At 40.8% G+C, this 144,179-nt stretch overlaps 4 protein-coding genes, 1 long non-coding RNA gene and 1 other non-coding gene across 9 annotated transcripts; 3 read left to right on the forward strand and 3 right to left on the reverse strand.

The window, feature by feature from the left end:
- Positions 1-213: 213 nt before the first annotated feature.
- Positions 214-69,352, reverse strand: Arid4a (AT-rich interaction domain 4A). 3 transcript variants are annotated; one of them, XR_005974828.1, is made up of 25 exons: positions 69,167-69,352; positions 68,161-68,218; positions 66,081-66,191; positions 63,401-63,466; positions 62,064-62,154; positions 48,621-48,700; positions 48,444-48,538; positions 44,531-44,663; positions 41,467-41,546; positions 40,392-40,468; positions 39,035-39,204; positions 28,009-28,081; positions 27,058-27,152; positions 26,871-26,968; positions 25,805-26,036; positions 21,888-22,138; positions 19,489-19,686; positions 15,134-15,218; positions 14,363-14,489; positions 11,098-12,228; positions 10,813-10,917; positions 6,207-6,413; positions 5,239-5,385; positions 1,501-2,021; positions 217-886 (listed from the first exon to the last, which is right to left on the reverse strand). XR_005974828.1 is itself a non-coding variant. In XM_041658136.1 (24 exons), exons 2-24 carry the CDS (start codon positions 68,164-68,166, stop codon positions 1,918-1,920), a joined length of 3,762 nt encoding a protein of 1,253 aa, XP_041514070.1. In that variant the 5' UTR covers positions 68,167-68,218; positions 69,171-69,352; the 3' UTR covers positions 214-1,917. The 3 variants fall into 3 exon arrangements, 2 of the variants coding, with proteins under 2 accessions (XP_041514070.1, XP_041514068.1); XM_041658136.1 differs by having other exon boundaries at positions 214-2,021; positions 69,171-69,352; XM_041658134.1 differs by having other exon boundaries at positions 214-2,021.
- On the forward strand, positions 68,294-69,331 carry LOC121452499 (basic proline-rich protein-like). The gene has a single exon (XM_041658673.1). The coding sequence runs from the start codon at positions 68,294-68,296 to the stop codon at positions 69,329-69,331; it is 1,038 nt and encodes a 345-aa protein (XP_041514607.1).
- A 388-nt stretch (positions 69,353-69,740) lies between the features above and the next one.
- Positions 69,741-75,363, forward strand: LOC121452215. 2 transcript variants are annotated; one of them, XR_005974830.1, is made up of 4 exons: positions 69,741-69,820; positions 70,830-70,879; positions 73,736-73,824; positions 74,417-75,363. It is a non-coding gene; the product is annotated as an uncharacterized LOC121452215 (long non-coding RNA). The 2 variants fall into 2 exon arrangements; XR_005974829.1 differs by having other exon boundaries at positions 73,736-75,363.
- A 6,979-nt stretch (positions 75,364-82,342) lies between these two features.
- On the reverse strand, positions 82,343-105,019 carry Psma3 (proteasome 20S subunit alpha 3). Its single transcript, XM_041658431.1, has 11 exons — positions 104,871-105,019; positions 101,332-101,414; positions 95,704-95,827; positions 93,257-93,358; positions 93,103-93,176; positions 90,809-90,881; positions 89,701-89,766; positions 87,515-87,561; positions 83,449-83,516; positions 83,130-83,194; positions 82,343-82,498 (listed from the first exon to the last, which is right to left on the reverse strand). The coding sequence occupies exons 1-11, from the start codon at positions 104,889-104,891 to the stop codon at positions 82,454-82,456; spliced, it is 768 nt and encodes a 255-aa protein (XP_041514365.1). The 5' UTR covers positions 104,892-105,019; the 3' UTR covers positions 82,343-82,453.
- Positions 105,020-108,951: 3,932 nt separating this feature from the next.
- Trnak-cuu lies at positions 108,952-109,024 on the forward strand. Its single transcript has one exon. It is a non-coding gene; the product is annotated as a tRNA-Lys (tRNA).
- Positions 109,025-113,224: 4,200 nt separating this feature from the next.
- Actr10 (actin related protein 10) lies at positions 113,225-140,374 on the reverse strand. Its single transcript, XM_041657895.1, has 13 exons — positions 140,169-140,374; positions 138,275-138,347; positions 137,891-137,973; positions 137,180-137,288; positions 132,607-132,714; positions 130,914-130,981; positions 128,797-128,876; positions 124,392-124,427; positions 122,612-122,691; positions 122,458-122,531; positions 118,500-118,581; positions 115,719-115,920; positions 113,225-113,634 (listed from the first exon to the last, which is right to left on the reverse strand). Exons 1-13 carry the CDS (start codon positions 140,243-140,245, stop codon positions 113,453-113,455), a joined length of 1,254 nt encoding a protein of 417 aa, XP_041513829.1. The 5' UTR covers positions 140,246-140,374; the 3' UTR covers positions 113,225-113,452.
- Between the last annotated feature and the right edge of the window lie 3,805 nt (positions 140,375-144,179).

Here is a 144,179-nt window from a genome sequence, read left to right on the forward strand (position 1 = left end):
TAGCTAGTTCCAGGACAGGCTCCAAAGCTACAGAGAAACTCTGTCTTGAAAAAACAAAAACCAAAACCCAAAACAAAACATTGAAGAATGTACTGAAATGTTTAGGTGCACAGACTAACTTTCTAACTATAAGTTACTGGCATTTAGGAAAAAATCAGTTAAAAGAAAACTAAAACTGTAAAGCCTATGTTTAAGAAACGCCCACTGGGCTCCGTTTTTATTTTACATTGAAATACTTCTGCTTTGCAAATAAAAGACAGGAAAGTTCATATTACAAGAGTACTTTTTTGTTTTAATTCTCTGAGAAAGTGGAAGAAATCTGAATAACAAGTTCACAATGTGGCAGATGAGGCTGAGACAATGATTTCAGTGAGGCTCTGCGCTGCCATGGCAAGTGTGTTGTGCCTGTCTGCCACGGTCTGGAGCAACCCAGGCCTTCACGCTACAGCACATGAACCACAGAAAAGGCGCTCCAAAACAACTCCTTTTCATGTACAAACATAAGTTTAAAAATTGTTTTTAAAAAAATCACATCTTTTACATAACGTATATGCAAAACTGCTTTAAATACATGATTCTGGAAGAATTATTTACGCATGCGCAGGCCTGTGGAACACGCCACAGATAGGGCGCACACAGTGGCTCAGCGTGATGGGTGCATCTCGACTGTGGGAGGTGTCATTTATTCGGCAGTATAGCAAACAAAAAGCTGTGACAAAGCATCTGAAGGGCAACCAAGAATCTGATCCTCCAGACAGTTCAGATACTAGGACTGCCAAGTCTCTATACAAGGACATGCTGACGATCCAGATGCCCATGGACAGCTGTTCTGTTGGAAGGGCTGACACGGATTCCCTGCAGCACATGTGGCTGCAGATACGACCTCCTGCAAAAGGGACAGCTGACAACTATTGCCATCCAAAGAGTGAATTAACCTAGAATTTCCTTTTTTTCAATTTTATTAATATTTTAAAAAATACATAAAAATACAACCATTCAATGTCTGAATAAATATATTTAACAAGTTGCAAGATAATACCTTATTTTACACAAAATTTTCAGCTTTAGAAATCTTGTTAAATAACTTCATTGTTGTTATATATTTCATTTTTGTATTTTTGTAACAAAATAAAAACTCTGAAATTACATAGAAAAAAGACAAAATATTTTTGTCAAGGAATAAGATAGTCCACTGAAAACTTATTCACAATTCCACTGTAAACATTAATAAACATTAAAATATTTGCATAATTGTGTGCTCAAAAGTCCTATAAAAAGTGGAAGACTTATTACAACTGCAGTTTTCAGTCAACTACACTTCCTTTCACAATTTATTTTGTCCCATATACACTTTAACCCGGGCACACTGCTGAACATATGCTTTGGCAGTTCTACATAGCAAGTGCTTCCACAAAAAAAAAAAAAAAAAAAAAAAAAAGAAATTAAAAAAAATCAACAATAATAATAATAAAACACAACACAAAACAACCCCCTACTCACCAAGTGTTCATGTTCACACACAGTGAAAGTGCAGCGGTCACTGTCCAGCCAGGTATGGTCTGATGTTTATCACGTGCACTCGCTTGTCTAGGATTTCTAGAACACCTGAAAGCTTTATCATACAAATTCAAATTTGCTAAGTGCCCTTTTTCTCTATCACCAAAAAAAAAAAAAAGAAAGAAAGAAAGAAAAAGAAAATACAGAGGAAAAAATATGACCAATATGGCAGGTCACCTAACCTTCAATTATTAATAAGCTTATTTTTTGCAACAGTAAAAAAGAAGAGAGGAGGATACAGACAATCCTGGAAAATATACAGGAGGTCCTTCGCCAGCTGAGTGCTCTCTGTGGTTGGAGTTCAGAGTGTTGTAATTTAAGTCCATGGCAGCAAACTGCTGGAAGGTGGGGAAACTTTCATCACCTGCACTCGACAGCAAGGACGTTTTGCGGGGGAGATGATGAAGAGGGACTCATTCCAGTGTCTGAGGAAGCAGATGACATAGACGCTCCTGCATGGGACACTGTGGAATCAACACAACCAGGTTAGATCAAGGAATGATTACACAAATATACCTAAGATAGAAACTAAATTAGAAATAAGATTCTGTTGTTTGGTTTTTTGAGATCATCTCACACAGACCAGCCTGGTTCAACATCGATATGTAGCCAAGGAGGACCTAACACTCTGGTTCTCTCGCTTCTACCTCCTGAGTGCTGGGATTCTACTACACCCAGCTGGACCCCGTCAGGTGTGTGAACATGGGTGGTTTATTTAGACACCCCCCCCGGAGCCAGCTGTTCTAATTACCCCTGTTCTAGCCTGATCCTGGAGAAGCTCCTTGGCAAACACACTCTGTACTGGGCACCCCACGGCCTTGCTCTGTTTCCCTGTGGGGAACAGAGGAGGACCTGAGAATGTGAAGTCCTGAGTGACGGTGTGTTGTTGGGGACAGCCACGACAAGGACCACAGTCTCAGACCCATGGGAAAACAACCAACGTTCCCCGACAAGGTGAGGCTCAAAGAAATGGCAAAGCCTTCCACAGGTTTGATGAGCTTATACGACCAGCTTTACATTCTTAGTATATTTGTACTTTTTAAAAACTAACAGCTTTGTGGGTTATTCCCCCTCCTATTTTGGCCTAACTTTACACAAACATTTTCTTCAAATATCTGGTAATGTGGGTTCCAGACGTAGGAAAGGCTAAAATAAGTCAGCTAGAAGCCATGTCTGAGCTTTGCATCTTTCAATGTGGATGAAACACATGTGACTTGCAAGGGTCTTGCTTTTAGGGTCAGAAGCATCCAAATGTTGGTTTCTGGAGTAGACCACTTGTCTAGGCATAGTTAGTTTCTTCAGAAGAACCCCACCCCATCTCCTTCCAGGAAGGAGCAGGTTAAGTTTCTCAAGAAGTGGGAGGGTGGGAAAAAGACAGGGAGATTCACCATCTGGTATTCAACTCTGATTTAACCCTTCTCTAGCTATCACCATTAGTTAGAGCTGGTGCCCCTGAGTCTTCAAAACGATTCCATTCAGTTTCTCTTTTTTCAGTCAGAGATGGGGAAAGGTAAACCTGTCTTTAAAGGGTAGATATAATGATCTAATTTCTTGTTTCATTTCCAAACAGTCTGGCAGTTCAGCCTCACCCCCAACCTTAACTTGAGAGCTTTTCTGCAGTTAAAAAATGTCAACTGACTTGCTTGCTTTTTTTTAACTGCAAGAGCAAGTGAGTGTGCTCTTTAGCACTGTTTTATCACTAATACAGTAGTCTAGCAGCTGCTCTGTGTCCTACAGATATGGGATCTTGCTATGTAGTCCAAGCTGACCTTGACTTGGTTGAAATCCTGACTCCGTCTCCTGAAGGCTGAGATTTTGGGTACACACACACACACCTAGCTTCTAAAGATAAAATGTTGGCATTTGTTTTTGTGGTTTGGGGGTTTTGTTTGCTTTTCTTACTCTGCAGCTCAGACTGGCCTCAAACTCACCATTCTCCTGCCTCCATCCAGACTGCTAGGATTATAGGTATACACCGACTTGCTGCTATTTCTTGTCTACTGTGGTAACTGTTTATTTTTCATTTTCTTCTGGATATGGGGCTTTTTTTAAAAGCAATATGAAACCATTTTTCATGCATCCCTTATTTATGAACACAGGTTATTTTCCATGTTCTAAACATTAAAGAACAGCTCCATACTGTTCTCCTTGGCAACAGGCTTAAGGGTCTGAAGTCTATGCCCAGAAATACCACAGTGTGTTGTGTTATTTCAGTTTCTGCAGGTATCACCCTCCAGCCCAAGAGAGAAGCCAAAGTTCACAGAAGTGGAGCTGCCCAAGCCCTTTGGAGATCAAACAGGATACCATGTGCCCCGATACTAGACATGGGACCACAGGATCTAGTATTTGCTCTAATGAGTGTGGCTCTTGCTTGGCTCCATCATTAGTCTCTCTGTCCCCACTCCTCCCTTCTGGAATAGGAATATTTATGCCATATATGTTGGAAGTACGGACACTGTTTTCCTCTTTTTTTTTTTTTTAATTTTTACAAGGGTGCAAAGATGTTTTTGAGTCTTGGTAGGTTCTATGGTCTTAGACTTCTGAATACTGAAGTGGCTGGGTCTATGGAACTTAATGGAGAGGGACCGAGTACACCTTGAACTAGAAAAGAACACGAGCCTCTTGAGAAACAGGTGGAGTGTTGTGCTTAAAGGGATGTGGTTGCGTATAAGCTGACACGGAGATTTTTGACCATTAGTCTCAATGGTCAACTTGATTACATCAAGAAATGCCAGGGTGATTATTAGTAAAGAACTCTTTGGGTTCGTGTGCATGAAGGGTTTTCAGAAACAACCCTATTAGGACTGCTCTGACCTAATCAATAGGTTTCTTGGGTGAAAAGTTGGAGGCAGAACCATTGGGGGTAAATCCTGACTCCTTCTTATATTCTTTTGGTGACAGCAATGTGAAAGTAATTAATACAGGAGCTACCACATTTGTTCTGCCACAAACAACACATAAATCCCTCTTCCTATTTTCTCTAGCAGTTGGCATTATTATCTAGGATGCTAGCTCTCCCTAGAATCATACTAGTGAGTGATCACTTCCCCTTGTTCTGATCTGAATACTAATGAGTTAGGGCACAAACCTTAATTTCCTTTACTGATATCTTGGCAGAGTTTGGCTACACACCATGTCCAATGTTTGACTAGCTGGCATTCTTAAGGTCTGGCACACATATCACACTCCTTAAGAATATTTAAATAACCTAACTGCCAGACTGCCAATGTTCCTCAGGGCACACACCGTCCAGCGATGTTAAGACTCTAGAGATCAAAATCTGTGTCTACATCGTCTTGCCTCTGCATCCCCTGCAGAGCGGCACATGCTCAGTAGCCCTGCTGAGCAGCATGCAATTGCCCTGTAGCTGTTTATGAATAAGTTATGGCTTCAAACAGGTAATGCCAACAATACCTAAGGCCTAATAACAAAAGTAAATATTTGCTGAGCAGAGTATGCCGTCCAGGAAAACCCAACACGGTTAGTAAATCACAGATTGTTTAAAATAGTTCATAGGTCTTTCAAGAGAGTCTGGTTAACTCGGCTGCAGATACACCCACTTCCCGCATCAGGAGACAATGCTATCCCTAAAAGTAGCGTCTACTGCACATGAACTGAGAGATAAACTTCCAAAATGACCTGAGTACATCCAAAAATGAGGGGAGACACAAATAACATTACCTTCTCTGTCTTTCTTTTTTAATCTTTTCCTCCTCCTGTCTATGGTTGCAACTTCAGACTTCAAAGACATGTAGTATTTTCTGATTTCCTGTAGTTTTTCTTGGAGAAAAGAGATTCTCTCTGTACTGTTCATATTATCTAATTCGTCTAAAAGGAAAGATAAACATAATCTAAATTTTAAAATGGTAATTCTCTAAGAAAAAAGTCAATTCTATAAAAAGTGGGACTTGAAAATCAGTAAAAGCTTTAGTATTGTGACCTAACACAAGTTCTTTACAGAAGATACGATTAAATTAAATTAAATCTATGACTAGGAGTTCTTTAGCCTTATATTCTATATTAAGCATGCATTACTCTTGGAGCTGGAGAGAAGGTTCAGTGGTTAAGAACTCTGGCTGCTCTTCCAGAGGAACTGGGTTCAATTCCCAGCACCCACATGACAGCTCACAACTGTCTGTAACTCCAGTTCTAGGGGATCTGACACCCTCACACAGTCATACATAAAGGAAAACACCAGTGCACATTAAATAAATGAACAAATAAATAAATCTAAGAAAAAAACCCATGTATCATTCCAATGATTACAAAGGCAGTCGGACCTATGATGTCATTAGCATCTTCAGAGTCAGCACTCCATCTCACTGACGTACATAACTGAGACCTCGGACAAAGACGGTGTAGCCCAAGTTGCCCTCAAATTTATGCCCCTCTGGCTTCAATCTCATGAACGCCGGGTTACAGGGGTGAACCACACACTTAGCTCATGTTTTGTTTCTAAACTGAAGATTTTATCATACTTACTGAATTTGCATTATCCAAATTAAAGAAAAGAAAAGCAGATTTACATACAAGTGATGATTACTGATTTGCAATGGCTACATAATTTGTTAATGATTACTAGCATCATTCCATTAAGTCAAGAAATGTCACATTTCACAGTATAGTCAGGCTATCTGGAAGGTTCTTACTCAGTTGGAAGCTCCACTTGTATGTCCGGGGGGATGAATTTGGGTGCTTTTCTCTGTGCTTCTCTTTCTCTCCATCTTTGATGTGAGGCGAGATCCTTGCAGGGGAGCGAGCCAGCTTCTGCGGCTTAGAGAGGCTGAGCTGCTTGACTGGCGTGCATTTGCTGGAACTGTCTATGGTGGGGAGATCTTCGCTGTCACTGCTTTGTCCTGTAATAAGTTCACTCCAATTACACATGATGAATAGCCTCAAACACCGAGATGCAACAGAAGAAGCAATGACACTTCTTGGTATCACACAGGTGAGCACATATACAAAGATCACAACAGAGAAAGGGGAAAATATACTCTTTGGCCTCAGCAGCAGAAGCAAGATGACGAAAGAAATGTCACAGGAACATGCACAGTTGGTGGCACTGCTGTGGCTCTAGGGTCTATCACCTTCAGAAGTCGGCCTGCGGCACAGAGTTACAACACAATATCCTGTAGCTCCATATGTGTGGCAACAAAACATAAAAACACCTGAAGGAGAACCAACCCAACTGTGTATGAAGAACACACACAGATCTTGTAAACATGTTCAATGTTTACTTTTTTACTTTTCTTCTTTACCTTTTTTTTTTTTTTTTTTTTTTTTTTTTTTTTTTTTTTTTTGTTTTTCAAGATAGGGTATCTTTGTATAGCCCTAGCTGTCCTGGAACTCGCTCTGTAGACCAGGCTGGCCTCAAACAGATTTCTGCTTGCCTCTGCTCCCAAGTGCAAGGATTAAAGATGTGTGCTATCACTCACTGCCTTTAATCATAAATATGTAAAATTTATAATTAATAAATATAAATAAGAAACATTAAATATTACATCATAAATAAATAAAAAACATTTAAAAAAAATAGTCTTTATAGCCTAGATTGGCCTAAAAATTAGTATCTAGTCCAGACTATCTTGGAACTCATGATCCTCCTGCCTCAGCTGCCTGTGTGCTATGATTATAGGCATGCTGGTCTATGCTCAATTTCTGATACATGTGTTAACAAGAGAGAATTCATTTCCAACTCTGCCTCCTTCCTCACCAATTCATCCTAAGAACTGTACTGACTTTTCCATAAAAACAAACTGGAATTTTATTTTACTGTTTTTTTTTTTCAAGGTATAAACCGTTTACCCCTACCCTATCTTTACTCTCAAAAGCTGAAGATTAGACACTCAGTTTCCCAGTCTGTCTCCTCTCCTGCATCTGCCCTATCTGTATGTCCTTACCACCCTTAAGGGAAAAATTTGATTGCTGTGTGGAGGTTGTGAAAGACAGGGTACATGCTGTGGAGGACATGCGGAAGTCCCTTCTGCATCCTGGGACAGAATTCACCTTGTCAGGATTGCATGGCAAATGCTTTACCCACTGAGCCACCTCATTGGCCCCTTATTGGGTCTTAATTATAATGGTTACATTATGATTATTACTCATCCTCAAAAGAAGAGTTTGCTTTGTAATGCTCAACTACCAGGTCTCCTGGAATAAAGACCCTTATGTCAAATGCCCATGTTCTGTAACTGTGGGAGACTTCTATTTCTAAAGTCTAGATCTGCCTCATCTTTATGTGTGTGTGGGGGGGGGGGGGGGGGGGGCGGGGGGAGTACAGGGAAAGGAAGGGAGTAAGCTCCCTTTGGTGGGAACCTTTTCCCATCAAATTTCTTGAAAAAGATATTGTCTTGTCAGCTGGGGGTAGGCGGGGAGACACACCTTTAATCCCTGCACTTGGGTAGCAGAGGAAGGCAGATCTCTGAGTTCAAAGCCAGCCTGGTCTACAGAGTGAGTTCTAGGACATCCAGAATCATACAGAAAAACCCTGTCTCGAAAATCAAAAGAAAGAAATGTCTTGTCATTCTGACTTTCTTTCCTTCTAACTGTGCCTGGAACTCAATATGGACCAAATTCAACATCATAAGCTAATCCATACAACCCCAATACTACTGATTTCACCTCGTAATTCTACTTTTGGGTTTTTTCTTGTTTTCTTTTTCTTTTCTGTACATGTGTGTGTTCACATGTGTGGAGTTCCTCAGGAGCTGTCCACCTTGTCTTCTGAAACAGTCTCCCGCTGGGAACCGTGGCTCACAGATTTGTCAAGGCTGACTAGCTAGTGAACGCCATGGACCTGCCTGTCTGCTTTCCCCAGCCTTGGGATCAAAGTGTGCAGAAGCACACCTGGACTTTTACACGAGCTTGTGGATCAGTGTGAAAACTGAGTCTAGATAATCTCTCACAGCTGTGCCCAGGTCTGTCTTATGTGATTCTACATCTTGTCAAGCTGGCAGTCAACGCTACCCATCACAGTCACGTGCCATCACTATGCTCTGTTAGACATGAATCACTGCGCTCATCTCAGTCCAGGGGAGGGAAGTTAGGTTTCACTTCTTAAAGGGACAGAGCAATGAATTCATAGACTTTAATTTTAAGCCAAAATACTCGCATCAGTTATCCTACACAAGAACTCACAGATTGCAACTTTCAGACCTTCACTTGATGACCCACAGTACCCTTTAGAGCAAGATCCAGGTGAGAAGCATGTATGCACTTAGCGACAAACATGTCTCTAAAGTCTCTTTTAATCCCGAACATTTTTCTTCTTATGGCATTCATGACCTTATGGGTCTGAGCTGTTCCTGTGTAGGATCCTCCAGGCCTGACTAGTAGACGCCTGTTCCTGTGTAGGATCCTCCAGGCTGAGTTTGTTGGTGGTCCTGAGGTGTGGATTAGATTCACACTATGCCATTTTTGATGGGATGTCTCAGACGTTGTTGCTATTCTCTTCTTATTGCATTCTGTCTGGTAAGACATGATTTTAATCTGTCCCATTGCTATGTAGTCAACGCTGGCCTTAAGCTTGCAATTTTCCAGCTTTAGCCTTCCAAATGCAAATGACATTAAATCATATGGTACAGTGCCCAGCTGAGAGAGTATTCACTTGGATTACACTAAGGTGGTATCTTACAGGTTTATAAATTTATAAGCTATAAAATTATGCATATTCCCTTTATAATCTTTTAAAGATTTACTTATTTATTATATATACAATATCCTGCCTGCATGTATCCCTGTAGGCCAGAAGAGAGCACAAGATCTCATTACAGATGGTCGTGAGCCACCATGTGATTGCTGGGAATTGAACTCAGGACCTCTGGAAGAGCAGCCAGTGCTTTTATCCTCTGAGCCATCTCTCCAGCCCCCCCTTTATAATTTCTAATCCAGTCCACTCTCCCATCGCTCTCTTTTCCTTAGTCCTGAACCATGCAGCTGCAAGACACTCCTGATTACTAGAAACCTGAAAGACAGATTCAAGTCCTTTGAGGTGTCTGTCTGTTCCTGTATAAACTCTGTCCTTTGATTAGGCTATGAGCTGTTTTACCTAAGGCATGGCCTAGCGACGAACTTGTCAAAAATCAACCATACTTATTTTGACTATTTAACACTATTCATACAGTGTTTGCTTTTCATATAATCTAATTCATTCATTGTACTAGAAGCGGTGGGCTGTGTTCCTGCCGCACCAGCTCCCGACTGTCTGGCTAGCTTATGCCCTGAAATAATTACACGAAAACTGCATTCTTTTAAACACTGCCTGGCCCATTAGTTCTAGCCTCTTATTGGCTAATTTTCACATCTTGCTTTAACCCATTTCTAATAATCTGTGTACCACCACAAGGTGGTAGCTTACCGGTAAGATCGTAACCTGCGTCTATGTTGGGTGGGAGGATCATGGCAACTGCCTGACTCGGCTTCTTTCAACCAATGAAATTAACACAAAACAGAAGACTCTCCTCCATCAATTCATCCTGATTTACTATTTTATATCTTTTGCTAAGAATTAACTTTTCAGGATGAGGAGATGGCTCAGTGGTTAAGAGTACTTACTGCTCTTGCAGAGGACCGAGGCTCAATTCCCAACACCCACATAGTGGCTCACAACCATCTGTTACTTCAGTTCCTGGGGATCTGGTGCCTCTTCTGAACTCGGTGGGCACCAGGCAAGTACATGGTGCATTAACATACATGTAGTCAAAACATTCATAATACATAAAATAAAATAAATATTTCTATACTATTTATAAATAAGCTTTTTTGACTAAAGGAAAGTATTATCAGTAGAAATAAAATTTTGCACACTTTTAACACCACAACAAATGCTATTTTTCTTTTCTTCAAGATCCTGAAATGCTGTTCTAATATTCAATTGCTTTCCATGAAATAATAATTTTAGTTATCCCAGTTCTAAGTAAAACTAATAGATGTTTTCAGATTAAATTGGATGGTTGGTGAGATGGCAAAGTGGGGAAGAATTTGTCACGCAAGCCTGAATATCTAAGTTTGATCCCAAACGCCCATAAAGATAGAAGGAGAGAAGTGACTGCACAGAGCTGTCCTCTGCCTCCACATACACTTGGTGGCACATCTATGCACTCGTATGCAACGCATGCACACGTGTGCACACAGACACACACACCCCATATAAAAATGGAAAAGTTATCTTCAGAACATAATAAACACACTGCTCATTTTCCACACTGCCTCCAATGGTCACGCCATGCCTCTGCGGCTGGACAGACAAACACTGACCTGCTCCATTCTTCTCGCTTTTGGCTGTAGCACTTGTTCGCTTTGGGGTTCGCTTCTGTTTTTTTGCCATCAACCCACTATTTCCATCACTTGGCCTCTTCTGACCTGAAATAAAGGAAAAGAAAAACCTTGAAAATAAAACCAAAAGGTTGAGGCAGACAGGTCCTTTACATACTTGTCCACATCAGTTCTCCATTTCTAAAAAGACAACAGTAACCACTGTCACATCTAAAACCTGAATTGTTGGTTTTAACACAGAAGCAATTTCCCCCTCGAAAGCCTTACCCTTCTCTCTGCTTTCTCTCTCTTGGACAATTAAACTACAGGTACCAGGGGCACCGCTGGCTTCAAACCCGTTTGCTGATCCCCTCTCACAGAGGCCTTCTTGCGATTCTTCGGCAATACTATCAACTTCAATTGTTATATCGCTCTCGCTCTTTACACTCCGGGACTCGTCCTGACTGAGAGCGAGAGGGGAAGCTACTGAAAAGTTATGCTGTGCTACAGGAGGCAGGGCAGGCGGGACGGAGACCAGAGCGTTAGACTCGGAGCTTTCCACTACCACATCCTCAGTACCGCTCTTTTCCTTCTCATCCAGGTCGTCCAAGTCCACCTCATGGCAAACTAAGGTTTCGGGCCCAATCAGAGGCATCACGTCCTCCTCCTCCTTGAGTGGCGTATGCACAGGTTCTTCAGCTGGGCTGTCCAATTTCTCACTGGTCAGCTCCTGAGTGACCTGGTCTGGCTCTGCTATCAGTGATGGCATTCCTTCACTTCCTGTTTCAAAGTGCTGTTCAAAATGCAAGCCTCTCCGGCCCTCAGTTCCAGCACCATCGCTGGCTCTGTCTTGGGACAGGCCAGCTGCTGCTTCCATTCCATTCTCGAGCCTTACTTTTTTCTCTGGAGATGGCTGTCCAAGTATTTTCCGTTTCAACTTTTTCTCTTTTTCATATTGGTCAACCTCATCTTCCGGAGAAGAGAAGTTTTTACATTCTAGTGACGAAAACTCCAGGCCAGAAGTGTCTGCATGAGCTTCAGGGCCTGCTTCTTCCTGGCTGAACGACGAGAGCTTTACAATGTCTAAAGAAAGGTCTTTCGTCTTACTCCGCCTTCCCTTTCCTTTAGGGGACTTTTCCACCTGTTTCTTAGCTTCTTCTACTTGTTCCACTTTGTTTCCAAAAATATGAACTATTTGATCATTGTCTTCGACCTCCACCTTCAGGATCTCTGAGGGCTGCATCTGAGTCCTGTCATTTTCTTTTAATAGATGTATAATCTTTGGATTTTCTTCATCTAGTTTATCATCATTCAAATTTTCACTTTTTTCTAATTCTTCTTTAATATCAGGAGAAAGTTCTTCACTTATCAAGCTCTTCTCCAAAGGGTCTTCTGTTTCACTATCAGATGAACAAGAGTCTGTAATATAACACAGATGGTTATATTAAATACCAATGTAATAACTAAAATCCTACTAAACAGGGTCCTTTATATACTTCTGAATCTCTATAGAAATTTCTTCTATAAAATAAATAAGAGCATTTGTGTGAAAATATAAGGGGAAAGACAAAACTTAAAACAGGATGACAGAGGGCATGATGGTGCACGCATTTAATCCCAGCGCTGAGGAGACAGGGGTAGCCAGCATGGTCTACAGAGCAAGTTCCTGGACAGCCAGAGAACTTTTTTTGAGACAGGGAAAAACCCTGTCTCATAAAAAAAAAAAAAAAAAAAAAAAAAAAAAAGTAAAAAACAAGCAAATAAAAAAGTGGGAAGCCAGCTCAGTTGATAAAATGTACTGTGTGAGCATAAATACCTAAGTTCAAACTCCAAATCCATGTAAAAAAAGCTGAGCATGGCACTCAGTTGTAATTCCAGGTTTGGGTAGCAGAGACAGGGAGATGCTTGGGAATCTCTCTCAATCAGTGAGCACCAGCAACGAAAGACCATGTCTCAAAATAACGTCAGGGCTAGAAAGATGGCTCTGAGGGTAAAAATGATTGTCACCAAGACTGATGATCTGAGTTCAATCCTGAGGACTACATGGTGGCAGGAGAGAACCAATTCTGACCTCCAAATGTGCACAGTGGCATATACTTGTCTCCCCAAAATAAACACACAAATATGATAAACAGAAACAGAAGTTAACAGTTCCTAAGGAACACTGCTCCAGATTGTCCACACTGGGCTCTGAACACGTGTGTGTGTGTGTGTGTGTGTGTGTGTACACTCCTTCCTCCAGAAACACGTATGCATGTGTATATATACAAACAATTAAAAACAAAATTTGTAAAAACATAATGCATAGCATGTTACCATGTCAGTTCTGATAAGAGCTGTCTTCAGTAGTATCACACTTAGGCTGTGGAGGCCAAAAGAGGGTGTCAGATACCCAGGAGCTGGAGCTTTAGACTTTATGAATGCCATGTGGCTGTTGAGAACTAAACCCCAGTCTTCTGCAAGAGCAGCAAGTAATCTTAATTACAAAGCCACCTCCCCATACCCATGAATGATTATGAAAAAAAAGCATATAAATCTTTTGTGGTTTAAATAAAAAGTAGGATGTATAATTCCACTTTTCTCGTGTCCAAACATTCTTCAGTTCTGCAGTTCAGTGATGCTGACACTGGTTGTGCAGGCCCTGAGGGAACACCTACTGAGAAATGGAAGCTCACACCTCCCAGAAACCTTGTGTTTGCATATAATGCTAACAGCCAGCAGGTGGCATACTGAAGCTAATGGTAAACCTGACCTTCAGCAGAGCTCTAAGGAGGGTAATTTTATAATATCGCCATTTAAAATCTTTTAGATTGCATAGAAAAAATAAGGCCAGAAAAGTGAGGGGAAATAAAAAGCACAGTTATCAGGGTTAAGGTTAGGGTCACCTCTGCTCTTCACAGGGGACTCTTCCAGCCACCAGTTTCTGCTCTCAACAAGCTCTGTGAACACGACCAGGTGACGCAGAGCATATCACACACTGAGATTCATGGGTTGTTTAACTTCCCCACGACTAAACTAGTTTTGTCTAAAAATCCTTATGACAGATGGGTATCTTGATTTATATCTCTAGAGTTTAAATAAAAATATACACCAAAATAAGTATTAGCTGCCGATTAAATCGTATAGTTTAATCACGTTAGGTTAAAAATCGAGATAACCTGCTATGACCATTTTATTAGTCATGGGCAACACAGCTATATTTTGGTCAATGATGACTGCATATATTTGTGGTTCTTTTACAAGCTCTGTCACCTAGGAGCACTTCAGCCCTAAGTTTGGTAAGCACCCTCTGTGATATTTGTACAATGATGAGATCCCCACTGTTAAGTGATAAATATGTATATATAATGTCTTAAAAGTCAATAATCCATAAAAAGAAAGGAGAGAAGGAAAGAAGAAAGAGAGAAAGAGAGAGAAAGAAAGAAAGAAAGAAAGAAAGGAAAGAAAGAAAGACAGACAGACTGAAAAAAGAAGTCAACAATCCTCAAACCAAGTCCCTCGTTTCCCTGAGAGAGATGAGCTGCCTGTCATCTGCCATGGGCGTCTCTGGTACCTGATTTCCCTTCGCTGTTGGCCGCCTTAGATAAACTGTAGGGCGTGGATTTTAAAGGAGGTCTTCCCCGTTTTGACTTCTGCCTCTCTTCATCCCTCTTTTCGTCCTTTTCACCATCCTCTTTATTCTAGGTAACAACAACAAAATGCATGAGAAGGGCCAAGGCCTTTTAAAAGTGAACATTCTATTTCTCCAAGAGAAACGATTAACTCCAAAATAAAAGATCAGTTAATTTAAATGTCAAGTCCTAATATGTGCTTATCTAGAGAAATCCAGAACAGTTTTCTAACCCATTCATATGACAATACCCACTCCCCCTGGTTCTACATTTCCTGCTGAGGAAATGAAAGCCACTAGGCAGACATCCACAGCAGAAACTATGGATGGAAGGTGTGTGCGGGGATACTGTGGGCGGGCAGACAGCTTTGATGTGATGGAGGTGGTGGGAAGAGGGAGAACAGTGCATCTCCAGTGCGATGGGTCCTCTGTGCAGGTCTAATGATGGTAACAGCATCACACATCTGTCTAAGCCTACTGAAGGCACAAAGACCCAGAGTTGTCTCATACCACCCTGATGAAATACAAATGGACCCCTCTGGTGAGGGTGGGGGCCCACAGTACAGAAGACCATACCCATGCAGGGCAAAGAACACATAAGAAATCCTGGACCTTTTCATTTTTGCTATGAATCTAAAATTACTCTAAAACAGAAAAGATACAACTTGAATAATTCCTGTACCTATCATAAATGATACGAATGTATGAACACACCTTAACTTTCTTCTTTTGTTTTTTCTTTGGTCCACCTTTGTCCACGGGCCAGATTATCCTGTCGGCCTTTACCCATTCATCGTACCTTAAAGAAGAAAGTTCAGCTTTCACAATGATATCCTATTTGAAATATATTCACACACATGCCCTACACGCTTCAGCAGTCAGATAAAAATCCTGCCCCTAGTGTTGGCAAAGGTGTAAAGAGCAAAGGAACTACTTACTGGTAAGGGATGCTAGCAGCTGTTCTATGTACTTAGTATAGCCTCCAGTGATAGAGCCAGTAGTGATGGAAGAGAAGATAAATCCCAGCACTCAGGGAGGCAGAGGCAGGCAGAGCTCTGCAAGTTCAAGACTAGCCTAGCCCACAAAGTGAGTTCTAGGACAGCCAGGGCTACACAGAGAAATCCTGTCTCTAAAAAACAAAAACCAAAGCAAGAAAGGAAGGAAGGGAGGGAGGGAGGGAAGGAAAAAGGGAGAGAAGGAGAAAGAATGACTAAAGAAGGGTTTCTCAGAACTAAGAGATTCAGAGGTCTGAATCTATTTATACTACACTACATTACACCACACAATACTACACTACACTACACTACACTATACTACACTATACCATACTACACTATTCTACACTATACTATACTACACTACATTACACCACACCATACTACACTACACTACACTACACTATACTACACTACACTACACTATACTACACTATACCATACTACACTATTCTACACTACACTATACTACACTACATTACACCACACCATACTACACTACACTACACTATACTACACTATACCATACTACACTATTCTACACTACACTATACTATACTACACTACATTACACCACACCATACTACACTACACTGTACTACACTACACTACACTATACTATACTACACTACACTATACGATACTATACTATACTACACTATACTATACTACACTATACCATACTATACTATACTACACTATACTACACTACACTATACTATACTACACTATACTATACTACACTATACCATACTATACTATACTACACTATACTACACTATACTACACTATACCATACTATACTATACCATACTATACTATACTATACCATACTATACTATACTACACTACACTATACCATACTATACTATACTACACTATACTACACTACACTGTACTACACTATACCATACTATACTATACTACACTATACTACACTACACTATACTATACTACACTATACTACACTATACCATACTATACTATACTATACTACACTACACTATACCATACTATACTATACTACACTATACTATACTACACTATACCATACTATACTATACTACACTACACTGTACTACACTACGCTACACTATACTATACTACACTACACTGTACTATACTACACTACACTATACCATACTATACTATACTACACTATACTACACTACACTACACTATACTACACTACACTACACTATACTACACTACACTATACTACACTACACTACACTATACTACACTACACTATACTATTTGAAATGCTTTGTTTCCAGAACTCTCAACTCTGAACTCATAAGCAGATTTTGTACTAGAATCCTTTCTGTGGATAGCATAAAAATGTCAATTGCAAACCACCAGCTCTCAATCATATCAAGTCCCCTTCGTGTCCTCCCCAGCACTCGAGCATCTATTCTTCTAGTAAAACTTTATTATGGAATGTGTCACTATCAAGACTGAAGATATTTAGAGATATTTGTATTTAATTTAATTTCCTTTATTTAGATTTCTTTTCTTTAGCCCAAGCTGAAGACTCATTTCCCTTGCTCCTTTTAAACACTTAAATTTCAGCATAATCTTTCCCATTCGTAGAATGAGACAAATACATTAAACTATCCAGAACTAAATAACACTTCTTGCATTACACAAATGCACGGTGATTTACAGTATCCAGTAATACTGTAAACTAGTTGCCATGGAGATATGCAAAGCACATGGCTCAAGTGTTTACAGGTTTTAGCTGCCCTGGTACCATGATGCCTACACTACAGGTGAAAACCCATTTCCGGGCAGATCATCCAATATCTAAAACTTCTGGAACACAGATGGCTATTAAAACCTTATTTATAAACATTTCTCTCTCTCTCTCTCTCTCTCTCTCTCTCTCTCTCTCTCTCTCTCTCTCTTTAAATTGGTTTTTCAAGAGGGTTTCTCTGTGTAGTCCTGGCTGTTCTGGAAGGCACTCTGTAGACCAGGCTGGCCTTGAACTCACAGAGATCCTCCTAATTCTACCTTCTTATTGCTGGGATTAAAGGTGTGTGCCACCACCACCCAGCCTATAAATATTTCCTGAGGGCCCACTAAAGTAATAGGCATTATAAAATATGCAGAGAATAGATAGAACAAGCTCTTGCTTTCATGTCTGATATAAAAAAATAGATATACTGTATAATTGAGTACAGTTTAGTAAATGCAGTAACAAAGATATATACCTAATCTAGGGTTGCAAAGAAGAAAATACCTTGCCCATGAACCCCCCAGAAAACATCATAGCGTTGCTGAAAGCATGGGTGTTGTTCCTATCTGGAAGGAAATCGTGTGGCCCACCCCGGCCTGGTCTGAATGGTAGGCCAGGCAGGTACTTCTAGCAGCCATGTTAGGGCTTCTCTCACGCTTGCAGATGCTCCCATTTTAGAAACATGACTACACCATCTAGAAACCATAAGGATTCTCTGATAGTCAGACTTGACCAGCTTTTAGGAAGATATATGGACAACTAAGTCACGTGAGCCATCAGTGGGTGACTAGTTAGGACAATGACAGAACTACTGGGTGGAGTCATAAAGGGAAACCCTAAGAAGATGAGAAGGGTGACAGGAAAGAGAGGTTCTAGCACAACAGGGCTGCACACAAGGGATGGCTGTGCACAAGCTTGACTCTGAGGGAAGCGTGGATAAAACGTGCCGCAGCTGCCAGAGTTGGGAGTCGAGTCTCTCCAGAATTTATCGGGATACAAGGACTCTGCTTAGTTCTAAGACCCTGCAGAGTCACACTAACAGCTGACACTGAGCATGGCCTATGTGAGAGGCATCGCTCTATGCACTTCACGTGCTAGTTAACACTGGGATTATAGTTTGACAATTTACTTAAAAGTAAGAACCCTGAATTCCCCAATTTGGAGATGAGAAGACGGAGTCAGAAAAGCGTACATGCCTTGTATGTAGAAAGGCATGCAGCAATGTGGCTGCACAGGAACCCAGAGCATCCTGCACACACACACACACACACACACACTTTCAAAAGGCTTAAAAGAAAAGCGGGACTCAGGACAGCTGGGCCCCAGTGTTGCTTTTGCTGGTCCAACTCACATGGCCAGACTGAGCTGTCTTCCCTCGACCGTGACCAGCTTCACAGAACATCATTACCAGACAAGACTGCTCCATGCCAGCAGAGGATCAAAACAGAAATACAACTCCCTACTCATGTCTGAACACAGAAAAAACAGGGAACACTGTCCAAGTATCTTCTCCCTGACTAGGGAGTCACTCTGCTTCTTTACCAGTTATAGGATTAACTTTGATCTGGCCTTCTCTCTTTCTAGGTAAGATTTACTAAGAGAACCAATCCCAGAATTACATCAGCTTCCTGCCTGAGTGCATCCAGAACAAAGACTCTCTTAAACCTAACATAACAAATGCTCAAATCTAAGTCCTACCCTGTACAGATTTTAATTACTTAGACAACTCACAATTATTACAGTGCTTGTCACTGGCTTGCCTTTTGACAAAGGAAACAAAGAAGCGCACAGTCACGAGCTGTGGCCTCATTCCCTGACTGCTCCACAGCTTTCCAGAGTGTTGCACTCTCCCTAATTTCTGAGGCGGGGCCCTGAGTTTTCACATCATGGTGACTAAGCCATCACCATGGGACACTGAAGCTCCTCGGCTTCCCCTCATGTTCTGTCTCCTATAAAAAAGTAATGGGCCGGGCGGTGGTGGCGCACGCCTTTAATCCCAGCACTCGGGAGGCAGAGGCAGGCGGATCTCTGTGAGTTCGAGACCAGCCTGGTCTACAAGAGCTAGTTCCAGGACAGGCTCCAAAACCACAGAGAAACCCTGTCTCGAAAAAACCAAAAAAAAAAAAAAAAAAAAAAAAAAAAAAAAAAAAAGTAATGAACTCAGCTGTTCCAATGGCAGCCCCTGCTAGTCTCTGGGAGGCAGTGACGGTTTATATAATTGCAAAAATCGAAGTCCTCAAAAGTTTAGAACCAAGGTGTGCCTTGTAAACATACACAAGAGCTTCCTACGACACTGCTCTTTTTGACCGCCTAAAAGAACACGCTTTATTACTTACCTGACATTCCATCCATAATAATGCACCAAATATAAAACCTCCCCGTCATCGATCTCGGTGCTTTTAATGCTGGCTTCATAAATTTTCTGCGTTTTTCCTCGTCCATACTTCACTTTCACTTTGGTTCCTGTCAGGCAGGGTTCTGTGTCATCGTCATCATCCTCCCCTTCCGAGTCACATTTGCTCTCTGTGTCTTCCCTGCAGTGAATTACAACATTGATAATGCTACTAATCGCTTAATGGAGAACAACATCATCAGTGATAGAGAGTCCAGCATGTAGAGTCCTTACAGCCTAAGTTACCTTAGTAACATGTCAGTGGAGGAGGAGAAGAAGGAGGAGGAGAAGATTTTAAGGACTCCTTACTAAGGTGCACTGTACAAAGGTAAAACCGTACTTCCAAAGGCCAATCAATAACCACAGCTAATAAGTCACAGCAGTCAACAAGTCACTTTAAACCAAAATAAAATCAAACCATATGCCCAGGGCTGGCCGTCTGGATTCATAATCAAGTGCCATCTTACTCATGAGAATGTCCTAAAGCTGTTTTGTAACTTCTTGCAACTACTTGTCTTCAATCTACTTCAGCACTACGTCTTCTTGCTTAGAGTGGTTCTTAGCAAGACAGACTGTGTGGCGTGTAAAGAAACGAGCAATGGCTGCCTGCATTAGTAACTGTGTCTCTGAAACTGTTTTACGCTTTACATATGCGGCTACTTGCTGAAATTATAAGAAAGTAATGGTAGAACAAAGCTTTAGGCTTTGGTTGACTCCCATTCTAACTCCTCCCCCAGCGGCTTTTCCTTATTTCCATTGTTAAACATAAAGGGAATGCGGATTACAAGTCCAGCAAGATTTTGAAACTGTAACGATAAAGTGTACTGCCTATTAACCTTGCAGGGACTCAGAAGACAACCGCCTCAAGGGTGAAGGAGGTCTTCTACAAGACTGCAAGAGCTTCAGGAGCGGGCTGAAGGTTTCATGCACAGGGCTCATCTGCATCAGGAAGATCTGCTCTCCAGGGACACTTCTCATAAATATCCCAAAGAAATCATTCCAAAACACAAATAAAAATCTCCATGACTCCTGATACAGATAATATGTACTGTTAATTGTTTGTATACTCAACTTTTATTTAATAAAATAGAAAATTATCCTTCACATTGAAGATTAAACTATTTGTTCTAATAGTTGTGCGTCAAGTATTTTAGCCACATAGTTATTTATATAGACTCAATATTAAAATTAGACCCTCTTTTAAGTAGCTCACCTTGATAGTGTTTTAAATATTTAAATATTGTACTCCTTATTCTCAGCTCCCAATTATTTCCTGTTACTTTCTAAATCCTAATTATACTTCGCTCAGAACTTTTTAAAACTAAACTATTTCAAAGACAACCGCACCGGTTCACACGCCTACCCACCAAGCATCAAGCAACTTTCCTACTCGCCAGTTACTACTTTCCTTTCCTAAACTGATGCTCCCAATGGTTTATTTGTAGATGGTGACAGCTACCATTCGGGCACAGCAGCCCACTGTCCCCAAATTTGGCTGAAGATCTCAAACTTCTAGAAAACTTAGCATTATGTAATAAAATAACTAAAAAACAACTGGAGAAAAGTTCCTGTTTTCAAGTAAGTGTGTTAAGGTGTTGTTCTAAAACTTCCTTTTAATTACTATCTAAAAATTAGTAAATTCATTTGATCACATGTGCAAAATGGCCCACTATACAAAATGGTGAGATAATACTTTATCTAGCTGAACTGCCTAATTTTTGGGTATTTTTAGGTCTCTTCGATCCATGCAAGTCTAATACATGGAAAAAAAATACAGTTTTCACTCAACAGCAAATAGAATGGACATTAAAAAGCTGAAATTTATGGATGAGATGTGGGGCAAGAATGTATCTTCCAAACTAGAATCAGGGGTGCATGCCACTCACTCTAATACAATAACTTGAAAAAGAAAACTGTCTTAAATCAAGCTAACACACAGAAACATCTGCTAGTACTTGCACCCATGTGTTTGTTAGCTTCCCACATTGTACCTTTTTTAAAATGGAATTTTTGCTGTCGCTGTTTCCTCTTGTCCACTTCCTCCATTTTTCTCCAGCTCCCTTCCCTGCTGTCAACTGCAGGACCTTTCTTTTGACTGGTGGCGCAGCCTTCTTTGAGGCCACTGTTTAGGGCACAAGTGCTATTAAAATGGTGCGACCAGTATATTCTCCAATTCCGAAAGGCGATACACATCATCTTCACAATGTGTCTCACCTTCATTAGACAAGAGGAACGGAAGTCCCAATAAGAAGACATTCCCTCACACCTGAATCTCTAAGCAGGAACAGAGTGCTGCTGGACCCCCGACAGGGGCCTCTGGAGAACAGACATAAGACAATGTACCTCTCTTGGCTTGGCTCTTCCTCTTCATCTGAGTCTTTCTCAGAAGCCTCTGGCCTTTTAAGTTTCTTCTCTTTGTGCTTTGGTGTACTTTTTCTCCCGAGTAGCAGCTCATTTTCTTTTTTCTCTGCTGTTTCATAGTCTTCATCGACATCCTTATTTTCTGTATCATCTTTGATGAATTTATCTTCTATTTTCTCTTCTTCTATTTCTTTTTTAATAGCATTTGCATCTCGAACAATTTTCCTTCGCCCCTAGTAGAGGGGATAAAAGCTTTTAGAGAGCTAACACTACAAATGGAGAAAGGCATCTTTCTCTGAAGCTTCTACAGTAGTGAGCAAGCTGCTTCCTGGCTTGAGTATGAATCAGAACAATTAACTCATTTGGACTATCTTTTGGAAGTAAGTGACTCATCAATATAAATCTCGCTCTTTTTTTTTTTCTGAGACGGGGTTTCTCTGTGTAAATTTTAATTATGTCTTACACTACCATGATCCCTGGACAAGTTATTATATGTATTCATAAGGAAAGTCTTATCTCCTAGGGCTGGGAGTGCAGCTCAGTGTGAATGGAACCTTTTTCCAAGTGCAAAGAGCTGGTTTCAGCACCTAGCACCCTAGCAACCCCCATAAAATCTTTGCTCACAACATTACTCTGTTTGGCAATGTCAGGGCTTTGGAAGGGCTTAGCAAGTGCTCTTCCCAAGGGCACCACCCTTAACCTTATCCCGTTCTAAAAGACCTGGGAACTTGGGTTTAAAAAAATTAAACTATCTATATGCTAATGATAAAATTTCCTAATAATTATGTTGGGCTGGCCAGATGAACCAAGGAGAAAAGGTACATACTTGCCACCAAGCCTGATGACATGGTTCATGACTTATTTGGACTCATGGTGGAAGGAAAAGTGACCCCCACAAATTATCCTCTGACCTTCACACACACACACACACACACACACACACACACACACACAGAGTAAATGTTTTTTAAATAAAATGTTTGTTACTAATAATAATCTTTATATACTCCCCTAACTTATGACCTCTTTGGAAGGTCTGTGATCTCCAATCTTATTGTTTATTAAAATAAAAATCAAATTTCAATATATTTTCTTATAATAAAAATCAAATATCAGTATATTTGTGTGTGATTATACACTAGGGACCCAATGGCACCAATGTTTAAAAAGTGAGATTTTGGGGCTTCAAGAGCACAGGCTGCTCTTCCACAGGGCCCAAGTTTGGTTCCCAGCACTCTTACCAAGTGGCTCACAACCATTTTTAACTCCAGCTCCAAAAGATCCAACATCTTCTTCTGGACTTTGAGGGTCTCCACACACAAGTCAAACACACACACATACACATAAAAGCAAGCAAGCAAACAAAGTAATTAAAAAGTGAGATTTCTCTGAGTGAGTATCCAGAGCAGCACTGGGCCGGAAGAGGCACTACTGTCTCCAGTAGCCTCTATCAAACCGCCAGCAGGCCAACTGGCTTTGACACTGGTGAGCCTCTTCAAGACCTCAATTCTGCAGATCTACCTAACATGATGGCAGAACACATCCCTCCTCTACTTAGAATTGGGGGATTTAAAAGAAAAAGGAAAAAAGTAAGTAAGGAGCTGGGGAGGTGGCTCAGCATGTTAGAGGGCTTGCTGTGCAAGCATGAGGACCTGAGTTCAAATCCCTTTCAAATCCCTTTGCACCCACCTCAAAAAAAAAAAGAAAAAATAGCCACAGTGCTGGGAATTGGAGGAAGGGTCAGGGGAAGACAGCAGGGTCACTAGGAATTACTGGCTAAGATGAGACTTACAGGTAGTGAGAGAACAAGTTTCAAGGGACTAAGGCAGAGGGACAGAGCAAGACATCTGACATCCTCCTATGGCCTCTGCATTTGCAGACATGTGCACATACCACACACACACACACTCACAGCGCCCCAAACAAAAACCTAACAGTTGATTAAAGCATGGTATAGTTCACCCCTGTAATCCTAACATTTGAAAAATGGATGCTGGATGGTCAGAAGTTAAAAGTTATTCACAGCTATATAGTGAGTTGAATCTAACTTGAGCTATGAGTCTCTTTCTCTAAAACTAAAAGAAATCAATTAACAAAACTTTTAAATAAAAATAAAAAACAGATGTACACATTTCATGAAAATATTTCACTTATTAGATGAGAGAATTGTCAGTTTAAAAACAGGGATTCTAATTCTAGATGCTGGAGAGACTGCTCCGTAGTTAAGAGCACTTGATGTTCTTGCAAAGAACAAGGTTCAATTCTCAGCACTCACATGGTGGCTCACAACCATCTGTAACTGCAGTTCCAGGGGATCTGGTGCTCTTTCCTGGCCTCTATGAGCTCCAGATATGCAGGTGACACACACAGACATACATGCAGGCAAACACCAATACACATAAAAATAAATAAACCCTTTTAAAAAGAGAGAAAAGCAACCCCTCCACAAAAGCACAGATTCTGAAAAACTTCACTGTTCCTTTCCATTAAATATGGCTTCACCAACAAATAGGATACATTAAAAACTGAAAGTCAGGCATAATGGTTGCACGTCTTGAATCCCGCCCAGCTCTAGGGTGGCAGAAGTAAGTAGATCTCTGTGAGTCTGAGGCCAGCATGGTCCAGGACAGCCAGAGATACATAATAGAGAGACCCTGTCTCAAAAAAAAAAATTTTTTTTTGACCATATGGCAATCCATAAAATGACAAATCATGCTCTGTAGCTATCACTGGGCATGGATCAGAATACTGAATGGTAGGTGCTGGAGAGATGGCTCAGCGGTTAAGAGTATTGCCTGCTCTTCCAAAGGTCCTGAGTTCAATTCCCAGCAACCACATGGTGGCTCACAACCATCTGTAATGAGGTCTGGTGCCCTCTCCTGGCCTGCAGGCACACACACAGACAGAACATTGTATACATATAAATAAATAAATAAAATTAAAAAAAAAAAAAAAAAGAATACTGAATGGTAATCCTTTATGTATGTTTAGTCAGTGAAGAGAAATACAGGGGCCAGTGTGTGTGAACATGTATGTATGAATGTACGCATGTGGTGTGTGTGCATGCGTATCTGTGTGTGTTAGAGAGAGAGAGAGAGAGAGAGAGAGAGAGAGAGAGAATATGAAGATAAAATCAATGTACAAACAAATAAAGTTGCATAGTATGCACATAGATTTACAGTCGGGGCACAGGAACTGTCAAGAGGCTATACACTCAACTATTTAATAAGCACTTCCTATGTGCTGTGCTTCTTTATTCTAGAAGCATGGGATCACATCAATAAGCAAATTCAACACTCATCCTAGCTTTCAAGCAATGCAACCTTGGTACGGAGGGAGAAAGAGAAAAAAAAATCAATTCAGACATTCCAGCTAAGAGGAGTGAGAAGGGAGGAAAGCAGCGATTGTAAATAGTGCAACCAGTGCAAGTTTCATTGAGGTAACATTTTAGCAAGAAGAAAGAGTACATGGGACTGAGTCAGATGACAGACTCTTGAGCAGACTGTCACAGAAAGAAGACAGTGCGTTTTTTACATGTGTGTGTTTTTTCCACTTGGTTTGGTTGTTGAGGACAGGGTCTCATGCTTTGGTTTAGGCTGGCCTGGACCACGCTGTGCAGTCCAGGTTGAACGCGGGACGAGTCTCTTGCACCTCAGGATCCTGAGCGCTGCGACTATAGGCATGAGCCACCATGCTTGGAGGGAGGGCTTTTTAAGTAGAGAAAGTATATGTGTTAACAGTACCCAGGAAAAGGTTGCTATGATAACTTCGTTGCAACATTACTAATTACCATAACACAAACTAGGACTATGTCACAAAGTTTTGCATATATATGTTAAAGGTCCACAATAAAACTTTTAAACGAATGCTTGTAGCAGATGAAACCACTAAGAACTCACTCTTGGAGACTTCTGCTCTGTGTCCTCTCTGTCGCTCTCACTGCTGGATTCGGTGTTCTCCTCGGGCTCACTCTTCACCTCCATCAAAGGCATCTCCTGGTTCGCGTTTAGAGCCTCTTCCATGGATTCTTCAAAGTCTTTTTTCTCAACTTTTACTTTGGGTTCATGGTGGTGAATAGTTCTGAACTGAATATTTGCAGAACGGCAGTACTCCTCAAAACCATAAAGATATCTAAACACACAATATTTCATCTTAAGAACTCCTAGTCTTTGCATTTATTGTGAATAAAAGGTAAATAAATGGTAAAAATTAAAAAGCATCCTTTGTCTGTTAGTACTCTCTGAATGTCTTTGATACAATTAAACAGAGGTACCAAAAACTAAAATATTGTCCAGAGAACCTGAGACGGTTACAGTTTAACAGAGTCATCTCAGAACACTGTTCTAGAACAGAGGTTCTCAACCCGTGGGTCTGAATGACCCTTGAAGGCTGAATGACCCCTTCACAGGGGTCACCTAAGACTATTGGAAAACACGTATCTTTACATTACAACTCAGAACGGTAGCAAAATTACAGCTATGAAGTAGCAACAAAAATAATTTTCTGGTTGGGGTCACCTCGCCATAAGGAACGGCATTGAAAGGTCGCAGCATTAAGAAGGCTGAGAGCCGCTGATCTAGAACATGTACGCAACCAGAGCTACAGCCTACATGCTGGACTGCAGCTAATGAGAACCCTGACCCCTGACCTGAAAGAGGAAATCAGCATCACATGGGAAGTAGAGAGAGCGGGCACTAAACTCTCAATCTCCCAGCCTAAAGTGAACACTTATGTTTCTTGTTTGGAGTGCTAATGCATTAAAAGAAAGCCGCTCCCTGAAAATGTTTATGTTTTTGGTTTTTCAAGACAGGGTTTCTCTGTGTAGCCCTGGTTGTCCTGGAAGCCTCTGCAGAACACGTGGGCCTAAGAGATCCACCTGCTTCTACCTTGAGTGCTCGGATAAAAGGTGTGCACCACCACCATGCCTGGCTGACATTTATTCGTTAATGAAGCTGGACTACTTACTTTCTATAAGCAGTTTTTACATTGTAGGAAGCAGCTGAGTTCAAAATTGGAATGCCAAGGTCCATATAAATTTGCTTCCATACAGCACCACTGTCAATCTGAAAAAGATTTTGTTAATAATTATCAAAGGACACTAGCATTCCGTGTTCTTTGCACAAACAGTACTTGCAGAACACCGGTTACTTACATTGTCACATCCCCCCTGGTGGTAGACCAGTCTAAAGAGCTTGAAGAGATTGAGGTCTTTGTAGCCCAGAACAGGAGGTTTGTTGATTGGAGTACCTTTTTAATGTCAGAGGGAAAAATGAAGAGTTCAGTCACACGAAAACTACTCATCTGAAAGTAAGGCTATCGACCTCCATCCAATTCAGCAAAATCCCCTAAGCGGAGGTGTGCATTTAAATCCTTCAATCACGTAGGACACAAAGTCTTCTCTGTGCTCCTTGTACTGTTATGCGGGCTCTATGGATTTCAGAAGTTCTGCCCTTCTATCAAGGTACCTCTATTCCGTGAAATGGCTAAAACTAAGTGAAAAACTGAGGTTGCTGCATGTGGCTGGCATTGCTGGCTCATTATAGCATGAGCAAACGAAGCAGGAAGGCTATAGCTCCATCCTTGCTGCTTAGCCGCATGGAAAGCTGCATGCAGTTCTCTGCGGGATTACTTCTCAAAACCCCAGAATGGCTAGGCCAAATTACCTGAGGATTTTCTAGGACTAAAAAAATGTCAGTGTGACGATTTCCAAAAGTTCCATTTCTTCTACCTCTGTGGAAATCCTGTCCCACTCAGAAAGAAACCGATGTTCGTTATCCTTAGCTTGTGGAGACCAAGGATCACATGAGCTTACTTGGCTGAGTCCAGCATTACCATTGTAGTTAATAACTACACAGAGAAATATTATGATTGGTCACTTTCTACTTCTGACTAATTTAATCTTCCAATAAATACCAGGGAGATCAGATTTAACTATGTAAATACTGATTTCCTATTATTCCACTTACAATAGTTTGCCTTTATTCCAAATATCTAACTACCATCAGGTATGACTGATACGTAGGCTTTCAATGGACTATGCGACACTCCCAAGACAGCAGAAACAATGTACATACCTCAAACATAAAGCCACAAAATGACATACCTCTGTCTTCCATAAACTTATAAAGCTGCTGCAGGAAGTTGTCCCTCTCTTCAGGATCAGGTTCTTCCTCAGGCTGCAAACACAAGCACAGTGGACAGAAAGAAATACGATGTTATTTGTGAATCCAGGACCCCTGGTAGTCACATTTTAATGCTTTCAGGTTTTTTGCTGTTCAAACTCTAGGCCCCCCCAAATGCCAGAAACGTGCTCCACCACTGTGTCCATGCCCCGCTCCTAACTCACATTCTGATAACAAAGCTCTGCGGCAACAGTAGGCCAGGCTACTCCCTTCTCTCCACTTTCCACTCTGACTCTGCCTTGAGCATGGTCGAAAGACTAATAAGAATTAAGAGGAAAATATTCCAGAATGCAGCAAGAGGACTGGTTTTACCTCATTTGACTTTATTGGGGGCGGGGGGGGGGGGGAACTGTCATATGGCCCATAGAACTATATTGAAAGATAAGCACAATAATAAAAAAATTCTTTTATAGAAAACAATATCATTGAATGAATATAAACAAAGACTGTAACGTCAGTGGTAAAGGTTTTCTGTTTAGATGAGACTCTTTTATTATTAATCGAAATTCATCGAAGTAAAGCTATATAAATTGTATTTTGGCGCAGACCTCATCACCTCCTTAATCTCCCCCTAGCCCGCTTTTCTCCAGTGCTTTCCTTGGATGGCGTCTGTATTTGCCACTGTAACCCTTTAAGGCATTTATAGACAGCATCATGTCACAATGCCAAAAGGCTGGATACTCCTTACCTCTGCTTCAAAGTAAATCAAAGAAAGTCAACACATAATTACTTTATCGTGTCTGCGTCTATAAAAAATAAATTTCAAAAAACCACCTATTTATGTGTTCCTATTTATTAATTATGTAAATCTAATACTATTTTTCTATAACACTATTATAGATTTAAAAGAAAATATCCTTAGGGTGTCAAGATGGCTCCTTAGGCAGAGGCACTACCACCATGCCTGACAACCTGAGTTCAACCCTTGTACCCACGTGAGAAAGAGAAATGATGGTACAAGCTGTCCTCCTGCTTACACATGTCATATAGCACGCATGTACACACACACAGAATGACAGATTGCCTATCAACACATATGCACAGCTTTTCTGGTTGTTTGGAGATTATGTTACAGGCAGGACAGGCTGACCTCTTGACCCTCCTGCTCTCCCCTCCCACATGCCGAGACTGTAGGCATACACCACACCTGACTTACAGAAATCATTGAAAATTCAGCAGTACTGTGGAGAAATTAATAAAACGCTTATGTTGCTTCCATATAAAGGATCATGACATTAGAAGATTACTGTGTTCTATGAGAATAATTCGATTTTTAGATGTTTAGATGAAAAGCGATGTTCAGGCAATAAATATCGATTATTCAGTATCTAGAAGTCAACAGGCACTTTAAAAATCATGTTATCCTTTAAGAATCTTAATAGCTAATACTATTCCTAGGATCAATGAACATATAGTTGATTAAAATATATAATAAAATCTAGGAGGCAGGCAGATCGCTGTGACGCCAAGGCCAACTTGGTCTACACAGTAAGTGTTAAAACAGCCAGAGCTACGTAAGACCCTGTCTTGAAAAAAATATAAATATATAAAATATAATAAAACTTGTTCCCCAGCACAGGAAACAAAAATAAACCCACTAATTATAAATGGGGAACAAATAAGGTTATATCAAACAATGCTAAATTCTTCATGATTGAGGATAATTTTTACAGATTAAAAATAGCTTAAAGGCATTGAGTTAGTGGATAAATAAAGAGTATTTTAGGCTCTGTGAGGAAACATGCCATGAAATTTTAAGTTTAGGTGCAGTTCTAAGATACAAAAATAAAATCAGTAAGAAATTTAATTTACATATGTCGATTTTCTTGAATGGAGATTTCCACCAAAAAATAAATAAGCCAAAAAACAGCATTTTGAATTTACCTGATAATTTTTGCAAAAAATGAAATTCTTTAATCTCATAAGGAATTCTTCACCATAACTTTAAGTAGCTGTGTTACACAGACTAGGAAATGCCTCCCTGTGAGCCTTTTGTCTGTGGCTTGCTGTCACCTCCATACTTCTCACCCCTCTAGCATCTCTTTTCAGATGGGAAGCCAGGGGCTGCACTGTTCAGGCCCTAAGTGTGGGAAAGGGCAGGAAGAGGAAAGGTAGAGGACTCTGAATTGTCAGACTTCTTCTGGCCATGTAGTCAAGCATCAGTCAAAATGGCCACGCAAGGAGGGGACTCTAAGGACACAAACGACACATGTAACATGATTATGATGTTAAAAAATTTATAAGCCGGGAGGTGGTGGTACACACCTTGAATCCCAACACTCATGAGGCAGGCAGATAAACAACTACCTGAAATACTAAGTTAGAATACAGTGGTGCCTAGGAACAGTATAAATTTCTTTCTTTCTTTCTTTTGTGGTTTTTTTGTTTGTTTCTTTGTTTGAGACAGGGTTTCTCTGTGTAGTTCTGGCTGTCCTGGAACTAGCTCTGTAGACCAGGCTGGCCTCAAACTCACAGAGCTCCACCTGCCTCTGCCTCCTGAGTGCTGGGATTAATGACATGAGCCACCATCGCCCAGCAGTTGGTGTTTTCTTTCATTCTTCTCCAGGCTGGCAGTGCTCAGGAGACTATCAGCTTTGGATCATCGTTACTTTATTCATGGCTTTAATCTGTGAAGACCGGCACATAGTTAGACAACCATTGTGTGATGAAAGGACATTTTTGCAACTGAGTTGACAAGATTTTCTTCCGTGTTTCACACTGGCTAACAACCAATCCTCTGCATCAAGTCCTGAAAACGGGAAGGAATAAGAGTGGTTCGAGACGCGTCACTGCTCACCTGCACCTTTCTCACGTGGACCTGGAAACGAATGCTTATTCAGAAAGGGCACAGACTCCAGTGACAAATGGACTTTATACCACTTTATTGGGGAGACAAACGTCATTTGTTACTCTTTTCTTTCTTTCTGTCTTTCTTTTTTCCTTCCTTCCTTCCTTTCTTTCCCTCCCTCCCTCCCTTCCTCCTTAATTTTGGAGACAGTATCTCTTCTGCAATCTAGGCTAGCCTGGAATTAGTGGCAATCCTTTTGCCCAAGTGCTCAGATTACAAGCATGAGCCACAAATGAAGTAATACAAGGTGCAAGTCAGAAAGGTATCCAAGGTGGCCTGGAACTCGTAGCTATCCTCCTGCCTCTGACTAGAGTGCTGCAATTACAGGTGAGCACCACCGCCAATTCAATTTTCATTGTATTCAGCCTGTGACAATTAACAGTGAGAAGAGAAACGGGAAGACAAGGCCAGCATTTGACTCATATGCCCAACGATGCAGGAGCTTCCGAGCAGTATCTGGGCGGTGGCTGGGAGATATGAGACATGGGAGAGTGAGAATAGAAATGTGAACAGGGGTTAATTCATGAAAGCCAGACGTTCAAAGGCCAGGAATGAAAAGATACAAAACAACAAAAACCAATCCCAAAATCTTGTGTTCATCTGACATGGGCTCAAAGCTATTAAAGGGTTTCCAGTGGGCCAATTACAAACAAGCATTGTTAAAGACTCTTTGGTAAGGTCCAGAAAACTATCTCAAACTGATCGAAGAAAAACATTATTTAAAAAAAAAAACACACAAAAGTATGAAAGAGAGAGAGAGAGAGAGAGAGAGAACACTATTACTTAGAGTACACTGTCTAAGAAGAGGTATTTTGAAGAAAAGTTGTGTTAAAGACTGTTCTACTTAACTTTCAAACAACAGTCCAACACCTTGCCTCAAACAGGAATTTCCCAAGATTTTATATAATCCACATCTATTCATTTATTCAGAAACTAGGTGATGAGGGTTTAATATGGGCCAGGCTCTTAGTGCTAGCTGCCCGGGTACCCTGGGGAGAAAGGATGAGACACAAAGTCCCTGGCATACCTTGGGTTCATTTACAGAACAAGAAAGAAAAAAAAAAAAACAAACTGAAGTGCTTGTGAGACCCCAGCCTAAGTATTCTCACAAGAAAAAACTAAAAAATAGAGGTTAGCGCTGAGGGTAGGAGTCTGTTTTAAAGGAACCATAATGTGTCTAACTTCCCTCCATAATCCACCTCTCTCTCTCTCTCTCTCTCTCTCTCTCTCTCTCTCTCTCTCACACACACACACACACACACACACACACACAGAGGTAATAGGGTTATGCAGTTCTCATTTAAAAATCAACAAGTCTGTAAAAATAAGTCAGAAAATATTGGGTCGGTCATCTTTACTTGTTCAACTACAGAGCTACGTACTTTAACAGTGATAATAAAAGGTGTATCTTACTAGTGGCAAATGTTAGAATACAACAGATATATCACAACACCTCAACAACTAGTTAATACAGACTTCAATTTAAAAGGAAAATCTTTTAAATTTTAAAAAAATGATTAGAAAGATAGTTCAGTCGTTAAGAGTACTTGTTGCTTTTGCAGGAAAAGGGTTGGTTCCCAGTGCCCACAGGGTCTCACAACCATTTGTGACTCCAATTCCAAGGGACCTGATACCTTATTCTGACCTCTGTGGACACCAAGCATGTACATAGTGCACAAACATACATTCAACAAAACACTCATACACATAAAATAAATAAACCTTGGTACAGTGATGTGCACTGCAGTCTCAGCTACTCAGGAGGCAGAACCAGAACTGCGGGAGCACAGGAATTCAAGGTCAGCCTGGGCAGCACAGCGACACCCCACCTCATAAAAGGCGAGAGGGAGAAAGAAAGAGAGGGAGAGATTAAAATCTTGATCTCTGATGAACAGAGAGAGAGAGGGAGAAAGAAAGAGAGGGAGAGATTAAAATCTTGATCTCTGATGAACAGCGAAGGCCTATCTACAAGGTTTCAATCGTAAAAGCTGACAGTTGAGCAGGGAGTGGTAGGAGACAGCTGTAAACCCAGCACTGGGGAGGGGGGCGGGGTAAAGGAAGGAGAGTTCAAGGTCATTGTCAGTTGTGGAGCCGGTCTGAGGACAGCCTTGGCTTCCAGAGCTCCTGTCTTAAATACAGGGGAGCTGGTGAGACAGCTCAGGAAGAGTGGTTGCTACCAAGCACTGAGTACAAGCCGCAGGAGAGAACCAACTTCTACAAGCGGTCCTTCAGCCTTGAGACAGACTATAGAGCATACACCTGCCTCCTCTACCCAAACAAATGCATACATAAATAAGTAAATACAAAACAAAAGAAAAATAAGTTTAAAAAATTAAGTTGGCAATATTTGTGTAAGGTCCAAGAGCCCAGACAGCAGTAAATTACCTGAATAAATAAACCTGGAATAAATGTGACATTAAGTAATGTTCAGCACAATGCTTTGAAAAAGAGATGGTATTACATAACACGCTTCAGAAATATTTCAATTCAAAAAGGTAAAACCCACAGCCTCTTTTGTGCCCTAAAATTATTTTATTCCCAAAGGGATCACAAGTAGTTTAAAAAACTGGCATCAGATCTAGTGCAGAGAATGGAATGGAGGAGGGTACGTGTGGACGTGCAGTACACTCAGGTGCCACTGCGTTCGTCTAGGCTAGGACAGTGACTGCCTGGACTTTGGTAGGCAGAGTAGTTACTGAAAGAAGTGGGCAAATTAAAGAGCTATTCAGGTTGGTACAAGACAAAAGGTTTGTATATCTGAATGGAGTTGGCGGGGAGGACTAAGGAAAGAATCAAGATGCCTTTTGTGTACTCCGTGTGTACTCCGTGTTAGACAAGCAGGTATGGTGCATATACTAAAATAAATTAGGAATGGCCAGGGGAGGACTAGGGAAGGTAAGTGAGGCCGTGAGCATACTGAGTTTGAATACTGATAAATAAAAAGAAATTTACACACACAGTTTAGTATAAATGCGTGTAGCTGAGACAACTGAGATTACATATAGACTCAAAGCTATTCTATCATTTGGTTGGGAGGTAAACCAGAAAACAAACGTCACCTGCTGAGATCTGAATGCTACTAAGGAGTAAGATGAGATAAGACACACTTCTGCTTGACTGTCAGCGAAGTTGTTCTGGTAGTGATGACAGGACAAGACATACTACAGAGAGAGAATGAGAAGTCAGGGACAGTGCATGTAACTGAGCAGCCTGGCCAGAGGCAAGCACAGCCAGCAGTGGAGGGAACGCTGGGACCAGGGCGTGCAAACTGGGCTCAAGAAGGAAAAGCTGGAGTTGCTAGGGCAAGACTTCCTGATCCAGAGCAGAACCTCAGGGACTTGGCTCTCAGAGGACGCACACTGTCGACTGTGCCTGAGCAGGCATACTGGAGGGTCTAAAACTACTCTCGTGAAGTTTATAGGGCTTAGTCTGCTCCCATTTGAAACTTAGGGGTTTCTTTCCAAAGCCAGAGTGAAGACAAGGTGACGTTCAAAGAGGATGACCTGACTACAGACAATGAACTGACCAATAATAGCCAGGGACCCAAGAATGCCTGATCCTAAATTTACAGGCATACCATCCCTCACTGTTACACACACGTAGAGCACGTCCAGGAGCCCAAAGGATGTGTTTTATATTTCCAGTAAGACACTGCTTTACAACCTAACAAAAACCTCCTTAAAATAATTATGTAACTCTTAAATTACCACAGTTAACTAAACCAAGGAACTTATTTTCCATTTGAAATGGTACATACATTGTCACCATCAAGATGTAATATAGGTGCTATAATCAAGTTTTTTTTTATATCATTCAAACCTCTTATATGACCACAGGTATAAAGTATGATCACAAAGAAAGTGTTTTAAAAACACAGAAAATGTAGCTGTATTAGAGGGCTGCAGAGATGGCTCCACCGTTAAGAGCACTGGCTACTCTTCCAGAGAATCCTGATTCTCATCACCCACATAGTGGTTCACAGCCATCCGTAACGCCAGTTCCAAAGGATCTGACACCCTCTTCTGGTCTCCATAGGCACCAGGCTCGAAAGTGGTGCACAGACCATACATGCAGATAGAACACCATACACACTAATCATTTTGGAAATGCAGCTGTATTTGTGTGAACAAATGTACAAATCTCATTAGTCTTATTGGGTGAATTTAGTGTGCTTCACATTTTAAGTTAAAACAGTAAAGATTTTTTTCAAAATTCATTAGGACTTTTAAAAAAGATTTTTCTTTTTATGCATCTGAGTGTTTTGCCTGCATGTATGCCAGTGAACGACATGCAGGAAGTACCTGAGAAGGCCAGCAGATGGCACTGGATCCCCTGGAGCTGGAATTGCAGATGGCTGTAAACTGCCAAGTAGGTGCTGAGCACCAAACTGAGGTCCTTCTGCAGGATCAGCTGTTCTCTGACCCCTGAGCCATCTCCAGTCCAGTTAGGACATTTTTATTTCCTTGTTTAGTAGTCTAAATTTAAGCAAGTTGTTATGTTTGAATGTAAGTATCTAAGTTATCTATTGAAGGCTGTTGTTCCAGATATACTTAATGCTTAGTTTTATTGGAATTATTTGATATAGCTATAATTATTTATACTACATTTAAAAACCTTTAGCTTTTACTGACAGTTTCCTGAGTTTTCAGGTATTTCCTGTGGAACTATATACAAAGTGATTTTGAATAATCATCAACAAATGCCTTTAATCTACATGGTCATAGATTGACACAGGTGACATTTAAATACTAAAAATTTAACATTCATATTTCCCAGAAATAAAAACCTCAAACACTTATGACTTCTACAATAGTGGAAGATCATCTTGGGTAGCAAATGTGATGGCAATTCCTAGGAAATTCAAGATCGGAGAAATGAGTGTATCAATCATTAGACTAAAAGAGGAGCAGTTCCTATAAAAACTTCACTAATTTTAATTTTCATTGCTAAACATGAAATCTGGTACACAAAGCTGACTTATAAAGCCATGATGATTTAAGCTAAAAATAGTTAAATTCCTCTTGATAATTAATCTTCTAACTTTTCACCCTTAGAAAACTCCCTACATTTATCCAGTATAATTCCAAGTCAAGAGAAATGAATAACTGCTAGCATTATTATATTCATATGGACTTCCAAATAAATTTCCTAGTTCAAAAAAATTTAGTAATGTCTTTTCTAATATAAAATTTTCTTGAAAAAGTTTTCTTAACAAAGACATTTAAATAATACCCACAAAAATAACCTCTAGGCTTTTCCCAAAATAATTATCTCTATGTTGTAGTTAAGAATACAGACAGGAACTACCCTCTGTCAGGTCCTCTCCCCAGCACAGTAGGAGGCATATTGCTTACACTTCAGTCTTGAAGTAGCATGAGTAGAAAATCAAATATTAAATAAAAAAGCTACTGCTCCACAATAAAGCTGTAGAATCTCCAATCTTCCTGCTCCCACTGTGTTGAAATACCCGGAGCACGATGGCTACAGAGGCTACTGCTCGTTCGCACTGCAGAAACAGTTAACACTTGTGTGATCTGCTGCATACGCCTGCCTGCTAGCCTGCACTGATGACAACATACAGTGCTGTTTAACGGCTCACAGGATGGTACAAGGGATCTTTAAGACTCTTGTAAAGCAGCATTCAGTGGTCCTAAGAAGTACACTATCAATACATCTTGGGAGGAATTATGATCTGTAATAGAACTTAGCCTCACTGGTGTGGGAAAGGCCCATAATGACTAAGCCAGGTAGGCCCTGGCTTACCGGACTAGTCACCATGTACCATGCTCATATTTCTCCCTTTGCTATGTATAGTTTAAAGCATTTCTTGGTTGACCAGCTTATTAAACATTTTAAAATTGTTGTTCAAGACAAGTTAGAATGATTCAGCAACTAAATCTCAAATCCAAGAGCAAGGAAAATGCAGCTGATATTTTTTCCTAAAACAACCTAAATCTTCCTCAAGAAAACCCACTAAGGTAGCCAGAAAACTAGCTCACAACAAGTACATATCAATAAAGCAAATGCTATGAAAAATGAGCATCTGAAAAATAATTTAAAATAAACTGTATAACTCAAGCCTACATTTTGTGATTTTTGCTGTTATTTTTTAATAGGAACAAAGCAACCATGCTCACTAAATTTTAGCAAGTTCACAAGAAACATATTGTAAAAAGATATCATTTTCTAAGTGTCCTTGTCTGTTAATTTTTCTTTACTATTACCTGCAATAGCTTCTGCTCTATTCATTTTTACTAATATTTATCACTCACAGCTTAAATGAAACATTACATTATTCTGAAATTAATCACTGTAACATGAGCACTATTTACTATTTTATAGGCGCCCTCTGCAACTTCTTTCAAAGCTCTTTTTAGCCTCTTTGTTTAAAATTTCAGGTTATTTTTTGAGGGGTGGGTAAAATGCCTTCTGGAAGGGACACCAATTAAAAGAACTAGCAAAAATAAAGAGACTAACCCTTTTTCAGCATTTGGCAATATAAGATTCTAATTGATGTTAAATAAAAATCCAGAACCTAAACCAGACTGTTAACAGTTCACACCCTGAAACTGTGGCCTATTTACCCTGAAACACACAACCTAAAACTAAATACAGATAAAATACAGATATCACATATAATATTCAATTATTAACTCCTGAATTTTACCACACTGTCTCATCACTGTCATTCAAAACGCTGTCTTATGTTTGAGGAAAATACCCTTTACCCTTTAATCCTCTAAAAATAGATTTCTCCTGTCTTTTTTACAAGAAACAATTACGCTTGGCTATAAGCTCTACATATCAGTCATATAATCAACACCCAAAAATTTACTTAATTCCATTTTTGGCAATCAAAACAATAACTAAATATTTTTTTAAAAAATCTTACCTATGTGCTGCATTTCCTTTCAAATGCAAAATGGTTAGCTTCCCCTTCTACTTAGTCAGTGCAGGGTCTGGACATGCCAGTCTGACTGGCAAATACCTGCTGTCCCTCTTAGGGCACAGCATCCGCGGGTTATCCAGCAACTACTTACATTCTCTTCCACACAGAAATCAGACATTACATGAAAGGAAAAGAAAGACAGCCCATTTCAAAGCGGCTGGCAAACCTCCATTGGCAACCTGCCAAGCCTCTGCTAAACCTTCCTGTCTTTCTGAGCATGCTCACTTAAAACCAACAGCACGTTACTATGGCAACTCTGTAGGCAGCCTGGAAGTATGAACCGCCATTCTGATTTCAGAGTGTAAAAAGCCAAATGCTGCAGGGGAGGTCAAAGGAAAGAACTAGCGTGCACTCTTCCTCACACGCGAATCTAGTCCTGGCATTCCAGAAGCTCACATTTGTGTGTTTAAACACAAAAGCAGTCCATAGTTTCAGGCCTGACATTTTCATGCTCAAATAGATCTTCTTTTTCAATAAACTCATGCTCTTTGTTTTGCCTCTCAACAACCAAAATTACACTAGAAAATTTACCCCACTTAACAAAACACTGATGAATAAACAGACAAACACCACGTGAGCAGCCATGGCAACTCCACAGATGATCCCTGTAACCTCACTGGGAACACTGCAATATCACAAAGAAAACCACTCCTAATAAAAATACAATCTCAATCTTTTCTGTGATTTGTCAAGATGCCAGATGAATCTTTCTTTGGAAGGAATTAAGATATTTACCCCTAAAAGGTTTCCAAGTTAGGAGAAGCAAGACCTGGGTTCAAATCCCTCAGTTCCACAGCTTAGCTGTACAGCTGAGGACAATAACTTTCTGACTCTAATGGCACCCTGAAAGCAGGATGACAATTACTTCACACACTGACAGAAACACCCAACCCCCGCACAAAATCTTACTGATTATCTCGGCAAAGTACTTAATGATAAGTTCACGCTGAAAACTGGTACTGAGGTCTACACTACACAATGAACCGAACAGTCACACCTCCTCAATCAAATTAAGAAAGAAACGTTTCAGACAATATATATATAAAATCTAGACAGAGAACAATCACATGGAGATATTATTTTCACTAGAAAACAAAAACAAACAAACAAACAAAAAAAAGGTTGCCATGTTGCCTGGAATTGGACCTACCAGTTCTTCTTCCTCCTTCTTGGCTTCTTTTTCCTTTTCCTCTTCATTCTCCTCAGCTGGGCAATCTTCCTCATCATCACTGCTGGATGACTCAAGAATCTCACTTATGTCCATTTTCCAATTATCAGGAACGATTCTAGCTTTTAAGAAGATACTTGCTCTCTGCAGCCCTGAAAGGAAACATGGACTCCAGCTGTTGGCACTGAACAAAGAACATGGACTTAAGGGAGATGCATGTCTTTCCAGGCCAGAGAGCTCAGTCCCAAACCAGTCATCATTCATAAAGTGGCGGAGGACATGTGAGTACTTCATGAGCAGAAGAGCATGTAGATTTACAACAAAGTTTCTTTATTGTGAGACAGGGTCTCACTATGTCACCATGTAGCCCAATCTAGCTTTGAACCTGTGATCCACAGGCCTCCACCTCCCAAGTAAAACTACGCCTGGCAGATTAGAAGTAGCCTTTTAGAAAAAAAGATTTATATTTATTTTATGTGCACAAGCGATCTACCAGATTTATGAGCACACGAGTCCACCAGAGGCATTAAATCCCCTGGAACTGTTTGCAGATGGTTGTGAACTGCCCTGTGGGTGATGGGAACCAAACCTGGGACCTCTGCAAGAGCAGTAAGTGCTCTTAACCGCCGCGCCATCCCTCCAGCCCCACTATTAGATGCTGATGGTCAGCAGGTGTGGAAGCACAGGACTCTAGTCCCAGCCCTCAGGAGCAGAGGCAGATGGATCTCTGTGAGTTCAAGGCCTCTGGTCTATAGAGTGAGTTCCAGGACAACCAGAGCTATGTAGAGACACTTTATCCTGTACCCTTCAAAAAGAAAATATATTGCCAGGCAGTGGTGACACACACCTCGAATTCCAGTACTTGGGAAGCAGAGGCAGGTGGCTTTCTGTGAGTTCAAGGCCAGCCTGGTCTACAGAGTGAGTTCTAGGACAGCCAAGGATACACAGAGAAATCCTGACTCAAAAACAGAAGGAGGAGGAAGGAAGAAGAGGAGGAGGTGGAGGAGGAAGAAGAAATATTAATGACCAAACACACAAAGTTAAATTTGTAAAGTTTACAAACCAAGTATTTTATGGAGACATTAATAAAAATGCCTTTAGGAGTGTGTCCAACACATTATCTGTGAGGTTCATACTCAGGAACCATGCAACCAAGCAACAAGGGAACGGAAAATCAAAACAACTCATTATGTTTTACCAGCCACATGCAGCCTATAGACTACAGGCTGGACACGGGATTCCAAACAGTTACTCTCGTCATAGACTGGTCAGGATTGTTCCATGTATTATTTTCCAGACAGTCATGTCACACTGACATACTGACTCAGCTTTCTTTTACCTGGTTTAGCACAGAGCTCAGATTCCGGCAGATTGAGAATGTCTAGTTCCTTAATGTCCTTTCTTGCTATGGAGTAACTATGAAAAAGAACAAAATGGGGACAACTACTTATTAAATAAAAAACAAACAAACAAAAATCATTTGAACAGTACACATTAACACATTCATTAGACCTCAAAAAAAAAAATTAAAATTATTTTGTCCTATAGTGTTTTAGAAGTTGCAGGCCATGAATGACCTGCTCCTTAAGAACGTATTGGAAGTAATACAGACAAAGCTAGTATTTTTAAATTTCATGTACTTAAAGTACTCTTATTTGAGAGCCTCAAATTCAATGTTTCCAATTATACAACCTTCCTATAGACAAGAGTTTCTACAAACATAGTCATTTCTTTTTTTTTTTTTTTTTTTTTGGTGGTTTTTTGAGACAGGGTTTCCTCTGTGGTTTTGGAGCCTGTCCTGGAACTAGCTCTTGTAGACCAGGCTGGTCTCGAACTCACAGAGATCCACCTGCCTCTGCCTCCCGAGTGCTGGGATTAAAGACGTGCGCCACCACCGCCCGGCTAAACACAGTCATTTCAATACTTACAGATAACACATATTTTGCTCAGTGTTCCCTAATTTTTGTTAATTTGTTAAAATATTTTGACTGTTATGTATATTATGGTATATTTTTCAAAGAGAATAACAAATATATATACTTAATTTTACTATTCTCTTTAAAGAAAAATGTGAAATTAGTAGAAAGTTTCTAAAAATCTGTTTTTCAAAATAAAAAGTAAAAGAAATTATTCTACTAATGACTGTTAAGTTTCATAATTCATAATATGAAATAACACATGATAAAAATCCAAAATTTTTCAATTAAAAAACTATATACACTTTATTTACAAATAAATGTCTTTAATACTGTTCACACATATTGAATTTTTATATGTTTATCAGCTAAAAGCACTCTAACTTTGAACACAGTAAGGAACAACTTCTCAACCCCCTCTCAAGGGACTCGCGTTATGGTGGGTGCCCATCACTCTGTCCCATCCCCATGAATCACACCAGGTGTTTCATTACTCACAATTTAGAATCAATAAATGATCGAACTAAACACTGGTCCTTTTTCACTGTGACATCATCATTGCAGCTGGGAGAGATGACCTGGAATACAAATTCAGAATCTACTGACTCCTCTTGCTCAGAGAAGAAAAAAAAATTGTTTGTTTGCTTGCTTGCTAACTAAAAAAATATTTTTCAGAGTTCTAAGTAATTAAACCCAAGGCCTTTTATATGCTGGGGCAGCACTCACCCACTGAGTTATAGCCCTAGCCAAGAATGCCTATCTGTTTGTGCGCAGGGCGGGGAGAGCTCAAGTATACCATGGCACTCATATAGGTTACAGGACAACTTGTAAGACGTGTTCTCTTGAAAATCAGTATGGCGATTTCTCAGAAAATTAGGAATCAGTCTACCTCAAGACCCAGTAACACCGCTCTTGGGCATATACCCAAAGGATGCACACTCATACTACAAAGACATTTGCAATAGCCAGAACCTGGAGACAACCTAGATGTCCTGAACTGAAGAATGGGTAAGGAAAATATGGTACATTTGCACAATGAAGTACTATTCAGCAATAAAAAATAATGACGTCTTGAAATTTGCGAGTAAATCAATGGAACTAGAAAAAAGAATCTGAGTGAGGTCACCCAGACCCAGAAAAACAAATATCACATGTACTCACTCAAAAGTGGCTTTTAGACATAAAGCAAAGAATAACCAGCCTACAGTCCACAACCTCAGAGAACCTAGACAGCAAAGACCCTAAGAGAGACATACATGGATCCGCCCAGGACAGAGAAAAAGACAAGATCTCCTTAGTAAATCAGGGGTGTGGGGGGGCAGAAAGGAGGGTGGAAGGGGAGAGGGGAGAAAAGAAGGGGAGTGAGGAAAAACGTATAGCTCAATTAAAAACAATAAAGTATATATGAAAAAAAGACATGGTTCTCTTTTTCACCCCGTGAGTCTTCAAGGGATTCAACTCAGGTTGTCAGAGTTAGTGGCAAGCATCTTTACCTATTGAGCCATCTCACCAGGTCTAAGAATTTTAAGTACTTTTAAAATAATTTAAGTAATTTTAAAGATAACTTAAGGGGCAAGGGGACTGAAGAGACAGCTCAGCAGCTGGGAGGACCCAGAGGACACAGGCTCTGTTTCAAATGCCCGCAGGTGGCTCTCAATTGTCTGTAACTTCAATTCTGGCCTCCACAGGTGCCAACCACCCTGTGGTACACAGACATACATGCAGGCAAAACACCCCATACACAAAGAAACAGAATTTAAAAATTAAAAGTTAATGCCAAGTGAATTATATTTTACAAGAAATAGCTTAATTGCTAATAGATCTCATTATTAATAAATTATAAAAGTATTTTATTATTTTTAACATATTGGCTTCCTAGAAACTTAACATAGTCATTAGGTAATATAAAAAAAATGAAATATAAATTAAAATACTATTGCTTTAAAAATTCGAACCTAAATAAAAATGACTACACTTATGTATTTGTGTGGGAGGGCACACATGTATCCAGCACTCGTGAGGGTCAGTGCTTGTCATCCTACCTTCCTTCCCCCATATGGGTCCTGGGATCAAGGCCAGGCTATAGGCTTGGCACGAGCAGCACCTTTACCTGTGGGAGGATCTCACCAGCCCAAGACTTGACTTTGTATCCAAAACAATAGCACTTATGGATATGTGGGCTATTCTTTATTTTTCTAAGCTAGGGTTCCTGTAGCACAGGTTGGCCTCCGATTTACCACCTAGCGAGACTGACTGACCCCTATGCCAACCCCATCTTCACTCAGGGCACAGACTGCAGGTGTGAGCAGCGCAGCTGGCAGGCATGAATGCAGGAGCTGCAACGGAAATCTGGCATATTCCATCACCTGTGAACTAATGGCCTCCATACTGACTCTTGTCACTTCCAGTCTTTCTAATAATGGAGCAAACAAACTGTCTTGTGAACATTCCCAAATGTGCAGTGCAAATGGCATTCTGTGCCAAAGCTATCGGCAGAATTATCTCCTATATTCAGATGACCATTTAAAGACCCTTCTGCCTCAAGGATCAACTATCCTGGCATTCTATTCTCCCCTACTCTTGTGAACAGTCAGTCACAGAGGACTCTCGGCGAAAGACATACCACCAAGCAGTCTTCCCTCACAAAATGTCCTCGATTGCTCGTCTGTCCTCATTCTTCCTGTGTACGCAAGGACTGGCATGTCTAAAAACTCTAAGTGCATCTTCCTGTCTATTATGTCCTTACTCTAGTTTATGTGCCAGTACTAAAAAAATTACTATAGAACTCCTTTTTTGTTGTTCTTTGTTTTTTTTGGAGACAGGGTTTCTTTGTGTAGCCCTGGCTATCCTAGAACTAGCTCTGTAGAGCAGACTGGCCTTGAAGTCACAGGGATCTGCCTGCCTCTGTCTCCTGAGTGCTGGGATTAGAGGTGTGGGGCACCACCGCCAGGCTGACAAGCTCTACGACACGTCAGGTTAGCCTCCACCTCCTGGCTGAAGCAAGCCTCCTGTTTCTGACTGCTGAGATGCTGAGATTGCAGCTGTACAGCACCACATCTGAGTAAAGATGGCTGAGAAGGGAACCGCTGTGAGCTGGTCACTTTTCAATGATTTCTCCTAAAAACTCATATCTAGATAATTAGCTTGAATGCAGTAAAGAATTAAGGTGCTAGACATGGTGGCTCTCCCCATAATCCTACACTTTAAGAGACTGAAACAGGAGGACTGATGTGAATTCAAGGCCAGCCGGGCCTACACAGTAAGCTCCTGGCCATCTTAAACTAGAGTGAGACAAACAAAACAAAAGAATTAAGGGATCAACCTAAAAGCACTGAAGTTGTAAAAAAGTAATGGGACATCGGAGGAAAAAAACCCTGAAAGACGTCAATAAATGATAACAGAGAATGGATAATTAAAGACAATGTCCTGACTTTTAATTTTTAAACACATAATAAAATCTTCATTAAATTAGTAATATTTCCAATATATTTCAAAAAAGCTTGACAAATTCATTTTCAACAAGAAATAGAGCTGACTGACTTTGCAATGACACTTCACTTACCAAAGCAGGGTACCACTCCGGCCTCTCCGCTGCAGTGGTCACACGCACCACCTTTCCCAGTAAGCCATCACTGAGACGCCGCTCATCCTCATCCTCCTCTTCACTGCTTTCTTCTTCCTTTTCGTCTTCAGTGCTGAGGGCCAGAACAACCTGATTGTTATGACAGCGTAAGCCATGATTGGTCCAATCAGAGTGCTAAGTGTCTGGCCTGGCTGCCAAGGCTGCCTCTCCATTCCTACCGGGCTTGAGAAGATGGACACTCTGGCCTCACGCAAGTCATGGAGCCACCTTAGTAACTCCCGAGTTCACATTACTGACATAGGACTCAGGATCCTATGCCAGGACAGAGAAGCCTATTACATCACTAATGCACTTTTTTTTTTTTTTTTTTTTTAAAGACAGGGTGTCTCTGTATATCCATCCCTGGCTGTCCTAGAATTTGCTCTGTAGACTGGGCTGGCCTCGAACTCAAAGATCCACCTGCCTCTGCCTCCTGAGTGCTGGGATTAAAGGTGTGCACCACCAACTCCCTGATTACCAATTGTACCTTGTAAAAACAAGGTTTTTTTTTTTTCCTGTTTTGTAATGCCAGAGGCTAAAAAATGAAAGTTTGATTTTCTAGTAGGTTATGAAAATAGCCCAGAAAAACCAAATGTGGGATCTAGTCAGATAATTTATCTGGGATAACTGTTTACTCTTAAGTGTCATAACATGCATCAATCTGAAGTGTATACTTTTTTAAAAATATTTTATTTATTTATTATGTATACAATTCTGTCTGTGTGTATGTCTGCAGGCCAGAAGAGGGCACCAGACCCCATTACAGATGGTTGTGAGCCACCATGTGGTTGCTGGGAAATGAACTCAGGACCTTTGGAAGAGCAGGCAATGCTCTTAACCTCTGAGCCATCTCTACAGCCCCTGAAGTCTATACTTTTTAAGGAAAAATGAGTACACATTCTCATTTCAAACCTTGATGAGTGTGCACTGACATTTGTCATCCACTACGCTACACAGCGCTATTAACTATTAAAGCCCTGGAGGCACTTGCTCTGTTATCTTTTGTATTTGCATTTCTTCTCCCACTGATCCCTTGTAGTATGGTGTGGCAGGCTATGTTCCCGCCCGGATCCCACACGGCTAGCTTAGCCCTGGAAATAATAACACACAAATTATATTCTTTTAAACACTGCCTGTCCCATAAGCTCTAGCCTCTTACTGGCTAACTCTCACATCTTGCTTAACCCATTTCTATTAATATGTGTAGCACCACAAGGTCATGGCTTACCGGGAAGGATTCTAGCCTGCTTCCATCTCGGAGAGCAGAGCTATGGTGACTGACCTCACTGCCTTCTTCCCAGCATCCTGTTCTGTTTACTCCACCTACCTAATTTTCTGTCCTATTAAAGGGCCAAAGCAGTTTCTTTATTTAACCAATGAAATCAACACAAAACAAAGGACTCTCCCATATCAATCTGTTGTTTAGGAATCACCACATGCTTCTCTCTACTTTCTGTAGTGACAAATTTTCCTCAATTTTAGCTGATGCCTCAACTTGCTTTTGAGTGTCCTACACTAAATTATCAGCTTACACATTAAAAATTTTTACTGATTAAAAATTATAATTATTAAAGACTACAGCACTATCTGAGGAATAAAAATACCACAAAGCATTAATGATTTGCTAAATCACTATCATACGCTGAGCACTTGCTACAAACTAAAAAAATGTATAACACTATATCATTTCTCCCAAACTGACAAGATATTATGAATCTCATTGTCCTTAGCTATAGGATCCTGTAGGATTTGTTTGTGTGTGTGAGGAATAGAATAATGTAAACACAGTTACTGTAATAAAGAGACATAGCTACTAAGTGGCTAAACTGAGATTTTCATTTAGAGGCCTCAAAGGTCTTTTGTTACTTTTTTGTTTGTCACTTGTATGTTTGACTTTGCCTTTTTAACATCTTTGTTATATATGCATACAACCAATATCTGGATCCTGGTTTCTTCTATCCCATCAAAAGGAACAAAGGTCCCCAGAGAAATGTCCAATATCAAGGTTTGATGCTGGGAAAAAAGATCATGAACGTTTGACACTGTGTAGTATTAGGAAGTGGCCATGTGGTCAAGAAATGGAGAAATGTATCAAAAGCACACAGACACCAGCCTGGAGAGGGGCCCACTGGCTGAATGTGGAAAACTTGTGCATCAAAATAAAAATTAAAAAAAAAATGAATTATAACCCATTAAGTAAAATTACAATCCATGAATATATACTGATAAGGAAATTTTTCTTTAAAGAATTTTTTACATTTAATCATTCAGTGTGTGTGTGTGTGTGTGTGTGTGTGTGTGTATGTGTGTGCGTGCACCATAGCATCTACATGGAGGTCAAAGGACGTCTTGCATGAGTTGATTCTCTTCTTCCATCATATGAAATTCTGGGATCAAACTCAGATAGTCAGGGCTGGTAAGCTGGTAACTGACTATCACCCCTGAGCCACCCTGCTGGGTCCAGGAAAATGATAACTAAATTTAACTAAAAAGTGAAGCAGGATTGAAAAATTACAAAATCATCATTTTGTTATTATAACAGTACTGATATGCCAAAGGAGCCCAATGGGTGCTAAAACCACTGATGGAAGGGTATTTTGAGAAAGAACAGCATATCTACTGGCAAAGTAGCTCCACGCAGATTATTTAATTATCCAGGGAGAAAAGGTAACAAAAGAACTCTAAGGTCAGAAATTAGGCAGGAACCACATTAACTAGGTGATCAAAGGTAATGACACCAACTACAGGACAAACTGATAGTATGTATCAAGGATGTATTTACACACAGAAGGACACATATCACTTACTGTCAAAAATGTATAATATGTATAGTCTTAATCTATAAATAAAAGTACCTGAAAAATCTGCATTGAAGATCAGTCTACCAAACAACTTGCCTGTGCTCTTAAATGGCAGTATCATGAAAACCAAACAAAAATCTAACGAATGTTTCCAGATTAAAGGGAGTTCACAAGTCAAATCAAGGAAACGCAGCTCATGAACTTGACCTGGTTTGGACCCTGAAAGGATGCTCGAAAGTCATCTAGGATGACAGATGGACCCTGAAATGCTGACAGCAGAAGGTAAGAATTTCCACCAGGTAAACTTTGTCAGCCAGCAGTGCAGGCCTGGAGGCTCAGTACTTTAGACCAGGAGGCAAGATAATACTGAGTTTGGCTGTGAGTTAAAACATTTCACATCCGTGAAATTGAATTTTCTGAATATGATATTAGTATTTTACTTAAAGGCAAAGGATTGTCATGTTCTCTGCTTCCTTTCACATTGCTCAAGAAAATAAAATTCTAAGACTGGCTGGGCGGTGGTGGCACATGCCCTTAACCCAGCTTTGGGAGCCAGAGGGAGGAGGATCTTTGTGAGTTCAAGGCCAGCCTGGTCTCAAAGTAAGTGCCAGGACAGCCAGGGCCATGAAAATTATAAAACTGAAAACTAATTAAAATATATATAACAAAGAGATGGAAAGATAAGGCAAAAGGCTAGAACTATTAAAAACTGCATAACTAGACAAAGAACATACAGAAATCCTTTGTATTATTATTTTTAAGTTCAAAACTGTTTTTAAATAAAAAGATAAACTACAAATAATTACTCAGTAAAGGTAAATCATACCAATTAATAACGACGTCAAAGCAAACTAAAATCATCTTTTGGAAATGGAGTTTTGATAATGTCTAGGCAAAATAAAGGGAGTAACTAAAAACGTCTGCTGAGGGCAAAAGGTCCCCCTTACAACATTCTATCAAAATGATACCCAGCAGAAGGCAGACATTCTGGGAAAGTCAGCTGGGGAAGACGTGAGCACCGTGGATTATTAAGCAAATACAAAAAAACTCACATAGGAAGTGACGACCTCCTCCCTCTGTTTGCCTTCTTTGCAATGACTGGTGTTCCAAAGTGCTCTGGATTCGTTAAAGGAAGCTGGTCAAGCGTCTGCAAAAGAGACGAAGGAGTTCAATTCACACCTCAAATGCCCTCAGTCACTGCAGTCCCCACCCCAACCCCTCCCACCTACCTCACTCTCAGCAAAGTGTCTCTCCCCTTTCAGGCAAAGCGAGGTGCGGCGCAGAGTTCTCTCATCCCCGTCATCAAACACTGCAACAAGCAGAAGATGTCTGAGAATTCATGGGCATCAATGTAGCACAAATAACAAAAACCCAGAGACAAATATTAGGGTTCAACCTGAAGATCAGAAAAGCAAAGCAGCCAAGCCACTAGAGAGCTCTTCTATGAAATCTTCAGACTGAAAGAGAGTCTCTTCCCAGCTTATTCCTCCCTAGTGCTGGGATTGAAGGCGTGCACTACCATGGGCAGGCCTTGGCTGAGCAGTGTGGCTGTTTTGCATTCTGGTCTTCAGGTAAGTGTTATTTATTAAGATACAAATAAAATATCACTACACATCAATTTAATGAGAATAAAAATTTAGATGTAAACAATGACATTACTGCTATTTCAGAGTTTAATACCTATTATTTCTTAGCTATTTTTCAAAACCTTCCAAAATGAACATACCACGGATGTCATTTTATAGGTGTCAAACAAACACAGGTTAAATGGCTGCCCCTCTAAGCCAACTGCTTAAGTATGTCTGCGCTGTAGAGCCACCTTCTTAACTTGACCAGTCATAGCACAAATTGAAGATTGCCTTCAACCCTAGGCTGAATGAAACCAGGTCTCTCTAAAAAAAACAAAGCATTATGTATATTTCTGTAACTATTATTATTGATGGAATACCTCTACTGTCCCTAAATGTCTGATTATTTCTTCTTCTTCTTCTTCTTCTTCTTCTTCTTCTTCTTCTTCTTCTTCTCCTTCTTCTTCTTCTTTTCTTTTTCTTTGCCAGGTTCCTTGAGACAACGCTTCTCTACATAGCCCCAGCTGTCCTGAAACTCACTATGTAGACCAGGCTGGCCTCAAACTCTCAGAGATCCTCCTTGCTCTTCCTCTGTGTCTGACTTCTGATAATGGTGATAGATTTTGTTATTCCTACTTATTTGCCCAATGACTTCATATACTAGAAGCCCTGGCTGCCCTTTCCATAATACATGTTTTTTTCTTTTACTAGAAAAGGACACAAGTAATTAAAAAGGAAATTAAACCTTTTGTTATTTATTCATTGCGCATTATTGTCTAAAATACGTGTGTCAAAATTACAATATACAGGCTTTCCCTCGGCTCAGGGTAGACTGCTTATGCAGTAGGTATAAGACCCTGAGTTTGATCCCCAATGTGTAAGGGGCTATAAGTGAGGGTGATGTATGCAGCATTATCAAGTATAACAAATGAACCACTCATCTTTGAAAAATTCCAATCCCTGGTGTCACAAACCAAACAATATAATTCTGCATGTATTTGTGTCAATATACAAGACATTTTAAAGAATAAAATCAAGCCAGATGGTGGCGCACGCCTTTAATCCCAGCACTCAGGAGGCAGAGGCAGGCTGATTGATTTCTGTGAATTTGAAGTCAGCTTGATCTCCTTAGGAAGATTCAGGACAACCAGAGTTACACAGTGAAACCCGGTCTATACACACACACACACAAACACACACACACTCTCAGTGGTTAAGAGCATTGCCTGCTCTTCCAAAGGTCCTGAGTTCAATTCCCGGCAACCACATGGTGGCTCACAACCATCTGTAATGAGGTCTGGTGCCCTCTTCTGGCCTGCAGACATACACACAGACAGAATATTGTATACATAATAAATAAATAAATATTTAAAAAAAAGATTCTAATTCAGCACTCATGAGGTAAAAGCAGGATGAGCTACGTGAACATGAGATAAGTCTAGTCTATACAGTAAGTTTCAGGGCAGTCAGAGCTACATAAGGAGACCCGGACTTAATTCAAACCATACAAATGTATTTTACACTCAAGTCCTTTTTACACTTTTAGTGAATTTTGCACTTTTTCTGAAAACCATGGAGAGCACAACACAATGGATTTACTAATCCTGACATCTCCTTCATCAAAACCATGAAAGACACTCCAGCTACCACAGAGACAGGAAAGCCTCGTGTGAGTAATCCCAGCACTTGGGAAGCTGATGTCCAGGCCAGCCTGGGCTACACAGCAACAATGTCTCAAACAATAATAATTAAATAAGATGTTCTCTCTAAGGAACTGTTTTGTAGTTCAGACTTACAAGATAGCATAGCAAATGAAAACTACAAAGATTTAATCATGTTCTGAAACAGTTGATACCTGCTAAAAACATCATTTGTATAATTCATTGAGCATTTTATTATTCGTTGAACAGCCCCAAATTATTAAATCTGATTACTATATAAATACAGAAGCTTATTTAAAGAAAAATGGCAAAAAAGGGACTCAAGACAATATTAATCATTCTAAATAGACAAAATGATACAAACACAAACAAATACATAAGACCTAGTACCAATCTTCTAGAATTCAAGAAAATAGATAATCAATGGTAATACAATATATTATACTACTCCTGTCTCCCTGTTATCATAAAACTGATTGATACTGTAAGAAAATAAAATATCTAAAGTCAGTCATCTACCCAAAGATATTAAAATTGACCATCATTTACTAAACTTCAACCTCATCTTCATCCACAAAACAGCATCTGGATGCTACGAATCACTATCTTCTCTTTATAGGTAAATTTAGAATCAGAAAGTTAAGTAATGAGCCACAATGTAATTAAAGGCCCAAAGACACAGGAAGAAGAGTAAAATGAACGTGCACAGCCCTAGGTGGCCCATTCCACATGAGGCTATTGCTCTTAAGCTTGTTATAAGGGAAGGAAGGAAGAAGTCAAAAATTCAGAAAAGCAAAATTATTGGTATAGATGTATACAGTAGTTAGGATAGAACAAAATATTTTACAAAATGAAAACTTTAAATATATCTACTTCAGGTGAAACCAATTTCCTTTAAATATCATTTACTTTTATTTGCTTAGCTGACAAATCAAACTATAAACATTTATAGTACACAACATGTTTTAAATACATGTGTACAAGTTAACATGTTAGCACACATATTAGCTCACATTTTTTTCTGGTGAGAACATTTAAAATCCATCTCAGCGCACTGTTATTAACTAGCCAACACCTCTTTGATTTATTCCCCTCCTCAGCCCGTTTGTTTTACTTGCCCCTTGCCATGTAGCCCACACTTGCCTGACTTAAAAAAATCCCACCCCCACCTTTGCCTTCAATGCCAGGATCACACATCACACCACCCAATTCTGCTTAACTGAAATCTGCATCGTTTGACTAACACCCCCAACCTTCAACCTACCTCAACCCTCCCTGTCCTGGTCCCTTCATTCTGCTTTTTCTGAGTTTGACCTTTCCAGATTCTACATACAAAGGAGATGGTGTAGTATTTGATTTTCTGTTGAGTTTATTTCTGATAGCACGATGTCCCCAGGTTCGTCTACAGTTGCCAAGTGGAATACTTTCCAACCTTACTAAAACTGAGCAGTATTCCATGGCAACAGATCACATCCTACCTAGTCACCCACTGATGGCTATCTAGGTTAACTCCATCCCTCCACTGGGAGGGTGGGGGGCCACAGTAAACATAGAATACAAAAGGCCATTGATGCATTGGCTTCATATTTCTTTAGATACGGAACAGAAATGGGATTTCTGGATGGATAGGTTATTTTGTAGTCAAGAGTTGTCGTTTGCACATGCATATAGTCCCAAGTACTCAGAAGGCTGAGACAGAAGGACTGTGAGTTAGAGCTAGTCTGGGTTACACAGGGAGACCTTGTCTTAAAAAAGAAAAGTTCAAGTTTTAGCTTTTTGAGGAACCTCTATACTGTTTTCCACAGGGATTTTACTAATTATACTCTTCCCAACAGTAAGAAAAGGCTCCCTTTGCTCCACATTCTTACCCATATGTCTTGTCTTTGTGGTAACAGCTATTCTAACAAGTATGTGATGATACCTCATGATGGCTCTAATTTCCCTAATGATCAATACGCAGTCCGCAGTCATACAGCAGCTAGGCATGGGAGCGTATCCTGAGAAAGACATGGCAGAATGACATCAGCACTGTGAGATCATCACCATCCCAGAGGATGCCGCTTGCCACACCTAGGAGTATGTGTCACTGCCCTCAGGCTACACGCCGAGCACACTACTGTGCTAAAATTGCAGGCCTCAATAACATAATCATAAGTATCTTTAAATTTAAACACACAACAGGAACAGCAAACATACAGTACAAAAGATAAAATGGAGGATTGGAGAGATGGCTTAGTGTCTAAGAGCACTGGCTGCTTTTCCAAAGGATTAGCGTTTAAGTTCCAGTACCTACATGGGCTTACAACCTTAACTCCAATCCCAGGGGATCTGACACCCTCTTCTGACCTCCTTGGACATCGGGCACATGTGGTACACAGACATACAGGCAGAATACCCATCTACGTAAGCTTTATATGGTGACCACCTACTGCGAAAGGAGCATACAGAATGAAAGTTGCTTTAACTGAATGAGTATGATTGGCGGGAATACCACTGCAATCCACAGACTTCATAAATACAGCATAATTGGGCTATACTCACTTTACGGTATTTTGTTCTGCAATAATAAACATTAGATTATTTATCAAGCTATCTTTTCACTTGTTTTAATGAGGGGTCTAGCAATTACTATGCAGATCAGGCTGGCCTGAAAGTTAAAGGGATCTGCCTCTGCCTCCCAAATGCTGAGATTAAAGGCATGTACCACCATGCCTGGCATCTTTTGTGTCATATAATAATACTCAGCTTAAAACACAAATCTCTTTGTACAACTATACAAAATTACTTTCTTCTTTTCTGTATTTATTCTATTCTATAAGTTCATGTTTCTCTTAAAACTTTTTTGCTAAAAGCTCAGATTCAAACATGCATTAGTCTAGGCTAACACAAAACTAGGATCACCAATAGCATTGTCTTCTAACTCTGTATCTGGTTCCACTGGAGGTGTTCAGGGACAATAACATACAAAGCAGGGTCATCCCCTGTGAAAACTTAGAAGAGTTTCTGAAAGGCTTGTCTCAGGCTAAACTGACACATGAAGAAATAATAAACATCCACAGAGACAGGAGGCTGGAGATGGCTCCGCAGGTAAGAGGCATTAGCTATTCTTACAGGGACCCAGCATCTACGGAGTAGTTCACAATGGGACTACTCCAGTCTCCAGGGGATCTGATATTCTTTCCTAGCCTCTATGGGTGCCTGCATGCACAAGACGCATATAAACTCACAAATACACACATATATCAAAATACAAATTTTTAAAATGTATTCCATCATTAACTGACTGTCATTATCTAGAGCAGGGATTCTTAGCCTTCCTAATGATGCGACACTTTAATACAGTTCCTCATGTTGTGGTGGCCGCAACCATAAAATTACTTTCCTTGCTACTTCATAACTGTAACTGTGCTACTGTGGGAATCGTAATGTAAATATCTGTGTCCTCTGATGGTCTTTTGTTTTTTTTTTTTTTTTTTTTTTTTTTTGGTTTTTCGAGACAGGGTTTCTCTGTGGTTTTGGAGCCTCTCCTGGAACTAGCTCTTGTAGACCAGGCTGGTCTCGAACTCACAGAGATCCGCCTGCCTCTGCCTCCCGAGTGCTGGGATTAAAGGCGTCTGATGGTCTTTTGGAGTTGTGCCCCATAGGATGACAACTGCTGGTTTAGAGCACATTTGTATTTGCTGTATTTTTACTTTGAAAAATGTCTACTGAGGTGCTGGATTCATCAACTTTCCATCACAGTAGCAAGTCTGAGCTCAGCTAGTGCCACTTCAGCTTCTCACAAGGACGTAATGAGTGATGGTGTAATAGCAGGCAGATCTTAACTTTAAATCTGTTGCTCTTCATATGTGGTATGATGTGATGGTCTAGTTCCATTCTTCATGGATATATTCACAAAACATTTATGTTCATGGTTCTTTTTCCAAATACGATTATTGCACAAATACCTGGGTTTATTTCTGAGCTCTCTGCTCTGTTCTATTGGCTCTACGTGTCTGTGTTCACATCAGACAAATTATCTCAACTACTGTAATTTAGTAGATCAGGCAGGCAATGAAGGGTAGGCAAGGCTGCTCAGAGATTTAAACAACTGTCACCAAGCTGACGTGAGTGGGATTACTGAGATCCACACAGTAAGAAAGAACCAAGTCCCAAAAGAAGTCCTTTGACTTCCACATGTCCACTGTGACATATGTGTGCCCACACGGCTGGAACACATTCCAAATAAATAAACGAATAAACAAACTGAAGTTAGTAATGTCTTGAAGCTTGTTCTCCAAATCGCTTCAGACTTGTCATTTAAAAGAACTCTTAGCCCCAATGAATGCCTTCAGCATTGCAGCTAGATACGAAATCAGTGCACAGAAATCATTAGCTTTTCTACAGATCAATAATGAACATCTGATAAAAACAGCATATAACACAAAGAATAAACCTAAACAAAGAGGTGAGGGACCTCTACAATGAAAGTGTCAGAACAGTGACAGAAGACACTGGAGGGAACTAGAAGGTGTGGAGACTTCTCACGCTCATGGATTGGCAGAATGTTGTAAACACGCCTGTATTGTTCAAAGTAACTTTAAACTCAACGCAATCACCACGAAAATTACAGTAATATTCAGGGCCAGAGAGATGGCTAAGTGGTTAAGAGTACTGACTGTTCTTCCAGAGGACCTGGGTTCAATTCTCAGCACCCACAGGGCAGTTCACAACTGTAACTCCAAGATCTGACACCCTCACACAGACACTTATGTAGGCAAAACACCAATGTATATAAAATAAAAGTTGATATAGATATGAATAATTTGCATTAGTATAGATTTTGCTTTATTGATAGAGATTTAAGGTCAATTTTGTTATATGTATATGCATATTTCTGCTATTGATTAAGATACTGTGATTGTGTAGTTCACTTAAAATGTAATATATATAGCTTGTTAATAGATAATCATAATAGTCAAGTTTGTAGTCATGTTAGTTAAGATTTTCTAGATGTACATAGATATATTTTAGATAGGCATTCTTCATATCTTTCAAAGATTATAGAATATGGCATTTTAAATGTTTTAATAACTTAGGATTTTTCATGACAATGAGACACTCTGCTCCTGGCAGCACCAATCTACTTTGAGAGGAAGATGGGCATCGAAGAGGATCCTTATGGAGTTTGATAGCCATTTGGGCAAGAAACTGCTCTTGCCTGGACTATTGCATAAACTGGACACAGAGAACCCACAGAGAGAGGACTAATGAACTTGCCTAAAGGTGAGATGATCTTTCGGGGTTCTTGATTCATGAAAGAGTCTGCAAGACATTCTTCAGGACAAGCAGATAGTGACTGCCTTTGAAATTTCCTGCTTTGTGGAAATGTCTGCTGGAAACTATGGGCCTGTAGGCAGAAGATGGATGCCCCAATGGTACAGAGGAACTTTGGGTGACTGTTCAGGCAGCGAGATGTCTCTGTCATTTCTAGAGTTTTAAAAGTTGCTTTTTTCTTGTTTGCTTAGGTAATATTGTATCTTTCTGGAGTCTTTGATGGAGTTAAGAATAGTTAGTTATAGTTATAGTTTTCCTTAGTTATGATAAAGATTATTGTAATTTTTACTTGATAACTGTTTTGTTATATGTAATTATGCTATGTTAAAGTTAAAGCCTTCCTTTGATTTTGTTTAAACAGAAAAAGGGGAAATGATGGAGGAAGGTCATTGGTTAAAAAAATAAAGAAACTGCTTGGCTGGCCCTCATAGGTTAGAACACAGGTGGGTGGAGAAAACATAACAGAATGCTGGGAGGAAGAGGAAGTGAGCTCAGACTCGACAGCTCTCCTCTCGGGAGCAGACGCCTCAGAAGAGACACCATGCCCTGCTCCCGGGCAGACAGACGCGATTCAGCTCCGACCCAAGATGGACGTAGGCTAGAATCTTACCGGTAAGCGCACCTTGGGGTGCAACACAGATGATTAGAAATGGGCTAAATTAATATGTGAGAATTAGCCTAGAAGAGGCTAGATAGAAATGGGCCAAGCAGTGTTTAAAAGAATACAGTTTCCGTGTAATTATTTCAAGTAAAGCTAGCCGTGTGGGCGGCCGGGTGCTGGGGATGCAGCCCCGCCGCTCCTATTACTACAAAAAATAATTAAAAAAAAACTATTGTAGCATTCATCACAGAACCATAAAAAGAATCCTAAAATTGATATTGAAGCACAAAAGACCTCAAATACCCAAAACAATCTTAAACAAAAAGAACAACACTGGAGGTATCACAGTATCTGATACCAGACAATACTCCAGAGCCACAGTAACAAAAACAACACATTAGAAAAAGAAAAAGACATGTAAATGAAAGAAAGAGAACAGAGGACCCAAAAATATTGCCACAAGTAGACATTGAATTTTTGACAAGCGTGTCAAAAATAAACCTTGGAAAAAAGACGCCCGCTTCAAAAAATGATACTCAAAAAACTATCTCTACATCAAAGAATAAAAATTGGCTCATCTTTCACTGTACAAATAAATCAATATAAGCCTGGAAAGTTGGAAAGTACTAGAGGAAGATATACACCAGACACTTCAATTTACAGGTACAGGACAAGAAATAATCCCAAGAACTATCAGGATGGTTTACATAAAGTTAAGCTTCTACACAGCCAAGAATAGTATCATACTGTGAAGACAGAGCCTAGTAAAGAAAGAAAGTCTTTCCAACTATATACCAGACAGGGGATTAATATCTACAATATATAAAAAACTGCAAAAATTAAACAAAAGCAAAAGCCAAATCATCCATTTAATAAATGAGCTACTGAACTGAGGAGGAAGTTCTGAAAAAAACTACAAACAGCCAAGAAATAGTTGGGAAAGTATTCAGTACCCTCAGCCATCAGGGAAATGTGGATTAAATCTGCTATGAGACTCTATCTCAGCCCAGTCAGAATGGCTGTCATCTTAAACAAACTAACAAATTCTGGCAAGCACACAGGGAAAGAAGAACCTTTAGAAACTGGGAGGAGAATGAGGGTGGAGAGAACAAACTCGTTCAGCCACTATGGAAGTCAGAGAAACTGAAAGGGAACTACCCAGTGCTCCAGCTGTGTCACTCCTGGACCTGGAGGGATTTAAGCCAACACACCAGACAGACACTTGGCACGTCCATCCTCGCTTCGGAACAGTCACTTAAGCCAGGAAATTAAGACAGCCTAGGTGTACTAAAATATGGTACACGGACAACAGGATTTCACATAATCATAAAGAAAATTGAAATAATGAAATCTATAGGTTAAATGGTTGGAACTAGAAGTGATTACGTTAAGGGAAATATGCCAGAAAGACAAATACTGTATTTTTTTCTCTTATATAAGGACAAAACCTAGACTCCAAAAATATATAATGTGCATGTGTATGTGTGATGAAACTATAAAGAGATCGACGAGAGGGGAAGAGGGGAGCTTAAAGGGAAGGCAGAAAGAGAAGGTGGTGGATTGTGAAAGGAAACTATCAGAGGGGAGGAAGAGAGCATCCCACTTCAGCTTCCCAAGTACTACACATGAGCCATCACAGCCATCACAGCTGGTGAGAAATATTTCTAACCTTCCCCAGAAACAAACAAAACAACAGGATTTTGAGTTTTAGGCCAGTCTGGACTACACAATGAGACTCTGGTTTTGTTTCGTCTTATTTTATATTATTTATTTATTTAGTATACAGTGTTCTACCTGCATACTACAAGAGGGATCAAATCTCATTCTAGATGGTTGTGAGCCACCATGTGGTTGCTGGGACTTGAACTTGGGTCCTCTGGAAGAGCAGTCAGTGCTCTTAAACTCTGAGCCATTTCTCCAGTCTGAGAATCGACAGATGAGCTGAGACTACATACAGTTCAATATTAGAAAACAAGGTGGTGGTGGTGCATGACTTTAATCCCAGCACTCAGAATGCAGAGGCAGAGGATCTCTGTGAGTTCGAGGCCAGCCTGGTCTACAGAGTGAGTTCCATTACCATCAGGACTATCCAAAAGAGAAACCCTGTCTCGGAAAAAATAAATAAATAAATAAAAAGGAAAAGAAAAGGAAAGGAAAGAAAACACGGTGCTATTAAGACTAAAAACAACCCAAAAAACTAAAACCAAAAACAAAATTACAACAACAAAACTCCTCATATAAAGAATCCACCTAGCAGAGAGGTAATACTGAAGATCAAACTCAGGGCCTTGATAAGCAATTGCTCTCCACTGAGCCACATCTGGCCCCATAATCTCATCCAAACCTGTTATTCAGCTATGATAAAAGAGAATTACCTATATCACACTACAGATCTACTATCATTGATTAAGATGGTAACCTCATAGCATGACAGACCCTAACTCCTTATCTGATCACAACAGAAGGCCAGGTATGATCTTCTGCTTCACTCTCAAGGGTTCTGTGTAACTTCAGATCTCTGGAGGTCAAAGAAGGTCACAGGCCTTCTAAAGTGAGTCACACAGTTTTCTAAGCTACTAAAATATTTTTTTTAGAAATTTAAATAAAGAAAATCTGAGAAAAAAAACAATAAAACTCAATAGGTAGAAAATGCTCCTTTGAATACACTCTGACACACAAAGAGTAAGTTTCTGACCTGTGAGAGCTCACACACTTATTTAGCCATCTTTTATAATTGTAATTTCCTCATTGTCCTCTTATGGTCCTGGCCACATCCCTTTAAGGCCTTATTTACAGTGGGGTGGTACTTTGAGTGCACTTAAGTGGATACTGACTTTCAAAACCTTAACACTGACAGAGCAATCTTATTTATGCATATAAGTTAATAATTTTTGCTCTGTTCTTATAGTAGAGTCTCAAAGCCACGGCCTTGTAGATCAGTACTCTATCACTGAACTGGGATTCAGGTCCTCCCAATGATTTTTCATTTTTCCCCAAAATAAGTGTTTCTGCTTATATGGTCTGCCTTTCTCTTTCTTTTTTCCTTCCTCCCCCACTTCTTTGTAAGACTTACTTTATTAAAGATATATTTTTATTATTTATCTGTGTGTGGGAGGGGTGTGTGCATGTGAGTGCAGTCACCCACGGAGACCAGAGGCACTCAATATCCCTACAGCTAGTTACAGCCAGTTGTGAGCTGCCCAACAAGGGTGCTGGGAACTGAACTCAGGTCCTTTGGTAGAGCAGTAGGTCATTCTCTCAGCCCTATAAAATTTATTTATTAGTGGGGTGTGTGTGTGTGTGTGTGTGTGTGTGTGTGTGTGTATAGCCACAGCACAAGCAGGGGAAGAGAGAATATTTTGAAGGGTTAGTTTTCTTGACAATCATTCCAATTCAGCTGTCAGGCTTCCCTGTGTGGACCACTTCTGCGCACCGAGCCACCTCACTATCCCATATAGCATGTTTTCCATACATGTACTGTGTGCAGTAGAATCATCCAGCGTGTTAATAAAAAGAAAGCTGGCATTGCTATCCCTAGACCTGCTGAACTTAGGTCTGAGGGTCCTCATTTTATATTTTTTTAGATAACCAGTTGACTCTTACATACACTTAGATAGGCTTTGGTATCTCATCCATATGCAAGCTGGCTTTAAGTGCTTTGAGTAATTATCCAGCACAGAAGAGCACAGTAAATAATGTTCACTACTGACTTCTCTAGAAATGACAAAATGCTATTCAAGTAGAGGAAGACAGACTCATAATTCAATGGTTATGCTGGAATGCAAAAGCAGGAAATGTGAAAATGTACAGGAATTGATTCCGCAGAGCATAGGTAAGGCTTGACAATGAGCGCCACAGGGGGACTGATCAGGATCTGAGTACTTATAATATAATCTCGCACTAACTCTGCATCTACCAATCCTTTAGCCTCCATTAGTGCCTTGTTTACGATAGCACAGATCTATCAACTTCATCTCACAGTCAGTAGGAACTGCAGTTTTTAAATCCTTAAAAACTGTCAATAACGCGGGGTGGTGGTGACGCAATCATTTGATCATACCACTCAAAAGGCAGAGACAGGCGCATCTCTGTGAGGTTAAGGCCAACCTTGGCTACAGAGTGAGTTTCAGGACAGGCTCCATAGCTACAAAGAAACCCTGTCTCGAAAAACCAATAACCAAACCTAAACAAAACAAAAATCTATTAATACTAACAACTCAGTGCAATGAAAAACATCTTGAGAATTACAGTACATGAACCACCATGTTTGGTAAGCCAAAGAAGAATTAAAAACCTTTGAAAAAAGTACTTGGAAAGAGTAAATTGATTAAACTAAAAATATTTATCTAACTAGGTAAGGAAACTATAACACTATAATACTACACCAAGCTAGAAATGTAAGAACCAGCAAGGTTATGGGTGTTCGTGTAAATATCTTGGGTACAGCCACCTACGTGCTTACTCCCAGAGTACTGAGAGGCTAGAAACACCACTAGCTAGTCCACTCAGTAAACCTCAGTACTTCAAGGCAACTTCTAAGTTTTCGTTTACATGGTATTGTGACACCTGTTGCTTCTCACTGAAAGATTTTAGTTCTGTTTTGAGACAGGGTCTCATGTACCCCAGGTTGGTTTCCAACTCAGTATGTATCCAAGGACTGCCTCCAAATCAAGATCTTCTTGCCTCTTGAGTGCTGGGATTACAGGAATGAACCATCATACTCATAGGGTCTCACTATGGAGCCTTGCCTGGACTGAAACTCACTATGTAGACCAGGATGGCCTTCCAATCACAAAAACCCATCTGGCCCAGCTTCTGAACACTGACCATTAGCCACCACTCCCAGCTCACTAACTTATTTTAATGTATTTTCTCTGTGCTTTGTTTGCATGTACACCTGCACCTCAGAAGAGGGCATCAGACCCAAAGACAACTGTGAGCTGTCATGCGGGTGCTGGGAATTAAACTTGGGACCTCTGGAAGAGTAGCCTGTGCTCTTAGCCATCTAGTCTCCTCGCCATCCCTCACTAACGTTTTGTAAAGCCAACAAAGTTCACACACAGACAGATAAGTGAACTCACATTAACAGTAGGAGAATCCACTGTAGAGATCAAACACAAGGCTATGAGCACTAGGCATGACTGTCTAGCAGACCTTGTTACACCTTCACATTCTGCTCTAACACCTACATCATCTTCAGTGTGACAAGTGGCGGTGACTTCTGGTCAGTCCTGACTACAATTACAGAAATAACACTATAATACTGTCTCATGGAATGAAAAACATCAGACTTTCTGGAAGGCATAATGTTAAAGTAGGCCACAACAGAAGTACTCTTAGATAAAAAGTATAAATGCCCAAGCTATCTAAGTGTCCCCAGCTGAACATCACTACAATTTTAGCTAGCTATATGCAGTAAGTTCACGGGAAAGCATGTGCACTCTCTGCCAACACACACATCAGTGTATGTATAAGGAAGAGGTATGCACGCCTCCAGTGAACGCCATGTGAAAAGTTACTACTTACCCACGGTATACCAACTAGCATCTGTCAACTTGCTGATAATAGCTTCCTGGAAGGATCCATCAGATGTCCTTGTTTCAACAATAGCTCCGACCTAAAACAGGAAACCCAAATTTTCTTACAAGATTTAAACACAGATCAAACCATTCCCACTAAACTACATGAGTAAGAAACTTTTGATAAGCGCATAAGCTAGAATAAAGGAGAATTAACAGTTAGGATACTCATATCTTTATTATGTAATCTGAGCCAAGTTCTTTGGCGTAAGTAAGAGACTTGATGCTTGTATTTTACAAATTAAAAAGATAATTTGCAGAACCTAGGATTCAAATCCTGACTAAAAAATCTTACTTCAGAGTTTATCATATTGGATAATCTTCAATAAGCTTAACTATAACAAATGTCAAATCATAAGACAATAAAAATACTTTATTTTCTTTCACCAAAATATTGAGTATGGAATTCAACACTTATACCTAGAAACCTTTTAGATAAAGGGTTCAGTTAGAGAGAGAGAGGAACGGACCAGTTAACCTTCTTTCAGCTTCCAGACCTCTGTATTTCAGGTTATTAACAAAAGTGGTCCTTTGACATAACAAAGGTTCACTATATAAACAGTCAGAAATGGATGGAAAACACATATAGCTATTCATTAAATTGAATAATAAAACAAGCATATTTTATCTGGTAAATCAAAAGAAAAGTTTATGATATATGGCACGTTACAGGCATCGTCTTAAATATTGCAACAATGAAAAAAACAAAACAAAACAAAAAAACACAAAGGAATATATTCAAGCTGAGCATGCAGCACAGCCCCACAGGTAGATCTCTCTGTGAGTTCAAGTCCAGTCTGTTCCACAGACTGAGTACCAGGCTAACCAGGGCTACACAATGAGACCCTGTCTCAAAACAAACAAACTATATATGCATATGTATGTTTGTAATCAGTCCATGATCTCAAACCAAAAGGTAAGCGAAAGCATATCCTAACATATGTATGAAATTGCTCTGTCAGCCAAGCACAGTGTTAGACACCTGCAATCTCAGCACTCAGAAGGCAGAGGTCTGTGCTACAGTGTTAGGACAGCCTGGGCTATGAAACCATACTAAAAACAAAACAAAAACAAATTAAATAAATAAGTTATCCAGCTATGTCTGATGCTCTTAAAAGATACAATCATTGTAGTATCATAATTTACACTATTATATCGTTTGAATTTCGCTTTCTGATTAAACATTTGTATAAAAACATAAGTGTATGTACTAATGGAAAGTTTGATAAACTATGGCATTTGCCTGTTCATTATTTCTGATTCTGAACTGTTCGACATACGTACTCTTAAGGGACCCTTTACTTGGTCATCTTGCACCAACTGTGTTGTGTTATCCTGTTTCAACAACACCTGGAAAACAAAACAATCTCAGTTACTTTTTAAACAATGCCTCTGTAGTAACACTGCAGATGCCTCCTTAATACCCTGTGGTTACCTCTGGCGTAACAGTTATTACAGTGTCTTGTATTTATGTTTATTTTCTTTCTCATTAACTGTGAGCTCCTTGAGGGCTGGAGCCCTCTTTCATTACTATCCCCCTGGTAGTCAGCAAGTGTCAGTGCATATTACAGCCATTTAATAACTGCTTGCCAAATGAACAAACTATAGATTTATAACCCAGTGATACTACAAAGATGTAAAACTTCTTCTAGTGTATTTTATCAAGTCATAAAAGGTTTTGATTGTCACAAAATATTTTTAAAACCCTTCACTTTTTATTGCCTACTTAAAAACAGCTCTCATGGTCCTTAAGCCTTATGAGGTTAGGCCTGTGTTGCATGCCTTTAATCACAGTACATGGAAGGCTGAGAGAGGCAGGCAGATCTCTGTGAGTTTGAGTCCAGCCTGGTCTACAGAGTGAGTTCTAGGATAGCCAGAACTACACACAGAAAAACCCTGTCTCAAAAAACAAACAAAACAAAACAAAACAAACTTCTTATGATACTCAGAAGCAAGTCAGTCACTAATAAGCATTCCTTTCCAACACTCTTGCTCCTCATGGCTACCAAACGTACAAGAAAACGTCACAGCAGAGCAATTCCCCAAGTAACTCAAATTCTAGGTAACAAGTGTATTATGAGCCTTTCTAAAACAATCACTGAATTATTTTAGATAAACTGAGAGTCACAATAATTTTTTTAAAGGTTAAAACTGTCAAAGATTCTCAAATATTCAGTGTCCAATTTTATGGGTTACACAGTTAAAAGGCTTTAGGAAATGAAGAAGAAATAAAGATCAGCTGGCACCCGAACTAGCTTGATAGCGGATCTATAGCTGGGTCTGTTGCCTGCAAGAAGCAGTCATGTTCCCAACCCTTAAGGTTGGGCAGAAACTACCCGCAGATGGTTCCACTCAGAAGCTTTGAGATACAGTCCTGAGAATCTGCATCGTGAACGAGTTCCTAGGAGGGCTAATGCTCCAGCGCTAGGAGCCACGATCGGAGAATCAATGTTCTAGCTCATTCACTCGTTCATCCATTCATTCACTCACACACTCAACAAACTGAGTGATCAGAAGATATGAAGTACTACTGTAAGAATCAGGAGCAGACACTCTTCAGATGTCTTCTGCTTCATATGGTATTTAACTCTGATAAGAAAGCAGAGATGTAACTGAATAAGGCATAAAACAAACTGTAATACATGATACAGCAATAATAACAATAATGTTATGACAGTTACAACAGAATATGGAAGCCTACAGAAAATATTTGGGGGCTGGAGAGATGATGGCTCAGAGGTTAAGAACTCCAGCTGCTCTTCCAGAGGTCCTGAGTTCAATTTCCAGCAACCACATGGTAGTTCACAACCACCTAATGAGATTTGGTGCCCTCCTCTGGCATGCAGGCATAACACTTTATACATAAGAAATAAATCTTTAAGAAATAAAATCAAATACTTGGAGTGCTAGCAAGGACTTTCTTAAACTATATTTTATGGCTCTAGAATGCTGAAAATACTTATATACACACAGATATTCTTGGATTTCCATTAGAAGGACACTGAGAACCACAGAATGGGGATGTTGCTCAGGTGGTAAAGGTAGCTTGGCATGAGTGAGGATGTGAGTTCTATTCTCGGCACCATAAAAACCAGGTGTGGTGCCTTATGCCTCTAATTCTTGAGGGTGGAAGCAAGAGGATCAAGTTCTAAGTCATTCCCAGGTACTTAGGGAGTTTGAGGTCATTCTGGGCTACCTAAGACCCCACCTCAAAAAAATAAAAAATATAGATTGGAAAATTTTCTACAGAAAAACAAAATACGTTAACAGATTTCTGAAAAATTGCAGGTATTTATTTACCTGTCTTTCTCTACATTTCCTCCTGTATTTCCAAATTCTATAGAGGAATACATTAACTTCTGTGGTCTGGTCTTAAAAATCAACCTTCGGGCCAGGCATAGTGGCTCATCGTGGTCATTAGTATTCAGGAGGCAAAGGCAAGATGATCGCCAGAATTTGTCTGAAAATGGCACAGACAGACCGACGGACAGACAGACACACACACACACACACACACAACCTCAACTCCTGGAATTACTTTGAACATTATCTTGAAAACATAATTTTACTACACTGTTCTTCCTAATCACTGAAACTGTCACTGATTAAGAAAAAGGAGAGACCAATGCATAAGTACATTACCACGAACAGGAACAATTCAGACAATACAGCTTGTGTTTTGATATTCTGGAATCAGTTCTCAGTTTGAGCCCTTTATCTTTCAATTCTCAATACACTTTGTAAGTTCAGAATATAATGGCGCTTGCTCGCAGCACTGATTCAACAGAAAGGCTGATAAACTGCAATCTCTTCAATGTCCTTAAAGAAACTGCTGCATGACAGGAGTGACTCTTGACAGGAGCCCAGCCTTCTGTCACTCGCAGCACACCAAATAAACCTGTCTATTTTCCACGGACAACAACAACCAAAGTCTTGGCTGTCTCAAGAGTCTGCAGCGTTTTACCTTGACTTTCACCAGCCTTTTCACAGTCTTGATCTTCGCCTCACAGAAGGCTCCTCGGTACTTGGCACTGACGTCAGTTCCCACTGTCAGGTAGGCAGGCTCATCTGCCGCCTGAGGAAAGAATGGAAATCCTGATGTCACTACAGTTCTCCCCTATCCCACCCGCCAACAGCATCAAAGGGTCTACATTTAAAGTCACTGGAACATTAAAATTACTTGCATATTAACCGTGGTAATTCAGGGAATACTCCTAAAGCAGACACCTTATTAACACTATTTCATTTTATATATTAATTTCCAGATGCTGTAAAATGTTTAAAGTTGCACTTGGAAACTGCTGGTAGGAAAAAAAATGATTTAAGATGTTTTGCAAAATGTTACAATTTAATATATAGGAAACAGAAAGATAAGAAAACATAAGGAATGTATTTATATTAAAAGTCTCATAAATTTTATTAATTTGGGGCCTCCAGGTAATTCTGTTTTAAAAGAAATATTGCTATAAAATTACTATTAACAAACACATAATTAAACATTCAATGAGACAACTTCATGAATGCGACATCTTCTTTTGCTTGCTTTTGAGACAAGGAGCAGGCTGTCTCTAACTCCTAAATCTGGGGACAAGCCAGGGCCACCAAGCCTGGCTAAGGCAGTATTTTTTGATACAGTGTATCTCTACAGACAACAGAGCAAGGAAACTCTTCCAGAAAATGCACTGGCTGGAGGTTGTCAATCTGAAAGGCTTAAGTCTGAATTGAACTAATGAATGAATTTATAAACTGATAGCTATAAGACTATAACCATACCCAGTTTACAATATTAATCTTCTCAATATACTTAAGGAGATTTTAGTAAGAAACATCCACTTACAAAAAACTGATCATGATCAGAATTATACATTGAAACATATGAGAAACCTCTATTTACAATTCCTTCACAGTAAAAGATGACTGCTATCTTGGGCTATCATTTTACCAATTTCAAAAGCTGTATGTATTTATACAATTCAATTAAAATTGTAAGTGCAAAAAAAAAATCAACGTAGACTTTAGCCAAATATTTTAAGTCAGAAACAATTTTTCATTTTCTCAAGCAATAATAAAGGAAGTTCTGTCTCTCCAAAACAAGAGAATGAGAGAAAGTTTGAGAATTTCACAAAGTAACATACTTTAACAATCAGGTATGTTGTGTATGCCTTGGAGAGAGGCAGGAGGCTCTCGTTCCATGCCAGCCTGGGCTGCAGGACAGTCTCCAATAAAGACAAAAACAACTACATATTTCCTATATGTAACATACATATGCACACAGAACGGTAAGAACAACATAGATCATGTACTTTGAGACGTCAGTCCACTTAAAAAGAATACAAACTGAAGAGGAATACTTTTTGGCAAGTAAGTATCTGACCAGAAACAGCCAAGGGCCACAGGATCCTAATGTTAGGAAAACTTCCTTTCCCTTTAAACAAGCAGACAGCGACGTTTGTAAGACTAGGATGCTTCAAAAAATTATCCATGAAATGCATGTTTTACGAGGTAAACTATGAAGACTAAACTAACCAGGTTAAACACAGTCGTCACCTGAATTTACTTTATCTGAAGAAGAAATATCCAGAACTATCTCCCTTACTCAAAATACACATCATTTCTTTTAGAAAATGGCACTGGCTGTGGAAAGGGGGAAGTATTTTTTTTTTTTAAAAAAAGCAAGAGCAAAACAAAAAGACTCCAAGAAACCAAAGCAGGACAAAAGCTTTACTTCTAGAAAGGTGCTGCCAACACAGGAAGTGTTTGAGAATCGAAAAGGCTGCACCGACCTTTTCCAAAGTGCTAACTGCTAGAGAGAGGGCTGAACTGCCTGCATTTACACACACACACACACACACACACACACACACACACACGCACACACGCACGCACACGCACACACACACCACCCATTCACACGTCATTTTCCTGAAAGTGCTGCTTAGTAGAGAAATCAATTTCGAGTTCACAAAAAGCTGCCATTCCACAACAGCCGCCTCGCGACTGGCATCGTCCAGGGCACAAGGCTGCGAAGAGTTAGTTCCACTTACCTTCATCTTGACTGGTGACCTGTGGGGTTCCAGCTTCCACGAGTTCTCTTCCCGGTCCCTAGAGCCCAGGCAGGCGAAAGAGAGGCAAAGGATAAGTCCAAGGCGGGGTGCGACGGGGAAAGAAAGTAAACAAATGCCGGCGGGGAGGGACCAAGCACCGCGGCCCGGGGGCAGACCCCCGACGGGCGGCCGCTGCGCAGCAGGCAGAGAGCAGAGCCCCACGCGCGCCAAAGGGCAGCGTGTCCCGCCCCTGCGCCGCCGGACAGCCCACCGCGCCCCCGCCTCGCCGGCCACTCGGAACCCCGCGCCCCAGCCTCGAGAGTCCGCGCCCCGCCGGGCCCCGACTCTAGCGCGCGCCCCGCCTCCGCCGCTCGGCCCCCTTGGCCCGCCCCGGCCCGGCCCGGCCCGCGGCGGCGGCAACGGAGTGTCACGGCGCCATTGCTCTCCTGCCTCCGCGCTGCACCATGTCACGAAGGAGAAGCGCTCCTTCACCCGGGGGGCAGAGGCGGCGGCCTGCGTGCGGCGGCCGGCGCGGGGGGACCCGGCGGGGGAGGCGCGGGGCGGGGAGGCGGCCGGACAGGGTGTGGGAGGGGAGCGAGCCGCACCGCCGCAGCGGCCGCCTCCTCCCGCGCCCGCCTCAACTTTTTTGTACAGCCCGGGAGAGGCGCGGGCCCCTAGCCCCGCGGTCCTGCCGCGGTTCCCCGCCGAGGACACGCAGCGGAGTTGGGGGGCCGGTTCCCCCCGGCAGCCCGCTCCTCCTGGAGCAAACTTAGCGGCGCGGCCAGCCCCACAGCCATTTTCCCGGGGAGGCGACCGAGGCGGCGGTGTCCGCAGTTGCCGCCTCGGCTCCCGAACCCGATCGCTGCCCGGTACTCTAGGCACGGCCCGCCCTGCATCCCCCTCCCCGCCTGCGGAGCTCCCAACTGCACCGGGACCCCATCACGGCAGCAGCTGCTCCCGCCGCTTCGCCCATTCAGCGGCCCCCGCTGCCCCGTTGCCCACCCACCTACTGCGAGTGCAGCGCGCTGTCAGCTCTCCAGTCCGCCGCCCTACCGACCGCCGTGGGCCCCCGTCCGGGAAGCACCGCTCCCGGCCGCAGCGGCAGTTCCTGCGCCGGGTTCCCCACTCGCCCCGATTTACTGCCACAATCCACCAAATAACAAGCTGTTGAGCAGACTCGCTTCTACACGAACTCCTATTGGCTGCTCATGACGCCGAAGACCTTCGGATTGGAGCTCGCTGTCTGCTTTTCTCATTGGATATGGCTGTGAAACTTCCATGATTGGTGCGGAAAACAGCAGGTAGGACATCGTCCACTTCTGATTGGCTGTGTTCGGACGTTCACGTTATTGGAGGAAAGGGGATTGAGTAAGAGAGCCCGGAAAAGTGATTGGAAGAGCCGACTCCGGATGTGCTTGACTGAGCACTGATTGGAGAACAGAGGGGTCAGGAAGAGCAGTTCCGCACGAGGATTGGGCGGTGGTGTGTCCCATGGAAACGGAATCCAGAACTGCAGCCAGGGCTTAGCTCGGGGGCGGAGCCGGGTCTTCCCTAGGCGCCTGCGCTTAGCCGGTTTCCCGGCGCCATTTTGTCCCGGCAGCAGCGACCGCAGCTCTATCCCATTTTCTGTGTCTGGAGGCGAGGAAGCGGACTCTGTCCGGTAGGTTTTTGTCTCTACGGCCCCGGCTTACCATTCGCTCCAGAGCAACGCCTAGCGAAGCGTGATGGAGCCGCGAAGCCCTCCGAAAGGTCTTTTATTGAAGGTTCCAGGGTGTCCGGTGGCCTCGGGGGTGGCGCAGCTCCGGGAGCACCGGAAATGAGGGCAGCCATGGGAGCATCTGTCCGGTGGTGCAGCGGGGATGGGGGGTGGAGGAAGGGGGCGAGGCCGGGGCACACGTGTGGCTTTCTGAGCTGAATCCTTTGCGCCCCGTTTCTCCGGGTGGCGAAGTTGACCGGCATCGTCCCCCGGAACAAGCTTTTCCTCCCTTTGAAATGTGTTTGAAAACTGACACGCGGTCTTTAGTCACCAGGGGCCCAAGGGCAGCCTTCCTGGTTGAGACGGAGGAGGTGTGGTTTCTAGAAACGTCCTGCGTGGGGGGTAAAGGTATTTCCTCCAACTCTGAAACTATGAGGAAACGTGGAAGCTCTGGCTTTCGGAATGCTGAGGAATGTACCTGCCAGGACAGACGCTGCTGCTGCTGCTGTTGCTGCTGCTGCGACACGCGACTCTTGTCACTACATGAGCCCTGTGCTATGGGTTTTTGGTTTTGGGTGTTTTTTGTTTGTGTTTTTTTGAGTAATAGTGGTTCTGGAAGGACCGAAATTTTCTTAGATGAAAGGATTCTCCAGACCCGACAGACGTGGGCTTATTCGTCAGCACCTTGTCTGGTTAAATGAGACAAAAATTTAACTGTTGGGATTACTAGTAATCGCTTGTATGCTAAAATGTTAACCACACTAAATTTGACCAATAAAGGACATCTTAACTAAAGCCAGATCAACTTTTTATTGATGACCCATTTTTCTCAAGTTTATTAAGGCTGTCAGGTGTATTTCGGTCATTTTCCTAAGTGCCCTAGTCGTGACTGTTTTAAGTCTTACTGCTTGTTTTTGGTGATGTTCAAAACTAGAGCGAGTAACCAATTCATTGAGGATTTCTGTTCTTCTAGAGTTATGCTGAAGACAACAGACACCTCCCCGAAAACCCAGAGTACCACAGGTGACTATTAATGTATATTGAATTTTTGTGAATTGGGAAAGTGGGTGTGCTGAGAAGGTTTTCTGTAGACTACCACAAAAATGTACAATAGGAGTGGTTGTTGGAAGGTTTTGTTAGTTCAGGCTTTCAAAGGAGTTGGTTTAATATAGCTTCCTGATGTTAGACCGGAATGAAATCCAGAGATAAAGCCATCCTAGGTATTTAGGTTCATCCTTTTCTGGTGTTCTTTCTGAACTTTGGTTTTTTTGAGACAAGATTTCGGTATTCCAAGCTGGTCTGGATCTTGCCGTGGCCTTGAAGTAACCAGGTAGCCAAGGATGACCTTGACCTGATCTCGCCTCAGCCTAACCGCGTCACTGCCCAGCTATTAAAAACGGACTTTAAAACATTCAGGGCTTTAAGTCAGAATCTGAATATTCTCTTGAAAAGTCTTTTGAGAAAGATCCTTTTAGTGAGTGTTTAGGAGTGAAGGTTTTTGGTTTTCTGTTGTGGTTATTCTGTTTTGTACTTCTGTTCCTCCCTGGTGGTAATCACACACAGATAATTCCACTATTCAGTTTTAGAGATACATGATTTACTTCATTGTGCATTTGAAAATTAATGATAAATAAAGTAAAAATCTCTTGTAGTTTCTCCACCAAATCATTAAAGTTTATTCTGTATTCATAGGATTCGGAATGATTTTTTTAAATGATTTTATTCTTAAAGATACAGTTGCGTTCGTCTTGTTACTTACTTTTTATTAAGAAAAAAATTAGGAACCTCAGAAGTAGTTTGCCTATAAAACACATTCCATGGATATCTGGGATAGATGAATCATAATCATGCCTTAAAGTTTTGCTTGTGCTGGGACTGGATGCAGGCCCATGGGCAGCATGACAGGCGGGTGACTTCCAGTGAGACGTTCTGTCAGCTGATGCACCTTGATTTGTGAGAGCTTTCCTGTTTCTTTTTCTGTGGTAGCTAGTGACAAGCCTTGAGTTTTACAAAATGTTAATGCCTAAAAACTAATAGCAATGGCTAAAATTTTGAGGTTTCTTGGTTTTGACAACCCTGGCTCTTCTTTGGAATAGATTTTCAGAAGTGAGAACTCAAAACAATCTCTGCAGTCTTCTGTTTATTCCTACTTACTTAGGCCAGATTTCCCTCTGTTCCCTGAACTGGCCCAGTACTCCTACCTAGACCCAGAAGTCTTTCCCACCTCAGCTTCCCTACTAGCTAGTTCTGCAGTTGTTATCCCTACAAATGTCGTAATCTTCATGCTGTACAAACAGTAAACTGGAAATTATTTCTTGGACCATAAGAATAATCCCTAAAAGTTTCTAATTTTTTATTTTACAGTACATGAGGTGTTACTGCATTTAAACATTTTGCTGCCCAGAAACTGACAGGGTATACAAAAACTAGTTACTACCTTAGAGGCTTCCCTAATGTTTCCACACAAAGAGTAGGTTCTTCTCGGGGCTCTGGTAGCCTTATAGGACCATTAACATACTTTTCACCCACTTTCTTGACACTCATTAGCTGTTTGCTAGGGGTAACAGCTGTATACCTAGTACGTGTGTATAAACATAAATTGTATGTATATTTGTATACAAAATATATGGAACAATAAGATACTGTATCTAACAGTAATTCTGAAAATGTTTTCACATCCTCTCTTGATCAAATTTTTAATCTTACAATTTAACTGGTTTTTTGATTGTTAACACTATATGGATTGGAGGCTGGGAAGATGGCCTAGTGGGTGAGTGATACAGAGCTGTGTGTTGAGCATGCCGTTACTACATTGCTCAGTGACTAGGCAGGATGATCCCTGAGGCCTTGATGGCCTGCCTCTGTAGCCAGTCAATGAGCTTTAAGTTCTAGTCAGAAAGCCTGTCTTTCACACACAGTAGACAGTGATACAAAAGGCCCCTGACATCATTTTTTGTACCTCGGTGCCTCATGTTCTCGCAGTCATACACTTCACACACAGTATGAAGATGGAGAAAACCCAGTTTAAGAATATATCAGCTGGGCCTGGTAATGCAACCCTGTAGTTGAGCACTTTGGAGATAGGGCGTGAGGCCATTCTAGGCTACCTAATGAGATCTTGACTCAGAAAGAAAAACAAAAGAAGAATGTATCAACATGCTTGCCCTAGACCTTTACTGAATTGTTGTGTCATGTGTAAATGAAATAACTCTGGATAAACTGATTTGAAAGACATTTAGAGATTCCAGTGAGAATGTAATTAGCTGCCCTGTGTGCTATTCTTACTGAACGCTTTTATGCTTTTTAAGAATTTATTTCAGGGAATGGTGTGTATGTGCCATAGTATCTGGGTGGTCAGAGGACAGCTTTGGGAGAGTGGGTTCTCTCCATCTCCATCCTTGTAGGCGCCATGGCTCAATCTCAGTCATCAGGCTTAGCAGCCCCTTCCTGAAAAATCATCTCCTCGGCCCTGGATATTTAGTTATTGTTTGCCCACTTACGTCCTTACAATTGCTGGTTTTTTTGTTTGTTTGGTTGGTTTTTGGTTTTGTTTTTTTAATTGCAATAGGGTTTTACTTTTTTCTGAGGCCAGTCTCAAAATTCTAGGGCTCAGAAGACCTCCTGTCACGGCATCCAAAGTAGTGGGAACTATTCCTGTGCATACCCCGTGATTCCTTGCTTCCACTTTCAATTAATATTTTTATCACAGGACACTGAACATTGTGTGTTTTGCTTGATTCTTTTACTCTTCATTTAAAATAGCATGATGTAGAAAGTTTGTATTGGTGAAGAGAGTTCATAGGCAAAATAATTTTTAAAATAACTGTATGTTCTGGGTCGAAGGTGAAACATGCTCAAAATGCAATCTTTGTCTTTCAGAATGACCCTGACTTTTGTGGGGAAAACCCAGGTGCTTCGGCTCTAGAAGACCTAGGATTTGTTACTTGTGCTGAAAAGTTCTGGTTCTGGTTTGTAATTTTACTTCATCTTTAAGTGAATGAGGTTGGCCATGTTATATGTGTATGCGTGTGTGTACTTGTGTAACTTTTTAGAAGACAGTTATTTGTATATGTTGAGAAGTAGATTTGATTCAACTGGGTTGAATATAGCTGCTTCCCAAAAGATTGAGTTTTGGAGGGGATTACATAATTTTAATCAGACTTTTATTTTGGGCACCAGGAATGTCAGTATTAATTGTAAGAATGCTTTACATACACAAGGCTCTAGGCTGAAAAGCCAGAACAGGTGCTATTGTTGGTAATTTTAAAGCATTCTTTCTAGAATCTACATGGATGATCTTTTGCCCTGTTGGACTTTGCTGTTGGTTTTATGACCACATGAATGAGAGTTTTCATTCACAAGCAGTTCAAACTAGAATGACAGCATATTGCAGGGTAGGGATTAAAGCAGATCTGGGTTACTTAATGACATTTCTCCAAAGAGCTATCCCTAGGAAGCTTAGTGTAAATAAAATAAATAACATAATTAAACATGAAGAGGTAATCTGAATACTTCAAAAGATTTAAACAATTAGAGTTTTTTCTTTTTTTGTTTTTCGAGACATTATTTGTCTGTAACCCTGGATGTCCTGGAACTGCCGCAGCCTTCTGAGTGCTGAGATGAAAGGTGTGCACCATCATGCCCAGCTGGTTATTGTTAAAGATTTAAATAATGGCTCCTGGTGAAAGAAAGATCAGTGGAGGTTCAGTATACAGTATACAGTCAGCTCCAGAGACATTGAAGAAACATTCCTTTAAGCAAGCAGGATCTGGGGCTAGTTAAGTGGGAGATTGTGAGCAAGAGTGATTGAGAAAAGCTGTTTCAGATGGTAGACCAGTTGGGAAAGGATGCCTGGCAAAAGACAAGGTCGGGAAAGTGAGGAGGCCTGTGATGTCAGAGTTATAAGACTCAGCTGCACAGGAGAATCCTATGGAGCATTTGCCCTCTGCGGTCAAGGGTTTTTCCTCTCCCATTCAGTAAGTTTCCTTGGCTTTGCTGACAAGTATATGGGCACCCTACCAGTGACTGTACACTCCTGAAGAAAATGTTTCTCCCTCTATGAGGTGTTAACTCTATAAATACTCAGGGAGGAACTAGACCCCACGAGACCCTCTCTCCCTTAACAGGATGTTGACAGACCCAATCCTGTTCAGATATTGAGTACAGATAATCTTAGCTATCATGAGTTCAAGGGTACAACAGCCAGGTCAGTGTTCCATTATCTCTTGGCTTCCTCTGGCGCTTACATTCCTTCTGCCTCTTCTGTGAATGTGCTGTCAGAGCTGAGCACTCTACAGTCACTTATTCTTAGCACTTGCTAGCTAGCCTTCCCGTAGAGCTTGGAGGAAGCACAAGGAGACCACCCTGTGGTCTCTGCCAAAATACCTGTGTGTGACTTGTACGTTAGCCCTTGCTTCCTCTACAGTCTAACTCTTTCAGAGTCTCCTATGGTTTTAAAATAGCCAATGAAATTATATGTTGCCACATATGGGAGGCAAAGAAACAAATATCATGCAAAAGACTGTAAACAGTTCAGTCTAATCTGTGCAACCACAAATAAAAACTGTTTAACTGAAGATGCCTTCGTGTCCCGTCTCTTTGTTCATAATCCCACATTTCTTGGTGGTTCTGGCTGGGATTTGGTGATGATTATTTCACCTCCCTTTTCACCAGGGTGTGAGTCATGGTGTCCATCCTGTTGTGCCAGGGCAGAGACCCCTGGTGTACATCAAAACCTGGTAAGTCCCAGGAACCAGAAGAGGGGCCTGACCACTTCCTGGAACCCCAGGACTTGCCCAAGTAGTTCATACAGATTGGACTTCTACAGTAGCATGGTGGGCTGTTAATGTGTGAGTATGTTTGGATGAATTGGACGAGGAACTTGCCACACAGGCCAAAGCAGTAGCTCCAGTTGCCTGCAGTCCTCAGACTAGGATGGCCTTACTGGTGTCCCAATGCTGAGATATCTAGCTCTGATCCTCTAAGACTAAGGAACTTAAAGCATCCCCAAGAGGGTGTGGCTAGTAATGAATAGAGAAAAGGTTCATCCTCTTTCCTTCCCTGCTCTTCTCATGTGTTCAGAGTTGTTATAGGGATTTGGTACCCGTTCCCTGTTGGCTAGACGTATGCAGTTCTTTACGATTTAGTGATGGCAGGCCTGATTAGAGGAAAATTATAAAAAGCAGACTAGCAAAGATAAAATGCAGACCAGAACCTGAGAAGCCTGTTCTAAAGAGTTGTGCCCCTTGTCAGAGTGCCATCAGCACCTGCACCATCCACTCCTGCAGCAGCTGAAACTCCATCTGAGGCCATATATTCCCGAGGCTACTAGGGTCTCTCACTGGAAACCATTCCAGAGCTGCCTCTTTAACTTCATGCATTCAGGTTTAAAAGCACAGGGGCCCAACCAATACTACTATTCTGCAAAGATCTTCAAGGTTCTTAGCCACTGCTGTGGGGAAAATCTCAACCAGGAGCCTTTAAAGGCATCTAGTAAGCCCTTACTAAATAAAGTGCCTTACTAAATAAAGCTATACACAACTACTACCCAGTTTCAAGTGTTGTAGCTTCAAAATTGAGATACAAATCAGTTGCACCTAGAAAGGCCTATAATTGTTTATATAGCAGTAGGAGAAGAATTCATGAGAGTCAGTCTCTTGGGTTTTTGGTATGTTTGATATGTTCCTGAATCACCAATGCTAAGAGGCAACTTACAGATTTATATTTAGTTATCTGATACTTCAGTAATCACCAAGAAAAAAAAATTTCCCTCAAACCAAATGTAGTTCTATTATATTTATTTTTACTTTAGGAACTTCAAGGGTTTCTCTGTGTGGCCCTGGCTGTCCTGAAACTCATTCTGTAGACCAGCTGACCTTGAACTCACAGAGATCTGTCTGCCTTCCAAGTGCTGGGATTAAAGGCGCCACCACCACCTGGCCTTTTAACTTTCAAAAATGTTATTTTCTATGTAACATTATAAGGTGCGTCCAGTGTCTGTATACTTTGATGGCTCTGGTACTGTTTTGGTCAGGGTGCAGGGAAGGGGATTTTATGTAATGAAGCTGTCTTCCTGTTTCTTCTGTGTCATGATACTGAAACCAAATTTGCTGGTTTTCTCCCAAGTTTGAAGTTCTGCATTTTATCACGGTCAGAAAGAACTAGGCTGTTCCCAGTAAATATCTCAGCCACAAATTTTGCTTCTCTTTGCCACTGTGTACTTCCTGTTTTGTCAGTTTCCATTTAGGGAAAAGAATGGATTTTAGGGTAAGCTAGTTGGGCTTCACATTTAAAACTTCTGAAGTTCTCTTGGAAGACATCCACATATCTGGGGGATGGAAGGGGATAGCACTTTATTTCTCCAACAAAGTTTTTTCAGAAAGCTTCATTTGACTTTGTCATGAGACTGCCAGGAGGGAATAGAAACTTTTTGTTGTCTTTGTTGTCAGTTTCTAGTGTATGACTTGCCAGCCCTTTAGGCTTCCCTATTGAAGGTTTTGAGTTTGGGAATGAATTGGGTTTCCCTGGAAGGATCTGTGTTATTTTAGTGGATGTCCATAAACTGGTAAGTGCTGCATTCTGTCACATTTTCTCCACTTAGAGCAGGTACAAGTCAAAGTTCATAGGTTAGTTAGAATGCAAATGGCTACATTTTAAGTCTGGGCTGTCTTTTGAATGTGAGTCACTGTCAAGTCATTGTGAAGTTCATTTGCAACTGACATAGTGAGTTGCAGACCTGTTATTTGTCACTCCTTAACCCTAAAGTTGCCTACCAAGCTACTTGTTAATAGAGCCTAACTTATACTGCAAACCAAACTCTGATTGCTCTCCGGAAACACATTCTTCTACAGTAGGGGACCCAAGCTTCTTAAAAAATTTTCTTAGACCAAATTAAACTGGTCTGCTTTAAGCCAAAATGTTATCTACGTAGCTTATCAATTTTAAAAAGTACTTTTTGCTGGGCGGTGGTGGCGCACGCCTTTAATCCCAGCACTTGGGAGGCAGAGGCAGGAGGATCTCTGTGAGTTCGAGGCCAGCCTGGTCTACAAAGGGAGTTCCAGGACAGGCTCCAAAGCTACAGAGAAACCCTGTCTCGAAAAACCAAAAAAAAAAAAAAAAAAAAAGGTACTTTTTAAGTCCCTCACCATTAATGAACAATAATGTAATTTCCTCCTTATTGTTCCCTGGCCTCCTGTCCACCTTCATGTTGAAATGTTCCCTTAACACCCTTGTGGTACCCTCTTTGGATGCCTAAGTTGAATCTAAATATTTGAACTCTTTTCTTCTAGATACGTCTCCCTTTTTTCTAGTTACTTATGTATTCTTACTTATGAAATATATTTCTCATAAAATTACATGAAGGTTATTTTCCCAAATATCCACCATCCCCTACTGTTTACTTAATAATAAAAAGCATTATCTGTAAAGCATTTTCTGTTGTCCTCTTCTACTGTGATGCTGAGCTCCCCTTTGTAATACAGACCTGCCATCCTAGTACTAGAGAGCATGAAGGAGTACCCCTAGTTCCTGGAACACAGCAGCAGCAATAAAAAGGCAAATCAAATATTCTATAACAATGACTTAATGAGGAGTCTAAATCCTACTAATCTCAATTCTAGTACTTCCTTATATTAAGCCTATACTAAAATAATTTCTGTTAAACTCAAACTCAGAGACACAGATATCAGTGGGTCTCAAATACCGGTGTGTTCAAAAAAAGAATTATATCAGGTATTTATTCAAAATAAAGATTGCCAAGGCGAAGATAGATGAACTCGGGTCTGTAGAGAATTCTAAAGTTGGTGGTCTCAGAACCAGTTTGAAAAGCATGCATTTCCCTCATCTTAGTCTTGGTTTTGTGTTCTTGTATATATGTCATACAGGCAGGGCTCATACCTGTATCTAACATGTAGGAGGAGAAGAGGAGGCCATCCTGTCAAGATTACCCCCTCCCAAAAAAAAAAAAAAGATAATTTAGTCTACTTTAAGTATCATCTCAGAAGTTTTTACCATTTATTATTGGAATTTGTGCCTATTCTGAATTTCACTCATTGGAAAGCTCATCTAACAAGTGTTCCAGAAACTCCTAGATCCCTTTCATGTTTGCTATAATTTATGTCTTCCGGTTCTCAAAGCACACATTTGTCTCTGACTATATACATGTAACTTATATATACACAATAATACACATCTTTGTGATAGTCCTTGGTAGTGGTCATAAAATGCTGTCTGGGTTTTTTTACTGAGAAAAGAACTGGACTTTTTGTTTTTGTTTCTGGTTTTTTGGAGACAAGGTTTCGCTGTAGCTTTGGTGCCTGCCCTGGAATTCACTCTAGATTAGCCTGGCCTCGAACTTAGAGAGCCTCTGCCTCCTGAGTACTGGGATTAAAGGCGTGCACCACCACCAACCAGCTGCAGTACACACTTTTAACTCAAGAAGCAAAGGTAAGCAAGGAAGCATAGTGAGACCTCCCCCCAAAGATACAATATCTAGTGTATCTTTGGATAAAATATAAAGCAAGGTTTACTAATTTAAAAAACAAATTATCCACTGTACCTAGGACTCTAATAAAATGGATCCCAGGTGGACCACAGCTACCTAGCTGATTTGAAAGAACAATGGCTTTCGTTTCCTTAGTTCCCATATAATGAAGCTTTTAAGTCTAGCTTATTGTGGTATGGTAAAATACAGCAAAACCTTTATGAACTTCCCAGATTCATCCTTTGCTAAATATAATTAAGATATAGGATATTTCCAACACTAGGTAAAGGTGACTTTGCTTAATTTTGTCATTCCATCTCAAGAATCACTGATTTGTGTTTCTAGTTTCGCTTTCTATGAAATCACATTAGAATGCTGCAGTATGAATCATGCGGTTTGAGAGTCTGCACAGCATGCATGTGCAGGTCAGAGGACAACTGCCAGGAATCTCTCTTCCACCAAGGGCTCCAGGATCAAAACCGGACTGTCAGGTTTGCAGGGCAAATCTTGCTGGTCCTCCCTGCATTCATTTTGTAGGAACACTGAGTTATACATTCAGTGTTACACTGTAAGAAACTCCCAAGTTATTCCTTTAACATTCCTGTTAACCTTGTGCTATTGCCAATGCTTTGGTATGCTCAGTTGTATAGAATATTTCTTTTCAAATAAGTGTTATCACATTAACTGAGTTCCTTAACAAGAAACTGTAAAGTGCTGGAATTAAGTGTGTGGTACCATCCCTTGCCCGATTTAAACAAACAACCCATGTTATGGGAACAGAACAGGTGCTCCACCTGCCTAGTTACAAACACTTAAATGCATTTAATTCATGTCAAAAGTGTAAAGTAAAGCCGGGTGGTGGTAGTGTTGCTTTTAATCTCAGCACTCGGGAGGCAGAGGCAGGTGGATCTCTGAATTTGAGGCCAGCCTGGTCTACAGTGAGTTCCAGGACAGGCTCCAAAGCTACACAGAGAAACCCTGTGGCAAAAAGGAAAACTTTTTTTTTTTTTGTTTCAGGTACCAATATCAAAGTGATTTCTGGTCATAAGGTATTTTACTCATTCTGAAAATAAATACTATCTATCATGTCAAATTACAATGTGCCACTCTCCCCACATAAGGTTGGTTATTCCTCAGTATCCCTACATTAAACCTAGACTTTGTGTATTGTATTGGAAAAATCATGATTTGCTTTCACAACAGCTATAGTTAAGATACATGTGCTGATCTTAAAATTGATCTGATATAGTATTTATATTGAGTAATAATTAACTACTAAAAGTTCTTTTACAACCACTTAACTGGTTATTAGGTATACTTAGTGAATTTAAGAAGTTATATCAACAGCAGCAAAACTCATGTACCATTAGTGCTTAAAATACTTAAGAATGCACAGAAATAGACATATATTTTATATACTGTCTTAGATGTAGTCAGTTTCTCTGTCTGAAAGATCGAAAGCCAACCAAAACTTGTCAAGTTGGGCTAAACATATAGATTGTAAAGTAGTAGCACTTAGAAGTCATGATGATGAAATACTGTCATACCAATGAAATACTTTTAAAATTGTTTTGAGTTGATTGCATAGTAAAGATGTTCAGGTAAAAAAAGTGTTCCAATCCTACTGCACGTACTGGCTTTTTGGGAACCTAGGCAGTTTGAATGCTCACCCTACTAGACTTGGATGGAGGTGGGTGGTCCTTGGACTTCCCACAGGGCAGGGAACCCTGATAGCTCTATGGGCTGATGAGGGAGGGGAACTTGATTGGGGGAGGGGGAAGGAAATGGGAGGCGGTGGCGGGGAAGAGACAGAAATCTTTAATAAATAAACGGGAAAAAAAAATTAAAAAAAAGTGTTCCAAATCCAGCAATAACACATATCTCAACTCAGTGAACAGAAGTTTCTTTGGAAAGCCCAGGAGTTGTACCGGTTAGCATAAATAGGTTAGCATAAACCGGTATCTTTGGCCTGAATTTTTTCTACTCCACTTAAGTTATGATGTCAGCATACTGACAAATACTGGTATGTGATATACAATGCACTGCTAGGAATCAGTCCCAGTGCTAATGTATGCGAGGTCTAACCAGATCTTATTAAACCATTACAGAGGGATTGCATTCTTGGGTGAAGCAATTATTAGGATGACTGAATAGAATGTGCTAATCCAAGCCCAGAGGTGGTGGCGCACGCCTTTAATCCCAGCACTCAGGAGGCAGAGACAGGTGAATCTCTGTGAATTCGAGGCCAGCCTGGTTCCAAGACAGCTAGAACTACACAGAGAAACCCTGTCTCGAGGAACAGGAAAAAAAAAGTATTAATCCAAATCCAAAGGTTCACTCTTCATCACCATAAAGGAAAAAGCAACAAATGTTTACCCTAATTACAAACTTATAAACGTACTTTTCATCTACTGGATTTTTTTATACAAAACCACAGTAAAATATATCATTCTAGTTAGAGAGGGCTAAAGATGGCTCAGTGGTTAAGAGGACTAAGACTTGATTCAGTGCACAGCCATCCATTACTTCAGTGCCAGGAAATCTAAAGCCCTCTGACCTCAAGGGGCACCAGGTACACACATGGTACAATGTATACACATATGCAAAAACAACACAAAATGAAACTTTAAGACAGGGTTTCTCAGTGTACCCTTGGTTGTCCTGTAACTTGCTTTGTAGACCCACCTGCCTCTCTGCCTCCCAAGTCTGGGGTTAAAACTGTACCACCATGCCCAGATAGCAGTAACAGTTAATACACACATGCACACATACACAAACACACACACAAATGTATTTTTATTTGTAGTGCCCGCATGTATGTCTGTTGTCTGTGTGATGGTATTATAAGCCCCGGAGACAAGTGTGAGTGAGCTGTCACGTGGGTGCTGGGAATTGAGTGTTTTTAACCTCTGAGTGATCTGTCCAGCCCCACCATTAAGAATTTTTAACCAAACAAGAATCCACATTTTAATATTAAGCAAAATATCCTCAATTACTCGACAATGTTTATAAGACAAAATTTAATGAAAATTGGTCAATGAGTATATATGGTTTATGGTACTAGTCATATCAAACTGCCACAGAAATGTAAAAGAGAAGAGATGGTGAAGAAAATGCTACATATTGTCGTCATCTGATTCATCTTCTTCCTTCAAAGACTCCTGTTAAATGAAAACAAGTGTGTTTTAAGTTTTTCATCTTGCTACATCCTATGGAACCTGCATTTTAAATGCAGGTAACTACAAACTCTTATTTATACCCCCAAAATACTACCTTAGCCGGGTGGTGGTGGTGGTGCACACCTTTAATCCCAGCATTTGAGAGGCAAAGGCAGGTGGATCTCAGTAATTTTGAAGCCAGCCTGCTCCACAAATGAGTTCCAGAACATCAGGACTGTAATACAGAAAAACCCTGTCTTGAAAAACAAAAAATAGTAACAAAACAAAAACTACCTTAAAGATAACCCAGTGGTAAGTCTATTGTCCTTAAATGATTGAATATAAAGGCATTAAATGTCCTGAGACGGGGGTGGACTTAGAATTTTCTTTTTGTTTCTCTGTGTAGCCCTGGCTGACTTGGACTTGCAGGCCAGGCTGGCCTTGAACTCAGAGATCCACCTGCCTCTGCCTCTGAGTGGTAGGAACACCACCATAACTGGCAATATTGGAATTTTTAAGCAGAGAATTGTTTTTGTTTTTTTAACTAGGATAACTCTATACCCTCTAGAGGTAACCTAAACACCTGTTATACTTAGTTCACAGGTCAACTAAGTTAGCGTATGCTGTTGCTTACCTTGGCATACTTCTCTGCTTCCTCCCTTATATCTTTTGGAACAATTTCATGTCTTCCTTTCGTCACTGTAAAGTAAACCATATATTAAAAATGAGGACTGTGATTTGCAATGCCATTTACTCCCCCTAATGTACACGTAGGTAGGATTCATGCTTTGTTGTTTTCTCCCCCAATATTCAATGTTCCCAAGTTGAGCTGACTTGAAAATAACAGTAACACCGCAATCTCGACAGCGGATGCTTCAGTGAGAACTATTTCATTAACTTGTCTTAAAGTGCAGATGAATTGTACAACACATGAATGTCCAGATGTAACTTACATTCACCAACCCAGCTGAGCTCCAGTTCAAAAGCTTTGTCCTTCACCTCATCGTGTACTATATAAATTCTACAAGAGAAAAGAAGAAATCAACAACACAAGTTCTATGAGCAGTGAGTACTAGGAGGACATTTCATGCTTGCTGCTATTTATAAAATGATCCACTTTACAGTCTAGTTTGAACATTAGAAAGGAGAAATTAGGAGCTGGCAAGACAGCTTGGTGGTAAAGAGCACTTGGGTTTGGTTCTCAGCACCATCGTGCTGCTGGCTTACAACCATCTGTAACTCTGCTAATAGTATTTAACACCCTCTCAAGCTTCCTTGGATACCACATACACACATGGTACATACAAGCAAATACTTATACACAGAAAATAAGATTTTTCTTAAAATGGCAAATACCTAGAAGTAATTGTATACCTCTGTTAATCAAGTTCAGTTTATTTTGATAGTGTTTTAAAGCTTCAAATAAAAAAAGACATCTCAGAAAGAAAACAGACTCAAGTTGGAAAGGCCATCATGAACTAGGTACTTTTTCGAGATACCCATTTTTTTTCTATTAAACAAATAATTCAAAATCTGACCAATAATTTAAACCCCCTGTCTAAATAGCTTAAATTACACTAAAACTAGTTCTTATGATAGAAACACAAAAAATAAAGCACATAACTAGTTACATTAATAGTATAATCAATTGAGTATCAGCTGACAGCAATGTCTCATGCTTATAGTCCCAGGAAGCTACAGCAGGAAGATCCTGAATTAAGCTGCTTCCCCACCATCCACACACAGAAAAATAAAAAGTATCCAAAACAAAGCCTTCCTTGTCCTTACACTTACTTGTGGAGGCTCTGGAAAAGCCTTGCTATATACTATATAATACTCAAAAGAGTACCTTCATACTGAGAGAGAAGGAGTACCTACCAACCACACAAAAGTATGAAAAGTATGAAAGGTGCCAAAGGGCTGACTTCCAACAGGAACTCAAAGACTGCTTCAGTGAAAAAAACTGGATTCTATCATATTCACAATATTTCAAGGAAATGACTCACTTCCTAATGTAATCTAGCTCTTAACAAAAAGAATGACTTGCAATCAACACTTGGAAGAAAGATGTATGTACTAAAGGGTATATATATTTTGTGACTCACTGTGACACTACAGCTTCCTTGGCAAGATTTTTTTTTTTTAATCTTTTAAATTTTATTTTGGGGAGGAGGTTACAAGGGCAGAGGGCGGATACAAAGGAATGGGGAGATGAGTGGGATAGGGATGCATGATATAAAACCCATAAAATATCAATAAAAAGTTAAAACAGAATGACTGCTTGATTCACAATATAAGGTGAATGGGGAGAGATGAGTCTTGGCAAGAACAGACATAGCAGGAAACATAATCCCATTGTGAGAGTATAAGCACCATCTTTTTTTATTATCATAGAACCCATATTTTTCCTTTTTTCTATTATAAAATACAAAACCTAAAAAAATACTATTGAATTAAGAATCAACACAGTAAACTTCATAGAGTTTATCTACAAGATATTTTAATAGAAGTGACTGCATTCTTTGATCTAAAATTAATTTTTTGGGGGGAAGAGGTTTGTGAGACAAGGTATGTAGCCCTGTGTACCCCTGGCTATGCTGGAACTCACTCCATAGACCAGGCTGGCCTCGAACTAAGATGATGGCCTGCCTCTGCCTCCTGAGTAGGTGTGTACCATCACACCCTGCAAATTAATTATCTTTTTGAATTATCACAGCCCAGTGTTCTGATTTTATTGCTTAGTATTTCAAAATTTGTTACACTGGACTCACTCCATACCGTAATAGAAGTCCTGTTTCCTTCAATTGTTTATAACAAGAGCTAGTTCCAGGACAGGCTCCAAAACCACAGAAAAACCTTGTCTCAAAAAACCCAACCCCCCGCCAAAAACAAAAAAGAGCTTCTTAAATCACACACAGAGATGACTATAAATCTACAAAAGAAAGTTAGTGAAGCTAAGTATGTGGCTCAATGTCAGAACACATTCAGTATGTGTGAGGCCCATGTTCAAGTCCAGCAACATATATACCCACAGTGTTTAAACACTGTTTTATAAAAAACATTAGGTAGATTTATTTATGTATATGAATGTTTTGCCTCTGTGTGTGTGTGCACGCGCGCGCGCTTTGTTAACCGTGAATTTCAGAGACGGCCAATCCTAGACCCTTCTAACTAGACTTAAATATATGGTCACCAAGTTCTCTTAACTGCTGAGCCATTTTTCTAGTTCCTGTTAAGTATTCAAAAGTAGAAATTTTTAAATGTCTACTATGTCCTCTTCCTATCTTTGAATCCTACTACAAATACACAAGTTTAATTTGTCACAAGCTGTTTTTCTCCATCCAATTTATTACTTTAAAAAATTGGCGCACGCCTTTAATCCCAGCACTGGGAGGCAGAGGCAGGCGGATCTCTGTGAGTTCGAGAACAGCCTGGTCTACAGAGCTAGTTCCAGGACAGGCTCCAAAGCCACAGAGAAACCCTGTCTCGAAAAACCAAAAAAAAAAAAAAAAAAATCAAAACAGCCGGGCGGTGGTGGCACACGCCTTTAATCCTAGCACTCGGGAGGCAGAGACAGGCGGATCTCTGTGAGTTCGAGGCCAGCCTGGTCTACAAGAGCTAGTTCCAGGACAGGAACCAAAAGCTATGGAGAAACCCTGTCTCGAAAAATCAATATAATATATATATTATATATATATTTATATATTTATATATATGAATATTAATATATAATATAAATATATATTATATAATATATAAATAAAATATATATGTAATATATATATGTATATATATCAAAACAATTAATTAAAACACCTTTACTAGAAATATGAACTGCAGGGGCTGGAGAGATGATCAGGTGGTTAAGAGCACTGGCTGCTCTTCCAGAGGACCATTTCATACTCTTTCAACTTTGAACTTAAACAAGCCCCACCCTGATTCCAGAAACACACCTGCTAGAATAAATCAAGGCCTTGAGACTCTGTCCTTAGCCCAGCTTTCAGAGCCAGCAAGCAGACAGTACATGGCCAACAATCTAAATGCCTCCCACCCCCAACCTGTAAAAAGTGCCCAGGGTGGCAGGCTCTTCCTCCCAGAGACACATAGGCTGGGGACATATTAAAGGTACGGGAATTAGAATTGGGTGTGTGGACTGCAGCACCCTCAACACTCCTGCGTACCCCCAGAAGCCCAGAGGAGGGAGCTAGCTGGAAGATGCAACCTCAACAAAAACAAATTAAACAATGAATAGCTCGGGCAGAACAGGGAGGTGTTACATCTCCAGGGTGGTTCCCTCATGGGAGACACTGGCACACATAAGTTGTGTGCCTGGAGTGGCCCAGCTGTTGTACTGCTTGTGCACAGATATGCCCAGACAGACACCATGAGACTGGAGGGTTGGAGGTGAGCATTTGGTCAGGTAGGCACCTCCAAGATGGAAAAGCAGGGGCTCTGGCTTGTTACAAGCTTTATTTCTCTACCCATTCATTCCTTAAACATGTAACTATCCAGGCACAAAGGCATGTGCCTTTAATACCAGCAGAGGTAGAGCAGGTGGAGTCTCTTTTGATTTCTAGGGCACCCATGGTTATGTTGTGAAACTTGTTTCTACATAAAATAAAGATATAACTTGGATGTACTCGGGCTAGGGGTTTATCTGTGGTATAGCACATGCTTAGCATATATAAAGCTCCATGATCAATTCCCAGTATATACACTATGTATAAAAAGAACATTTTCAAACATAACAGCCTCTTAAGAATTAATGTATGGCCGGGCGGTGGTGGCGCACGCCTTTAATCCCAGCACTCGGGAGGCAGAGGCAGGCGGATCTCTGTGAGTTCGAGACCAGCCTGGTCTACAGAGCTAGTTCCAGGACAGGCTCCAAAGCCACAGAGAAACCCTGTCTCGAAAAACCAAAAAAAAAAAAAAAAAAAAAAAAAAGAATTAATGTATGCAGAGATTAGGTCAAGTAAGGTTTTTTTGTGGGTGGCAGATAAAAAGTTTCAAACAACTTACATTTTTGCAACTTCTTTAACTACATCACGGCAAGTCATTTCTTTCATCTACAAGAAATGCATATGAACACACAAAGTTAAACAATGTAATTTAGAAGAGGGGGGCCGGAGAGATGGCTCAGAAGTTAAGAGCACTGGCTGCTCTTCAGAGATCCTGAGTTCCATTCCCAGCACCACAGGGCTCACAGCCATCTATAGTGGGATCTGATGCCCTCTGCTGGCATAAAGTTGTACATGCAGATGCAGAACTCCACACATAATAGATAAATAAATCTTTAAAACTTAAAAAACAAATAAGTGAAAACACAAAAGCTTATGTCCTAATCAGGGCTACATAGTGACAGTTAACTTAACCAAAATAAAAAAAAGTTGTTTAATTAGAAATCATTCATTGTTCTTTCAAAATCTGGTTGGGTATGCAGCTGAGGAGTCTGAATACTGTAGACATTAGAAAAACTGGTCAGTGTGACAGCATGCAGCTGTGATGGCAGCACTGGGGAGGCTGAGGGGCAAGGGTATAGAGTTGAACTATAGTTACAGGTTTTTTTTTTTTTCTTCGAGACAGGGTTTCTCTGTGGTTTTGGAGCCTGTCCTGGAACTAGCTCTGTAGACCAGGCTGGTCTCGAACTCACAGAGATCCGCCTGCCTCTGCCTCCCAAGTGCTGGGATTAAAGGCGTGTGCCACCACCGCCTGGCTTAGTTACAGGTTTTAAAAAGTGTTTAAGTAAATCAACTTTCATTTTTCAGATACTAAGGAAATGAAAAATTATAATACTCATAGTGGTTGAAGATGTAGGAGATTTAATTGTTATTTTTAAAGAGAGTCGTTAATATTTTGTTTGTTTTCTATTTAGGACCAACATCCATGTCAGGTAGCTAACCACCATTGTGTGTTAATTCCAGCTCCAGGGGAGGTTATACTTTCCGGCCCCTGTAGGCAACTGTATTCACAAATATTCCTATGCATATAATTAAGTCAAAATTTTGAAACTTCACAAAACAAAAGCAGACAATAGCCAGGATATTTTGGAAAAGCAAGTTTTAAAGAAAATACTCTACACTAATAACATCTGGTTCATGGTTCGCAAAGGAAGGGTAGATTTGCTCTGAGGTAAGATGTCAGCGTGGCCCAGGCTGGCCTGTTTGCAGCACTCCTCTCTACAAGCCTGCGAATCTCAGGGCTACAGCTGCACCGCTATGCCACATAAAAAGGCCTAGTTTTAACTTTCATCTTTCTTTAGGTGCAAAATAGGGAAAAGCACTTGAGCAGAAATAAGATTATCTTTTAAAGATTTATTGATTTATTATTATGTATACAGTGTTCTGTCTGCATGTTTGCCTGCAAGCCAGCTCTCATTAAGGATGGTGGTGAACCACCTTGTGAGTGTTGGGAAATGAATTCAGAACCTCTGAGAGAGCAGCCAGTTCTTTTAATCACAATCGCTGAGCCATCTTTCCAATCCCAATGTTTTGTTTTTATCTTTTGTTTTTTTGTTTTTGTTTTTCAAGACAGGGTTTCTCTGTGTAGCCCTGGCTGTCCTGGAACTCAGTCTGTAGACCAGGCTGACCTCCTCAAACTCAAGAGATTCACTTGCCTCTGCCTCCTGAGTGCTGTACCACCACTGCCTGGCTTGACACTAAGATTTTTAAGATAAAAGTTGTGTCCAAAGACAAGGCGTAAGAAGAAAAACATCTTCTTTTATTAAAGTTGACGTAACAATGGACTTCAAGAATTTTTGTAGCAGTATGTAAAATTGTTTAGGGAGCTGGAAAGATGGTTCAAAGGTTAAGAGCACTTGATGCTTTTGAGGAGGAACCCAGGTTCTTTCCAAACATCTACATGGTGGCTTACAACCATCACTAACTCCAGTTCCAGGGAACCTGAAGCCTTCTTCAGGTCTCCTTAGATACTAGACACACATGCAGTACAGACATGCACACAGGCAAAACCCTCTTACACAAAAAGTAAATCTCTAAAAAGTTTTCTTATTTTTTTCTACCTGAGTCTTAACGGAAACAGTCAAAATCATGCAATGATACATGATATAAGTCATAGATAATACATTACCAGGTTTCTTATTTAACCTGTTCACTTCACAATGTCTAAACATCAGACCCCATGATATTGTTAGACTAAAAGGTTTGTAAATCTCATTATAGAGCAACTCAGCATTCAATATACTTTACCTGAAGCTTCTCTATTTCTGTCTTTGCAGCTTGTCTGGCTTTGCCAATGGCACAGCCCCAATAGCCCTATATAATATAAAAGGAGGGAAAAAACAAAGTCAGTTAGTATACATTATTTGATATCATTAATAGTTACTTTGTCTTTTATTTGTATTTTATTTGTCTTTAATTTCAGCACTTGAGTCACAGAGGCAGATATATCTCTGTGATTTGGAGACCAGCCAAAACTACATGGTAAGGCCCTTGTCTCAAAAAGGAACAAGTTAAAGAAATAGCTGAATACATTTACATGAATGTCAAGGAACTTGAAATATAAACCTAATTCTAGAAGGATCTAGGTTGGGGCTGTAGAGGTGACTCAGTGTTTTAGAGCACTTGCTGATCTTGCAGAGGACCCAAGTTCAATTTCCAGCACCCACATGATTGTTTACAAACATCCCTAACTCCAGTTCCAGGGGGGTTCAATGCCCTCTTCTGACCTTTGCAGGTACCAAGCACAAAAAAACGAATAAATCTAATTTAAAAAGTTAGGTTGGTCCCCACCCCTGTGCTAGATTTCCAATCCAAAGCCTTGCAAACGCCAGGCAACTACTCTACCACTGAGCAGTACATCTGGCCCTATATTCAGTGTTAAGACATAGCACAATGATGAAACAATCACATATATACTCAAAATACTGTTTACTAGGTAGTTCTGTAAAGAACAGCCTGAAAACCAGCAATAAGTTTTCTCTACTACATAGCAATGTGGTCATTAATATAAAAAAACTACTTTCCTTAAATGAGTTTTAGGTATTTATTCTAAAAATACTGTGAATTGAAGCCAAGATCTTACATGAAAGGCAAACATTCAACCATTATGCTACACGCAGGTGTTTCTTTTACTTTTGCCTTTAGGAAGCTGTCAAGATCTTTTTGGATAGTTCAGGCTGGCCTTCATCTTGTAATTATCCTGCCTCACCTCCCCAAGTAGCTGAGACTACTGGCTTCCATCACTATGTCCAGCTTTAACTAAGTTTAATAAATTTTATATAACACAAATGAGATAAATGATAATGAAATGTCACTTAACTACAATAGAATTTTAAATACTTAAAAGATTACTTACATATGAAACCCCCGATGGATCAATCATATAGAGTTGTGGACCGTCATTCACACTGTAAGACCCTAACATGAAACTGCATAAAAACAAACAGTTTACAACATGGTTTTCAATCACTGAATGCAAGGCCACTATAATGAAACTGTAAAAACTATTAGATTTTCTCTGGTAAACTGTTAAGAAACAGATAACTTATAGTTTGTCTTTGGTAAGACAGCTTTAATTAAAAACAAGTATTAAAGTACAGTATTCAACATCCATGTGACTTATTTAGCCACCTTTCTTACATAGTTTTTTATTCTGCAATGTCAATGTAGCAAAAGGACTAAGGGCAGGAAATGAGAAAGTATCTAAAGGGCCCAATGAGCAAAATCGCTGCACACTAAAAGGCTACGGGAACAATTTGTAGTAAAAGGCACCTTTTATTTATCCCCCAGTATTCCTCTGGTCATTTTTCTGCAATGGTCAGAAATAGCTCAGTATTTTTCTATACTCAACAAATGAAAATTAGGTTGGTAAATGATCATGAATTACCAATTTTCTGAAACTGTTTTTCCTTTTTGGAGAAATCAGCCTCATGTTAGTTAGCCTATCACATCACATGTAACATCCTAAGAGCCAACCATCCCAATTTGTGCCCAGCTTTTCCTCACCCAAACTGACGCAATTCCTCTTTCAGAATATAAATCTGATCATCATTTAAAAACCCTTTGACAGGTCATCTCCTTTATTCTGGAGTTGCTGCACACTCTGCACATCCGTAGTGTTATTTCCACACACCTTTTTACCACCTCTGCACTTCCCTAAATACCACGTTTCCCACCAGCACATAAGATAGGCTTCAGCCATTCCCCCAGTATTTCATACACGTTCTCGTCACCTCTCTGGTAACAGATCACTCCTTAACTGCTGCCCCACTATATTCAATACCAATATCCAGATCCTGCCATTTCATCTCTAGTGCTGTTTCATCAGTGCGACATATGTATCCCACACTAATGACTGACTCATGGTATATGCTCAAGAAACCACTATTCCTAGAAAGGAGCTGATGAACATGGAACTCAGTTATAGTGAAAGGCATTCTATAAAGACAAAAGAGGTTTCATAAATAATTTAAATGAAACCCATAACAAATGTTATACTTGGGTCTAACATTGCTAATGAATAAAACTCAGGTTTTCAATAGATCTGTCACTGAAATATGGGTGACAAGCAACTTAAAGGCAGGATTACATACATCACACACACACACAATGGACTGTGATAAAGCATAGCCAACTAGGTTTTGTTTTCTTTACTTATATCTCAGGTTGGTCTTTACAATGTAGCTAACAATAACATCTGACCTTCCCCTCTTGCCTCCAATCTGTACCAAGATTACAGACTTCACTACCATGACTATCTTAGGAGTTGTTAGAAAATAGACATAAGACTTTATTTATGATACACAAGCACTCTTGAGTTACATGTCAAACCAATAAATTAAATGTCTTCACTTCAAATATAGTCATAACAGTTCTCCCTAGAATCCTTAATACAATGTTAACACCTATTCTATTTCTTGCTACAACTGAAATCCCTTTTTCTACAGCGAACACTTCATCTTAACAAAAACTGTGGCTATCCTAAATTACAAAATGTAATTTTGTACAGAATCATTGCTGACTGCTTAAAAGACATACCACCTCCATTAAGAACCATTTTTTTTTTTTTTTTTTTTTTTTAGAACCATTTTATTTAAGTGTTTAAACAGTTATACTTCATGTCAAGATAGAATGTACTAAGTATCAGGGACTTAACTGCAGAGAATATATCATAATTAGATTAAAATCATAATTACAAGTTTTCTCATCACTTTAGGACTATGATTCCTTTCACTATTCTAACACTTTTTAGGATTTTTTGGAGACAGGTTCTCTAGATAGCAAGCTTTGACTACTATGTAACCTTAGCTGACCCTGACCTTGAGGCAATCCTCTTGCCTCAGCCTAAAGCCTACAATCACATCCAGCTTATAAATAAATTTTAATAGTTGCCTACCACTCCTGGTGAGAATTTATGTTTCAGAGTGTCTAAGAGGCTAATCTGGGGCACTGGGGAGGTGTCTAGGGCTTTGTTGCATAAGCATGATGCCCTGAGTTTGGATCCCCAGCATCTACAGAAAAGAACGTGGTGGTGCATGTCTGTAACCCAAACACACTGGTGGAACAGATATTAATAAAAGGCTAATTTGTGGGGAAAAAAAAAAAAAACTACTGTATAAATACGATCAAAGGTCTCACAAAACTTCATACCTGCAGCCAAAAGGTCTAACAGCACTGTAGAGTGTATAAGCGTGTACGTACATGGCCACTCTGTCTGCAAGATGCTGTAATTATGGGGGGAAAAGATCTTATTAATATATTTTCATTAGTATTCAAAGGGTTCCTCAACATATTATCAACTTACTTTGAGAGGAATGTTATAGCCAAAGTTAGATCTAAAGTTGGACGCCTCTTCTCTTGCTATGTCTGCTAAGGAACGAGCATCTGCCAGCAGACCTGCGACTGCCTGGGGGATAAAGTACCAATTTAATAGACATTTCAGTAGCAAACCAAAGGCAAATCATTTATTATAAATACCAATTAGATACTACCTTTCCTTGAAAGTCTTTAAAAGGCATCTGATGCTTTAGTGTAAGACTATAGCTAAATCACGGCTCAACTGCCAATATTCAGAAGTGACATTTCTATCCGAGTTCACTTCCCAATTACTACCTTACTGTAAGGAATAAAAACAAAACACTGGGGCTGGAGAGATGGCTCAGTGGTTAAGAGCATTCACTGGCTGTTCTTCCAGAGGACCCAGGTTTAATTCCTAGCACCCATGTGGCAGCTCACAACTGTCTGTAACTCCAGTTCAGAGGATCTGATACCTTCAAACCAATGCACATAAGTTAACAATAAATAATGTTTAAAAAACAGAAAAGAAAAACACATTGATCTTGGTCAAGGTTGATTTTTAGCTTAAAGCTGTACATTCAAAAAGTTACTAAAACCTCCATGGGCTAATAACCAAATTTTTGCAGACAACTGGCTAACAAACTGCAAGGAGAAACTAAAACACAACATACTATTATCTTACAGGGTAGATGGCTTAAAACTAGATACAAATGAATCTCTAATTCAAGGCCGGCCTAGTCTACAGATCAAGTTCCAAGTTGGCCAAGACTACACAAACCAACCCTGACTTAAAAATCAAATGAAGAAATAAATACCCAAAACCAAACAAATAAACAAGAAACACACTACAGTTCCTGCCAATGCACTAAGGCATGCTAAGGTACTGAAGTAAATACCTAAGCATCAGTGCAGAAAATTTAAAGTTTGAAGAAAAGATTCACACCACAGTATCTTATTCAAATAAGCTTGCTCAAACAAAACAAAACAAAAGCCTCTTTTTACACTGGTGAAAATTTTTTGTGAGGTCTAAGAATTGTCTTGCCACTTTGGAGATGACAATTTCAGAAAGAAGAAATTAAGCCTTAACCTTCTCTACCTCTTTCAGTACCTAGCAGTTTACTAATTTCTGGGTAGCTTAAGCCGGCCTTGAACTTGGGATCCTCCTGCCTCAACCTCTTTAGTAACTGGAATTACAAGTCTGACTACCAGGCCAAATCAAATTTCTAAGGATGAAGAATGCCATCAGTTTAATGTCTGTGTATAACAAATAGGATAAACTAAAAATTTTAGGATAACAATTTTCCAGCAGTAAAGGGCCTACTCAGAGGACTGCAGAACCACCCTCTACCAGCTTTCTTCTAATCGACAGGTTTCGTCAGAACATCACAAACACTAGCAATAATGAATCTGTCCAGGAGAAAAAACAGTGGAAAACTCCTTAAGAATAAAGAAAAGGCTTAAGCCTTACTCCCTACTATCAACTCTTTTTCAGGTATAGTATGACCTCCCTTTTAGAAGCAAAGCTGCCACTGAATGTTACTATGTAGCAGGCTCTGAAATAACAATAAAACTCAAGTCTGAATCCTATTCTTTCTTGAGTAGCTGAGGATCTGTCAGCTCATCTGTAAGGGTGGGATGGTCAGGATGAAATAATATGAATTATGTGATGAGCCCATATCGCGACACCTAGCACAGGTTGTTTCTTCCCATTCAGGTAGCAAAATTAAGATGAGTTCGTTAAGCCGGACAGTAGTGGAGCACGTCTTTAATCCCAGCACTCAGGAGGTAGAGACAGGTGGATCTCTGTGAGTTCAAGGCTCCAAAGCTACAGAGAAACCCTGTCTTTACACACACACAAAAAAAAAAAAGACTAGCTCTTTATGATTATATTTATGAAAGTTCTTATGGAATGAAGCCAGATATTTACATATGACTTCAGTACATACCTGTAGTGTATTTATGGCTTGGCTTACTTTCAGACAGTTTAGCTATCAAGCTGCATAAACTTGGAGATGCCCAAGGAGCTATTGGTTCCTTTCACTTTACATCATTTCCTAGTCCTAGACCTTCCTATAAAGTATTCTCATAACATTTAGTGATGATCCCCATGATGGATACAAAAAGTTTAACATTCTTCTCCAATGTTTATACACCTGGTCTATGCTTAACATAAAATGGTGATCTCACTTCTGTATACTCCAAATCATTCGCTCATCCTTAAGGCAACTTGAGTTTTCTTATCACCAGTAAGGTTATGAAATTGTTTTTTGTTTTTTTAGACATTGAATGATCAAAGCCCAATAATAAAATTCACTGTTGTGGCTGCTCAATCATATATATTACTGTTTTGATATTAAAGAAATGAATAAATACTTAAAAACAGACTGTAATGTATTTTGGTTCTATCAAAAGAAACCAGAAAACCAGGATGAACATTTTAAAGTGTGATCTTACCATTCCAACATGTCGATCAACATTAAAAAGTCGTTTATTGGAGCCTTCTTCATAAAGTTTAGAAAGGACTAATTTCTCTACCCCGAACACAACACCATCTTTACATCTGATCCCAATAGCTGTACTGAAAAAAGAAATTTTTTCTTAGCTGAAGAGAAGAAACTGAACTTATATATAAAATAAATAAATAAAAACAAAATCAAAGGGTTGGACACAGTTCAGATGACAGAGCAACGGCCTAGCATATGAAAGCCCTGGGTTCAATCCCCAGCGTCATATCTCAAACAAACAAAAGGTGTATGCATACTGGTAATCCCAGTACTTGGGAGGTGGAGGCAAGAGGATCAAAAGATCAAGGTTGTAATGTTTTTATTTATAGTAAGTTTATATTTATATATATGAGTACCTAGAGAGTTAGAGGCCAACCTAGACTACATGAGACTTTGTCTCTAAGCTGGGGATGACACCTTAATTGGTAGAGAGTTTGCCTAGCAGGAATGAAACCTTGGTTCAATCCCCAGCCAAGCGCAATGGTGGACACCTGCACACCCAAGCACAGTAGACAGAGGGTCAGAAGTTCAAGTCATTCTCTTGAACAGTGAGTTGAAGGACAGCCTAAGAGACAAGAGACCCTATCCTAACAATACACAAATAAAATGCAATGTATAAAACACAGGAAATATTTTTAAATGTATTTTTTGTTTACCTTAACAGCAGTTTATTAAATTCATTTATTTTCTGTGTGTGTGCGCATGTGTGTGCTCTCAGGTCAGAAACCAAGGGAGTACTTCTTTAATTCCACCACTGTCGCTCTCAGGGATAAAATTCAGGGCTGGTGGCAGGGGCCTTTATTCACAGATAGAGTCATTTCATTGGCCCACTTTAAAAGATTTAATAACTAGCACCAGGCAGTGGTGGTATTCACCTTTAATCCCAGCACTTGGGAGGCAAAGGCGGGTGGATCTTTATGAGTTCAAGGCCAGTTTGGTCTACAGAATGAGTTCCAGGACAACCTTGACTGTTACACAGAGAAACCTATCTCGAAAAAGGGGGAAAAAAAACAAAACCCATCAAAAACTAGACACCATGGGCTGGAGAGATGGCTCAGAGGTTAAGAGCACTGGCTGCTCTTCCAGAGGTCCTGAGTTCAATTTCCAGCAACCACATGGTGGCTCACAACCATCTGTACTGAGGTCTGGCGCCCTCTTCTGGCGTGCAGACATACATCGAGGCAGAATGTTGTATACATAATAAATAAATCTTTTAAAAAAAAAAATCTAGACACCAGGTATGGTGGAACCATGTCTCAAACAACAAGAAAAAGACAGTCCTACTATGTAACCTTTGGCTGGCCTAGAACTCACAATAACCTGCCTCTGTCTCTCAGCTGCTGGAATTAAAGGCCCAGTGAGAAAGAAAGACAGAAAGAAAGAAAGGAAGGAAGGAAGGAGGGAGAGAGAGAGAGAGAGAGAGAAAGAGGGGGAGTGCATAACATACACAAAAGATACTCTACATGGAAACTAAAAACAATGAATAATCTGTTTTTCTTTTCATCTGTTTCTTCCAATTTCTCTGCAGTAAGTATATACTGCTTCTAGTAAACATGTAAATTAATAAAATGTATGTCCTGTTACAACTTGAATCTTCTTTTTGGTATTTTGAGAAAAGGTTTCTTTATGTAGTCCTGGCTGTCCTGGAAGTCACTACATGTAGATCAGGATGGCCTCGAACTCATGAAATGATTCACCTGCCTCTGCCTCCCAGTGCTGGGATTAAAGGTGTGCACCAACCCTGCCTGGCAAAACTCAAATTGTAATCTCAAGTAAAATATGGATGAACTGTATGATATTTCAAGATTAAAATGTTACTTGGGACTGGAGAGATGGCTCAGAGGTTAAGAGCACTCACTGGCTGCCCTTCCAGAGTTCCTGAGTTCAATTCTCAGCAACCACATGGTAACTCACAACCATCTGTAATGAGATTTGGTGTCCTCTTCTGTCATGCAGGCAGAACACTATACATAATAAATCTCTTATAAAAATCATTACTAATCTCGCCATACTCGGCTTTTGTGTTTGCACTTTACGTGTAGATCAGGCTGACCTTGAATTTACAGCGATGCCTGCCTCACAAGTGCTGGGATTAAAGGTTTGTGCCACTTCAAAGAAAAAAAGTCGTTACTGTTTTATTTCCCTCTATTTACTGGTGGGGAGGAGTATAAGAAATTCAACCAGGCTTTGCATATGCTAGGCAGGCGCTTTACCACTCTGCTACATCCCTGGTCCAGTTTTTCACTTCATTCACACTGTTATTAATGCAAATATGTAACTGTATTATTAATTTTACAAACTTACAATTTTGTATTTGAGTGCTAGGATCTACACTCTGCCTCACACACACTAAGCATGTACCACTAAGGCTAATCCAGCCCTGGAGGATCTGTCCTGCTTGTCTCTGTTCTGTCTGTGATGCTGAGAATCAAATCCAAGGTCTTGTGCATACTAGACAACCACGTTAACAGCAAGATACACACTGGGCCCTTTCTAAGTTTTGTTTTGTTTTTTTTTTTTGGGGGGGGGGGGTTGTTTTCAAGACAAGTTTTCTCTATGTACAACCCTGGTTGTCCTGGAACTCCCTGTGTAGAACAGACTAGCCTGGAACTCAAAGATCCACCTGCCTCTGCTTCCTGAGTGCTTGGACTAAAGTTGTACACCACTACCCCCCTGATCTCCTGAGTATTTTTAAACTTCTGCTGGTTGAACCTGAATGTGCGGAACTCACGTGTAAAATTTGCTAACTGTATTTACAACTATAATCCATTTTAACAAATATTAAATAGGAACTAGGTCAGTAGTTTATCATTAGGTATTTGTTGTTAAAAATCAATAAGTTCTCCTATCAATTAGTACTTTTTTTCCTTGTGTGGTGCCGAGGGTGGAATCTAAGACCCACACATGCTAGGTAGTACTCTTCATTTTCAACGAGCAGGCCCCAGATACTGGCTAATTTATTCAAGAACTTTGAAAAACAGTATTATTAGCCCTATTTTACAAATGAAAAAGCTTAGGCAATACACACACACACACACACCCCCATAATCACCAGTTCCAGTCTGCCTAAGTGTCTAACTAGGAACAGTCACTCAAAGTGGGTTTTTTTTTTTTTTTTTTTTTTTGGTTTGTCGAGACAGGGTTTCTCTGTGTAGCCTTGGAGCCTGTCCTGGAACTAACTCTGTAGAACAGGCTGGCCTCGAACTCATAAATTCGCTTGACTCTGCCTCCCAAGTGCTGGGATTAAAGATATGTGCCACCATCACCCGGTAAGAAGACAATTTTAAAACCTAGGCAACATAGCAAATCCTATGTCAGTTTTGGCTATATATTGCATATGTAAAGTAAAATAAAGTTATAAAAATTCATGGGGCTGTTAAGATGACTGAGTGGATAAGCATGATGACCAAGTAAAGCTTTTCTGGCAGGGCGGTGGTGGCACACGCCTTTAATCCCAGCACTCAGGAGGCAGAGACAGGCAGATCTCTGGGAGTTTGAGGCCAGTCCAAAAAAAACTTCTCTTACAAAAAGAAAAAAAAAAAAGAAGAAGAAAAAGGAAAGAAAAAAGAAAACCAAATCCAAAAGCAGTAACACAGATTTTTTGGTTGGGTATGGGGATGCACTTCTCTAAAAACACTCGGAAGGGAGAGGCAAGTGAATATCTTTGTAAGTCTGAGGCCTAACAATCTAGTCTTTATAAGACTTTTACAGCTAGGCTCTGTAAGGAGACTAGAAAGAGAGTAAAAGTATCATCATGTCTTTTCATATAACCATCTAAGAGCATACTATCTTTATTGTTTTTTTTTTTTAAATTATGCTTATGCGTGTGGGGGGAGAGAAAGACACACATGTGCGTGCACACATACAGAAGCCTGTGCAGACCAGAGGTGTCAGATCCCAATGAGCTGGAGTTATAGGTGCTGGGAACCAAACTCAGGTCCTCTGCAAGAACAGCACAGTCTTAACTGCTGAGCCATCTCTCCAGCCCCCTAAGACTATACTTCATAAACCAGTTATAATCACAGCATATGTATTTCTAGTGTAGTGGTTTTAGGCACCTACTTGTATGCTTCTAATTAGTTATTTTGGTATTTCCTAAACTTAACAGGTACACATAGTAGCAAAGTACTTTCCTATTATACACCCCAACACAAGAAAAACTAAATCATCCTTTGATACAGAATACAATCTTAAAATTATTAGCTTTAATGTTTCCTACTTGTTTAAACACCACACCTGTTTATGGGGTGCTGGAGGTCAAATCTGGGGCTTCATGCATACTGCACAGCATTTACCAACTGAACTATACACTCAAGCTACTTTTTCCTAAACATTTCTCTTTTTTTTAAGATTTTATTTATTTATTTATTATGTATACAACATTCTGCCTCCATGTATGCCAGCATGCCAGAAGAGGGCGCCAGATCTCATTACAGATGGTTGTGAGCCACCATGTGGTTGCTGGGAATTGAACTCAAGACCTCTGGAAGAGCAGCCAGTGCTCTTAACCACTGAGCTATCTCTCCAGCCCCTCCTAAACATTTCTTTAAAAGATTTTGATTTATAATGTATGTGCACATTTGTTAGTATTTGTGCACTAAAAAAAAACAAAAAAACAAACAAAAGATCTCAGCTGGGCATTGGTGGTGGACACCTTTAATCCCAGCACTCAGGAGGCAGAGGCAGCTGGATCTCTGTGAGTTTGAGGCCAGTCTGGTCTACAAGAGCTAGTTCCAGGACTCCAAAGCTACAGAGAAACCCTATCTCACGGGGGAAAAATAAAAACCTTGCCAGGCATGACAGCATACACCTTAAAACCCAGTAGTTGGAAGGCAGAGGCAGATGAAACTCCTTATGTTTCCCTGACCTACACAGAGTTCCAGACAAGTCAGCACTACACAGTGAGACTGATTTTTAAAAATATAGGGGCTGGAGAGCTGGTTCTGCAGTTAAGAACATGGCTTCTCTTCCAGAAAACCAAGTTTCAATTCCCAGTACTCACATGGCGGCTCACAACTGCCTATAACTCCAGTTATAGGGGATTCCAAGTCCCTCAACACAGACATACATGCAGATATACATGTACATACATGTACATGGAATAAAAAAAGTTTAAAAAAATTCAAAAAATAAAATGAAAAAGCTAACAAGATGGCTCAGTGGATAAAAATGTACCACACAAACCACCTGTTTGAACCCTGGAACCCAAGTAAAGGTAGAGGATCTATTACAAGAAAGAACTCTGGAGAGGACTGATAAATTGAGATTATGACAGACATGGTGGCGCATGCCTTTCATCTCTAGCACTCGGGAGGTGGAGGCAGTCAGATTTCTGTGAGTTTGAGGCCAACCTGGTCTACAAGTGAATTCCAGGACAGCTAGGGCTGTTACACAGAGAAACCCTGTTCCTAAAAACAAAAATAAATAAATTAAAATAAAATAAACAAAAGTAGAGATTACTTCAGAGTATGATATCTGTCCATGCTAAAGCAATATACAAAGTCTAATTACCAAAACATACAAGATAAAAGATAATTCCTGGCTAAAACACTGACTTCAGTAAGGCGATGCTTCTTACCTACTGTTTTCCACAGCCTTCATAGCATACTCAACTTGAAAGACTCTTCCATCGGGAGAGAACGTAGAAGCTGACAGGTCATACTAACAACAAAGAGAGCAACAGTAAGTGTACAGGACATATCCTTGCCAACAAAGTCATACAACTTTTCTTTCTAAATAGCCCAAACACCAGGACTGTGTCATATCCTGTTTTGAAAAGAAAGACGTATGTTCAGCTGTTGCTCAGGGAAACTACTAACCTTAGATTTCTCCTACTGAAAAGGATGGGTCCAAGGAACAAGAGAGATGGCTCAGCTGTTAGGTGCACCTGTTACTGTTGCAGAGGACATGGGTTGGGATCCAAAGCCCTCTTCTAACCTCCATTGGGCATGTACACATATATACATGCAAACAAAACACTCATACCCATAAAATACCTTTAAAAAAAGCTTAAATAATGGATGCAGATTTTAAGAAGGTCAGAACTTTCTCACACAAGATTCTTTATTAAGTATTACTGCTGGATGTGGTGGCTCATGCCTTTAATCACAGCACTCAGGAGACAGAAGCAGTACAGTCTTAGAGACCCTGTCTCAAAAAAAAACAAAAACAAAAAAGTATAAACAACATTGAAGTCAGATTATTTACAACTGTACCTGAGCCAGGAGCCAAGGAAAGACCCTGGTTAAAAAAATCATTTAGCATTCATCAACATTTAATAAGCATCTACTGCATTTAGTCATGACATGGGAATATATGACCATCACCCATAAAGTCCTTTTACATTCAAATCAGAGGAATCACAATCTAGATGGATCAATGCATTATAAAGTTTGACCAAAGTCAAAAAGAAAGATGAAAATAAAATGGAAGGGACATTAGGAATTACCACAAACTGCCTCTTCAAAGAAAGCCTTGCTAGGACAGTCAGACCTCTACAATGGCGTGCGAAATTCACACCTTAAGGGAGGGATGAGCCTAGTCCAAGCCAAGGACTAGGTGTCTTGTAAGTGGGGGAGGAACAAGCAATGGTAAGAAGATACAAAACACACTGGAGAGCCAAGCAGTTAGGCGAGGCAGTGTACATTTTACTCTTGATGCAAGGAGGTGCTGACCTGAGGAGGTGGAATGACCTATTCAATAACAAATGTTGTTTGTTTTACATTCATCTGTAGTACAATGATGGTGCACATCAAGAGGTCAGGGGACAACATCCCAGAGTCAGTTTTCTCTTCTTACCATGTGGATCCTGAGAATTGAACACAGCATTTTAGGAATTGAACTCAGGTGTTAAATACCTTTACCCATGATGCATTTCACAGGCCAAAATTCTAAGCATTTATCTCCCTGGCTGGAGAGACACTCAGCAGTTAAGAACACCTGCTGCTCTCCCAAAGGACTTGGGTTCAATTCTCAGCACCCACACACTGGCTCACAACCGTCTGTAGCTTCAGTTCCACAGGACCTGACACCCTCTTCTGGTGTCAGACAACAGGCACACATGTGGTGCAACACACATACACATAAAACTAAATTCAAAAGAAATCACTCTGGTTTGGGGTTGAAACAAATTTGGAGGCAAGGCAACAAAGTGTAGTATGGAGCTCAGATATTCCAAACAATAGTGGCTTTGACTACACCAAAAAGGAGGAAACCTTTTGAGGACACAAACATAAAAACAAAAATATTTGTGGAGCTCTGGATGGAACTCATATAGCATGCACTAAGTCCGGGTTCAATCCCTAGGCGTGTAAATACACAGATGGGAACACACACACACACACACACACACACGGGGAACTTAACAATAATGTTCAGTGTAAAATAAAAAAGCAATTAAAGACAAATGCCAAATTTTTTCATATGATCCTGAGAATTGGACCAGTCACTGAGCTGAAGACTACAGGAGACTAACTGTCCAACTAGAGAATTCACAATTCTACCTTAAAAACCATTTCCTGCTTCATGTCTAAATGAGGATGGACGATGAGCGCCTGAGACTGACACAGGAGGATGCCTAGCTCTAGGTTGGCCCAGGCTTCATAGTGCGGTTCTGTCTCAAATCCCTCCCACGAAAATTTTTAATTTAATTTTTTTTTTTTTTTTTTTTTTTTTTTTTTTAGTTTTTCGAGACGGGGTTTCTCTGTGGCTTTGGAGCCTGTCCTGGAACTAGCTCTGTAGACCAGCCTGGTCTCGAACTCACAGAGATCCGCCTGCCTCTGCCTCCTGAGTGCTGGGATTAAAGGCATGCACCACCATCGCCCGGAATATGGTTAGGATTTGGAACTCAGTGGCTTGCTTCTTGAAGCCCTGGGTTGGTCTTCCAGCAATAGGGATTTTAAAAAATAAAATAAAATGGAGAGAAATGATCAACAAATATGGTATTTACAACCCTTGGAAGACGTCACGCCAGGAAACAAGCCTTCAACGATGAAACTTCCTAAGGCTCAGGGTTATAAGTTTCATACTAAAATACTCCCATGGTTATATCGGTTGACTACTGATGGAAAAATAACACGACTGCAAAGCGAATCTGCTGTGAGATATATTACTGAGGACTAATTCCAAAAAAAGTAATGCATGATCAGTTACCTCCTAACAATGAAATCATTCCAAACACCAGTAAGTGATTTAATTCTGAGCATCAAAATATGTGGGGTTTTTTTTCTTTGTTTTTGTTTGTTTGTTTTGAGACTGGGTCTCTTGACATTGTCCTGCTGTCCGGGAACACATTATGTAGACCAGGCTGACCCAACACTCAGAGATCCTCCCAAGCGCTGGGATTAAAGCTGTGCACCACACCAGGCGAGCTTCAAAATCTTGGAGGAAACAAGGATAACCAAGAAATCTTTTATTCATGACCTCTATAATCAATAGATATTCATTAAGTAATTTATATATGGAGACAAAGTTAAGATGCCTTGCACACGGGGTGTATTTAGCCCCAATAAATTAAGAAGCCCAACCTGCAAATCCTCAATGCCTTTTACAAAAATCTGAGGCACTGATGTCCCTAGATAACCGTATAATACTTTGTTCTGGAAAAGCAGAACAGAGGAGAAAGGCGAAGAACTCATGAGCTCGAGCCTTCTTCGAGGTTGTCACGACAGGTTTCCAGGAACTGTCTGTGCTAGGACGGGAAGCTAGCGGAGGCCCGTGAGTCAGCAGCACCGCGGCACCGGCACGGGCGAGCCCCACGACGCGCTCGAGGCTCCACCCGGGACACTGCCTGCAGCAGGGGCTCGCAGGGGGGGCTCTCGAGGGTCGACCCCGGGCCCGAACGCTCGCACTAGGGCCCTAGGGCCGACCGCTCGAGTGTGCACTTTCGGTTTCCTCCAGCAGCGGAAGAAAGTGACTCAGCAACCCCCGTGGAGGCAGCGCGGAGGCAGCCACACCGGGCCCGAAACGCCGCACAGGAGCCGGGGTTACCGAGACGAAGGGCCGGGAACGAGACAAAACCGCGGGTCCCCAGGACTCGGGAGGCGCCCGGGATGCAGCGAGCCGCCGCCCCGCACTCCCTTCAACGCCGGCCCGGGAAGGCGGCGCCGAGAGACTCACCCCGGTACCAATGGAGCTCATGGTGCCGACCCCGGAGGCCGCGCAGCGATCCCAAGCCTGAAGTGCGGCTCCGACGCGGCTCCCTGCGCAGGCCAGTAACAGGCTCGCCCATTGGCTGCGCTCTCCACCAATGGCCTTTCGCTTTGAGGCTCGTTCCGCGAGCTGCGTAGAGGATTGTAGGTAAAGGCGAGCAGGAGGCGTGCGCGTGCGCAGAAGCCAGAGAGCCGGTTCCTTGGGGAAGCTGGTAATACTATAACTGGAATTGTTACTGGAAGCGTAAAGGTCAGAGCCTGGTCGCTAAGAGTCCCAAGGCTTACGCGCCTGTCCTCAGGAGCACAGTTACACAGACAAGAGTACTTCAAAGCCGGAGTAGAAGATATATTCAAATGTGACCACTTTAGAAAGAGGAACAAAAAGGCGCAGCGACCCTCCCCAGTTCATCCTCAGAGTCCTGACATGACATTTGGGTTTAAATAGGAGCAAGTGGTATGGATGCATAACTAAGTAGCCCTGGCCGAGATGTGATCGCTTGCCATCATGGTTTCATCTTTAACCTCTCCTGCGCTGTGGTCTGCCAAGATGGATGAACTGTGAAATCTGTTGAGAGAAAAGTTGTCCCTCTGGCTGGAACCATGCGTCAGCCCTTTCCTTCCCCAGCATGGAATCCCTGGAGAAGTTTCAGTTCCGTGGAGTCTTATTAGAGAGAGGCGCACAAGTGTTTCTTTAAAAGATCTTCATTCCTACCAGGAAGATTACAGAACTACATTAGAAAAGGCTAAAGAGCCGGGCGGTGCTCGCCATTAGTCCCAGCGCTCAGGAGACAGAGGAAGCTGAATCTCTGTGAGATGGAGGCCAGAGTGAGTTCCAGGAAAGCCAGGGTTACACAGAGAGACCCTGTCTGGAAAAAGAAAAGAAAAGCTTAAAGAGCCTTGGGAAGTCCACGTGCCAGGCTCCTTCTAGGAGCTATCAGGTCAATATAGCCTATTTGAAGAACAGAGGGGCAATAGATAGATCAGAGCAGTGGGCAAGGGACCTGACCTTGTAGTGGTTAGATTTTTTAATCCGTTTGTAAATAAAATGGCAGAAGCATGTTTTAAAATCCTGGAGACTTTTATTTTATGTAGCCAGAAAACATTTTCCAGCATGGTGATGCAGGTCTATAATCCCGATGTTCAGAAGGGTGCCACAAGAGAATCCATGGCCAGTTTGGAATACAAGAGACCCTGTCTAAACACAAAACAAAAACGAAAAACGATCATCAACAACACACACACACACAGTGAGAGAGAAAGAATGCACTATCTGTCACCTTTATTTTGGTTTGTTGTTTTGTCATAGTAGAGTTCAAGTAGCTGAGACTGGCCAAAGGTGACCTGAATTCCTGATGCTTCTGCCACCTCCTACCAAAAGCTGGTATCACAGCCCTGGTCCCTCAGGCCAAGTCTCAGCAAAGACAACCCAACAGTACACATTGCTATGTGTTTCGGGCTCCTTGTGTATGGGAAAAAGGTTGTATAGCTTTTAACTTTCCATGGCATTGACATCGTATTGTTGGTGGTGGTGATTTCTGGTTTTTTCAAGACAGGGTTTCTCTGTTTAACTGTCCTGACTATCCTGGAACTCACTTTGTAGACCAGGCTGGCCTCGAACTCACAAAGATCCACCTGTCTCTGTCTCCCGAGTACTGGGATTAAAGGCGCACACCACCACTGCTTGGCATTTTTTTTCTATTTGTTTTTGTTTTGTTTTGTTTTGTTTTTTTGCTGTTGTTGTTTTGTATTAATGTCTTTTAGAAAGGTATTTGTTTTTATTATTTTAAATTACATGTATGGGGTAGGGACAGGAGTGCAGATGCCTCCAAAGACCAGAAGAGGTTGTGAGCCTCTTGACATGGGTGCTGGGAACAAAACTCAGTTTCTTAGGTTCAGTTTTTAAAATTATCTCATTTCTGTGTAGTAGATACATGGAAGAGCAAAGGCAGCATGATGGGAAAACTATTGCAGTCTGTGTAGTAGATACACGGAAGGATGAGGGCAGCACAAGGGGAAAGCTATTGTAGTCGGTGTAGTAGATACACGGAAGGATAACGGGAGCACGATGGGAAAACTATCGTAGCTTTGTGGACACTCAGTTATGAAGAGTGATTTGAATATCGTGGTAGCAATGGCCATAAAGTGTGTGAAAGAATTTCAGATAAGTAGGCTTTGTTCAGAGGTATAGGCTTTGTTGGATAGCTGGATGCAGAAAATAAGGGGACAGAGGAAATTCAGTTGTTCTTCCTACTAATAAAACTTTGTGAATAATGGCTAGGCTTTATTCTTTAACAAATGGTTAAGTAAAAGATTTGGATTCACTTGGAGACAATCACTTCACCTAATTCTGATTAAGGCATTCGAATTGTTTAGTGTGGCGGCATGGGCTTATAATTTCAGAATCTGGGAGACTGAGGCATGAAGAGCTCTTCAGTTTATGGTCAGCCTGGACTATAAAACAAAATTTTGTAAAAAAAAAAAAAATAGCCGGGTGGTGTTAATGCATGTCTTTAATGCCAGCACTCGGGAGGCAGAGGCAGGCAGATTTCTGTGAGCTCAAGGCCAGCCCGGTCTACAGAGCAAGTTCCAGGACAGCCAGGCTGTCTGGAAAAAGGCTATTTTCACGGGAGGATTCACCTTGAAGATAAACTGCAGGTAAGTAGTACAGATTTCAAGGATCTGTTTAAACGTTCACATCATTTACTACCTATGCGCAGTTCGTGGTACTTGAGAGGTTAATGCATTGAGAATGGGGCCGCTTCCTTCTGGCTAGCCTGCTCAGAAGCCTGGTTGTTGATTTAACTTCTATCTTGAGGAAGGCGATGAACTGAAATTTTAGGTCCTTGAGTGCGTGATTCTTTACAACATTTAAATGTGTTTTCTTTTTTTTTTTCCCCCAAGACAGGGTTTCTCAGTAGTTTTGGAATAGCTCTTATAGACAAATAGCTGGCCTCAAACTCACAGAAATCCCCCTGCCTCAGCCTCCCGAATGCTGGGATTAAAGGCATACACTACCACAGCCTGGTAAATGTGTGTTTTAAAAAGTTATTTCAAATTACTTCAACAAGTAGTACCTATTGAATTGGTAAGCTTTTATACTTTTTTGTTATAAAGTGATGAACTTTCGAGACTGAGTACCTAACAGTACTTTGCAAATAAAAAAATACATGATTTTAACAAATCACAGTAATGATGGTCTTTATAATAACAACTAAAATTTAACAAAATAGTTATATTTCATATAAGTTTAATTATCATAAAAGTAATAGCTTTTCTTTGGGGACAGGGTCTCAATGTGCAACCCTAACTGGCCTAAAATTTACATTTAAACCAGGCTGGTTTTTAACGATCAGTGACTGAAGAGTCATGGGTTCTGGTGCCCTCTCCTGGTGCGCAGCCGTAAATGCAGACAAAATACCCATATGCGTAAAATAACATCTTTTGGAAGACTCTAAACGTTTTAAGAGATTTGTCTAGATATGTTATTTATATGTTTTTATAGGATTCTTTATTAGTCCCAGGTTTGTTATATCTTAAAAAAAGAAAGACTTTATGGGCACTCCTTAGTTTAAGTTTACCCGCGTTTGTTTTTGTTTTTTCATTTAGGCTTTAACTTGCGATTCCGAGCTATAGGATTAGCCATCACCCCCACACAGGCACACATCACAGAAAAATGTAAAGCCCTTACCTAGAGAAATTCACCAGGAACTCAGAATATGTATGCGTTCATAAGCGACTATTCCATCTTCTTGGGTGGTCATGATGAGATTAGGAATGTGTTCTCATTTACTGTTAGAATTTAACAACTTTCCTTCTCTCCTCTATTCCTCCTTTTTTGTTGTTGTTTGGGACTTCCTTCCCCCTTTATTTTACGATTTTTTTCCTCTTCGAGAATTTGCACTCTTACTTTTAGGTTCCGAGAACCTAAAATATAGTGCTTTTCTGTTAGTTTATTATCAATTTATTGGTTATATTTTCAAAAACAGAAAATTAAAAAAAAAAAGTCGCTGTACACTCAAAAGGTAGAAAAACAAGCCAGGTTTCCGGCTGCCCGGCTAGCTCAGTCGGTAGAGCATGGGACTCTTAATCCCAGGGTCGTGGGTTCGAGCCCCACGTTGGGCGGCGCTTGCTTTTTGTCTGAGCGAGCAACCAAATTTAGTCTCAAATATTTATGAGTCTTTAAAAAAACGTATTTAACTACGAAGGATTCCTAAACTGGGGCAATTAAAATCCTTTCAATAGTAATCGTCTCTTCCAACACCGTTCTCACACTGCGCTTGCGCACTCCAAATCCCAGCTCCACGCCCATGGCTCGGGTTTAAACCAGGAACAGAAATTTAGGACATAATTTTAAGACTGCTTTTCCTCTGTTAGCTTTCATAGTCCGTTTCATAGTAACAGACATTTTTTTTTCCTAATAAAACTGTGAGCCCTGATTTTGTCTGTTTTTGATAACACAGGAGATGTGGTGTCAAAACAGACGTAGGTGCGGAAGGGCAGGGGAAGAACTAACTTCCCGGTTTGCGGACGTTCTCCGGTCACCCCGCTTTCCTCCAGCCAGTGCAGGGCTTCTTCGGGGGTGCGGGAGAGAGAGGCCCCGAGCGCTGTCTTCCCCGCAGTCCGATGTGCAGCGCCGCGCGCATCCTTTCTGGGGCTGTGTGGAGCCTTCAGCGCTGCCCTCAGACTCCCCAGGGAACCGATGGAGCAAGGCAGCCCGCGGCGGGAGAGAAGCAGACAGCGTGGGCTCCCGGGAAAGGGGACACCGGCCCTGGAGAGGCTCCTGCCTCCGCCTGCCGGCCTCCCTCTCCCAGAGCAATGGATTTCCTTTCCTTTTTTTTTTTTTTTTTTTATTGATATTTATTGAGCTCTACATTTTTTTCTCTGGTCCCCTCCCTGCCTCTTCCCTCCCCCCTTCAACCTTCTCCCAAGGTCCCCATGCTCCCAATTTACTCAGGAGATCTTGTCTTTTTCTACTTCCCATGTAGATTAGATCTATGTAAGTCTCTCTTAGTGTCCTCATTGTTGTCTAAGTTCTCTGGGATTGTGATTTGCTTTATGTTTTAAAACCACCTATGAGTGAGTACATGTGATAATTGTCGTTCTGTGTCTGGGTTACCTCACTCAAAATAATGTTTTCTAGCTCCATCGAGCAATGGATTTCTTTACGGGCCTTCCCACTTTATCTTGAACATCTCATCCCCTCCCACCGTCCTCTCTGAGACAGGGGCTCTGTAGCCCTGGAACTCTACAACCACAGAGATGCGCCTGTCTCCCGAATGGCTATGCGTGCGTCACTCACTAAGCCTGGCTCTCCAGTCTTTAAGCAGTCCACCTCGGCGCCGGGTGTGGCCGCACACCCTGTAATCTTAGCACAAGTGAGACAGGAGGATCGCTCGCTGCAAATTGGAAGTCAAACTGGGCTTAGAATCAAAAGAAAGAAAAAGAAAAAAAAGCGGGTGGGGTGGGGTCATTTGTGATGTTGCTCTTATTTCTATGATGGACAGCTGGAAGGAAGGACAAAGTTACAGCTGATACAGACAACTGGCAAGAAAAGGATATTGATTGGTATTTTGGGTTAAACAGACCAGCCTGCTGTGTGAGAAAGGGGCGAAAACAATTTAGCTGAAAGCGCTCATCAGTCGGTTAATGCTCTGGGGCTTGGATCTCTCGCCACTTTCCAGGGGCGGGGTCTACTTCTTTCCAGGGGCGGGGTCTACTTTCCGCCCTTCCCAGCCAATTCTAATCAGGCTTTCACATTCTTCTCCTGCTCCCTACCAGGCAGTTAAAGTGCTCATTAAAATGCCATCATCTCTGTTTCCAGACCTATTAGCTAATTGCCATGCCTAACCCATTGGCCTATCAGAAACATTATAAACCTGATCACTTCAGCCTGGCTTCCTCCCCTTCCGCCCCCCAACTTCCAGCACGTTGATGTTCTCCTGACACCTGTCGGTCCTTTTCTCTCCTGTCTCCTAACTTGGGAGTGTCCCATGGATGAGTTCATGTTCCCCCTTGCTAAATGTGCACATCCCCACCTCTGTAACACCTAATAGTACTTCCCAGGGCCTCATCCTGGAGAATCGTCTTTATCAGGGCACGCAGGTGGGGTCGGTGGAAGAGACTCTTCTTAGATTGTCCTGTTAGGGTTGCTGTGGTTGCTGTGTACAGTTCCCATTGTAAACTAGACACTATTTCTGACCAGAGTTTTAAAAGAAGCAGCACAAGCCCAGCCCACTGGCCTTCTCAGAGACTCATCTGCCCACACTCCTGCAGTGGGCTCAAGCTTATAGGTTTTTCCTCAGCAGTCTTCACTTTATATAATAGTCCAGTTCTCTTTCTTAAATACGATAAAAAAAAAAAAACCGAGACAAGGTCTCATTGTCCCCAGCTGGCCTGGAATTGGGTATGCCCACCCTCCCGGCTGGCCTGGAATTGGGTATGTCCACCCTCTTGCCTCTGCCCCCTGAGCTGCTGGGATGAGACGTGCACCATGGCTGGCAAGAAATTACTTTTTGAGTTAGGGTTTCTCTGTATAACTCAGGCTCAACTTGTGGCAATCCTCATGCCTCAGTCTCCCAACTGCCTGAATGACAACTAAATGTCAAACCAGCCAGCTATCTGGTTAGCCCCAGACTCACTATGTAACCCAGGCTGACCTCAAACTCAAATCCTCCTGCCTCAGCCTCCCTATTGCTGAAATTAGACATGTACTACTTTGCCCAGCTGAAACTTGTGACGCCTAAAAACTTGTTTCTCTGGCAGTTTTCCTGTTCTTTGTGGTAACACTGTTTTTCTAGTTATCTGGGCCACAACCTTGGCACCATCAGTGATAATTCTTTCTCTCCAACTCCGTAACGAAAGCGCCCTTCAGTGAATTAGGCAGGCCATGATTCTACCTCCCCACAACCCTGGCCCTGATTTAGGCCATGGCCATGTGTAAGGAGAGAGCCTACAAAGCACTGCAGCTGGCTTGGTTCTCAGTGCTAGCACCTGGACCTTCATTGTCAAGTGTTACCGTTTGTGTTCGCTACCTTCCCTTTGAAGCACGGAAATCTTATCTGAGTGCTTCCTAAAAGGTTCAAAGCCTATGCAAAACTTGGTTGTGGAAGGACTCAGGAAACTGAGTTCTGTGACTGGTAATTGCTTTGGGATTTGTCTCTTTGGGGGAACTTCAGATAAGAGCTTTTGGTATGTGGAAACTCACTGGCTAAGGTATAAATTGTTTAACAAAAAAAGCCTTTACAAAGCTAGTCAGTCAGTTCACTAGAAGCGGAGTCCCCTGTGGCTGCAAAGGCTAAAAAGCATTCTAGAGTGACCCAGTCTCTGCCACCGACCTGTGTGAAACCGAGCAGCAGTGAAAACGAGCGCACACACCACAGCCATGTGACTAACCTTGGCTAAGAAGACACTGGAAAGCATGATACAGTGTTATCAGTGAGTACTTACACATGCAGCCTGGGAGGACACCAAATAAGTAAGGAGTCCGAGTTCCACAGACCACCACACACCTTGTGGGGCAGCTACGTGAGTCAGAGCACGCGGGAAGAGAGCATGAAGGTCACTAGGCCTCCACACTTACGAGCAGCCCAGTATCTTCCACTTCAGAACATCAGCCAAACACAAGTGACTATTCTCAGCTAGATACAAGTAAAGAGAACTAAGTTTGTCTGAATTTCTAACTCACAGAACCACAAGCAAATAAGCCATGAGGTTTGGGTCAGGCGGCAGTGGAGCACACCTTTAATCCCAGCACGCAGGAGGTACTAAGTGCTAAGACTTCAGCTTTCTACTTGGAGGGCACAGTTGGGCCTAAGTCAGTCCTTCACCTGTCACTTAGGATTTGTTAATTTATACTAGTTATATAAAGCTTTAGACAATCAGATTTTGTTTTCTAAATTAAATTAAATGATGAATTAAATTAAATTAAATGATGAAATTTTTGATTTTTTAAAAATAACCTCAACAAGTCAAAGACAGTACAAAAGCAGAGTGAAGGGTATTTTTTGTGTGTCAGAATTTCTCTACAACTCAAGTTGGTCTTGAACTCCTGGGCTCAGGTGATCCTGCCTCTGGAGGGTCAGGTAGGTGTGTGCCAGCACGTCCAACGGAGAATTTTTTTTAAAAAAATTCCCTGCAGAAAGAGCTGTCAGTGAAACAGTGAACCCAGGTGAGTATGAACAGTTAAAAGGAATCTGAAATAACTGGGAAAAGCTAATAATATTCACACACTGAATTAATTGCTAAAAATAGAGTAATTTCTAATGCAAGACAGATTATGTGTGCTGTGGAGAAAACTGAACTAGATAATAAACTTCCAAAATCAAAGAGCTTAACTCTGTTTATTGATATAAATCAGCATATTGCACAGGCATCCACTATATAACATATTACACAAAAGACAAATGAGATCAATATTAATGCAAAGAGAAAACACAGAAATGCTTTGTTACATAAAACTCACCTATATATATTAAAGCATCCTACATACTTTGTACAGTTTATTACTAATTAAGTATTTGAAATAAAGCAAGGCTGAATTTATTCAGACTTTTATTTCTCAGTGGAAAATGCTCTTTTCATCAGCGGTGGCTGTGTCTTCCCAACATCGAACATCATTTCCAAGGGTGGGTTGTTGAGAGAGCACCAGTCAGGTATGCGGCCCGTCTGATTATAATATTCCTTTGAAACGGATCGGCTCCCAAGAATATCTTGCAATGCTCCAAAAACAGCCCCTGTGTAGTGAGAATACTTTTTTAGCTAAGATGATATACCAGAGAACTGGAAGCTGCACACATCATGTTATGAAAAGGGGCCGGTAAATCCAGCAGTGCCCATCACACTCTCCATTCTGGTTCAGAGGAGTTCTCAACAACAGGATAGCTGTGACTCCTATGCTCAAAGTCCCTTAAACGACCCTCTGCAGCTCACAGTGAGTATAGAACTACAAAATCTACAACACAGCGGAACAATGAGGTGGAAGGACTGTCAACTTTAGGAAAGACTCAAGTTTTCTTGGTCACGACTATTACATGTCTTTAAATAAAACTGCAAAGTCCAATAGGCATGATTTAAGCCTTAACATGTTTTTCATTCTTTTTTTTTTTTAAGATTTATTTATTTATTATGTATACAACATTCTGCCTCCATGTATGCCCACACGCCAGAGGAGGGCGCCAGATCTCATTACAGATGGTTGTAAGCCACCATGTGGTTGCTGGGAATTGAACTCAGGGCCTCTGGAAGAGCAGATGGTGCTCTAAACCACTGAGCCATCTCTCCAGCCCCGTTTTTCATTCTTTTAAAAATATACTTTATTTAACTTTTTATTTTATGTGCAAAGGTGAAAAGGTGTCTGATCCATTGGAACTAGAGGTACAGACACTTGTGAGCTGCCACGTGGGTGCTGGGAATTGAACTCGGATCCTCTGGAAGAGCAGCCAGTGCCCCCCCACCGCTGACACTGAGTCCTTTCTCCAGCCCCAAAGTCTTAAGATTTAAACTGAAAAATAAGTAAATAAATAATTTTTTTTTTCCTCCGAGACAGGGTTTCTATGTATAACAACAGTCCTGGCTGTCCTGAAACGCTGTAGACCAGGCTGGTCTTAAACTCACAGCCTCCCAAGTGCTGGAGTTATGGGCGCACGCCACCACCAGCTGCCATAAAAAATCTTAAAAAGATGCACAAAGCAATTTTTATAAAAAACAATTCAGCTTCTAAATCTAATCCTAGAGGAAAAATCAAAATTAACCAAATTCTACCATACAAGAAATAGTACTGCATTCATTTAAAAATCCTGACACTGGCTCTATCATGAAATACACAATGTATGATGCATACATCTGGGGCTGTTTCCCTAGGTAGCTACTTACTAGACTACATCTTATCCAGTGGTGATACCATCCTCAGAGCATTCAGTGAGCTCCACCACAGAGCAAGGGTGGAGCAGAGAACCAATTCCACGCGAGAACCAATGCTTCCAGTAACAGCAATTACTCTGGAACACAGCTGCTGTTTTCACTATTCTGAGGGATGACTTCAAATGCATGAAGGTTACTTATTATTTGAGACAGGGTTGTACTCTGTAGTCTATGGCCTGGAGCTCACTATATAGACCATGTTGTCTTCAAACTCACGAGATCTACCTGCCTCTGCCTCTAGAGTATTGGGATAAAAAAGCATGTGCCACCACATCCATTCCTTTTTTTTTCTTAATATATATTTATTTATTATGTATACAATATTCTGTCTGTCTGTATGCCTGCAGGCCAGAAGAGGGCACCAGACCCCATTACAGATGGTTGTGAGCCACCATGTGGTTGCTGGGAATTGAACTCAGGACCTTTGGAAGAGCAGGCAATGCTCTTAACCTCTGAGCCATCTCTCCAGCCCCACCATATCCATTCCTAAGAATGAAGTTTACTTAAAAAAAAAAATCACAGTACAAAGGCCAGCAGAAATAGGCATATAATTCTTTAAGAGGAAAGTCACACTTTAAGAAAATTATTTGTTTCTTTGAGGCAGGTCTCACTCTGTAGCTTAAACTAGCTTGGAATTCATTATGTAGCCCAGGCTTGCCTCAAACTCTTGTTCCTCCTGCTTCAGCTTCCTAACTAATTGGATTGTGGGGTTTATTTCTCAGTGGAAGATATATTTTCATCATCATCTGTGGCTAAGTTTTCCCAACACCAAACACCATTTCCGACGGTGGATTAATTGTGAGAGGATAAGTGACCCAGCTACTGGTTCTACTTAGGAGGTGGTTAGTTTTGAACAGTGAAGCATTCGTTAGAAATACACTCAGGGCTCAGCTCTTACCTCCCAGCCAGGCCACACAATTAGCCTTTGCAGGTGGAGTATGAATTCGGAAGGACTTGGCGCCAAGTGTCTTTTTATATTTTGGTCTTTCTACCAAATACCGTATTTCTGCAAGCAATCTGTGGAGAAATCCTGGCAACATAGATGTGCCACCTATGATTACCAAATTCTCTGCCAGTTGCTTCCTGGTGTCTATTGGGCACTGTTATTGAAGAAGAAAAGAACAATTTTTAGTTTTATAAACACTGTTTAGCTAGATTTACTACACAGAAATGGACACTGTATACAGCAGCAGCAGCACTGCAAAGGACTGTACTGCTTCTTTATTCAAGTGCTGGGATTCAAAGATTCAAACCCTACCACACTCAGCCTCTGTATTACCCTCTACAACAATCGAAAGATCATGTGTGTGTGTGCGCATGCACACATGCAAGCACGCACATGTGCACACACGCATACAGGAGTCAGTGCTTGTGCAGGAGTGGGCTCTGCTCTACTAAGTAGGTCCTAGAGATTGAACTTAGGTTACCATGCTTGGTGGCAAGCGCCTTTACTCACTAAGCCTTCTAGCTGGCCCACAGTTTTAGAAAGTAGGTAACATTTAACCATCATCACCATCCCGTTAACTTTTGTTTACTTGAGACAGATAGCTAAATATAGTCAGAAACTCACCACACACCTGGAGTTAGCCTTGAACTTGTAATTCTCCTTTCTCTACCTTTAGAGTGATAGGATAATAGGCACATGCTGGCTTAAAACCTAATTTTCAAGGTATTATTGTTTATAGTCCTATACCTAAGGCCAGCTGCTGGGTTAAACAGCACTCTCAGAGCTTGTCTGGAGGATCCCGCAGGACAGCATAGCTGTTCATGTACCCTGACTGGAGGACACGCTCCTCTCCTGAAAAGTCATACTCTTACCACAGCTTCCAGAGGAGAAAAAAGAAGTGAGCTCTACCGAGCCAATCGGATCAGCAGGGCAACCCATGGAGTGCCCCACGTCACAGCCAGACCATGCTCACTCAGACCCTCTAAGAACTGCACTTCCTCATCAGGTCTAAGACTTGGGAATGATCTAAGTTCTTCAAGAAACGCTGTCTGCGAGGTGGACAGTGCCTTCCACAGTGACGGTATTTCAGATGGAGTTCTACAGTGGCACAGTCACTAAACAAAGATATAGAAGCCCCAAACACCTGAAAACCTAATACCATATAGAACTGAATTTGGGGGAACTAAAAGTTACCCAAGGTCCAAAAGAAGTCTGGTATCTGCTCTGAAAAAAGTTTCTTTGTGGGGCTGGAAAGATGGCTCAGAGGTTAAGAGCACTGCCTGCTCTTCCAAAGGTCCTGAGTTCAATTCCCAGCAACCACATGGTGGCTCACAACCATCTGTAATGCGGTTTAGTGCCCTCTTCTGGCCTGCAGACATACACACAGACAGAATATTGTATACATAATAAATAAATAAATATTAAAAAAAGTTGCTTTGTTCAAACTCATTACCTGGTCTGAGATACTGTATCTCACTCAGTGCCAAAGTCAAACTCATTAAGGAGAAATGTGGGTTTTTGCATGGTTTTTACATTCATGTATTTTATATGTGTCTACATGTATTGGTGTGGGCATGTCACAGCACACATTTGGAAACTAGAGGACAACCTGCAGCAGCGGATTCTAGCATGTGTATCCTAGGCCATCAGATTTTTGCAAGTATCCTTACTTGCTGATTCATCTTGGTGGCCCTATGGGTATTTTTAAAATACTAAAAACAAAGTTTATTTGAGACAGGGCCTTACTATGTGAGCCACAGTAGCATGAAACTCGCATGACTTCTCGATACAAGCCATGCTGGCCTGGAATTCATTCACCTGCACTGGCCACTCAACTGCCATTGTTCTTAGCAGCATTAACTATAAAATTCCACAGAAAAGTTAAAGTAAGAAAATGTAGGAGCTGGAGAGATGACTCAATGGTCAGGAGCACTGCTTGCTCTTCCAAAGGTCCTGAGTTCAATTCCCAGCAACCACATGGTGGCTCACAACCATCTGTAATGAGATCTGGTGCCCTCTTCTGGCCTGCAGGTGTACATGCAGATAGAATACTGAGAATACTGTATACACAATAAACAAACAAACAAATAAATAAATAAAAGAAAGAAAATGTAAGCCAGGTTGGTGGTGCATACCTGTGATCCCAGCATTAGAGAGGAAGAGGAAGAATTGCCACGAGTCAAGGATAGCCTAGTCACTCACTATATATTGAGTTATATGCCAAAACAAAAACAAATAAAAAAAAAGTATAATATTTTTAAAAAAGGTAACCATCTTCTATAAAAATTACAATAAAGAGACTAGAAAAGTACTTTATTCTTTTATTCTTTTTTTTTGGAACTCGCTCTGGAGACCAGGCTGGCCTCAGAGATCCACCTACCTGTGCCTCCCGAGTTCTGGGACTAAAAGCATGTGCCACCACTGCCCAGTTACCTTATTCTTTTTTTTTTTTTTAAATATTTATTTATTTATTATGTATTCTGTCTATGTGTATGACCGCAGGCCAGAAGAGGGCACCAGACCCCATTACAGATGGTTGTGAGCCACCATGTGGTTGCTGGGAATTGAACTCAGGACCTTTGGAAGAGCAGGCAGTGCTCTTAACCTCTGAGCTATCTCTCCAGCCCCCCAGTTACCTTATTCTTATAAATAATATATAATAAGGAAAAATGCAGACAATATATAACATTTTTTCTTTGACGAACCATGACAACAAAGGCAAACTATAAATACCTGCAAAAGGGAATCCAGTATTAAGGTGGCAACTGATTTCTCCTCATTATCTTGTTCAAAAAGAATTTCCACAACTGAATCTCTAGTGAGATTAAAAAGAAAAGAGAGCACTTTATTGGCATTATATAATATGACATGGAATAAAGTTAGATTTACAATGTTTTTAAGTGGCAGTACCACCTCCATGAATTACTTAATAAAATACAAAGCTTTTTCTCATTGTAAAAGGGGAAAATAGTGTCTACCTCCAGGGGATGAGAGGAGGATGCAGTATGCTTGTAAAACAAGGTTTGACACACGGGAAGCATTCCTCAAGTGTGAGCTACTGGGGAAGTAAGATTTAAATGTTCTGGATTTCATTACCCCTCCCCAAACATAACAATAGAGAAGAAGTTGTACTCTGTAATGTTAACAAAATTCTTTGCTTTTTAAAAAGCTTTTCTGAAGCAAGGTTCCATGCAGCTGAAGCTGACTTTAAACTCCTTATCCACCCGGGATCCCAGCACACAAGAAAGGTAAAGCAGAGGGACTGCTACAGATCCAAGGGCAGCCTGGGCTACACAGTACCCTGTGTAATAAAACAGGAAAGGAACAAACATGGGGCACCAATAGAAAGGGCTTTGGAGTGAAAAGTATTTCTCATTGTACATATTTAAGACATACAACATAATGTTTTAATATAGACATACATAATGAAATGATTACCTATCATCTTCCATAGTCACCTTTTTTGTGGTAAGAGTAGCTACAATTTATTCTTCCTGAAACTTTTCAGTATATAACATACATTATCAGTTATAGTCATCATTTTGTATAGTGCAAGTTTATGCCCTTTGATCTACTTTCCTTCACCCCCCTCTAAGCCATAGTAGCCACTGTTATAATCTGTTTCTAGATATAAGATTAAGCAGTATTTTTCTTCTTCTATTTCGCATAGTTCTTTTTAAATCAAATTTGTTTATTTGTATTTTTTAAAATATATGACATTAATAATAGGATGTTTACAATAGGAAATATTGCCTTATGTGTAACACAAACTCTAATAATCACATCACAGACAATCATGGATTACACATAATAATCTAGTGGAAACCAATTTTATCAAGTTGGTTTCATGGCCCTAACAGTTTTAAAGTTTATTGTTGTAGTATAGAAAACAGAAATGTAGATACACATAAAAGTGCATAGAACTCTATGTACACTGTATACCAGTAACAATTTATTATTTAAAATTTGAGATAAGGACTCTCTATATAGCCTTGGCGGTCCTGGAATTCACTAGTGGACCAGGTGAGCCTAGAACTCAGAGATCCACTGCCTCTGCCGCCCATGTGCTTAAAGGTGTGCACCACCATAGTCAGTTTCTCTATTTCCTTTCCATCAATCTCTAAGTTTGGAATTATGTGAAAATTTAAAAGAAACCAAAAACGATGAACCTCTTTAAAAAACTTTTTAAAGACAAGGACTCAGGATGTAGCCTAAGGTGACCTTGAACCTATGACCCACCTGTTTCAGCCTCCCAAATGCTGGAATTGCAGGTGTGTGCAGCACACCTGGCTCACAGATCCATCTGTCAGCTGGGGGTATTATGCCTCTTGCCATCTACTAAACTATGACACATGTACCAGCCTCCCAGCAGTCAGAGATAAGCAGCAGACGAGACAGAGAGACCTGCAGCTCTAGAATGTTCCTTAAAGAGGAGAGGATGCACTCTTCCTTTCTCTTCCCTTCTTAGGACTGCTGCTTGCTGCCTAAGACAGGGAAGCTGCTGGGCAGTGGTGGCACATGTCTTTAATCCCTGCACTGGGGAGGTAGAGGCAGGCAGATCTCTGTGAGTTCGAGGCCAGCTTGGTCTACAAGAGTGAGCTCCAGGAAAGCCAGGAACATCCCACAGAGAAGCCCTGTCTCGAAAAAACAAAAAAGAACAAGGAAGCTGTGAGTCCAGAAGCCAAACAGAACCCCAAGAAATGGTCAAGAGGAAGGATGTTCTGATTTCTAATGGGAGCTGTCATACTTTCTACTCTTAGATTACATGAGAGACATTCCCACATTGCTGAAGGCACTACCTTCAGGTTTTTAAAAAATATTTATTTATTATGTATACAATAGTCTATCTGTGTGTATGCCAAAGGCCAGAAGAGGGCACCAGACCTTATTGCAGATGGTTGTGAGCCACCATGTGGTTGCTGGGAATTGAACTCAGGACCTTTGGAAGAGCAGACAATGCTCTTAACCACTGAGCCATCTCTCCAGCCCCCTACCTTCAGGTTTGTATAAACTGTGTGGCCAAGAAAAACAGTAGACTAACAGAATATACATATCACATCTAAACTCTATTTCTGTTTGTTTAAGATAGGGTCTCACTATGTAGCAATCATTTATTATGTGTCTCACTAAATAATCCAAAGAAAATTTAAAATAATTTAATAAAATAACAATAGATTATAATGGTCTAAAAATGACTACTGCTGGGTGGTGGGGGTACACGCCTTTAATCCCAGCACTCAGGCAGAAGCAGCCTGGTCTACAGAGCAAGTTCCAGGACAGTCAGGGCTACACAGAGAAACTATGTCTTTAAAAGCTAAAATAAATAAATAAACCAACAAGCAAGAAAGCAAACAAACAAATAAATATGACTATCAAATGGTACATTTTCACATCGATGGGCCCCTCAATTTATAATCTTTAACTTCTATGTATTTATGTTCATGCTTTTGACATCTCACCCTGTTACCTTAAAACTTAAAAGGATATCCAGTATGGCGTGTAACTGTTTTCAGTGCATCTCTGATATTATGTCTTAAAGACGGAATGTTTAAACCATCATAATAGCAGCTCTCAAGTGGCTAAGGTAGGAGGATAAACATTGTTTGAGGTCTGCCTGGGCTATACTTTGATACCCTGTCTGGGAAAACAAAAAAGAAATTTATAATATAATTTCATAAAATTAGGATATAAATAAAATTACACTGCTAGCAATAGAAGTAGGCTGTTATCAATATATCTATATAAATCCTTAACAGTAATTTCTATTACAGTATCTAAAAAATAATGAAACAAGTAATACTTTGTGAACTACCAATGGATCCTAAAGATTGAATTTATTTGGAATGATATGTTCATTGTAACAAAACAAAGTTTTAAAATTTTTACTTTACTTATTTTATGTGTATGGGTATTCTGCCTGCATGCGTGTTTGTGCACCATGTGCATGTAGCACCCGCCGAGGCCAGAGGAGGGCACTGCACATCCTGAAACTAGTTACAGACAGTTCTAAGTTACCATGTGGGTCCTGGAAACTGAACCTGGCTCCTCTGTGTGTGTTTTTGTTTTTGTTTTTTTAATGTGTATGAGTGTTCTATCTGCATGTACACCTTTATCCCAGAAGAGGGCAACAGATCCCACTATAGATGGTTGTGAGCCGTTATGTTGTTGATGGGAATTGAACTCAGGACCTCTGGAAGAAGAGTCAGTGTTCTTAACTGCTGAGCCATCTCTCCAGTCCCATACTACTTGCTTCTTTTTTTTTTTTTTTGGTTTTTCGAGACAGGGTTTCTCTGTGGTTTTGGAGCCTGTCCTGGAACTAGCTCTTGTAGACCAGGCTGGTCTCGAACTCACAGAGATCCGCCTGCCTCTGCCTCCCGAGTGCTGGGATTAAAGGCGTGCACCACCACCGCTCGGCACTACTTGCTTCTTGAAAGAGATTCCAACCCTTTTAAAACATATTTTCTTCTGCTTTTCAAAACACTGTTAGTTTCATTAAAATAATTCTGAATTATTCTGAGAAACAGGAAAGATCATTTTTAAAACCTTAAAAAGCTAAATAGTTGCAAAAAAATGAAGCATCATGAGGAACATCTTACCACTAACCTAGCAACACTCACCTGATGGCTTACACAAATATTGTTCAGAGTCAAAATTTAACACATTGTTTGGCTCACACTAATCACTGTCTAACCTGATTGATCCCAGCACATGTAGAATCTTCTCTCCATCCAATGGGTAGTCAACATTTGGGGGTGGAGAGGGACGCTGAAATGTTAGAAAAAAAAAAGTGTAATTATAAGCAAACACATAAGTAGCTTTCAGAAAGATGTAATTTCTAAGCTTACCTCAGTGTTCCCATCAATATTAAACTTTGCTGCTTGGATTTGTAGTCCGCGCTTCAGATCACTTACAAAGCACGTACGCACTGGAGAAAGGAGGAAATGGAGCCTTTGTACCGCTTGTTGTTAAACAAATAGGGGGCTTATACCTTAGAACAATTCTATTCACATGAACATACAATTAAGTATTTGTCTTCTGTAAAATCACATTATTTCACTGCTTTATTTATTTATTTTATTTTAAAGATTTCTTTCTTTCCTTTCTCTTTCTTTCTTTCTTTCTTTCTTTCTTTCTTTCTTTCTTTCTGTATACAACATTCTGCCTCCATGTATGCCCACACGCCAGAAGAGGGCGACAAATCTCATTACAGATGGTTGTGAGCCACCATGTGGTTGCTGGGAATTAAACTCAGAACCTCTGGAAGAGCAGCCAGTGCTCTTAACCACAGATGAGGTTTTACTAGAGATATTTCAATACAGGCTTAAGCATGAAGTTTAAAAGAAAAACAAGAGGGGTCAGGGAGATAGAGAGGATGCGGGAGGCAGAGAATTCGAGAAGCCCAGGAAGAAAGACAGACACACTCAAGAGCAGGACGCAGGGTTCTTTCTCTGAGGGAGTGTTGCCTACAAAGCTACGTTCTAAAAATACCTTTGCAGAAGCTGTGCTGCCATTTGACCGCCCTTGGAGAAGGTAAAAATACAATAAACTGCACCAGCAGGAAAGACAGCTCTCCCAATTCAACAGCTGTGTGCTCAGGTTTGCTAGTTTCAGTTTTCTCTTTTGTTCCTTTAAAAAAATCTTAGTGAACACTCGGGAGGCAGAGGCAGGCAGATCTCTGTGAGTTCAAGGCCAGCCTGGTCTAGAAGAGCTAGTTCCAGGACAGGAACCAAAAAGCTAAGGAGAAACCCTATCTCAGGGGAAAAAAAAAATTCTTAGTGAAGACACAAAACTGCACTTGGTTCTCAGCTTGGGATTCTGCAGAGACTACTTCCTTCATGGACACCCAGCGGCACTTCCTACCCGCTACTCTATCCATTTCTGCATTTTGAACACTAAAGAATTTTTTCTGCAAATACCTTTAATAAGGCCCTTCGACACTGGAGTAAAACTTAAAATCTGAGGAAAAGTGGGGCTGAATGAAAGAAATCTAAAGACTTTAGCCAAATTATTGATAAAACATTGCAAACACTATGGAATGTGTTTACTAGTCATTTGAAGGTAGATTCTGCTAGGGGCTGGAGACAATGACTCAGCAGTCAACAACACTTGCTCTTCCAGAGGACCAGGGTCAGTTCCCAGCACTTGCAGGGTGGTTCATTACTATCCTAGCTCCACTTCCAGGGAATCTGATGCCTTCTGACCCCCACAGGCAACAAGTACTCATGTGGTACATACATACATGCAGGTAAAACATTCAGATAACTAAAATAAATAAATCTTTATTATTCAGCAACATGGCTGTTTTTTGTTTGTTTTGTTTTGTTTGTCTAGACAGGGTCTCATTAGATATAGCCCTAGCTGGCGTGGAACTTGCTATGTATGTCTGTATTTGTCCCAGGTGCTGAGATTTTGGGCACATGCCACATCTATTTCATTTTAAATATATTTTCTAACCTGTATTTTCAGAAACCCGTGCCCTTCAAACTAACACTAAAGAATGAAAAGGTCAAAAATGGGAACGTCAGGCCAGAAAGATAGATGGCTCAGGTTAGGGTACTTCCTGTCAAGCCTGACAACCTGAGCTCATGCCAAGGATCCACACATTGATAGAAAAACTCTGCTTACCTTTAATATCCTCTAAGACACTTTCTGGAACTGAACCTGAAAAGAATTTTATTAAGAATTAAAGAACTTAAATACTTCTTAAAAAAAATCGTATTAAATTCTATCCATTTCCCTATTTGTCATTTAAGTAAAATGGAAAAATTAATAATCATTTTAAAAGACTAACACCAAAAGCAACTTTGCTCTTAGAGAGGAAGTCTCATCACTCCACGTGCAGACAGCAGAGAGGCAGACCATGAGTGTAACAGGGCCATGGAGCCATGAGCTTGTGCATCTCACAACAGGGCCAGCGGGGCTCAGCAGCACAGGGAACACACGAGATCCATGAGACTGTGGGGCCAACACCAGCACTCCAAAGATACTTATATAGCAGAAAAGACTAAGGAAATCTTTCCCATCATAAGGAAAGTATAGGGCTAACAGATGAGTAGTTATTACAATCTTACAAAAAAGTTAAGTTCTAAGTTTACATCTTTCATATGGCAAGAGCTGCAGCAACATTACAAACCAGCACATATGCGGGGAAGATAAGCATGTGCCATGGCACACATGTGGCAGTGAGAAGACAACTTGTAGGAGTCATTTTTTTCCTTTTACCATGAAGGTTCCCTGATGGAGGAAGGTCATTGGCTAATAAAGAAACTGCCTTGGCCCATCTGCTAGGGCAGAATTTAGATGGGCGGAGTAAACAGAACAGAATGCTGGGAGGAAGAGGAAGTGAGCTCAGAAATCAAGCAGCTCCTCTCAGAGGCAGATGCGATGAAGCTCTGACCCAGGATGGACCCAGGATGGACGTAGGCTAGAATCTTCCTGGTAAGCGCACCTCAGTGCTACACACATTAATAGAAATGGGCCAGGCAGTGTTTAAATGAATACAATTTGTGTGTCGTTATTTTGGGGCATAAACTAGCCAGGCGGCCAGGAGCTGGGTGGCAGGAACGCAGCCCGCAGCTCCCTTCAACAGTTCCCAAAAGTAAATTCAGGTCAGCAAGTGCTTTTATCCCGAGCTATCTTGCTGTTAACCGACCCCAGCACATATTTTTAAAAAGAAGTACATACTATCTTTTAATCTTTACTTCCAAGTAAAGGGTACGTTTGGTTATTTTTTCCTTGGCATACGTTAACTGTACACAACGATGGGATTCATAAAGAAGTCTATCTCCACACATGAATATAACAGTTGAATCACACTACTCCCCTAGCACCCTCTGCTCTTTCCCAATCCCTTCTAAAGAGGACATTTAAAAAGAAGAGGAAAAGGCTAGGCAAGGTGGCTTGGGAAGCTAAGGCAGGAGGACTGTTCCAAGTTCAAGGCCAGCCTGGGTTACATACTAAGACTATATACCAAGACTTAGTCTCAGAAACAAGCAAGTAAAACACATACAAAAAGAGTTCAGAAGTAACCTTTGGGATTTGCTACAGATTATTTGTCAGCATGCTGGATTTCTGAGGCAGAAACAGAAATACCATTTTCTAACCTAAATTTAAAATCTTCTAAACCAGCCATGTGTAGTGTCTCACACCTTTAATCCTAGCACTTAAGAGACATAGGTAGTCAGATTGATTTTAAGTAGGAGGGTAGTCTGCTCTGCATATTGAGCTCCAGGCTAGTCAAGGCTACATAGTAAGACCCTATCTCAAAATAATATATAATAAAATAATGTTTTCTAAACCAATTCTCAAAAATATTTTGATTGGTATCTAAAAACAAAGGAGCTTTTGATAAAGAAATGGATCATGATAAATGAGCAAGTATAACACTAATTCCTACATCTTGTCTTGGGTAAAATATAATTAATCTAAACCCACAATCTCAAAGTATTAACCCATAACTTGAAAAGTGGCATATTTAATCACACTGTCCTTGGAAAAGAGTAAAACATGTATTAAGTATGACTTCAGTGGGCTGGCGAGAGAGAGCTCAGCTGCTAAAGGCTACAGCTCACAATCAAAACTTCAAGTATGGCTGTAGAGGCCAGGGTATAACTCAGTGATAGAACCCTAAGACAATGCATTGGGTTTAACTCCTGCAACCTACACCAACCCACCAAAGTATAACTTTAGATTTAGAATTTCTTCTAATTATCTTTTTTAGTTTGTTTTTTTGAAACAGGAAGACTCTATAGCTATGGAGCCTGTCCTGAAATATAGCTCCTGTAGACCAGGCTGGCCTTGAACTCTGTTCACAGAGATTTGCCTACTTCTGCCTCCCGAGTGCTGGGATTAGAGGTGTGTGCCACCACTCTTTTTACTTCTAATTATCTTGTTCTTTTCAATTTCTTACTTTTGTGTTTCATATCATGGTAATTATAGTTTATAAGTTTATAAACACACACACACACATATATATATATAAAATGTATTCAAAATGCTTTTAGTGTTGACAATTCCTACTTATCCATGTGTGCCAAACATCTATCTGTACCCCAGCACACAGGCATTAGTGGCTGGAGCAGGGGAGTGAAGAACAACTTTAGCCCGATCGTGAATTTACAACATAGACTACATGAGGCCTCACCTCAAAGAAAAGGACAAGCCAAAAAAATGTTAAAATTTACTTCTCAAGATGGTAAAGAGATTTTGCAAGATTTAATGCTGGCTATAAACAAGCAAGAGAGAAGGAACTGTATTGTAAGAATCAACAATCCGAGAATAAGGGCTGACACCATGGAATTTTACAGCTCGGCCCTCTTTCTAGGACTATTCAAAACTTCCAACCAATGGTGGGGAAGAAGCAGTTTTCTGTTGGTCATTGTAAAGAAGGAGTGAAAAGGGGTTTAACTTGATTAGATTTATAAGCTACTCTAAAAAGAGGAGATAATCTTGGCAAATAACTGTTTACACTTTCCAAGTAAAGAATGAAAATGACAGCCATTCACTGGCTCTGTAAAATTCCACTTAATTTCAGTCATTTTAGTAGAACAAAAAAACAACATGTTTGGTATATAATTTATATTACATACTTTCCGAATCAGGGCACTTAAATTCTCATTTCTGGGGACAGGGTCTTGCTATGTGACCCAGGTTAGCCCTAATCTACCTGGTTTCCAGACTGCTCAAATTATCATTCTTTTAAAAGTAGGTTCTAAATACTAAATGAAAGAGGATAACCTGAAATTCATTTGAGGATCTCCAGCATACCAGAGATTTCCATCTAAGGAATTCATCTAAGGAATTCAGGGAGAACGCTTTCAATTGGTTTACATCTCTGGTTGTCCTCTGTGAGTGATTCAGGAAACAATGGCAGTTCTGACGTCTCAATGTCAGAAATGTACTAATGATTAGGATTCTGAGGGGTATGGTACCAGCAGTGGGGTGGGGTGGGGTGGGAGGCAGTTCTCAGGTAAAACACTAAGATGAAGACAGAGGGTTGTGCAAACAAGTGCTCTTGGTTGACGGGATGACTAGTAGTGAAAGAGCTAGAGTTAAGGCTAGGAGGGAGGATGGAGTGACGTTACCGGAAAATGTGTAGCAGATATGAAACGTGGGTTAATCCACAAGCACCAAAAAACTTCTTCCCAGTCTATTGAAAGTTATCTCTGACAACAGTATGAAGTCAGTCAAACCTGTGACGCACAGGCCCACAAGCGAACAAGCAGGAGATAGTGAAAGCTAAGTCACAGCGGCTCTGCTTCACAAGAGCAGGCCTGTGCCGGTGGAAAACAAGTGAAATCAGGAAGACTTTTCTGCGGAGGAGCTGGAAAGCTAACTCCCCGCTTTCTAGAAGGAGAAATAGAGATGGTGATGTCATTGCTACTTGTACTTGTGTTTTTTGAGTCAGGGTTTCTCTGTGCACCCCTGGCTGTCCTGGAAGATGTTATTACATTTTTTTAAAAAATTAAAATATAATTTTATCATTTCCCCTCTTCACTAAGATATTACCTTTAGCTAATAATAATAATTGAAAAATTACAAAAGAAAAGATGCTGTATTTACTTCTGGGAGTACCAGTTCTGAGGCTTAAGATGTGCACAGTTTATATATCTAACAATCTTGTGGAAATCTGAGTGACAAGTTCAGAAAGATCAGACCCAGGCTCCATCTGAGAATAGACAGCATGCTGGGTGACTAGTCAGAGGAAGAGAGGATAGAGACTTTCAAAACAAAACAAAACAAAAAACCCAAATCCCCCTTAGAATCACTAATAAAGAAAATAAATGCAGAATTACAGAAGGAAGAATACCAGAAACAAAGAGAGGGGAGCTCAGGAGGAAGGATGGCTTGAGATATAGCGTGAGATCTAGAAAAGATGACTGACACACCGCTGGACCGACTAAGCGCAACAATGACATCACTGGAGCAAGGTCAAGAGGTGTGGGAACGCAAGGCTAACTAGCAATGGGCAGAGGTTAAAATACAAGGCAAAAGCACAAAGAGCACAGACCACTCTTAAACGGCGTATTACCCATCACTGAGGGAAGGCTCTGTCCTTTAGCAGCACCAGTGTCAACAGTACATTGTTCCAACAGTTGAGTTTCCAACTCCCTGGAATTTGAAAAAGTTATTGAAATTAAAATACCGCAACTGGTAATCTTTTCTTATTTAATAACTTCACCTAATAGGTATTTGAATGACCCATTCAAATAATGGTCTTGGGACTTGAACAGAGTTCTCAAAAGAAGGGAAATGACTGAGAAATATCTCAAAAAATGTTCACCGTAGCCGGGCGGTGGTGGCGCACGCCTTTAATCCCAGCACTTGGGAGGCAGAGGCAGGCGGATCTCTGTGAGTTCGAGACCAGCCTGGTCTACAAGAGCTAGTTCCAGGACAGGCTCCAAAACCACAGAGAAACCCTGTCTCGAAAAACCAAAAAAAAAAAAAAAAAAAAAAAAAAAAAAAAAAAAAAAAAAAAATGTTCACCGTCCCTAACAATCAGAAAATGCAAAGGAAAATAATTTTGAGATTTTGTCTTACTGCAGTCATAATGGCAAAGATAAATAAAAGAACCAATATGAAATGGGGGAAGGGATACAGAGGAAAGGGAACTCTCTTTCATTGCTGCTGGGATTGCAAATTGTGCAGCTACTCTAGAAACCAGTGTGGAGAGTTCTCAAAAAGCTAAAAATAAATCTACCATATGACCAAGCTATACCACTTCTTGGCATACGCCAAAAGGACTTGACATCCTACTCCACAGATACATGCTTAGCCACGTTCACTGCAGCTCTATTCACAAGCCAGGAAACGGAAATAAACCAGGTATGGTGGTGCAAGTCTTTAATCCCAGCACTTGGGTAGCAGAGGCAGGCGGATCTTTGTGAGTTCAAGGTCAGCCTGGTCTATGAAGCAAATTCCAGGAGGCCAGGACTATCACACAGAGAAACCTTGTCTTGTGGGGTGGGGAGGAGGTGGAAACAACTGAAATGTACTTTAACCAACAAATGGATAATGAAAATGTAGTACTTATACACTTTACATAGCATGTAAGTGTTTATGCAAAGAAAATACACTGAGTACTATTCAGCTCTAAAGAAAAATGAAATCATGAACGTTGCAGGTAAATGGATGGAACTAGAAAAGATCATATTGAGTGAGATAACCCAGAACTGGAAAAACAATGTAACATGTTGTCTCTCATAGGAGGCTCTTGACTCTAAATCTTTTTTAAAAAAATATTTATTTATTTATTTATTATGTGTATAATATTCTGTCTGTCTCATAAGGAAACTTCTCTTTGCAAGAGATGAAGACCACTACAGAAAATTACAACCGATCAAAATGTAGAGCTGTGGAGTCCAGACACCCTGCACTCCAGGCTTAGGGAACACTGCAGAAGAGGGGTATGGAGATCACAAAGGGAAAGAGGACCAGGGAGTTTGTTAGGAGAGTCTGTCTCCTAGTAATATCAGAAGCTACATCCATAAGTCAAATATATGAGCTGAATAAAGACACTATCGCTGGGCATGCCTAAGTGGACAAAGAAAAGCCCTTAAGGTCACAAACTTATACAAAGAACCATAGGCAACTGAGGAAAGCTGGAGTGGGAGAGGTGGTCGTCTCCAGGGAAGAACACACCAACTGGTTGTCTAATGCCAAGTGGTCAGCCCTGCAAACATATATACAGGTAACATGATATGGACTCAAAAAGTTGTATTTAGGGATATATATATGCACACACACACACGTAATAACAATTAGTGAAAAAAGAGGCCATGACTTTGAAGGAGGGGAAAGTAGATGGATGGGCTTGGAAGGAGGAAAGGGAAGGGTGAAAATTTGCAATTATATTAATAATCTCAAAAAAATCTGATGAAAGAATTCAAATCTAAAAGAGAATAGAATAAATTAAAAATCAAATTCCAGCCAGGTGATGGTGGTGCACACCTTTAATCCCAGCACTTGGGAGGCAGTGACAGGTGGATCTCTTTGAGTCTAGCCTTATCTACAGAGTTTGTTCCAGGACAGGCTCCAAAAAGATAGCTACAGAGAAACTGTGTCTTGAAAAACAAAAAACAAACAAATAAATCAGATTCCAAGCACTGGCTTTTGTGGCATTGGTAAGAAAACATCCAAGAAACTTACTTGTGAAGGGCTTTTCCTCCTAAGGGGAGCGCTCCCCAGCAGTTCAGCACTGGGATGCCTTCATATATCTAGAGTGGAGTCAAGGCCATCACCATCTGAGCAGATACAACGCTTCCCTGATACATATATCACCCTCTACCATATTGCTCTAATCAACCTTGGTGGTAAATTCTTACATCTTGTTTTAAAAGGTTACAGAAAAGTTAAGAGCAAGTCTTTTACACAGTGTCCACCAGAAAAAACAGACGTAAATGGGCACATACACACACATAATCACAACTCATTCTCTAGGGCAGAGGCATCCAACATGGTAGCCACCAGCAGTATAGGCCTGTTGAGTGCTGTTCAGAACTTTACATCTTTAAGAGCCTAAGTTACAAGGGAAACTTACAAAAGTTTAATAAAGGAAAAAAACCACTTGGATTATTTTTATATGATTACACAGAGAAATAGTATTTTCAATATACTGTAATATAAAGTATGCTATTAACCTTACTGCTGTAATTTATATGAATTTCTTAGACATATTTAATTCTGTATGTGACCCACCTGTATTTCTACTAGCTGAGCTGAGAGAAAGTGCTCAGGACCTATTCCACATTATTACCCTACTTCTTATACCATTTAGGTTAACATTCCGTAAGTACAATACTTATAAAAAGGAGAAAGAGTATTGATGAGAATGTCAGTTTGGGACACAAACCCAGGTTTAAAGCCTAGTCACATGCTTATGTAAACTTGCCTAACTTTTCATTTTCTCACTTAGATGAAAAGAACAGTACTTGTGTGGCAGGATTATTTTGAGAATTAAACACAAAGTACTTCATAGTTGAGAAGCTACTGCCTAGCTTAGTTCTTCAGGAGTAAATGATTATTTCCCTCCTGTAAACATTTCTTCTCAGATAAACCTAGCTCTTAAAACTGCTAGACTTATGTTCATGTAGTTCAACTACATTTTCAACACAGCAACATTCACTGTGACAAGTCATAATGCTACCTATATTTTAAGTGTTTCTATCGAAAGGAATAAACTAGTAGTAATACTCTGACTGCCTGAATTATTAGCTGTCCCTCACGGGATAAGATAAACTACATGTCAAGTCCTACATTAAAAGACCTTTCCCTGAGATGAAACAGCATCAGGATTTTACAGATAAGGAAACTGAGGCCAAAAGTGTAATCTACTTGAGTGGTATCCCGTAAGGAAGAAGCACAGCCTAGATGTGTCCTTACCTGCCCAGCTCATAAACCCAATGGTATACTATTCTGACAGCTTCCAGACAGGAAAAAATGATCTTTTTCTCTATAATGAAGGCCAATTTCATTCTACCATTTAAAATTCTTTTCTTAGTTTTACTTTCTCATTTTAATTTGTCCAATTATTCTTTATATGACTTCTTTTCTTAGAATTTAATTATCCTCATTAGCTTATAATTCATCTTGAAAACTGAACATAATATTGACCAGACCTGCTTCTGGAGCATAAACTAGGTAGGACTGAATTATAATGATAACTTCTATATAAAGTCGAATTTTTAGAAGTCTACGAACTTTATCACATGATAACTCATATTGTATACAGTAATCCAAAATAGTTTAATAACAAAAATTATTTTTATAAGCCCAATTACTTTAGTTAAAATGAGTAAAAAAAATAAAAACCCTTAACATGGGACAATTGATAAAAAGATACAGGCAACACCAGGCTTTCCCTGTATCCACAATCCAGGACCATGGCAGAATTAATCCCAAGTGTCAGGAGAGCCATCAGATGACTTGGAGCAAGTAAGACAGACGGAACCTGGAAAACAACAGCACGGCAGTGAGACCAGGGCGTAAGCAGTGTTTAAGGACGTCACAGGCACACGCCATTGATGTACATTTGTTCAAGCAATTATCGGTGTTAAATGAAGAACATGAATTTACTCAATAATCAAAGTATATCGCAATAAACAGAAGTAACTAGGTTAAATAAACAGAATTTAACTGGGCTGTTTCATTCCCAAATGACAATTCTGAAGCATTTTTAATCAACACTACTTTTTTTGAAGTAAAATACTGAAAGAGATAAAAGCCCAGAAAATGTACATTCAGAGGAAGATGATACTAAAGAATAGATGCCTTTGCCATCCAGATAAAAATACTGGAAAGAGCTTCCCCACCTCTCCGCCTGCCTCCTTCCCTTCTACCTTCCATTTGGGGAGCAGGATGAGACAGCCAGGCTGTCCACGAACTCTGGTGACCTCCTGTTCACTCAAGGGTTGGGATCACAGGCGTGCACTCTTATGTCCAGCTTTAGGAAACAATTCTTTCCACTTACTTATTTAAGACAAAAGTCTCATGTAGCTCAGGCTGTCTTTTTTCCCCCCTTTAAAATTTATTCTGCGAGTGTGTGGGCATGAGTGCGTGTGCACGTGTGTACAGCACACGTGTGGAAGTCAGAGGATAACTTGTGGGAATTCTCTCCCTCCCATATAGATCCTGGGGATTGAATAAACTCCTGTTCTTAGGCTTACTGGCAAGCACCTTACCCCTAATGCATCAACAGCCCTCCCAGGGTCTTGAACTTGGTATATAGTTGAGGATAATCTTAAATTGCTGATCCTCCTGCACCAACCTATCACGTGCTGAGATTATAGGAATGTATTACCACACCCTGCTAGGCAAATAATGATTATCATTATCTGCAAAGTTTGCATTATGAACTATTAAAAACACCCGGGGCTGGCAAGATAGTTCAGCAGGTATAATCACTTGGGGCACAAGCCTGGAAATTAGAGTTTGATCCCTGGAACTCATGTAAAAGTAGAATTGACTCCAAAATTGATCTCTGAACTCTACACTGAAACCGAGGCACAGTCATCCATCATCACGTGTATATACACAGTAATAATAAAAACTCTTTAAAAATTTAAAATCAGGGGCTGGAGAGATGGCTCAGTGGTTAAGAGCATTGCCTCCTTTTCCAAAGGTCCTGAGTTCAATTCCCGGCAACCACATGGTGGCTCACAACCATCTGTAATGAGGTCTGGCCTGCAGACACACACACACACACACACAGAATATTGCACACATAATAAATAAATATAAAAAAATTAAAAAAAAAAAGGAAAGAAAAATTTAAAATCAGCCCAGTGGTGGTGGCATATGCCTCTAATCCCAGCACTCGGGAGGCAGAGGCAGGCAGATCTCCATGAGTTCGAGGCCAGCCTAGTCTACAGAGCAAGTTCCAAGACAGCCAAGGCCACACAGAAAAACCCTGTCTCTAAATAAATTTAAAAAATTTTGAAATCTCACCATAACTTAGCAGTATAAATTGAGAAGCAAAACTATAAACTAAAATATTTAACTACTAGTAATTTCTTTTTCCAGTGAGAATTTGCTAGATTTGGTGATAGCACAGATACTTCATCAAAACATGACAGTCTTTTATAATCAAATGATAGATAAAATAATAGTTGTATTTTTTTTTTTTTTGAGACAGGGTTTTTCTGTGTAACAGTTCTAGCTGTCCCGAAACTTACTTTGTAGACCAGGCTGGTCTCGAACTCACAGAGATCTACCTGCTTCTGATGGGATTAAAGGCATGTGCTACCATCACCTGGCTCTTTATTTCATTTCCTTTCTTCCATCCATCCATCCATCCATCCATCCATACCTTTTGGTTTTTCGAGACAGGGTTTCTCTGTAGTTTTGGAGCCTGTCCTGGAACTGTCTCTGTAGACTAGTCTGACCTTGAACTCACAGAGATCTGCCTGCCTCTGCCTCCTAGTGTTGGGATTAAAGGCATGCGCTACCACTGCCTGGCTTGTTTCATTTTTTCAAAACAATTTTACATGCATTGGTGTTTTGCCTGATTTATGTCTGTGTGAGGATGCCAGAATCCCTGGAACTGGAGTTATAGACAGTTTGAACTGCCATGTGGGTGCTGGGAATTAAACTCGGGTCTTCTGGAAGAACAGTCAAAACCCTTAACCACTGAGCCATCTCTCTACTCCCCAGATTATTACTTTTAATTTCTTTTTACTTAAATAGAGAAGGTATTCTGTTATATACAATACAAGATAAGAATACCAATGTAAGGGCTGGAAAGATGGCTCAGAGGTTAAGAGCATTGACCATTCTTCCAGAGGTCCTGAGTTCAATTCCCAGCAACCACATGGTGACTCCCAACCATCTATAATGAGATCTGGTTCCCTCTTCTACTCTACAGGAAATACATGTAAGCAGAACACTATATACATAATAAATACATAAATAAATAAATAAATAAAGAATACCAATGTAAACCCAACTGAGATCCTTCAGTATAAATGCAGACTTTCCCCTCAGCTAGAGCTGATCTGCCGTACTATCCTGCTGTCTTCTCACTACAGCAAATTCCTGAGTTTGCTCAGGAAGGGCAGTGGCAGAGAACTTGTTTCTTCAGACTTGTCTTACCAAAATGACTGACAATCAATCATCTTTGCCAAGGTGTTTTTAAGTATTAAGTACATTTTGACTCTGGGAAAACATATACAAATATTTATAAGTAATTAACTTTTCTCTGAGACAGGGCCTCAAATTCACTATGTACAGAAGGTGACCATTACTCTTTTGCCTCTACTTCCCAAATACTGGGGTTTCAGGCAACCATCACTGCCCAGCTTACCTCTAATTTCTAATATACTCTATTCATTTTAAATAATCTTCCATTCCCTCTTTGAAAAGGACTTTAATTTCAAGATAGAGATTTTTAAAAATTTAAGAAGATTCTGGCTCACTATGAAATGTAATGAACTTACAGCATATTCCTGTTCTCATAAAATGAAGATTACAAGTAATGTTACTAAAATTAAGAGATAACCCCCATTCCTGGGACCTCCCACTTCATGAGATACAATGTGGACCTGGTTTAAACATTTTGCTAAAATGTAGTATGTAAGATTTATCTATTTTCTGAACAGTGTACATGCTAGGCAAATGCCCTAGCACTGAGTTATCCTCCTGCCTTCTTTCTACTTAAAAACAATTTATTAATTTCATTTAAAAATAGGTATCTCAAGGAGTTGGGGAGGCGTCTCCTCATGAAAGTGCTTGTTGTGCGAGCAAGAGGACTTGAGCTCAGATCACCCCAGCAGCCATACAAATAAAGCCGGGTGCAGTAGGACAGCCTGTGATGCCAGTGCTGAGACAGAGCAGGGACTTCATGGCAGCCAGGCTGACTGACTCCATCAGAGATCCTGTCTTGAAAAGGGCTAAGACATGGCTCAGTAGGAGTACCTACTTTGCATGCATGAAGTCATGAGTTCAGTCTCCAGCACTGCACAAAAACAGACGTGAGGCCCATATGTAATCCTAGCACCTGAAGGTAAAGGCATGTGCTGGCTAATTTCACGTCAACCTGACACAGGCTATTGTCATCTGGGAAAGGGGAAGCCCAGCCTCTATAAGATCAGGCTATAGGCAAGTCTGTGGAGCAATTTTTTAAATTCATGCTTGATACAGGGAGATGTGGGGGCACGGATTCAGTCCACTGTGAACTGGTGGTCCTGGGTTCTATAAGAAAGTAGGCTGAGCAAGCCAGTAAGTAGCATGCTTCCATGGCTTCTGAATCAGCTCCTGCCTCCAGGTTCCTGCTCTGACTTCCCTCAGTGATAGACTGTAACCTAGAAGTGTAAGAGAAATAAACCCTTTCCTCCCCAAAGCTGCTCTTGATCATGGTGTTTCATCACAGCAATAGAAACCCTATTGTTGTCTTTAATCCCAGCACTCGGGAGGCAGAGGCAGGCGGATCTCTGTGAGTTCGAGACCAGCCTGGTCTACAAGAGCTAGTTCCAGGACAGGCTCCAAAACCACAGAGAAACCTTGTCTCGAAAAACCAAAAAAAAAAAAAAAAAAAAAAAAAAAAGAAACCCTATTGCTTGGTAGCAGGTCTGTAGCGTATTGCTGTGATGAACTGGAAGGATGTTGGAACTTGGAGCTAAAAAAGCCACTGTGTGTTGAGAGCTCAAATGGATTGTTCTATAGGTTCTTAGAAGACTGTTGAAAGCAGTGCAATGGTCAAGGCAGGAGGATCAGAAGTTCAAGGTCATCTTCAGCTATGTAGCAAGTCTGAGGTCAACCTGGACTTTCTAAGACTTCAAAAATGTCAAAAATAAATGAAAAAAATAAGATATATAAATGATTAAGGAAAACACTGGACCTTTTGCCTCTATGAATACTCACATACACATGTGCACACAAACACGCACACATACATACACATTAAAAATAAAAGTAGGTACCTCAAAATACTTGAAAAGAACACGAGTAAGTGTCTCTCTGAAGTGGGAAGGGCATAATACCGACTCGATAACCACAACCCGACGGTCTCTGGGATTCACCAACAGATGCCTGAAAAAATGATAGTGTTGTTTTTAAAAGGAAATAAAGTTCTGTACTTTTTTGGTAAGTAACATAATTTAAGAATAAACTGTACTACCATATCTTAAGATGTTTTATGACAAAAAGACATTTTCATTTTATTACTTCAGGAAGATGTTTCTGCATTCTTAGGATATATCAAGCACCGTACAGGAACTACAGCCATTATCATCACTTCCATTAGCCATTAAACAGGTATTTTCTTTTGTAGATTTGCAAAAGTGGGCTCACCAAACTCCAGGTGCTACAGACATCAACTTGAAAACTACAAAAGTCTAATAAATTTATTTCCCAGAAGTACTAGAAATGATTTGTATTATTTCTAGAAACACACACCCACGGCTATTCTTTGATGTGTTGTCTTCACTTCTCTGAGTCACAGCAGGCACCCCCACCCCCACTGGTGCTCAGGAGAGAAGGCAGAACTTGGAGCATGCTATTAAGCAAGTGCTCTACCACTGGGCAAAAAGCCTCAGTCCTGATAATGACGGCATTATTAGGGGGAAAAAACTATCTAAGTGCTGAAGTTAGGGAAAAAAAAAAATCAACCCTAAAATAAAGTTTCAACTTACCTGAAATACAGTATGTGGATGAATTCCTTTAAGTAGGAATATAATTCTTCTGTATTGATATTATACTGAACAACTTTGATTGGCTGTAAAAAATTAAAATTATTTCTTTTACTAACTAAACAATCTTTTTGTGCTTTTTTTCTAAATTGCACATATTATTAGTATTTATGTGTACATGGGGGCGCATAGACACGTGCAGGGTGTGCATGCATGGTATCACAGAACTTGTGTGGAGGTCAGGTGACAACCTGGTGGAACTGGGTCTTTCTATCTTTCCATGGTTCTGGAGTTAACCTCAGGTGCCAGGCTTGCTCTACCTGCACTTTTATCCACTGCACCATCTTGCCAGCCCATAGTTTTCTGATTTGTTTAAAAAAGAAATACCTTAGACATGCCAGCTCTTTTTATCACACTAGGAATTATACATCGTGGACCAGTTTCTCCCGCAAATCCACACCTGCAAGGAAATGGAAAATTAAATGCTCTGCTTATTACATTCTTTCTAAATATGTGCCAGAGAAACAATGGCCACAAAACATCTGGAAATACCTCTGCTGCACGTAAAGGGTCAAAGAAAAAAAATCTAAAAAGATAATAACATCTATTGATAATTTTACACCATGTTAAAGGAAGAGACAAAGTATATCAAATCTGTTATACTGAAATAAGTCAGTATCTCATTTCATTCTCCCCACTTCTTAGTTCTATTAAATTTAAGACATTTATTTTTACGACCCTGGATACACACTCTGGGACTTCCTTCAACAGTCAGGCATCACTCAATGAGAGGATCTGAGAAGCGCATCGGTAAGTGCCAGATTTCTCTTGTGTTAGTAAAACAAATTTTGTTTAAAAAATTGCGAAAATTATTATAATGCAAATTTACCCTTAAGTCACACCTTTTGTTCTCCTGGGTACTTTTTGATTCTGTTCTCTCATGCCCAGATCTTTTTTCTTTTTTTTTTTTTTTTTTTACTCCTGGCTGTCCTGGAACTCAGAGATCTGCCTGCCTCTAAAGGCATGAGCCAGCACCACCTGGCTTCTCCCTCCATTCTCATCCCCACGTTATTTACATTCAGTGCTCCTCAAAGTTCTCCAGATACATGCAATGGGGTAGTTTAAGTTCTCCCCGACATCGTTTTTAAGTTATGTGTTTAAGATTATAGCCCTCTATAGTAATTTATTTCTTCAATGTATAGCTAAAATAATTATTTTTGGGTAGTAATCTCTAATTATTTAGCACATTAATGTTTTAAAAAAAATAAAATAAGAATATGAAAGGGTCTTGCAGAGAATGAGAGAAAAATCAACAACTATGGTTAATCCAACTCTATAGCTCCTAAAGACCAATTTTACTTAGTAGTTACTTAATATCTACTGCTTACAGATGTGTAAAAAAAACTCAAACATTTCTTTCATAAATCACTTCATATATATTTGTGTGTATATATGATGTAATTCTGCCAGTTTTCTTTTCTGCCTATGTATTTCTGCCTAGGTATGTTATGTATTTCTTACATAACATCACCTCATATATACATATATGCGATATAATTCTGCATTTCCTCTTGAGTCCAATACGACCCTTAGACGGATAGTCCAAAGACCTCAAACATTCTAACAGCCCACTGACATTGTCCAAACGTTCTAAGGGTTGTGTATTTGTGTCTCTCATCTCTGCCTTTGAAAGAAACTTCTGCATCTTTGAAGGCCACTAGTCTAGTGTTTACAAAATGCTTTTTTTTTTAATGCAAATGTGTTCTAAGTGTTCAGGGTTAACCTACAGAACTTCCAGTCTTATCTATACGGTTTCACATCTTCCAGTGCCTCGTCTTCCTAGCTGCGTTTCCTACAGTCTTGGGGAACAATCTATTTCCAGAACCAACAGGGCTCTACTAAATGTTTAATGATGGAAAGAGTCAGCAAGCCTTACGATTCGATCGCTGCTTGCCTATTTGACCCAGCCAGAGCTGGGCAGACTCTGGGTCACCGCTGTCCAACCTGCAGGGATGGCCCCTGACCACCACAGGCGGGGACAAGGCAGTTCCCGAAGCTTCCTGGGCCTCTCAGGTAGTCGAGCCCCTACTCAGCCCACCGGATCCACGAGTCCTCCTAGACAACATAATCCCGCGGAGGACTGGGCTTTGCCTCGGGGCTATGACGGCGGACGTCTGCGGGAACGCTGTGGGACGGTCCCGGGGACCCACGGGCCTAGCGACAGCTGCCGGGCCGTGACCACCGCCCTTCCCGGGGCCCGCAGCCGCCCACGACCACTCACTTGGTGAAGGCTTCTCCCAGGTCGATGACGACCGCCGTCTTCTCGCCGCCGCTCCCGAGGCCCTCGTAGAGCGGCATCGCGGAGACACCGGCGGAGACACCGACGGAGACGAGAGGCAGTCAGCTGGCCGAGGGGTAATCTCGGCGCGGGGGCGGGGCGGGGTCCTCGCGAGGCTGAGGACCCGAGCTGGCCAAGGAGAAGCCTGACGCTCCCCTTTGGAGGTCCGGGGGGGAGGGCGCGGACGCCGAGGCGGTCAGGCGCGCCGGGGACCTCAGGAGGCGGAGCCTCTCGGGTCCTCCCGCCCAGCCGCCTGGGGCGCCTGCGCGGCCGGCTAGACGCTTTCCCAGCCAGGGACTGGAGGCGGGCACTCAGGATCCTGCCTCATTTCTTTTAGTTGTGTTGGACGTTTGTCCTGACGTTTAATCGCCGCAAGAAACATACTAGATAGAGTCTGCTCAGGAGAGATGGAGAGATTGACTTTCACTGCCCCTCAGCGGTCCTAGATATGAATTATAAGATCTGAATTCAAAACCTGCTGCGGGGAGGTGGAGACAATCGGCTGGAGAGATGGCTCGGTGGTCAAAAGTCCTGGCTGCTCTTCCTCAGCTCCTACACAGTGGCTCACAGCCTCTGTAACTCAAGTCCCAGGGGATCTGACACCCTCTTCTGACCTCCAGGGGTACTATGCACACATGGCGCACAGATACGCATGCAGACAAAACATCCATCCACACAAAATAATTTTAAAAAATGTAACCGGTTAGTGGTGGTACACACCTTTAATTTCAGCACTTGGGAGGGAGAATCAGGCAGATCTCTGAGTTCAAAGCCAGCCTGGTCTATAGTCAAAGGACAGCCAGAACCAGGGCTGCACAGAGAAGCCCTGTGTCAAAAAAACAAAAGAAGAGGGTGGGGGGTGAGCTTTTACTACAAAGAAACAAGGCTTAGATCCATTAGAGAGACTTTCACATCAATGTTCTTAGAAGCCCCCCAAATGAAAACACAACTATCCTTTGGCTCAACTGCCCTCATGGGATTGGCTCCAAGATCCCCTACAGACACCAAAATCTTTGGATGCTCAAACTCCCAATTCAAAGCAGCCCAGAATTGTCACACAGTCATACAATCATTGTGCATCCTGCGGGGTGATTTAAAACACCAGATAACCCACTCAGCCTAACACAATGGGATGCTAGGTAAATAGTTGCTAGGCTGTGTTGCCAATGAAGTAGTGCAAGGAAGATACCTGCACACATTCCGTGTATACACTGTCACCAAAGGGATGACTTCATTTCCTAGCTAGAGAGTTCGAGATTGCAGAACCTGTGGGCACTCACTAAAATGCAAATGTCCATTATCAAGAAACGGTGGTGGATCCATAGAAAGAAATGCTCCTTGAAGCTGAAGACAAATGGGTTACTCATACACACTGCGACTTCAATATCAAAATAATTAGGATGAACCAAGCCAGTCAGAACTGAGGCTATACTGTATGCTTTTATTCACATAACTGTGTATAAAATGAAAACGGTGCTGAAAGCAGAGCAATGGGTGACTGGGAAAAGCCGTATGGGGGTCTCAAGGGAGCATAGGAAGTGGACGGGATGTTAGATGCATTCATCATCTTGAGTGTGGTGATGGATTCGGAGGTTTATACACTCAAAATTCATCTGGTTTTACACTTGAAGTATGTGCAGTCTGTTGCGTGTTAAGGAAGCTTCCACGGCTTTGCTTAGGGGAAAGGCTTGTGCTAAAGGTGCATTTGTGTGACCAGAAGCAAAATTCTTGGGTTCTCTACATGTGAGCTCCCTTGGGAGTGTCAAAGGAGGACAAGAAAACATGTACCTCACAAAGGCCTTTGAGACTTTGGGGTGCAGTTCTGAGCTGTCCACATCCTAGGTGAATACAGCCTCTTGTCTCTCCTGTGTTGGATTTAATTTTCCTCTTATTTCCTCAGCAAAACACCTGTGTTCTCTGTGTGTGTGTGTGTTCTACCTCTACCTTCAGAAATCAAAAGGTACATTTTTTAAGTCAAAAACTCATGTGGAAACAAGGGAGAACTCACAGAATGAGCAGCAGCCATGTGAGTGAGTGCCGGCTCATTGTTGAGTACTCCTGGGACCTGGGCAGAACCTATGGGACCCACTGAAACCCACCAAGGGATGCAAACATAAGCCACGTGACTTATGTGTGGCTCCCCACTCCCATATCCACTATGATAAAAATTATAAAAAGAAAACAAGTTTTGAAAAATAAAGACTTTGCTTGCGCTTGCCCCTGGACTCAGATAGAGACCCCCGTCTGTCACCCTCCAATGTTAGCCCACCCGTGGATGCTGTGGCAGAGGTGCCGTTAGGCACCAGGGATCCTGGCTTTCAGTCTGGTGTTCCTGCCACTGGGCAAGGGTGTTATTTTTATTAGGTTACTTCAAATCATAATTCATACCCACGGATGAAACCATACTAGTTAAGAGACCAAGAAAAACCCCTTTTGGGTCTACATCAGGGCTGTTAATGACCGTCTTAGCACTCAGTGTGATACGGGTCTCCCCACTTTCTGCTGTACCAGACTTCTTTTTTTTTCTATTTTTTTATATTTATTTAGTATACATTATATACATTATATAGTATACATTATAATAGTATACATTTTATATTTATTTATACATTATTCTGTGTATGCCTGCAGGCCAGAAGAGGGCACCAGACCCCATTACAGATGGTTGTGAGCCACCATGTGGTTGCTGGGAATTGAACTCAGGACCTTTGGAAGAACAGGCAGTGCTCTTAACCTCTGAGCCATCTTTCCAGCCCTGTACCAGACTTCTTGCAAATCTGGGTAGCCCTGGGGCTGACCTGGAGGTTAATAGATATTGAAATGGAGGCTATCAACCACAAGATGGCGCTCGACCCTATTCTTTCAGAAGTTGGTCAAACTGGAAGTTAAAACAGCGTTTTTCGAGTCAGATGACAAAGTACTTATTTTTCAAAACTTGCCTCCGTCACTCCTGAAATACTAAGGATATGCCAGAAAGCACCAAAAAGACTCTGCTTGGGATGGGACCTGAAGGGTGGAGGAAGACGGAGTATGCAGGCCCTGCCGAATGTCTTGGAAGAAGCACAGCCTGCCTACTTGGCCTTTGATCCCACAGTCAGATCTCCTAACTCCAACATGAGCTATAGGGAGGCTCTCTTCCCTTGATCAGGGACTGATCGTCTGAGCCCTGGTGAGGCTTTGAAATTCCACAATTCCTTGCCAGATGTGATGTAAATCCAGCACACAGAGGATCACCGTGGGCTACAGAGTAAGACTCTGTTGTAATAAGAGCAGCGGGGCTACATCCCCGGCACCTGGCTGCCCACATGGCTAGCTCTAGCTTATGCCCCGAAATAATTACACGGAAACTGTATTCTTTTAAACACCACTTGGCCCATTAGTTCCAGCCTTTTCTCGGCTAACTCTCGCACCTGGACTAGCCCATTTCTAATAATCTATGTAGCCCACGAGCTGGCTTACCAGGAATGATCTTAACCTGCGTCTGCCTGGAGTGGGAGAATCATGGCGACTCCTTGACTCAGCTTCTTTCTCCCAGCATTCTGTTCTGTTTACTCCATCCACCTATGTTCTAACCAATAAAATGGGCCAAAGCAGTTTCTTTATTTTTTAACCAATGACCTTCCTCCATCAAGACTCTGTCTCAACAAAACAAAATAATGACAACAAAACAAAGCCCTTCCTTGTCTATCATAAAGACTGGAATGTGCTCCTTCCTCCTCCCCCTGCACCAAAGGCTTACATTTCTCTCCGTGTCCTTTGCTTTAGCGTGTCCATGCCCACACACCACCTATCACCTGTGGCTGTGCAGTACTGGGGGACAGGAGTGGGCTTGGATCTACATCCTCTCTCAGGCACACCCAGGTCTGGGCAGAAGTGACTCTGCCAGTGCTCAGAGCCAAGGCTCCCTGCTGCCTTCTGCTGGTGGGGTGTTCATTTTCTTTCCAAGTCTATCCT

This window comes from Microtus oregoni, unplaced genomic scaffold, assembly GCF_018167655.1.
Source record: "Microtus oregoni isolate MIOR12 unplaced genomic scaffold, Mior012 000009F_ref0000495, whole genome shotgun sequence".
Taxonomy (NCBI): domain Eukaryota; kingdom Metazoa; phylum Chordata; class Mammalia; order Rodentia; family Cricetidae; genus Microtus; species Microtus oregoni.

Excerpts from the sequence above, each read along its gene's own strand:
- Arid4a (XM_041658136.1), bottom strand. Across the intron at positions 44,664-48,443 it reads AGGAGGTCGTCACTTCCTAT|CACTGAAGACGAAAAGGAAG; the intron begins GTGAGTTTTTTT and ends TCTGGCCCTCAG. Across the intron at positions 26,969-27,057 it reads ACCAGGGGGGATGTGACAAT|ATTGACAGTGGTGCTGTATG; the intron begins GTAAGTAACCGG and ends AATCTTTTTCAG.
- LOC121452499 (XM_041658673.1), top strand. The coding sequence starts at position 68,294 with ATGCCGGCGGGGAGGGACCAAGCACCGCGGCCCGGGGGCAGACCCCCG.
- Psma3 (XM_041658431.1), bottom strand. The coding sequence starts at position 104,891 with ATGAGCTCCATTGGTACCGGG. Across the intron at positions 89,767-90,808 it reads ATCCATCGGGGGTTTCATAT|GGCTATTGGGGCTGTGCCAT; the intron begins GTAAGTAATCTT and ends TATATTATATAG. Across the intron at positions 82,499-83,129 it reads AAGCAGAGAAGTATGCCAAG|GAGTCTTTGAAGGAAGAAGA; the intron begins GTAAGCAACAGC and ends TTCATTTAACAG.
- Actr10 (XM_041657895.1), bottom strand. The coding sequence starts at position 140,245 with ATGCCGCTCTACGAGGGCCTCGGGAGCGGCGGCGAGAAGACGGCGGTC. Across the intron at positions 138,348-140,168 it reads CTGGGAGAAGCCTTCACCAA|GTGTGGATTTGCGGGAGAAA; the intron begins GTGAGTGGTCGT and ends ATTTCCTTGCAG. Across the intron at positions 137,974-138,274 it reads AAAGAGCTGGCATGTCTAAG|CCAATCAAAGTTGTTCAGTA; the intron begins GTATTTCTTTTT and ends AATTTTTTACAG.